The sequence below is a fragment of the Oncorhynchus masou genome, chromosome 14 (assembly GCF_036934945.1).
Source record: "Oncorhynchus masou masou isolate Uvic2021 chromosome 14, UVic_Omas_1.1, whole genome shotgun sequence".
In the NCBI taxonomy this organism is placed as follows: Eukaryota; Metazoa; Chordata; class Actinopteri; order Salmoniformes; family Salmonidae; genus Oncorhynchus; species Oncorhynchus masou.
This window is the reverse complement of record NC_088225.1, coordinates 38,744,259-38,888,437: the sequence shown is the minus strand read 5'-3', so window position 1 is coordinate 38,888,437 and position 144,179 is coordinate 38,744,259. Positions and strand designations below refer to the sequence as shown.

The window sequence follows — 144,179 nt, the reverse complement described above, 5'->3', positions numbered from 1 at the left end:
TGTTTACTAACTCTGACCCTAGAGAACTGACCCAGGATCAGTCAACCTGACAGGACTGTAGTGTTTACTAACTCTGACCCTAGAGAACTGACCGAGGATCAGTCAACCTGACAGGACAGCACTGTAGTGTTTACTAACTCTGACCCTAGAGAACTGACCGAGGATCAGTCAACCTGACAGGACAGCACTGTAGTGTTTACTAACTCTGACCCTAGAGAACTGACCTAGGATCAGTCAACCTGACAGCACTGTAGTGTTTACTAACTCTGACCCTAGAGAACTGACCGAGGATCAGTCAACCTGACAGGACTGTAGTGTTTACTAACTCTGACCCTAGAGAACTGACCTAGGATCAGTCAACCTGACAGGACAGCACTGTAGTGTTTACTAACTCTGACCCTAGAGATCTGACCTTGGATCAGTCAACCTGACAGGACAGCACTGTAGTGTTTACTAACTCTGACCCTAGAGAACTGACCCAGGATCAGTCAACCTGACAGGACTGTAGTGTTTACTAACTCTGACCCTAGAGAACTGACCCAGGATCAGTCAACCTGACAGCACTGTAGTGTTTACTAACTCTGACCCTAGAGAACTGACCTAGGATCAGTCAACCTGACAGGACAGCACTGTAGTGTTTACTAACTCTGACCCTAGAGAACTGACCTAGGATCAGTCAACCTGACAGGACAGCACTGTAGTGTTTACTAACTCTGACCCTAGAGAACTGACCGAGGATCAGTCAACCTGACAGGACAGCACTGTAGTGTTTACTAACTCTGACCCTAGAGAACTGACCGAGGATCAGTCAACCTGACAGGACAGCACTGTAGTGTTTACTAACTCTGACCCTAGAGAACTGACCTTGGATCAGTCAACCTGACAGGACAGCACTGTAGTGTTTACTAACTCTGACCCTAGAGAACTGACCGAGGATCAGTCAACCTGACAGCACTGTAGTGTTTACTAACTCTGACCCTAGAGAACTGACCTTGGATCAGTCAACCTGACAGCACTGTAGTGTTTACTAACTCTGACCCTAGAGAACTGACCTAGGATCAGTCAACCTGACAGGACAGCACTGTAGTGTTTACTAACTCTGACCCTAGAGAACTGACCGAGGATCAGTCAACCTGACAGGACAGCACTGTAGTGTTTACTAACTCTGACCCTAGAGAACTGACCCAGGATCAGTCAACCTGACAGGACAGCACTGTAGTGTTTACTAACTCTGACCCTAGAGATCTGACCGAGGATCAGTCAACCTGACAGGACAGCACTGTAGTGTTTACTAACTCTGACCCTAGAGATCTGACCGAGGATCAGTCAACCTGACAGCACTGTAGTGTTTACTAACTCTGACCCTAGAGAACTGACCGAGGATCAGTCAACCTGACAGGACAGCACTGTTGTGTTTACTAACTCTGACCCTAGAGAACTGACCCAGGATCAGTCAACCTGACAGCACTGTAGTGTTTACTAACTCTGACCCTAGAGAACTGACCGAGGATCAGTCAACCTGACAGCACTGTAGTGTTTACTAACTCTGACCCTAGAGAACTGACCGAGGATCAGTCAACCTGACAGGACAGCACTGTAGTGTTTACTAACTCTGACCCTAGAGAACTGACCGAGGATCAGTCAACCTGACAGGACAGCACTGTAGTGTTTACTAACTCTGACCCTAGAGAACTGACCTAGGATCAGTCAACCTGACAGGACAGCACTGTAGTGTTTACTAACTCTGACCCTAGAGAACTGACCGAGGATCAGTCAACCTGACAGGACTGTAGTGTTTACTAACTCTGACCCTAGAGAACTGACCCAGGATCAGTCAACCTGACAGGACAGCACTGTAGTGTTTACTAACTCTGACCCTAGAGAACTGACCCAGGATCAGTCAACCTGACAGGACTGTAGTGTTTACTAACTCTGACCCTAGAGATCTGACCGAGGATCAGTCAACCTGACAGGACAGCACTGTAGTGTTTACTAACTCTGACCCTAGAGATCTGACCGAGGATCAGTCAACCTGACAGGACAGCACTGTAGTGTTTACTAACTCTGACCCTAGAGAACTGACCGAGGATCAGTCAACCTGACAGGACAGCACTGTAGTGTTTACTAACTCTGACCCTAGAGAACTGACCTAAGATCAGCCAACCTGACAGGACAGCACTGTAGTGTTTACTAACTCTGACCCTAGAGAACTGACCGAGGATCAGTCAACCTGACAGGACAGCACTGTAGTGTTTACTAACTCTGACCCTAGAGAACTGACCTTGGATCAGTCAACCCGACAGGACTGTAGTGTTTACTAACTCTGACCCTAGAGAACTGACCTAGGATCAGTCAACCTGACAGGACTGTAGTGTTTACTAACTCTGACCCTAGAGAACTGACCTTGGATCAGTCAACCCGACAGGACTGTAGTGTTTACTAACTCTGACCCTAGAGAACTGACCGAGGATCAGTCAACCTGACAGGACTGTAGTGTTTACTAACTCTGACCCTAGAGAACTGACCTTGGATCAGTCAACCCGACAGGACTGTAGTGTTTACTAACTCTGACCCTAGAGAACTGACCTAGGATCAGTCAACCTGACAGGACTGTAGTGTTTACTAACTCTGACCCTAGAGAACTGACCTTGGATCAGTCAACCCGACAGGACTGTAGTGTTTACTAACTCTGACCCTAGAGAACTGACCGAGGATCAGTCAACCTGACAGGACTGTAGTGTTTACTAACTCTGACCCTAGAGAACTGACCTTGGATCAGTCAACCCGACAGGACTGTAGTGTTTACTAACTCTGACCCTAGAGAACTGACCTAGGATCAGTCAACCCGACAGCACTGTAGTGTTTACTAACTCTGACCCTAGAGAACTGACCCAGGATCAGTCAACCTGACAGGACTGTAGTGTTTACTAACTCTGACCCTAGAGATCTGACCCAGGATCAGTCAACCTGACAGGACTGTAGTGTTTACTAACTCTGACCCTAGAGAACTGACCCAGGATCAGTCAACCTGACAGCACTGTAGTGTTTACTAACTCTGACCCTAGAGAACTGACCTAGGATCAGTCAACCTGACAGGACAGCATTGTAGTGTTTACTAACTCTGACCCTAGAGAACTGACCGAGGGTCAACCTGCTTCAGGTTCTTCTACACTTCTGGGAATGTTATCAAATGTTTTTTTAAAGACTGTTTTAAACAACCAGGAAACCAGCAGTTATTTCTGGTTGTTTATCAGAGTTATCTGGCTTAGCTGGTTGATCCTGCTGTTGTATCGTGTGGTCTGGAGAAGTGTTTGTTGTGTTGTTATGAGATGTGTGGTATGAAAGACATTTGACAGATTGTGGTCCGGTCCTCCTCCTCCCTCCTACCTGTCTCGTCTCTCTTCGTTCATCTTGGCCACTGTGACGGGTGTGAACAAACACAGGTGACTCTTGTTTAGTACCGATCTTGGATCAGTGTGCCATCCACCAAGGGGGGCAGGAAGTGACCTTTAGATCGTTGCCTGTAGACTCTAGAGGCAGCTTCACCTTGCTCTGCTCTGACTCTGACTCTCTCAAAGGGGAGAGGTCTATGTTCATGTCGTCTCTGGTGTCTGCCAATCAATAATCAATAATACTGCATCAGCTTGGTCCTGATCAATAACCCACCACAGACCAGCTGCTGGCAGTCACCAGGCTGCTTCCCTGCTAGGCTCCTCCCCCCTCCGGAGAACAACTCCCAGCGTGCATTGGGCTGGATGGCTGAGGTACCTGGTGACTTTACTGCTAATGTCAATCAAACTCTACGCTATAACGGCTCATAAGGGATTAGTTTATAATGCAGTGTTGTTCCTCTGCTCTGTCGACTGTGTATTATAATGGGGGGGGGTGGGGAGTCTCACCCCACCCACCTGTAGATAGCAGTAACACCCACCTGGGGGGTGGGGGGGGACATCCTGGGCCCTTTACGGCAATAGGAGGCTCTGACGCCATACCCACCCCCCCACCCCAACCACCTGTAGATAGCAGTAACACCCACCTGGGGGGGGGCACATTCAGGGGCCTTTACAGCAATAGAAGGCTCTAATGCCATACCCCCCCCAACCACCTGTAGATAGCTGTAACACCCACCTGGGGGGGGGGCACATTCAGGGGCCTTTACAGCAATAGAAGGCTCTAATGCCCCCCCCCCAACCACCTGTAGATGGCAGTAACACCCACCTGGGGGGGCACATTCAGGGGCCTTTACAGCAATAGAAGGCTCTAATGCCATACCCCCCTCCCCCCACCCCAACCACCTGTAGATAGCAGTAACACCCCCCCCCACCCCAACCACCTGTAGATAGCAGTAACACCCCCCCCCCCCACCCCATCCACCTGTAGATAGCAGTAACACCCCCCACCCCAACCACCTGTAGATAGTAGTAACACCCCCCCCACCCACCCCATCCACCTGTAGATAGCAGTAACACCCCCCACCCCAACCACCTGTAGATAGTAGTAACATCCCACCCCCCCCCACCCCAACCACCTGTAGATAGCAGTAACACCCCCCCCCCCCCATCCACCTGTAGATAGCAGTAACACCCCCCCCCACCCCAACCACCTGTAGATAGTAGTAACACCCCCCCCCCCCCACCCCAACCACCTGTAGATAGCAGTAACACCCCCCACACCACCACCTGTAGATAGCAGTAACACCCCCCACCCCACCACCACAGCAGCCATTTTAAACCAAAATGTTTCAGCAGTGCAGCTGACAGTAGAGAGGTGAGGAGGACATCTTACACCCCTCTTCATCGTCATCATGAAGACACCCCCCACCCCAGCCTTCACATCCTCTTCATCATCATCATGAAGACACCCCCGAGCACCAGCCTTCACATCCTCTTCATCATCATCATCATTATGACATCACACCCCAGCCTTCACATCCTCTTCATCATCATCATGAAGACACCCCCCGAGCACCAGCCTTCACATCCTCTTCATCATCATCATTGACATCCCCCCAGCCTTCACATCCTCTTCATCATCATCATGAAGACATCCCACCCCAGCACCAGCCTTCACATCCTCTTCATCATCATCATGAAGACATCCCACCCCAGCCTTCACATGACATGTTATAAGGAGCTATGGTGTGTTATAAGAAGCTATGATGTGTTATAAGAAGCTATGATGTGTTATAAGGAACTATGATGTGTTATAAGAAGCTATGATGTGTTCTAAGGAGCTATGACGTGTTATAAGGAACTATGATGTGTTATAAGAAGCTATGATGTGTTCTAAGGAGCTATGATGTTTTATAACATGTTATAAGGAGCTATGGTGTGTTATAAGGAGCTATGGTGTGTTATAAGGAGCTATGGTGTGTTATAAGGAGCTATGGTGTGTTATAAGGAGCTATGATGTGTTATAAGGAGCTATGACGTGTAATAAGGAACTATGATGTGTTATAACGTGTTATAAGGAGCTATGATGTGTTATAACGTGTTATAAGGAGCTATGATGTGTTATAAGGAGTTATGATGTGTTATAACATGTTATAAGGAGCTATGATGTGTTTTAATGTGTTATAAGGAGCTATGATGTGTTATAACGTGTTATAAGGAGCTATGACGTGTTATAAGGAGCTATGACGTGTTATAAGAAGCTATAAGCGTTCATACAGTGGTTCATATTCCAATGCATATTTAATAAACCATCAATGAGTGGATGAACATGAGTTTCTGTCAACCTTTTTTTCTAAATCGTTTTCAATTAACAAGTTGAGGAAGACCTCTTTCTAGTGATGTCCTATGTACAGCTGTAGGTCTCCTGTATTCCATGGCCAAGAACCCCCCCCCATGATACTCAACTGGCGGACTACAGACCAGATCCGGTCCCAGAATGGGGTCAATACGGACCGAGGGTCTCCTCCTTCCTTTTTTACTTAAGTCAGGCTTCGGCCCTTATATCACATAAACACACATAAGACATGGAAGACTGTGTAGAATTGTGGGAAATGAGCTTTAAAACACCCCGCCCCCCAAAAAATCTGCCCCATACAGAATGGATACAATTGCACATTTTAAAACTGCACGATTTTCTTTCCGCCAACAAGAGGGGTGTGGCAAGTTTGGGAATGCAGTGGCTGGGGAGGTGGAGGTTAGTTACCACGGCGATAAATTACATGATCCATCCGGACCTTTTCAAATAGTTCTCGAGTAACCCTGGCAGGGAAGATCATCAAGGACAGCCTGTTCACCCTGCTACCATCTAAAAGGTCTTCAATGACCTCAGCCCCCCCCCCCCAACCACAGCCTGTTCCCCCTGCTACAATCTAAAGGTCTTCAATGACCTCAGCCCCCCCCCCCCAACCACAGCCTGTTCCCCCTGCTACCATCTAGAAGGTCTTCAATGACCTCAGCCCCCCCCCCCCAACCACAGCCTGTTCACCCTGCTACCATCTAAAAGGTCTTCAATGACCTCAGCCCCCCCCAACCACAGCCTGTTCACCCTGCTACCATCTAGAAGGTCTTCAATGACCTCAGCCCCCCCCAACCACAGCCTGTTCACCCTGCTAAAATCTAAAAGGCAGAGACAGCACAGGTGCATCAAAGCTGGGACTTTGAGACTGGGACTGAGAAACAGCTTCTATATCAAGGCCATCAGACTGTTAAATAGTCACGACTTGCCTGCCACCCCCCAGTACCCTGAACTACAGTCACTGTTACGAGCCTCCCCCAGTACCCTGCCCTGAACTATAGTCACTGTTACTAGTCTCCCCCAGTACCCTGAACTATAGTCACTGTTACTAGCCTCCCCCAGTACCCTGAACTATAGTCACTGTTACTAGTCTCCCCCCAGTACCCTGAACTATAGTCACTGTTACTAGCCTCCCCCAGTACCCTGAACTATAGTCACTGTTACTAGTCTCCCCCCAGTACCCAGAACTATAGTCACTGTTACTAGTCTCCCCCCAGTACCCAGAACTGTAGTCACTGTTACGAGCCTCCCCCCAGTACCCTGAACTATAGTCACTGTTACTAGCCTCCCCCCAGCACCCTGAACTATAGTCACTGTTACTAGCCTCCCCCAGTACCCTGAACTATAGTCACTATTACTAGTCTCCCCCAGTACCCTGAACTATAGTCACTGTTACTAGTCTCCCCCAGTACCCTGAACTATAGTCACTGTTACTAGTCTCCCCCAGTACCCTGAACTATAGTCACTGTTACTAGCCTCCCCCAGTACCCTGAACTATAGTCACTGTTACTAGCCTCCCCCAGTACCCTGAACTATAGTCACTGTTACTAGCCTCCCCAGTACCCTGAACTATAGTCACTGTTACTAGCCTCCCCCAGTACCCTGAACTATAGTCACTGTTACTAGTCTCCCCCAGTACCCTGAACTATAGTCACTGTTACTAGTCTCCCCCAGTGCCCTGAACTATAGTCACTGTTACTAGTCTCCCCCAGTACCCTGAACTATAGTCACTGTTACTAGTCTCCCCCAGTACCCTGAACTATAGTCACTGTTACTAGCCTCCCCCAGTACCCTGAACTATAGTCACTGTTACTAGCCTCCCCCAGTACCCTGAACTATAGTCACTGTTAATAGTCTCCCCCCAGTACCCTGAACTATAGTCACTGTTACTAGCCTCCCCCAGTACCCTGAACTATAGTCACTGTTACTAGCCTCCCCCCAGTACCCTGCCCTGAACTATAGTCACTGTTACTAGTCTCCCCCAGTACCCTGAACTATAGTCACTGTTACTAGTCTCCCCCCAGTACCCTGAACTATAGTCACTGTTACTAGCCTCCCCCAGTACCCTGAACTATAGTCACTGTTACTAGTCTCCCCCAGTACCCTGAACTATAGTCACTGTTACTAGTCTCCCCCCATGACCCTGAACTATAGTCACTGTTACTAGCCTCCCCCAGTACCCTGCCCTGAACTATAGTCACTGTTACTAGTCTCCCCCCAGTACCCTGAACTATAGTCACTGTTACTAGCCTCCCCCCAGGACCCAGTGCCCTGAACTATAGTCACTGTTACTAGTCTCCCCCCAGTACCCTGAACTATAGTCACTGTTACTAGCCTCCCCCAGTACCCTGCCCTGAACTATAGTCACTGTTACTAGTCTCCCCCCAGGACCCTGAACTATAGTCACTGTTACTAGCCTCCCCCGAGTACCCTGAACTATAATCACTGTTACTAGTCTCCCCCAGTACCCTGAACTATAGTCACTGTTACTAGCCTCCCCCAGTACCCTGAACTATAGTCACTGTTACTAGCCTCCCCCCAGTACCCTGAACTATAGTCACTGTTACTAGCCTCCCCCAGTACCCTGAACTATAGTCACTGTTACTAGCCTCCCCCAGTACCCTGAAATATAGTCACTGTTACTAGCCTCCCCCAGTACCCTGAACTATAGTCACTGTTACTAGCCTCCCCCAGTACCCTGAACTATAGTCACTGTTACTAGCCTCCCCCAGTACCCTGAACTATAGTCACTGTTACTAGCCTCCCCCCAGTACCCTGAACTATAGTCACTGTTACTAGTCTCACCCAGTACCCTGAACTATAGTCACTGTTACTAGCCTCCCCCAGTACCCTGAACTATAGTCACTGTTACTAGCCTCCCCCAGTACCCTGAACTATAGTCACTGTTACTAGTCTCCCCCAGTACCCTGAACTATAGTCACTGTTACTAGCCTCCCCCAGTACCCTGAACTATAGTCACTGTTACTAGTCTCCCCCAGTACCCTGAACTATAGTCACTGTTACTAGCCTCCCCCAGTACCCTGAACTATAGTCACTGTTACTAGTCTCCCCCAGTACCCTGAACTATAGTCACTGTTACTAGTCTCCCCCAGTACCCTGAACTATAGTCACTGTTACTAGCCTCCCCCAGTACCCTGAACTATAGTCACTGTTACTAGTCTCCCCCCAGTACCCTGCCCTGAACTATAGTCACTGTTACTAGCCTCCCCCCAGTACCCTGAACTATAGTCACTGTTACTAGTCTCCCCCAGTACCCTGAACTATAGTCACTGTTACTAGTCTCCCCCAGTACCCTGAACTATAGTCACTGTTACTAGCCTCCCCCAGTACCCTGAACTATAGTCACTGTTACTAGTCTCCCCCCAGTACCCTGCCCTGAACTATAGTCACTGTTACTAGCCTCCCCCAGTACCCTGAACTATAGTCACTGTTACTAGTCTCCCCCCAGTACCCTGAACTATAGTCACTGTTACTAGTCTCCCCCCAGTACCCTGAACTATAGTCACTGTTACTAGCCTCCCCCAGTACCCTGAACTATAGTCACTGTTACTAGCCTCCCCCAGTACCCTGAACTATAGTCACTGTTACTAGTCTCCCCCAGTACCCTGAACTATAGTCACTGTTACTAGCCTCCCCAGTACCCTGAACTATAGTCACTGTTACTAGTCTCCCCCAGTACCCTGAACTATAGTCACTGTTACTAGCCTCCCCCAGTACCTGAACTATAGTCACTGTTACTAGTCTCCCCAGTACCCTGAACTATAGTCACTGTTACTAGTCTCCCCCAGGACCCTGAACTATAGTCACTGTTACTAGCCTCTCCCCCCCAGTACCCTGCCCTGAACTATAGTCACTGTTACTAGCCTCCCCCAGTACCCTGAACTATAGTCACTGTTACTAGCCTCCCCCCCTGAACAGTACTGTTACTAGCCTCCCCCAGTACCCTGAACTATAGTCACTGTTACTAGTCTCCCCCAGTACCCTGAACTATAGTCACTGTTACTAGCCTCCCCCCAGTACCCTGAACTATAGTCACTGTTACTAGCCTCCCCCAGTACCCTGCCCTGAACTATAGTCACTGTTACTAGTCTCCCCCCAGTACCCTGAACTATAGTCACTGTTACTAGTCTCCCCCAGTACCCTGAACTATAGTCACTGTTACTAGCCTCCCCCAGTACCCTGAACTATAGTCACTGTTACTAGTCTCCCCCCAGGACCCTGAACTATAGTCACTGTTACTAGCCTCCCCCCAGGACCCTGAACTATAGTCACTGTTACTAGCCTCCCCCCAGTACCCTGAACTATAATCACTGTTACTAGTCTCCCCCAGTACCCTGAACTATAGTCACTGTTACTAGTCTCCCCCCAGTACCCTGAACTATAGTCACTGTTACTATCCTCCCCCAGTACCCTGCCCTGAACTATAGTCACTGTTACTAGCCTCCCCCAGTACCCTGAACTATAGTCACTGTTACTAGCCTCCCCCCAGTACCCTGAACTATAGTCACTGTTACTAGCCTCCCCCCAGTACCCTGAACTATAGTCACTGTTACTATCCCCCCATGACCCTGAACTATAGTCACTGTTACTAGCCTCCCCCAGTACCCTGAACTATAGTCACTGTTACTAGCCTCCCCCCAGTACCCTGAACTATAGTAACTGTTACTAGTCTCCCCCAAGTACCCTGAACTATAGTCACTGTTACTAGTCTCCCCCCAGTACCCTGAACTATAGTCACTGTTACTAGCCTCCCCCCAGTACCCTGCCCTGAACTATAGTCACTGTTACTAGCCTCCCCCAGTACCCTGAACTATAGTCACTGTTACTAGTCTCCCCCCAGTACCCTGAACTATAGTCACTGTTACTAGCCTCCCCCAGTACCCTGAACTATAGTCACTGTTACTAGCCTCCACCCAGTACCCTGAACTACAGTCACTGTTACTAGCCTCCCCCCAGTACCCTGAACTATAGTCACTGTTACTAGTCTCCCCCCAGTACCCTGAACTATAGTCACTGTTACTAGCCTCCACCCAGTACCCTGAACTATAGTCACTGTTACTAGCCTCCCCCAGTACCCTGAACTATAGTCACTGTTACTAGCCTCCCCCCCAGTACCCTGAACTATAGTCACTGTTACTAGCCTCCCCCAGTACCCTGAACTATAGTCACTGTTACTAGTCTCCCCCAGTACCCTGAACTATAGTCACTGTTACTAGCCTCCCCCAGTACCCTGCCCTGAACTATAGTCACTGTTACTAGCCTCCCCCAGTACCCTGAACTATAGTCACTGTTACTAGCCTCCCCCCAGTACCCTGCCCTGAACTATAGTCACTGTTACTAGCCTCCCCAGTACCCTGAACTATAGTCACTGTTACTAGTCTCCCCCAGTACCCTGAACTATAGTCACTGTTACTAGCCTCCCCCCAGTACCCTGAACTATAGTCACTGTTACTAGTCTCCCCCCAGTACCCTGAACTATAATCACTGTTACTAGCCTCCCCCCAGCACCCTATACTGTATTCTAGTCATGGTTCATCCTGCTGTCCACTTCATATGTATATACTGTATTCTAGTCCTGGTTCATCCTATATAACTACTGTTGTCCACTTCATATGTATATACTGTATTCTAGTCCTGGTTCATCCTATATAACTACTGCTGTCCACTTCATATGTATATACTGTATTCTGGTTCATCCTATATAAACTACTGCTGTTCACACCTTTTCTATTCATATACTGTATATAAACACCATTGTATACATACAGTGTAAATATATTTATATTCCGGACTTCGTTCTGATATTTTTTAAACATTTTTGGGGGGTGGGGGATTTGTGTGTTTTACTGCACTGTTGGAACTAGAAACACAAGCATCTCACTACATCTGAGATCACGTCTGATAAATATATGTCGTACTGGAACAATACAATGTCATTTTGTTTTTTTAAGACAAGCCCAAGTTATTATTGCGTAATAGTCTGAATGTGATGCACTGTCTGCTTTGATCCACTAGGGGGAGATGTAACTCTGTCTATGGACGGACTGTAGTCCTGTAGGCGATAGGAGTACGACTGTATGAGGACAGGTGACTCATCAGAGGTGACCTAGAGGTGGCTAAAAGAGTCATATCAGGACATGTGAACATCAGAGGTGACCTAGCGTTGTTAGCTAAAAGAGTCATATCAGGACATGTGAACATCAGAGGTGACCTAGCGTTGGCTAAAAGAGGTCATATCAGGACATGTGAACATCAGAGGTGACCTAGCGTTGGCTAAAAGAGTCATATCAGGACATGTGAACATCAGAGGTGACCTAGCGTTGGCTAAAAGAGTCATATCAGGACATGTGAACATCAGAGGTGACCTAGCGTTGTTGGCTAAAAGAGTCATATCAGGACATGTGAACATCAGAGGTGACCTAGCGTTGTTAGCTAAAAGAGTCATATCAGGACATGTGAACAGCAGAGGTGACCTAGCGTTGGCTGAAAGAGTCATATCAGGACATGTGAACATCAGAGGTGACCTAGCGTTGGCTAAAAGAGTCATATCAGGACATGTGAACATCAGAGGTGACCTAGCGTTGGCTAAAAGAGTCATATCAGGACATGTGAACATCAGAGGTGACCTAGCGTTGGCTAAAGAGTCATATCAGGACATGTGAACATCAGAGGTGACCTAGCGTTGTTGGCTAAAAGAGTCATATCAGGACATGTGAACATCAGAGGTGACCTAGCGTTGGCTAAAAGAGTCATATCAGGACATGTGAACATCAGAGGTGACCTAGCGTTGGCTAAAAGAGTCATATCAGGACATGTGAACATCAGAGGTGACCTATAGCGTTGGCTAAAAGAGTCATGTCAGGACATGTGAACATCAGAGGTGACCTAGCGTTGGCTAAAAGAGTCATATCAGGACATGTGAACATCAGAGGTGACCTAGCGTTGGCTAAAAGAGTCATATCAGGACATGTGAACATCAGAGGTGACCTAGCGTTGGCTAAAAGAGTCATATCAGGACATGTGAACATCAGAGGTGACCTAGCGTTGTTGGCTAAAAGAGTCATATCAGGACATGTGAACATCAGAGGTGACCTAGCGTTGGCTAAAAGAGTCATATCAGGACATGTGAACATCAGAGGTGACCTAGCGTTGGCTAAAAGAGTCATATCAGGACATGTGAACATCAGAGGTGACCTAGCGTTGTTGGCTAAAAGAGTCATATCAGGACATGTGAACATCAGAGGTGACCTAGCGTTGTTGGCTAAAAGAGTCATATCAGGACATGTGAACAGCAGAGGTGACCTAGCGTTGGCTAAAAGAGTCATATCAGGACATGTGAAATCAGAGGTGACCTAGCGTTGTTAGCTAAAAGAGTCATATCAGGACATGTGAACAGCAGAGGTGACATATCAGGACATGTGAAATCAGAGGTGACCTAGCATTGGCTAAAAGAGTCATATCAGGACATGTGAACATCAGAGGTGACCTAGCGTTGGCTGAAAGAGTCATATCAGGACATGTGAACATCAGAGGTGACCTAGCGTTGGCTAAAAGAGTCATATCAGGACATGTGAACATCAGAGGTGACCTAGCGTTGGCTAAAAGAGTCATATCAGGACATGTGAACATCAGAGGTGACCTAGCGTTGGCTAAAAGAGTCATATCAGGACATGTGAACATCAGAGGTGACCTAGCGTTGGCTAAAAGAGTCATATCAGGACATGTGAACATCAGAGGTGACCTAGCGTTGGCTAAAAGAGTCATATCAGGACATGTGAACATCAGAGGTGACCTAGCGTTGGCTAAAAGAGTCATATCAGGACATGTGAACATCAGAGGTGACCTAGCGTTGGCTAAAAGAGTCATATCAGGACATGTCAACATCAGAGGTGACCTAGCGTTGGCTAAAAGAGTCATATCAGAACATGTAAACATCAGACGTGACCTAGCTTTGACTAAAGAAGTCAAAAGCGAGAGCTGATACACAGGTGCTGACTGACAAAGATTAAACTGTATGAAAATAAAGAGCTCTATTCAATCCGCTGAAGCCTCACAGATTGCGAGATGGGAATTTTAAAAGGGGAATTCCCCGTTGAGCAGCGTTTATCGTGAATGCAGTCTCTGGCCTACGCGGAAACATTGCCTTTAAATGTCAATCAGGATGTAATGCTGAACTTCCTCAATACTCCCTCTATAGATTAGAGAGCATTCAGAACTTCCTCAATATTCCCTCTATAGAGTCCAGAGCATTCATAACTTCCTCAATACTCCCTCTATAGAGTCCAGAGCATTCAGAACTTCCTCAATACTCCCTCTATAGAGCACAGAGCATTCAGACCTTCCTCAATACTCCCTCTATAGAGCACAGAGCATTCAGAACTTCCTCAATACTCCCTCTATAGAGTCCAGAGCATTCAGAACTTCCTCAATACTCCCTCTATAGAGTCCAGAGCATTCAGAACTTCCTCAATACTCCCTCTATAGAGTACAGAACATTCAGAACTTCCTCAATACTCCCTCTATAGAGTCCAGAGCATTCAGAACTTCCTCAATACTCCCTCTATAGAGCACAGAGTATTCAGAACTTCCTCAATACTCCCTCTATAGAGTACAGAGCATTCAGAACTTCCTCAATACTCCCTCTATAGAGCACAGAGCATTCAGAACTTCCTCAATACTCCCTCTATAGAGTCCAGAGCATTCAGAACTTCCTCAATACTCCCTCTATAGAGCACAGAGCATTCAGAACTTCCTCAATACTCCCTCTATAGAGTCCAGAGCATTCAGAACTTCCTCAATACTCCCTCTATAGAGTACAGAGCATTCAGAACTTCCTCAATACTCCCTCTATAGAGTACAGAGCATTCAGAACTTCCTCAATACTCCCTCTATAGAGCACTGAGCATCCAGAACTTCCTCAATACTCCCTCTATAGAGTACAGAGCATTCAGAACATCCTCAATACTCCCTCTATAGAGTCCAGAGCATTCAGAAAGTATTCATAATAGCCCTTGACTATTTCCACATGTTGTGGAAAATGGATTAATAAATAAATACAAATTGTCATCGATCTACACACAATACCCAATTATAACAAAGCGAAAACAGGTTTTTAGAAATGTTTGCGAATGTATTAAAAATAATAAAGAGACTCGACATTGAGCTCAGGTGCTTCCTATTTCCATTGATCATCCTTGAGATGTTTGATTGGAGTCCACCTGTGGTAAATTCAATTGATTGGATACGATTTGGAAAGGTACACATCTGTCTTTATAAGGTTCCACAGTTGACAGTGCATGTCAGAGCAAAAACCAAGCCATGAGGTTGAAGGAATTGTCCGTACAGATCTGACACAGGATTGTGTCGAGGCACAGATCTGGGGAAGGGTACCAAAACATTTCTGCAGCATTGAAGGTCCCCAAGAACACAGTGGCCTCCATCAGTCTCAAATGGAAGAAGTTTGGAACCACCAAGACTCTTCCTAGAGCTGGCCGCAGCACTCCACCAATCAGGCCTTTATGGTAGAGTGGCCAGACAAAAGCCACTCCTCAGTAAAAGGCACATGACAACCCGCTTGGAGTTTGCCAAAAGGTACCTAAAGAACTCTCAGACCATGAGAAACAAGATTCTCTGGTTTGATGAAACCAAGATTGAACTCTTTGGCCTGAATGCCAAGCGTCTGGAGGAAACCTGGCACCATCCGTACAGTGAAGCATGGTGGTGGCAGCATCATGCTGTGGGGATGTTTTTCAGCGGCAGGGACTGGGAGACTAGTCAGGATCGAGGGAAAGATGAACGGAGCAAAGTACAGAGAGATTCTTGATGAAATACAAATTGTCATGGGGCGAAGGTTCACCTTCAAACAAAACAATGACCCTAAGCACACACCCAAGACAATGCAGGAATGGCTTCTGGACAAGTCTCTGAATGTCCTTGAGTGGCCCAGCCAGAGCCCAGACTTTGAACCCGATCGAACATCTCTGGAGAGACCTGACAACAGCTGTGCAGCAACTCTCCCCATCCAACCTGACAGACCTTGAGAGGATCTGCAGAGAAGAATGGGAGAAACTCCCCAAATACAGGTGTGCCAAGCTTGTAGCGTCAAACCCAAGAAGTCTAGAGGCTGTAATCGCTGCCAAAAGGTGCTTCAACAAAGTACTGAGTAAAGGGTCACAAACACTTATGTAAATGTGATATTTTGGGGTTTTTCTATTCGTTTAAAAATTGGCAAGCATTTCTATAAACCTGTTTTTTGCTTTGTGTTTATGGGGTATTGTGCGTAGACTGAGTGTATTTTTTAATCTGTTTTAGAGTAAGGCTGTAACAAAATGTGGAACAAGTCAAGGGGTCTGAATACTTTCCCAAAGACACTGTATGTGCTCGCCATGTTTGAGGAGAGTGCACAGTCTTGATACAAAATCTAGAACACAAATACAATGGTTCATTGGATCAGTCTAACACTTTGCACATACACTGCTGCCATCTAGTGGTACAAAGACACTGTATGTACCTGCCATGTTTGAGGAGAGTGCACAGTTTTTAACGTGGAAAGTTATTAATAAACCATTTAGGCACATTTGGGCAGTCTTGATACAAAATCTCGAACACAAATGCAATGGTTCATTGGATCAGTCTAACACTGTATGTACTCGCCATGTTTGAGGAGAGTGCACAGTTTTTAACGTGGAAAGTTATTAATAAACCAATTGGGCACATTTGGGCAGTCTTGATAAAAAAATCTTGAACACAAATACAATGTTTCATTGGATCAGTCTAACATTGTGCACGTACACTGCTGCCATCTAGTGGTACAAATCTAAATTGCAGCTGGGCTGGAATAATACATTATGGCCTTTCTCTTGCATTTTAAAGATGATGGTACAAAAGAACGGATGTTTTTTTTCTTTGTATTATCTTCTACCAGATCTATTGTGTTATATTCTACTACATTATTTTCACATTTACACAAAATTCTAATTGTTTCCTTTCAAATGGTACCAAGAATATGTATATCCTTGCTTCAGGGCCTGAGTCACAGGCAGTTAGATCTGGGTATGTCATTTTAAAATCCCCAGCTCCAATAAATGCAGCCTCCAGATATTTAGTTTCCAGGTTACATAGAGTCCAGGGACGTTCCTTGAGGGCCGTCTTGGTGGCAGCAGGGTAGCCTAGTGGTTAGAGCGTTGGACTAGTAACCGAAAGGTTGCAAGTTCGAATCCCCGAGCTGACAAGGTACAAATCTGTCGTTCTGCCCCTGAACAGGCAGTTAACCCACTGTTCCTAGGCCGTCATTGAAAATAAGAATTTGTTCTTTAACTGACTTGCCTAGTAAAATAAAGGTAAAATCAAATAAAATTGGTGTTCGCTTGAGCTGTGACTCGAACTGACGAGAATTCTCGTTGGTCGGTAGAATGGCCGACATTTGATTGTAAGGAATTCAAGGTCGGGTCGAACAGAAGGACTTGAGTTCCTGTACGTTGTTATGATTACACCATGAGTCATTAATCATGAAGCATACACCTCCGCCCTTCCTCTTCCCAGAGAGGTGATTATCTCTGTCGGCGCGATGCAGGGAGAAGCTCGGTGGCTGAACCAATTCAGACAACATCTCCCGAGAGAGACATGTTTCCGTTAAAACGAGAATGTTACAATCTCTGATGACTCTCTGGAAGGCAACCCTCGCTTGAATATTATACTACTGTACCTGATAGTATAACAGTAGATACTGATATTATACTACTGTACCTGATATTATACTACTGTACCTGATATTATACTACTGTACCTGATATTATAACAGTAGATACTGATATTATACTACTGTATCTGATATTATACTACTGTACCTGATATTATACTACTGTACCTGATATTATACTACTGTACCTGATATTATAACAGTAGATACTGATATTATACTACTGTACCTGATATTATACTACTGTACCTGATATTATACTACTGTACCTGATATTATAACAGTAGATACTGATATTATACTACTGTACCTGATATTATACTACTGTACCTGATATTATACTACTGTACCTGATATTATACTACTGTACCTGATAGTATACAGATAGACTGTACCTGATATTATACTACTGTACCTGATATTGTACTACTGTACCTGATATTATAACAGTAGATACTGATATTATACTACTGTACCTGATATTATACTACTGTACCTGATATTATACTACTGTACCTGATATTATACTACTGTACCTGATATTATACTACTGTACCTGATATTATACTACTGTACCTGATATTATACTACTGTACCTGATATTATACTACTATCTGATATTATACTACTGTACCTGATATTATAACAGTAGATACTGATATTATACTACTGATATTATACTACTGTACCTGATATTATACTACTGTACCTGATATTATACTACTGTACCTGATATTATACTACTGTACCTGATATTATACTACTGTACCTGATATTATACTACTGTACCTGATAGTATACTACTGTACCTGATATTATACTACTGTACCTGATATTATAACAGTACATACTGATATTATACTACTGTACCTGATATTATAACAGTAGATACTGATATTATACTACTGTACCTGATAGTATAACAGTAGATACTGATATTATACTACTGTACCTGATATATATACAGATACCTACTACTGTACCTGATAGTATACTACTGTACCTGATATTATACTACTGTACCTGATATTATACTACTACCTGATATTATAACCTGATATTATACTACTGTACCTGATATTATACTACTGTACCTGATATTATACTACTGTACCTGATATTATACTACTGTACCTGATATTATAACAGTAGATACTGATATTATACTACTGTACCTGATATTATACTACTGTACCTGATATTATACTACTAGTACCTGATATTATACTACTGTACCTGATAGTATAACTAGATACTGATATTATACTACTGTACCTGATATTATACTACTGTACCTGATATTATACTACTGTACCAGTAGATACTGATATTATACTACTACCTGTACCTGATATTATACTACTGTACCTGATATTATACTACTGTACCTGATATTATAACTACTGATACCTGATATTATACTACTGTACCTGATATTATAACAGTAGATACTGATATTATACTACTGTACCTGATATTATACTACTGTACCTGATATTATACTACTGTACCTGATATTATACTACCTGATATTATAACTGTACCTGATATTATACTACTGTACCTGATATTATACTACTGATATTATACTACTGTACCCTGATATTATACTACTGTACCTGATATTATACTACTGTACCTGATATTATAACAGTAGATACTGATATTATACTACTGTACCTGATATTATAACAGTGTATACTGATATTATACTACTGTACCTGATATTATACTACTGTACCTGATATTATACTAGTGTACTGATATTATACTACTGTACCTGATATTATAACAGTAGATACTGATATTATACTACTGTACCTGATATTATACTACTGTATATTATAACAGTAGATACTGATATTATACTACTGTACCTGATATTATACTACTGTACCTGATATTATAACAGTAGATACTGATATTATACTACTGTACCTGATATTATACTACTGTACCTGATATTATACTACTGTACCTGATATTATACTACTGATACCTGATATTATACTACTGTGTACCTGATATTATACTACTGTACCTGATATTATACTACTGTACCTGATATTATACTACTGATACCTGATATTATACTACTGTACCTGATATTATACTACTGTACCTGATATTATACTACTGTACCTGATATTAACAGTAGATACTGATATTATACTACTGTACCTGATATTATACTACTGTACCTGATATTATACTACTGTACCTGATATTATACTACTACCTGATATTATACTACTGTACCTGATATTATAACAGTAGATACTGATATTATACTACTGTACCTGATATTATACTACTGTACCTGATATTATACTAGTAGATACCTGATATTATACTACTGTACCTGATATTATACTACTGTACCTGATATTATAACAGTAGATACTGATATTATACTACTGTACCTGATATTATAACTGATACTGATATTATACTACTGTACCTGATATTATAACAGTATACTGATATTATACTACTGTACCTGATATTATACTACTGTACCTGATATTATAACAGTAGATACTGATATTATACTACTGTACCTGATATTATAACAGTAGATACTGATATTATACTACTGTACCTGATATTATACTACTGTACCTGATATTATATACTACTGATATTATACTACTGTACCTGATATTATAACAGTAGATACTGATATTATACTACTGTACCTGATATTATACTACTGTACCTGATATTATACTACTGTACCTGATATTATACTATACCTGATATTATACTACTGTACCTGATATTATAACAGTAGATACTGATATTATACTACTGTACCTGATATTATACTACAGTAGATACTGATATTATACTACTGTACCTGATATTATACTACTGTACCTGATATTATAACAGTAGATACTGATACCTGATATTATACTACTGTACCTGATATTATAACAGTAGATACTGATATTATACTACTGTACCTGATATTATAACAGTAGATACTGATATTATACTACTGTACCTGATATTATACCTGATATTATACTACTGTACCTGATATTATACTACTTATGATATTATAACAGTAGATACTGATATTATACTACTGTACCTGATATTATAACAGTAGATACTGATATTATACTACTGTACCTGATAGTATAACAGTAGATACTGATATTATACTACTGTACCTGATATTATACTACTGTACCTGATATTATACTACTGTACCTGATATTATACTACTGTACCTGATATTATAACAGTAGATACTGATATTATACTACTGTACCTGATATTATACTACTGTACCTGATATTATACTACTGTACCTGATATTATACTACTGTACCTGATATTATAACAGTAGATACTGATATTATACTACTGTACCTGATATTATAACAGTAGATACTGATATTATACTACTGTACCTGATATTATACTACTGTACCTGATATTATAACAGTAGATACTGATATTATACTACTGTACCTGATATTATACTACTGTACCTGATATTATACTACTGTACCTGATATTATAACAGTAGATACTGATATTATACTACTGTACCTGATATTATATACTACTTACCTGATGATTATAACTGTACCTGATATTATACTATACTGATATTATACTACTGTACCTGATATTATAACAGTAGATACTGATATTATACTACTGTACCTGATATTATACTACTGTACCTGATATTATACTACTGTACCTGATATTATAACAGTAGATACTGATATTATACTACTGTACCTGATATTATACTACTGTACCTGATATTATACTACTGTACCTGATATTATACTACTGTACCTGATATTATAACAGTAGATACTGATATTATACTACTGTACCTGATATTATACTACTGTACCTGATATTATAACAGTAGATACTGATATTATACTACTGTACCTGATATTATACCTGATATTATACTACTGATATTATACTACTGTACCTGATTATACAGTAGATACTGATATTATACTACTGTACCTGATATTATACTACTGTACCTGATATTATACTACTGTACCTGATATTATACTACTGTACCTGATATTATACTACTGTACCTGATATTATAACAGTAGATACTGATATTATACTACTGTACCTGATATTATAACAGTAGATACTGATATTATACTACTGTACTGATATTATACAGTAGATACCTGATATTATACTACTGTACCTGATATTATAACAGTAGATACTGATATTATACTACTGTACCTGATATTATACTACTGTACTGTACCTGATATTATAACAGTAGATACTGATATTATACTACTGTACCTGATATTATACTATACCTGATATTATACTACTGTACCTGATATTATACTACTGTACCTGATATTATACTACTGTACCTGATATTATGTACCTGATATATATACTGTACTGATATTATACCTGATATGATTATACAGTAGATACTGATATTATACTACTGTACCTGATATTATACTACTGATATTATACTACTGTACCTGATAGTATAACAGTAGATACTGATATTATACTACTGTACCTGATATTATACTACTGATATTATACTACTGTACCTGATATTATACTACTGTACCTGATATTATAACAGTAGATACTGATATTATACTACTGTACCTGATATTATAACAGTAGATACTGATATTATACTACTGTACCTGATATTATACTACTGTACCTGATATTATACTACTGTACCTGATATTATACTACAGTAGATACTGATATTATACTACTGTACCTGAGTATAACAGTAGATACTGATATTATACTACTGTACCTGATACTGTACTGTACCTGATATTATACTACTGTACCTGATATTATAACAGTAGATACTGATATATATACTGTACCTGATATTATACTACTGTACCTGATATTATATACTGATATTATACTACTGTACCTGATATTATACTACTGTACTGATATTATACTACTGTACCTGATAACTGATATTATACTACTGTACCTGATAGTATACTACTGTACCTGATATTATAACAGTAGATACTGATATTATACTACTGTACCTGATATTATACCTGATATTATACTACTGTACCTGATATTATACTACTGTACCTGATATTATAACAGTAGATACTGATATTATATACTGTACCTGATATTATAACAGTATACTGATATTATACTACTGTACCTGATATTATAACAGTAGATACTGATATTATACTACTGTACCTGATATTATACTACTGTACCTGATATTATGATATTATGATATTATACTACTGTACCTGATATTATAACAGTAGATACTGATATTTATACTACTGTACCTGATATTATACTACTGTACCTGATATTATACACTGTATACTGATATTATACTACTGTACCTAGTATACTACTGTACCTGATATTATACTACTGTACCTGATATTATAACAGTAGATACTGATATTATACTACTGTACCTGATATTATACTACTGATATTATACCTGTATATTATACTAGTACTGATATTATACTACTGTACCTGATATTATAACAGTAGATACTGATATTATACTACTGTACCTGATATTATACTACTGTACCTGATATTATACTACTGTACCTGATATTATACTACTGTACCTGATATTATACTACTGTACCTGATATTATACTACTGTACCTGATATTATACTACTGTACCTGATATTATAACAGTAGATACTGATATTATACTACTGTACCTGATATTATACTACTGTACCTGATATTATACTACTGTACCTGATATTATACTACTGTACCTGATATTATACTACTGTACCTGATATTATAACAGTAGATACTGATATTATACTACTGATATTATACTACTGTACCTGATATTATACTACTGTACCTGATATTATACTACTGTACCTGATATTATACACTGTACTGATATTATACTACTGTACCTGATTATACTACTGTACCTGATATTATAACAGTAGATACTGATATTATACTACTGTACCTGATATTATAACAGTAGATACTGATATTATACTACTGTACCTGATATTATTATACCTGATATTAACTAGATACTGATATTATACTACTGTACCTGATATTATACTACTGTACCTGATATTATACTACTGTACTGATGTACCTGATATTATACTACTGTACCTGATATTATAACAGTAGATACTGATATTATACTACTGTACCTGATATTATACTACTGTACCTGATATTATACTACTGTACCTGATATTATACTACTGTACCTGATATTATACTACTGTACCTGATATTATACTACTGTACCTGATACCTGATATTATAACAGTGATACTGATATTATACTACTGTACCTGATATTATAACAGTAGATACTGATATTATACTGTACCTGATATTATACTGATACTGATATTATACTACTGTACCTGATATTATAACAGTAGATACTGATATTATACTACTGTACCTGATATTATACTACTGTACCTGATATTATACTACAGTAGATACCTGATATTATACTACTGTACTGATATTATAACTGATATGATATTATACTACTGTACCTGATATTATAACAGTAGATACTGATATTATACTACTGTACCTGATATTATACTACTGTACCTGATGTACCTGATATTATACTACTGTACCTGATGATATTATAACAGTTATAACTACTGTACCTGATACTGATATTATACTACTGTACCTGATATTATACTACTGTACCTGATAGTATAACTACTGTACCTGATACTGATATTATACTACTGTACCTGATATTATAACAGTAGATACTGATATTATACTACTGTACCTGATATTATAACAGTAGATACTGATATTATACTACTGTACCTGATATTATACTACTGTACCTGATATTATAACAGTAGATACTGATATTATACTACTGTACCTGATATTATAACACTGATACCTGATATTATACTACTGTACCTGATATTATAACAGTAGTAGATACTGATATTATACTACTGTACCTGATATTATAACTGTACCTGATAGATACTGATATTATACTACTGTACCTGATATTATACTACTGTACCTGATATTATACTACTGTACCTGATATTATAACAGTAGATACTGATATTATACTACTGTACCTGATTTTATACTACTGTTACTGATATTATACTACTGTACCTGATATTATACTACTGTACCTGATATTATACTACTGTACCTGATATTATACTACTGTACCTGATATTATACTACTGTACCTGATATTATAACAGTAGATACTGATATTATACTACTGTACCTGATATTATACTACTGATACCTGATATTATACTACTGTACCTGATATTATAACAGTAGATACTGATATTATATACTGTACCTGATATTATACCTAGATATTATACTACTGTACCTGATATTATACTACAGTAGATACTGATATTATACTACTGTACCTGATATTATAACAGTAGATACTGATATTATACTACTGTACCTGATATTATAACAGTAGTACCTGATATTATACTACTGTACCTGATATTATACTACTGATATTATACTACCTGATATTATAACAGTAGATACTGATATTATACTACTGTACCTGATATTATATAACAGTAGATACTGATATTATACTACTGTACCTGATATTATACTGATATTATACTACTGTACCTGATATTATACTACTGTACCTGATATTATAACAGTAGATACTGATATTATACTACTGTACCTGATATTATACTACTGTACCTGATATTATACTACTGTACCTGATATTATACTACTGTACTGATATTATACTACTGTACCTGATATTATACTACTGTACCTGATATTATACTACTGTAGATATATAACTGATATTATACTACTGTACCTGATATTATACTACTATTATACTGATATTATACTACTGTACCTGATATTATAACAGTAGATACTGATATTATACTACTGTACCTGATATTATAACTAGTAGATACTGATATTATACTACTGTACCTGATATTATACTACTGTACCTGATATTATACTACTGTACCTGATATTATAACTGATACCTGATATTATACTACTGTACCTGATATTATACTACTGTACCTGATATTATACTACTGTACCTGATATTATACTACTGTACCTGATATTATAACAGTAGATACTGATATTATACTACTGTACTGATATTATACTACTGATATTATAACAGTAGATACTGATATTATACTACTGTACCTGATATTATACTACTGTACCTGATATTATACTACTGTACCTGATATTATAACAGTAGATACTGATATTATACTACTGTACCTGATATTATACTACTGTACCTGATATTATACTACTAGTACCTGATATTATACTACTGTACCTGATATTATACTACTGTACCTGATATTATACTACTGTACCTGATATTATACTACAGTAGATACTGATATTATACTACTGTACCTGATATTATACTACTACCTGTACCTGATATTATACTACTAGATACCTGATATTATACTACTGTATCTGATATTATACTACTGTACCTGATATTATACTACTGTACCTGATATTATACTACTGTACCTGATATTATACTACTGTACCTGATATTATAACAGTAGATACTGATATTATACTACTGTACCTGATAGTATAACAGTAGATACTGATATTATACTACTGTACCTGATATTATACTACTGTACCTGATAGTATACTACTGTACCTGATATTATACAGTAGTACTGTACCTGATATTATACTACTGTACCTGATATTATACTACTGTACCTGATAGATATAACTAGTACCTGATATTATACTACTGTATACTGATATTATACTACTGTACCTGATATTATAACAGTAGATACTGATATTATACTACTGTACCTGATATTATACTACTGTACCTATTATACTACTGTACCTGATATTATAACAGTAGATACTGATATTATACTACTGACCTATATTATACTAGTACTGATATTATACTACTGTACTGTACCTGATATTATACTACTGTACCTGATATTATAACAGTAGATACTGATATTATACTGTACCTGATATTATACTACTGTACCTGATATTATACTACTGTACCTGATATTATAACAGTAGATACTGATATTATACTACTGTACCTGATAGTATAACTGTAGATACTGATATTATACTACTGTACCTGATATTATACTACTGTACCTGATATTATACAGTAGATACTGATATTATACTACTGTACCTGATATTATACTACTGTACCTGATATTATACTACTGTACCTGATATTATACTACTGTATCTGATATTATACTACTGTACCTGATATTATACTACTGTACCTGATATTATACTACTGTACCTGATATTATAACAGTAGATACTGATATTATACTACTGTACCTGATATTATAACAGTAGATACTGATATTATACTACTGTACCTGATATTATACTACTGTACCTGATATTATAACAGTATATACTGATATTATACTACTGTACCTGATATTATACTACTGTACCTGATATTATAACAGTAGATACTGATATTATACTACTGTACCTGATATTATAACAGTAGATACTGATATTATACTACTGTACCTGATATTATAACAGTAGATACTGATATTATACTACTGTACCTGATATTATACTACTGTACCTGATAGTATAACAGTAGATACTGATATTATACTACTGTACCTGATATTATACTACTGTACCTGATATTATACTACTGTACCTGATAGTATAACAGTAGATACTGATATTATACTACTGTACCTGATAGTATAACAGTAGATACTGATATTATACTACTGTACCTGATATTATACTACTGTACCTGATATTATACTACTGTACCTGATATTATACTACTGTACCTGATATTATAACAGTAGATACTGATATTATACTACTGTACCTGATATTATACTACTGTACCTGATATTATAACAGTAGATACTGATATTATACTACTGTACCTGATATTATAACAGTAGATACTGATATTATACTACTGTACCTGATATTATACTACTGTACCTGATATTATACTACTGTACCTGATATTATACTACTGTACCTGATATTATACTACTGTACCTGATATTATACTACTGTACCTGATATTATACTACTGTACCTGATATTATAACAGTAGATACTGATATTATACTACTGTACCTGATATTATAACAGTAGATACTGATATTATACTACTGTACCTGATATTATACTACTAGATACTGATATTATACTACTGTACCTGATATTATACTACTGTACCTGATATTATACTACTGTACTGATATTATAACAGTAGATACTGATATTATACTACTGTACCTGATATTATAACTACTGTACTGATATTATACTAGTAGATACTGATATTATACTACTGTACCTGATATTATAACAGTAGATACTGATATTATACTACTGTACCTGATATTATATACTGTACTGATATTATACTAGTAGATACCTGATATTATACTACTGTACCTGATATTATAACAGTAGATACTGATATTATACTACTGTACCTGATATTATACTACTGTACCTGATATAACAGTAGATACTGATATTATACTATACTGATATTATACAGTAGATACTGATATTATACCTGATAGTATAACAGTAGATACTGATATTATACTACTGTACCTGATATTATACTACTGTACCTGATATTATACTACTGTACCTGATATTATACTACTGTACCTGATATTATACTACTGTACCTGATAGTATAACAGTAGATACTGATATTATACTACTGTACCTGATATTATAACAGTAGATACTGATATTATACTACTGTACCTGATATTATACTACTGTACCTGATATTATACTACTGTACCTGATATTATAACAGTAGATACTGATATTATACTACTGTACCTGATATTATAACAGTAGATACTGATATTATACTACTGTACCTGATATTATACTACTAGATACCTGATATTATACTACTGTACCTGATAGATACTGATATTATACTACTGTACCTGATATTATAACAGTAGATAGATATACTACTGTACCTGATATTATACTACTGTACCTGATATTATACAGTAGATACTGATATTATACTACTGTACCTGATAGTATAACAGTAGATACTGATATTATACTACTGTACCTGATATTATACTACTGTACCTGATATTATAACAGTAGATACTGATATTATACTACTGTACCTGATATTATACTACTGTACCTGATATTATACTACTGTACCTGATATTATAACAGTAGATACTGATATTATACTACTGTACCTGATATTATACTACTGTACCTGATATTATACTACTGTACCTGATATTATACTACTGTACCTGATATTATACTACTGTACCTGATAGTATAACAGTAGATACTGATATTATACTACTGTACCTGATATTATACTACTGTACCTGATATTATACTACTGTACCTGATATTATACTACTGTACCTGATATTATAACAGTAGATACTGATATTATACTACTGTACCTGATATTATACTACTGTACCTGATATTATACTACTGTACCTGATATTATACTACTGTACCTGATATTATACTACTGTACCTGATATTATACTACTGTACCTGATATTATACTACTGTACCTGATATTATACTACTGTACCTGATATTATAACAGTAGATACTTATATTATACTACTGTACCTGATATTATACTACTGTACCTGATATTATACTACTGTACTGATATTATACTACTGTACCTGATATTATACTACTGTACCTGATATTATAACAGTAGATACTGATATTATACTACTGTACCTGATATTATACTACTGTACCTGATATTATACTACTACTGATATTATACTACTGTACCTGATATTATAACAGTAGATACTGATATTATACTACTGTACCTGATATTATAACAGTAGATACTGATATTATACTACTGTACCTGATACTGATATTATACTACTGTACCTGATATTATAACAGTAGATACTGATATTATATACTGTACCTGATATTATACTACTACCTGATATTATACTACTGTACCTGATATTATAACAGTAGATACTGATATTATACTACTGTACCTGATAGTATAACAGTAGATACTGATATTATACTACTGTACATACTGATATTATACTACTGTACCTGATATTATAACAGAAGATACTGACATTATACTACTGTACATACTGATATTATACTACTGATACTGATATTATACTACTGTACCTGATATTATACTACTGTACCTGATATTATACTACTGTACCTGATATTATACTACTGTACCTGATATTATACTACTGTACCTGATATTATAACAGTAGATACTGATATTATACTACTGTACCTGATAGTATAACAGTAGATACTGATATTATACTACTGTACCTGATATTATACTACTGTACCTGATATTATACTACTGTACCTGATATTATACTACTGATATTATAACTGATACTGATATTATATACTACTGATATTATACCTGATATTATAACAGTAGATACTGATATTATACTACTGTACCTGATATTATACTACTGTACCTGATATTATACTACTGTATCTGATATTATACTACTGTACCTGATATTATACTACTGTACCTGATATTATACTACTGTATCTGATATTATAACAGTAGATACTGATATTATACTACTGTACCTGATAGTATAACAGTAGATACTGATATTATACTACTGTACCTGATATTATACTACTGTACCTGATATTATACTACTGTACCTGATATTATACTACTGTACCTGATATTATACTACTGTACCTGATATTATACTACTGTACCTGATATTATACTACTGTACCTGATATTATAACAGTAGATACTGATATTATACTACTGTACCTGATATTATAACAGTACCTGATATTATACTACTGTACCTGATATTATACTACTGTACCTGATATTATACTACTGTACCTGATATTATACTACTGTACCTGATATTATACTATACCTGATATTATAACAGTAGATACTGATATTATACTACTGTACCTGATATTATAACAGTAGATACTGATATTATACTACTGTACCTGATATTATAACAGTAGATACTGATATTATACTACTGTACCTGATATTATAACAGTAGATACTGATATTATACTACTGTACCTGATATTATACTACTGTACCTGATAGTATAACAGTAGATACTGATATTATACTACTGTACCTGATATTATAACAGTAGATACTGATATTATACTACTGTACCTGATATTATAACAGTAGATACTGATATTATACTACTGTACCTGATATTATACTACTGATATTATACTACTGTACCTGATATTATAACTGTAGATATATACTACTGTACCTGATATATATACTATACTGATATTATACTACTGTACCTGATATTATAACTAGATACTGATATTATACTACTGTACCTGATATTATAACAGTAGATACTGATATTATACTACTGTACCTGATATTATACTACTGTACCTGATACCTGATATACTACTGTACCTGATATATATACTACTGTACCTGATATTATACTACTGATATTATACTACTGATGATAGTATAACAGTAGATACTGATATTATACTACTGTACCTGATATTATACTGTACTGATAGTAGATACTGATATTATACTACTGTACCTGATATTATACTACTGTACCTGATATTATACTACTGTACCTGATATTATAACAGTAGATACTGATATTATACTACTGTACCTGATATATTATACTGATATTATACTACTGTACCTGATATTATACTACTGTACCTGATATTATACTACTGTACTGATATTATAACTGATACCTGATATAACTAGTACCTGATATTATACTACTGTACCTGATATTATATACTACTGATATTATACTACTGTACCTGATATTATAACAGTAGATACTGATATTATACTACTGTACCTGATATTATAACAGTAGATACTGATATTATACTACTGTACCTGATATTATACTACTGTACCTGATATTATACTACTGTACCTGATAGTATAACAGTAGATACTGATATTATACTACTGTACCTGATATTATACTACTGTACCTGATATTATACTACTGTACCTGATATTATACTACTGTACCTGATATTATACTACTGTACCTGATATTATAACAGTAGATACTGATATTATACTACTGTACCTGATATTATACTACTGTACCTGATATTATACTACTGTACCTGATATTATACTACTGTACCTGATATTATACTACTCTACCTGATATTATAACTGTGTTTGTAAATGATCACCCAGGAGGGCGGAGGTTTTTCCACATTTTAAACCTTCCCGTTGGTCCGGAAGTGAACTCTCCACCCACACCGTTGATGCAAAACAAACTCCTCCCATGAAAAAAACAAACATTGTCTTGGCAGGTTGATCTCTGATAGGCCGGAGAGGAATGTCATCTGGTCGTTTCTAACCGGAAGACATTCAGATAATTCTGTTTTTATCCAGAAAACACGGAACAGAAACCTGCTATAAGGAAGTACACGCTTCAACAGTAAGGCCAGAAATAACCCTGATTGAACCTGTATCGGACAAACATACCCATTACACTGGTTCTGTAGAGTCGTCTAGTCCAGTTCTATATTAACCATCTCCTCTGTCTATCTCTGGTTCTGGTTCTGTAGAGTAGTCAGGTCCAGTTCTATATTAACCATCTCCTCTGTCTATCTCTGGTTCTGGTTCTGTAGAGTAGTCAGGTCCAGTTCTATATTAACCATCTCCTCTGTCTATCTCTGGTTCTGGTTCTGTAGAGTAGTCAGGTCCAGTTCTATATTAACCATCTCCTCTGGTTCTGGTTCTGTAGAGTCGTCTAGTCCAGTTCTATATTAACCATCTCCTCTGTCTATCTCTGGTTCTGTAGAGTCGTCTAGTCCAGTTCTATATTAACCTCATCCTCTGTCTATCTCTGGTTCTGTAGAGTCGTCTAGTCCAGTTCTATATTAACCATCTCCTCTGGTTCTGGTTCTGTAGAGTCGTCTAGTCCAGTTCTATATTAACCTCATCCTCTGTCTATCTCTGGTTCTGGTTCTGTAGAGTCGTCTAGTCCAGTTCTATATTAACCATCTCCTCTGTCTATCTCTGGTTCTAGTTCTGTAGAGTCGTCTAGTCCAGTTCTATATTAACCATCTCCTCTGTCTATCTCTGGTTCTGGTTCTGTAGAGTAGTCAGGTCCAGTTCTATATTAACCATCTCCTCTGGTTCTGGTTCTGGTTCTGTAGAGTAGTCAGGTCCAGTTCTATATTAACCATCTCCTCTGTCTATCTCTGGTTCTGGTTCTGTAGAGTAGTCTAGTCCAGTTCTATATTAACCATCTCCTCTGTCTATCTCTGGTTCTGGTTCTGTAGAGTCGTCTAGTCCAGTTCTATATTAACCATCTCCTCTGTCTATCTCTGGTTCTGGTTATGTAGAGTAGTCAGGTCCAGTTCTATATTAACCTCATCCTCTGTCTATCTCTGGTTCTGGTTCTGTAGAGTAGTCAGTTCCAGTTCTATATTAACCATCTCTCTATCTATCTCTGGTTCTGGTTCTGTAGAGTAGTCAGGTCCAGTTCTATATTAACCTCGTCCTCTGTCTATCTCTGGTTCTGGAGAGTAGTCTGGTCCAGTTCTATATTAACCATCTCCTCTGTCTATCTCTGGTTCTGGTTCTGTAGAGTAGTCAGGTCCAGTTCTATAATAACCATCTCCTCTGTCTATCTCTGGTTCTGGTTCTGTAGAGTAGTCAGGTCCAGTTCTATAATAACCATCTCCTCTGTATATCTCTGGTTCTGGTTCTGTAGAGTAGTCAGGTCCAGTTCTATATTAACCATCTCCTCTGTCTATCTCTGGTTCTGGTTCTGTAGAGTAGTCAGGTCCAGTTCTATAATAACCATCTCCTCTGTCTATCTCTGGTTCTGTAGAGTAGTCAGGTCCAGTTCTATAATAACCATCTCCTCTGTCTATCTCTGGTTCTGGTTCTGTAGAGTAGTCAGGTCCAGTTCTATATTAACCATCTCCTCTATCTATCTCTGGTTTTGGTTCTGTAGAGTAGTCTGGTCCAGTTCTATATTAACCATCTCCTCTGTCTATCTCTGGTTCTGGTTCTGTAGAGAAGTCAGGTCCAGTTCTATATTAACCATCTCCTCTGTCTATCTCTGGTTCTGGTTCTGTAGAGTAGTCAGGTCCAGTTCTATATTAACCTTGTCCTCTGTCTATCTCTGGTTCTGGTTCTGTAGAGTAGTCTGGTCCAGTTCGATATTAACCATCTCCTCTGTCTATCTCTGGTTCTGGTTCTGTAGAGTAGTCAGGTCCAGTTCTATAATAACCATCTCCTCTGTCTATCTCTGGTTCTGGTTCTGTAGAGTAGTCAGTTCCAGTTCTATATTAACCATCTCCTCTGTCTATCTCTGGTTCTGGTTCTGTAGAGTAGTCAGGTCCAGTTCTATATTAACCATCTCCTCTGTCTATCTCTGGTTCTGGTTCTGTAGTCAGGTCCAGTTCTATATTAACCATCTCCTCTGTCTATCTCTGGTTCTGGTTCTGTAGATTAGTCAGGTCCAGTTCTATATTAACCATCTCCTCTGTCTATCTCTGGTTCTGGTTCTGTAGAGTAATCTAGTCCAGTTCTATATTAACCATCTACTCTGGTTCTGGTTCTGTAGAGTAGTCAGGTCCAGTTCTATATTAACCATCTCCTCTGTCTATCTCTGGTTCTGGTTCTGTAGAGTAGTCAGGTCCAGTTCTATATTAACCATATTCTCTGTCTATCTCTGGTTCTGGTTCTGTAGAGTAGTCAGGTCCAGTTCTATATTAACCATCTCCTCTGGTTCTGGTTCTGTAGAGTAGTCAGGTCCAGTTCTATATTAACCATATTCTCTGTCTATCTCTGGTTCTGGTTCTGTAGAGTAGTCTGGTCCAGTTCTATATTAACCATCTCCTCTGTCTATCTCTGGTTCTGGTTCTGTAGAGTAGTCAGGTCCAGTTCTATATTAACCATCTCCCCTGATTCTGGTTCTGTAGAGTAGTCAGGTCCAGTTCTATATTAACCATCTCATCTGTCTATCTCTGGTTCTGGTTCTGTAGAGTAGTCAGGTCCAGTTCTATATTAACCACCTCAAGTTTTATTTTTCAGTACATATTTAATATAGTGATCAGTACAGAAATGATCCACAGAACAGTATTAAACATAACAAATACATTCAAATGTCAGTGCAAAGAACAGAGGTGTCCAGGAACACAGAACAGTGGTGTCCAGGAACACAGAACAGAGGTGTCCAGGAACACAGAACAGTGGTGTCCAGGAACACAGTACAGTGGTGTCCAGGAACATAGTACAGTGGTGTCCAGGAACACAGAACAGTGGTGTCCAGGATCACAGAACAGAGGTGTCCAGGAACACAGAACAGTGGTGTCCAGGAACACAGAACAGAGGTGTCCAGGAACACAGAACAGAGGTGTCCAGGAACACAGAACAGTGGTGTCCAGTTCTATATTAACCATCTCCCTCTGAACACAGAACAGAGGTGTCCAGGAACACAGAACAGTGGTGTCCAGGAACACAGAACAGAGGTGTCCAGGAACACAGAACAGTGGTGTCCAGGAACACAGTACAGTGGTGTCCAGGAACACAGTACAGTGGTGTCCAGGAACACAGAACAGTGGTGTCCAGGATCACAGAACAGTGGTGTCCAGGAACACAGTACAGCGGTGTCCAGGAACACAGAACAGTGGTGTCCAGGAACACAGTACAGTGGTGTCCAGGAACACAGTACAGTGGTGTCCAGGAACACAGTACAGTGGTGTCCAGGAACACAGAACAGTGGTGTCCAGGAACACAGTACAGTGGTGTCCAGGAACACAGAACAGTGGTGTCCAGGAACACAGTACAGTGGTGTCCAGGAACACAGAACAGTGGTGTCCAGGAACACAGTACAGTGGTGTCCAGGAACACAGTACAGTGGTGTCCAGGAACACAGAGCAGTGGTGTCCAGGAACACAGAACAGTGGTGTCCAGGAACACAGAGCAGTGGTGTCCAGGAACACAGAGCAGTGGTGTATCCTGATATTATATATCCTGTCAGAGCTGTATCCTCTGGGGTTCTGTTAGAACAACAGAACAATGTTCTAGAGCAGCTGTATCCTCTGGGGTTCTGTTAGAACAACATTAGAACAATGTTCTAGAGCAGCTGTATCCGTGGGTCCTGTTGTTGCAGTCTCTCTAACACTCCGTAGGGAATACACACATTCCACATCCTGGAGAGAGAGAGAGGAGAGAGAGAGAGAGAGACAGAGAGAGAGAGAGAGAGTGAGAGAGAGAGGAGAGAGAGAGAGAGAGAGAGAGAGAGAGAGAGGAAGAGAGAGAGAGGGAGGAGAGAGAGAGGGAGAGAGAGAGAGAGAGACAGAGAGAGAGAGGGAGGAGAGAGGAAGGAGAGAGAGAGAGGAGAGAGACAGAGAGAGAGAGGGAGGAGAGAGGAAGGAGAGAGAGGAGAGAGAGAGGACAGAGAGGAGAGAGAGAGAGGGAGGAGAGAGAGAGAGGGGGGGAGGAGAGAGAGAGGAGAGAGAGGAGAGAGAGAGAGAGGGAGGAGAGAGAGGGGGAGGAGAGAGGGAGGGAGAGAGAGGAGAGAGAGAGAGAGAGAGAGAGAGAGAGAGAGGGAGAGAGAGAGAGAGAGGAGAGAGAGAGAGAGAGAGAGAGAGAGAGAGAGAGAGAGAGAGAGAGAGAGAGAGGGAGAGAGAGAGAGAGAGAGAGAGGAGAGAGAGAGAGGGAGGAGAGAGAGGAGAGAGAGAGAGAGAGAGAGAGAGAGAGAGAGAGAGAGAGAGAGAGAGAGACAGAGAGAGAGGGAGGAGAGAGGAGAGAGAGAGAGAGAGAGAGAGAGAGAGAGAGAGGGAGGAGAGAGAGAGAGGAGAGAGAGGAGAGAGAGCGAGGAGAGAGAGAGAGAGAGGAGAGAGAGACAGAGAGAGAGGGAGGAGAGAGGGAGGAGAGAGAGGAGAGAGAGAGAGAGAGGGAGGAGAGAGAGAGGAGAGAGAGAGGCAGAGAGAGAGAGAGGCAGAGAGAGAGAGAGGTAGAGAGACAGAGATTGAGAGAGGCAGAGAGAGAGAGAGAGAGAGAGAGAGGTAGAGAGAGAGAGAGAGAGAGAGAGGTAGAGAGACAGAGAGAGAGAGAGAGGTAGAGAGAGAGAGAGAGAGGTAGAGAGACAGAGAGAGAGGTAGAGAGACAGAGAGAGAGAGAGGGAGAGGAAATCCAACTAAATATTGTATTTTGAGCGAAACCATCTCTGTTTCCATGTTTTATTCTGTTCGACAGTGACTTCCTCCTAGACGTTATCGTGATTGTAATCGACTATTAGATCAATGGGACTTCCTCCTATATGTTATGGCGATGTGATTGTGTTCTATGAGCGTCCTACCCCAGACTCTTGATCCATGGACAGTCCCTCAGACTGGAAGCCAGACTCTGAGCTCCCAGGGCCGTGAAGCTGTTGTACTTGACACTGTAGACGAAACAATGAGTCGGACTGGAGTAGTTGTGAACAGTAGTGTGGCGACAGCTACTGATCCCATAGCAACAGGGGGTACTACATACACACTACCGTGTCAATACTGCTGTGCTACTGCAGTCATGTTTTATGATTCAGACTTACTGCTGTTTTACTGCTGTAATGTTTTATAATTCAGACTTACTGCTGTTTTACTGCCGTATTGTTTTATGATTCAGACTTACTGCTGTAATGTTTTATAATTCAGAGTTACTGCTGTGCTACTGCAGTAATGTTTTATAATTCAGACTTACTGCTGTTTTACTGCAGTATAGTTTTATAATTCAGACTTACTGCTGTTTTACTGCAGTATAGTTTTATAATTCAGACTTACTGCTGTTTTACTGCTGTAATGTTTTATGATTCAGACTTACTGCTGTTTTACTGCTGTAATGTTTTATAATTCAGACTTACTGCTGTTTTACTGCAGTATAGTTTTATAATTCAGACTTAATGCTGTTTTACTGCTGTAATGTTTTATAATTCAGATTTACTGCTGTTTTACTGCAGTATAGTTTTATAATTCAGACTTACTGCTGTATAGTTTTATAATTCAGACTTACTGCTGTAATGTTTTATAATTCAGACTTACTCCAGGTCACTGAGTGATGTCATCTGAGGTAAAACAGCAGCCAGACTCTCAGCACCCCCGTCAGATATCACATTACTGTACAGACTGGAGAATAGACTGGATTAGACCATCAGATTACAGACTGGACAATAGACGGGATTAGACCATCAGATTACAGACTAGAGAATAGACGGGATTAGACCATCAGATTACAGACTGGACAATAGACGGGATTAGACCATCAGATTACAGACTGGAGAATAGACTGGATTAGACCATCAGATTACAGACTGGACAATAGACGGGATTAGACCATCAGATTACAGACTGGCCAATAGACGGGATTAGACCATCAGATTACAGACTGGACAATAGACGGGATTAGACCATCAGATTACAGACTGGACAATACTGCTAGTTTTATAACGGGATTAGACCATCAGATTACAGACTGGACAATAGACGGGATTAGACCATCAGATTACAGACTGGACAATAGACGGGATTAGACCATCAGATTACAGACTGGACAATAGACGGGATTAGACCATCAGATTACAGACTGGACAATAGACGGGATTGGACCATCAGATTACAGACTGGACAATAGACGGGATTAGACCATCAGATTACAGACTGGACAATAGACGGGATTAGACCATCAAATTACAGACTGGACAATAGACGGGATTAGACCATCAGATTACAGACTGGAGAATAGACGGGATTAGACCATCAGATTACAGACTGGACAATAGACGGGATTAGAACATCAGATTACACACTGGACAATAGACGGGATTAGACCATCAGATTACAGACTGGACAATAGACGGGATTAGACCATCAGATTACAGACTGGCCAATAGCCGGGATTAGACCATCAGATTACAGACTGGACAATAGACGGGATTAGACCATCAGATTACAGACTGGACAATAGATGGGATTAGACCATCAGATTACAGACTGGCCAATAGCCGGGATTAGACCATCAGATTACAGACTGGACAATAGACGGGATTAGACCATCAGATTACAGACTGGACAATAGACAGGGTGTGTGTGTGTGTGTGTGTGTGTGTGTGTGTGTGTGTGTGTGTGTGTGTGTGTGTGTGTGTATACCTGAGACAGTGCAGCGAGGGGAGGGTAGACAGAGCAGGAGCCAGACTCCCTATTCCCTGGTCCCCTATACAGTTCTGGGAGAGACTGAGAGAAGAGAAGAGAAGAGAAGAGAGGAGGGGAGGAGAGGAAAGGAGGAGAAAGAGGAGAGGAGGCGAAAGAGGAGGAGAGGAGGGGAGGTGAAAGGGGAGGAGAGGAGGGGTGGAGAAAGGGGAGGAGAGGAGGAGAAAGGAGAGGAGGAGAGGGGAGAGAAGAAGAGGGGAGGAGAAAGGAAAGAAGGGGAGGAGAAAGGAGAAAAGGGGAGGAGAAAGGAGAGAAGGGGAGGAGAAAGGAGAGAAGGGGAGGAAAAAGGAGAGGAGGAGGGGAGAAAGGAGAGGAGGAGAGGAGAAAGGAGAGGAGGAGGGGAGAAAGGAGAGGAGGGAAGAGAAGAAGAGAGGAGGGGAGGAGAAAGGAGAGGGGGAAAGAAAGGAGGAGGGGTGGAGAGGAGGAGAAAGGAGGAGGGGCAGAGATGAGGAGAGTGGGGAGAAAGGAGGAGGGGCGGAGAAGAGGAGCGTGGGGAGAAAGGAGGAGGGGCGGAGAGGAGGAGAGTGGGGAGAAAGGAGGAGGGGCGGAGAGGAGGAGAGTGGGGAGAAAGGAGGGGGGCGGAGAGGAGGAGAGTGGGGAGAAAGGAGGAGGGGCGGAGAGGGATTAGGAGCGTGGGGAGAAAGGAGGAGGGGCGGAGAAGAGGAGCGTGGGGAGAAAGGAGGAGGGGCGGAGAGGAGGAGAGTGGGGAGAAAGGAGGAGGGGCGGAGAGGAGGAGAGTGGGGAGAAAGGAGGAGGGGCGGAGAGGAGGAGAAAAGAAGAGAGGAGGAGAGAGGAGGAGAGAGGTGGAGAGACCATAAACATTGTTAACAAAAGCACAGTATAGTGCAGATAGATATTATCTAGGGCAGAGGTCACCAACCTTTTCTGGGTCATAATGACCCCAGAGATCTACAGATAGATATTATCTAGAGAGCTCAGTGATGGACAGGTTGATCTAGAGATTAGAGAGCTCAGTGATGGACAGGTTGATCTAGAGAGTAGACAGCTCAGTGATGGACAGGCTGATCTAGAGAGTAGAGAGCTCAGTGATGAACAGGTTGATCGAGAGACTAGAGAGCTCAGTGTGAGGTTTCTTACTTGATAATCTGCAGAGAGGAGAGAGACAGCACAGCTCCAGCCAGACCCTCAGCCCCACTGTCCCCCAGTTTACTGTTCTCCAGACTGGGTGAGGGAGACAGAGAGATTAGGGAGACAGAGAGATTAGACCGACAGCGTAATAAAGTGAAAGCCGTTGTCCCGTGGTCCATCAGTAGAGCGATACTTACTCCAGGTGATGTAGACTGTGCAGGGCTGGCAGCAGCTCCAGGAGTTTAGGGAGCGCCAGAGGACCATTCACTGGCCCCAACCTGTACACACACACAAACACACTTTCTCAGTGATAACTCTTGACTTATTACCTAGTCAGAGTGGTAACTCTTGACTTATTACCTAGTCAGAGTGATAACTCTTGACTTATTACCTAGTCAGAGTGGTAACTCTTGACTTATTACCTAGTCAGAGTGGTAACTCTTGACATATTACCTAGTCAGAGAGGTAACTCTTGACTTATTACCTAGTCAGAGTGGTAACTCTTGACTTATTAGCAAGTCAGAGTGGTAACTCTTGACTTATTACCTAGTCAGAGTGGTAACTCTTGACTTATTACCTAGTCAGAGTGGTAACTCTTGACTTATTACCTAGTCAGAGTGGTAACTCTTGACTTATTACCTAGTCAGAGTGGTAACTCTTGACATATTACCTAGTCAGAGTGGTAACTCTTGACTTATTACCTAGTCAGAGTGGTAACTCTTGACTTATTACCTAGTCAAACCAGTGATAACTCTTGACTTATTACCTAGTCAGAGTGATAACTCTTGACATATTACCTAGTCAGAGTGGTAACTCTTGACTTATTACCTAGTCAAACCAGTGATAACTCTTGACTTATCACCTAGTCAGAGTGATAACTCTTGACATATTACCTAGTCAGAGAGGTAACTCTTGACTTATTACCTAGTCAGAGAGGTAACTCTTGACTTATTACCTAGTCAGAGTGGTAACTCTTGACTTATTACCTAGTCAGAGAGGTAACTCTTGACTTATTACCTAGTCAGAGAGGTAACTCTTGACTTATTACCTAGTCAGAGAGGTAACTCTTGACTTATTACCTAGTCAGAGTGGTAACTCTTGACTTATTACCTAGTCAGAGAGGTAACTCTTGACTTATTACCTAGTCAGAGAGGTAACTCTTGACTTATTACCTAGTCAGAGTGGTAACTCTTGACTTATTACCTAGTCAGAGTGGTAACTCTTGACTTATTACCTAGTCAGAGTGATAACTCTTGACTTATTACCTAGTCAGAGTGGTAACTCTTGACTTATTACCTAGTCAGAGTGGTAACTCTTGACTTATTACCTAGTCAGAGTGGTAACTCTTGACTTATTACCTAGTCAGAGTGGTAACTCTTGACTTATTACCTAGTCAGAGTGGTAACTCTTGACTTATTACCTAGTCAGAGTGGTAACTCTTGACTTATTACCAAGTCAGTGTGGTAACTCTTGACTTATTACCAAGTCAGAGTGGTAACTATTGACTTATTACCAAGTCAGAGTGGTAACTATTGACTTATCACCTAGTCAGAGTGGTAACTCTTGATTTATCACCTAGTCAGAGTGGAAACTCTTGACTTATTACCTAGTCAAATCCAAGTTTATTGGCTTATTACCTAGTAAAATCAAAGTGTATTGACTTATTACCTAGTCAAATCCAAGTGTATTGACTCATTACCTAGTCAAATCCAAGTGCATTGACTCATTACCTAGTCAAATCCAAGTGTATTGACTCATTATCTAGTAAAATCAAAGTTTAATGGCTTATTACCTAGTCAAATCAAAGTGTATTGACTTATTACCTAGTGATAGTGGTTGAATAATGACACTCACTCAAACTCCAGCTTGTGAAGATCTCTGACTGCAGGAAGACCCTCCCCCAGGACACCATCTGATTGGCTGAAATGATGACGGACACATCACAAGGGCTTTGAACATGCCAGTATATATATATATGTGTGTGTGTGTGTATGTATGTATATGTGTGTGTGTGTGTATATATATATATGTATGTATTGTGTATGTATGTATGTATGTAGATGTGTGTATGTATTGTAGATGGCTGTAACAAGAGCTGGGCAGGTTACTGTCTACTGTATTGTATTGTAGATGGTGAGTGTGTGTGTGTGTGCGTGCGTGCGTGTGTGTGTGTGTGTGCTGTATTGGCGTACCTCTCAGACAGTCTCCTGCTTGTGTGTATGTTGACCAGTGTGGACAGGTGTTGGACGTGGGACACCTGTGTGGCTCTGAAAGGGTTAAGGGTCAACTTGGACACCGCCGCTTTCAGAAGCTCCTCCTCCCCACTCTGCTCTAGCTCCTCCCACAGAGTGATGGTGTCAGCGATACTCGCCCTGGGACGGACACACACACACACACACACACACACACACACACACACGAGAGTCGTGTTCGAAACACACATATCAGAAAACTAAATGTACAAGTTCTACACACAGTAGAGTGAGAACATCAGATCTATACTGTTCTAGATCTATACTGTTCTAGATCTATACTGTAACAGATCTATACTGTTCTAGATCTATACTGTTCTAGATCTATACTGTTCTCGATCTATACTGTTCTAGATCTATACTGTTCTAGATCTATACTGTAACAGATCTATACTGTTCTAGATCTATACTGTAACAGATATATACTGTTCTATATCTATACTGTAACAGATATATACTGTTCTAGATATATGCTGTAACAGATCTATACTGTTCTAGATCTATACTCTTCTAGATCTATACTGTAACAGATCTGTACTGTTCTAGATCTATACTGTTCTAGATCTGTACTGTAACAGATCTATACTGTTCTAGATCTATACTGTAACAGATCTATACTGTTCTAGATCTATACTGTTCTAGATCTATACTGTAACAGATCTATACTGTTCTAGATCTATACTGTAACAGATCTATACTGTATCAGATCTATACTGTAACAGATCTATACTGTTCTAGAGCTACACAGTAACAGATCTATACTGTTCTATATCTATACTGTATCAGATCTATACTGTTCTAGATCTATACTGTAACAGATCTATACTGTTCTAGATCTATACTGTAACAGATCTGTACTGTTCTAGATCTATACTGTTCTAGATATATTCTGTAACAGATCTATACTGTAAGAGATCTATAACATTCTAGATATATACTGTTCTAGAGCTATACTGTAACAGATCTATACTATTCTAGATATATACTGTTCTAGATCTATATTGTTTAAGAACTATACTGTTTAAAATCTATACTGTAACAGATCTATACTGTTCTAGATCAATACTGTAACAGATCTATACTGTTCTAGATATATAATGTAACAGATCTGTACTGTTCTAGATGTATCATGTAACAGATCTATACTGTTGTAGATATACCTTGTAACAGATCTGTAGCAGGTCTATCAGTGTAACAGTACCAGTACCTGTATGAGTGTATGTTGTAGCAGGTCTAGATATACACTGTAACAGATCTGTAGCAGGTCTATCAGTGTAACAGTACCAGTACCTGTATGAGTGTATGTTGTAGCAGGTCTAGATATACACTGTAACAGATCTGTAGCAGGTCTATCAGTGTAACAGTAGCAGTACCTGTATGAGTGTATGTTGTAGCAGGTCTAGATATACACTGTAACAGATCTGTAGCAGGTCTATCAGTGTAACAGTACCAGTACCTGTATGAGTGTATGTTGTAGCAGGTCTAGATATACACTGTAACAGATCTGTAGCAGGTCTATCACTGTAACAGTACCAGTACCTGTATGAGTGTATGTTGTAGCAGGTCTAGATATACACTGTAACAGATCTGTAGCAGGTCTATCAGTGTAACAGTACCAGTACCTGTATGAGTGTATGTTGTTGAGACCCGTCAGTAGTTTTAATCCTGTCATCCTCAGTCCTGTGTCCTCCAGCCCCAGACAGAACCTCCTCCTCAGCGTTCTACACTGGTCCAAAAGGTTCCACACTACGAAGGCGTCGGCGGGGCACAGCGGGACCCCTTGGAACGACAGGACCTCGGGAAGGTTCCGTACCAGGTGCCTGACCAGGAGGACGTCGCCCGTCTCGTAAACACAGTGACACGCCTCCAGGAGCCGAGCGGGGCTCAGGTCGCCATGGCGAAGGTTCTCCAGGTGTGATGTCACAGCGGCTCGCTTGGCCGCCACCACTTTCATGGCGTCGGTATCCAGGGTGGCCAGGTGCCGAAGTTCTGCATTGTTCCGGAAAAGCAGCCCGACGGCGAATCGCTGAGCAAGGTCCAGACACTCTCCCTGAGGCCGTCGCCTCCCCCTGGGCTGCAGAGCAGAGTAGAGCAGAATAGAATAGAGTAGAGTAGAGTAGAACAGAATAGAGTAGAGTAGAGTAGAACAGAATAGAGTAGAGTAGAGTAGAACAGAGTAGAGTAGAATAGAGCAGAACAGAGTAGAGTAGAATAGAGTAGAGTAGAATAGAGTAGAGTAGAACAGAGTAGAGTAGAACAGAGCAGAACAGAGTAGAGTAGAGTAGAACAGAACAGAGTAGAGTAGAATAGAGTAGAGTAGAACAGAGTAGAGTAGAACAGGAGTACATTTACACGTTAGTCATTTGGCAGACACTCTTATCCAGAGCCACTTCCTGTCAGTTCATTCGTCTTCAGGAAGCTGTGTGGGACAACCACACATCACAGACATAGAAAGGAAGCATTTCCCTCAATAAACAGCAGAGTCCGAGCTGGAAGGAGGTGCTGGTTCAGGTCATAGTCTACAGAGGGACATATGGACAGAGTTTCAATAGAAAACTGGTGCTGGTTCCGGTCATAGTCTACAGAGGGACATATGGACAGAGTTTCAATAGAAAACTGGTGCTGGTTCAGGTCATAGTCTACAGAGGGACATATGGACAGAGTTTCAATAGAAAACTGGTGCTGGTTACGGTCATAGTCTACAGAGGGACATATGGACAGAGTTTCAATAGAAAACTGGTGCTGGTTCAGGTCATAGTCTACAGAGGGACATATGGACAGAGTTTCAATAGAAAACTGGTGCTGGTTCAGGTCATAGTCTACAGAGGGACATATGGACAGAGTTTCAATAGAAAACTGGTGCTGGTTCAGGTCATAGTCTATAGAGGGACATATGGACAGAGTTTCAATAGAAAACTGGTGCTGGTTCAGGTCATAGTCTACAGAGGGACATATGGACAGAGTTTCAATAGAAAACTGGTGCTGGTTCAGGTCATAGTCTACAGAGGGACATATGGACAGAGTTTCAATAGAAAACAGTCATTCTACCTGTGGTAGTATCTGGGTCAGCAGAGCCCGGTCAGACACACAGCTGGAGACGGACAGGTGGGCCCCGCCCAGGAAGCTTTGCAGGAAAGGGTGGGCCCAGGACAGGATGTTGTCGGAACTCACGCCGCCACCGCCACCGTCACAATCTCTGCCCTGCTCCCCCCTCAGCCAGTGAGAATGGACCAGTCCAGTCCTCAGGCCAAACATCCGCAGCCTGACACAGACGGTATTGTCCAGAGTCAGGAGAGATGAATGACCTTTAACCCCCTGCCAAGCCAGACTGCTCAACTCTGACAGAACACACCTGTTCTCTTCCTCTCTCTCTTTCTCTCCCTCCTCCGTCTCTCTCCCTTCCTCTCCCTCCTCCCTCTCTCTCTCTTTCTCTCCCCCTCTCCCTCTCTCTCACTTCCTCCTCCCTCTTCTCCTCTCTCTCTTCCTCTCCCTCCTCCCTCTCTCTCTCTTCCTCCTCCCTCTTCTCCTCTCTCTCTTCCTCTCCCTCCTCCCTCTTCTCCTCTCTCTCTTTCTCTCCCTCCCTCTCTCTCTCTTCCTCCTCCCTCTTCTCTATCGTCCTCTTCTGGTCTTCTAATTGATTTTGGGATTGAGTGTGAGAGCGAGTGCGGATGTGTGTTCGTGTCCAGTTGCTTGTGTGTTTAAGGACGTCTTTTTGACTGTGTTTAAGGGTGTGAGTGTGTGCCTGGGTTTGAGTTTGGGGTAGGGATTGACAGTGTGTACGTTTAAGGACGTGTTTTTGACTGTGTTTAAGGGTGTGAGTGTGTGCCTGGGTTTGAGTTTGGGGTAGGGATTGACAGTGTGTGCGTTTAAGGATGTGTCGTCCCATCTTTAGGAGCAACACCCTGTAACACAGTCCCGTCAGCGTGGAGGGGAGTGGCTCCGAAACATCCCAGTGTTCTAGAAGCAGACAGACCATGTGACACAGAGCTGGGTTCCAACACACAGACAGAAGGTACGGCTGACTGTGGAGCCTGGTGAGGGCTAGGACTGGGACTGAGGTTGGGACTGGGACTGAGGTTGGGACTGGGACTGGGACTGAGATTGGGACTGGGACTGGGACTGGGACTGAGGTTGGGACTGGGAGTGAGACTGGGACTGGGACTGAGGTTGGGACTGGGAGTGGGACTGGGACTGGGACTGAGGTTGGGACTGGGACTGAGGTTGGGACTGGGACTGGGACTGGGACTGGTGCTAGGACTGAGGTTGGGACTGGGATTGAGTCTGGGACGGAGGTTGGGGCCTCTAGCGACTGTCCAGAGAAGTATTGTCCCAGGTATCTCTCTATGTCCGGAGGGGAGAAGCCAGAGAGTTCCAGGAGGCTGTCAGCCCGTCTCAGCAGCCCACTGACGGTGCCTTGTGGTCGGGCAGAGAGGAGCAGTGAGCAGCCTGGTAGGAGCTTCCCCTGGAGCAAACCTGAGAACAGCTGTCTAACGCTGTAGTTCTCCCCTTTACTGTCATCCGCTGGAAACTGAAGCAGCCCCTCCAAGTCACGCACCACCTCGAAGCCATCGAATATCACCAGCACACGCTCCGGGGCAGAGAGGACCTGATTGAAGACATCCCGTGGGTGGGGACAGGAGAGGTGTAGGAGGAGGGACCGAAGGCTATAGGTTGGCTCAGGGGGGAGGGTCAGAGCCTTACCGTCCAGTAAGAACACAAAGTCAAACTGTGGCAGGAGGCCGTCGGACCAATCAACGCAGAGCTTCTTGATGAGCGTGCTTTTACCCATGCCGGCGTTGCCTAGCAACACGATGGAACGTTTGGGTTTCGCCCCGGTGGAGCTCTCAAACACCTGACGACAAACACAGACAATAAATACATTCATTATTAATTACAATTATTATTCATTATTTAATTACACTTTTCCTGACAGACAGAATCATAAATCGAGGAAGAAAGACATGTAGTGACGAAGTAACGACAGCCTTCAGACTAAATACTAATAGTGTCTCTGTAGGTGACAACGTAACAATGATGTCACAGGGTCTGACCTGACTCCTGGCCAACGAGCCCCGCCTCCTCTCCGCGTCTCCGATAACGACCAAATCTTTCTCCAGGCACTTGCTGCTGTTCTTCCCTGAGCCAATCAGGATCTGCCTCTGGACCAATCGCACGTCAACATAGTGGGTCGCCAGGCTAAGGCCCGCCTCCATCTCCTGTTGAGACAGCGTCATTGGTTGGAGAGACAGGTAGAGTTGTCTTTTGAAAAAAGTACCCAACTCAACGGTCCCTCTATCTGTACCCCTTGGTCTTACCTGGCACATTCCCCTCAGGTGAGCCTTGGCTTGGTGAATGTACTCCTCTGTAACACACACACACACGCACGCACGCACGCACGCACGCACGCACACACACACACACACACACACACACACACACACACACACACACACACACACACACACACACACACACACACACACACACACACACACACACACACACACACACACACACACACACACACACACACACACACACACACACACACACACACACACACAGTAACATTCTCATGTGATTGGCTTTGTTTAAGAGGTTTTTTGCATATATAGAGTACAGGGTCAGGAGGAAGAGAGGACAGAGAGACAGGGAGAGGACAGAGAGACAGGGAGAGGACAGAGAGACAGGGAGAGGACAGAGAGACAGGGAGAGGACAGAGAGACAGGGAGAGGACAGAGAGACAGGGAGAGGACAGAGAGACAGGGAGAGGACAGAGAGACAGGGAGAGGACAGAGAGACAGGGAGAGGACAGAGAGACAGGGAGAGGACAGAGAGACGGAGAGGACAGAGAGACAGGGAGAGGACAGAGAGACAGGGAGAGGACAGAGAGACAGAGAGGACAGAGAGACAGGGAGAGGACAGAGAGACAGGGAGAGGACAGAGAGACAGGGAGAGGACAGAGAGACAGGGAGAAGACAGAGGGACAGGGAGAGGACAGAGGGACAGGGAGAGGACAGATGGACAGGGAGAGGACAGAGAGACAGGGAGAGGACAGAGGGACAGGGAGAGGACAGAGGGACAGGGAGAGGACAGAGGGACAGGGAGAGGACAGAGGGACAGGGAGAGGACAGAGGGACAGGTAGAGGACAGAGGGACAGGGAGAGGACAGAGGGAGGACAGAGGGACAGGGAGAGGACAGAGAGACAGGGAGAGGACAGACTCTAACTCACCTGTCCTGGGGGAGAGGGGGGAGGCAGAGGGGGGAGACAGGGCTTGGCTGGCACAGTCAGACAGAGACCCAGGAGGATACGAACACATCGAATCTGGAGCTACCGCGCCGTCAACTACACACACACACACACACACACACACACACACACACACACACACACACACACACACACACACAACATGAGTAACAACGACACCCAGTATTCAAACTGACTCATGTTGATTGACTTATTAACTCAGTATCAGTGAGGTCAGTGATGACTGGATGGATGGATGGATGAATGGATGGATGAATGACTGGATGAATGGATGGATGAATGAATGGATGAATGAATGGATGAATGAATGGATGAATGAATGGATGAATGGATGGATGGATGGATGAATGGATGGATGAATGGATGAATGGATGGATGAATGAATGAATGGATGAATGGATGGATGAATGAATGGATGGATGAATTAATGGATGGATGAATGGATGGATGAATGGATGGATGAATGGATGGATGGATGGATGAATGGATGGATGAATGAATGGATGGATGAATTCATGGATGGATGAATGGATGGATGGATGAATTAATGGATGGATGAATGGATGGATTAATTAATGGATGGATGGATGAATGAATGGATGGATGGATGAATTAATGGATGGATGAATGGATGGATGAATTAATGGCTGGATGAATGGATGGATGAATGGAGGGATGAATGAATGGATGGATGAATTAATGGATGGATGAATGGATGGATGAATTAATGGATGGATGAATGAATGGATGAATGAATGGATGAATGGATGAATGAATGAATGAATGAATGGATGGATGGATGAATGGATGGATGAATGGATGAATGGATGGATGAATGACTGGATGAATGGATGGATGAATGAATGGATGAATGGATGAATGGATGAATGAATGGATGAATTAATGGATGAATGAATGGATGGATGAATGGATGGATGGATGAATGGATGGATGGATGAATTAATGGATGGATGAATGGATGGATGAATGGATGGATGAATGGAGGGATGAATGAATGGAGGGATGACTGAATGGATGGATGAATTAATGGATGGATGAATGGAGGGATGAATGGATGGATGGATGGATGAATGGATGGATGAATGAATGGATGGATGAATTCATGGATGGATGAATGGATGGATGAATTAATGGATGGATGAATGGATGGATGAATTAATGGATGGATGAATGGATGGATGAATGGAGGGATGAATGAATGGATGGATGAATGAATGGATGGATTAATTAATGGATGGATGAATGGATGGATGAATGAATGGATGAATGGATGAATGGATGGATGAATGGATGGATGGATGGATGAATGGATGAATTAATGGATGAATGGATAGATGAATGGATGGATGGATGAATGGATGGATGAATGGATGGATGGATGAATTAATGGATGGATGAATGGATGGATGAATTAATGGCTGGATGAATGGATGGATGAATTAATGGCTGGATGAATGGATGGATGAATGGAGGGATGAATGAATGGATGGATGACTGGATGAAAGAATGGATGGATGAATGGATGGATGAATGGATGGATGAATTAATGGATGGGTGAATGGATGGATGAATTAATGGATGGATGAATGGATGGTCTTCCCCAACTGAAGGAAGCTGCTAACAGTCATGCAGGAAGTAAATCCCCCTGTCTCATCAATGACTAGAACCCTATTCCCTATATAGTGCACTACTTTAGACAAGGGCCCTATAGAACCCTATTCCCTATATAGTGCACTACTTTAGACCAGAGCCCCATAGAACCCTATTCCCTATATATAGTGCACTACTTTAGACCAGGGCCCTATAGAACCCTATTCCCTATATAGTGCACTACTTTAGACCAGAGCCCCATAGAACCCTATTCCCTATATAGTGCACTACTTTAGACAAGGGCCCTATAGAACCCTATTCCCTATATAGTGCACTACTTTAGACCAGAGCCCCATAGAACCCTATTCCCTATATATAGTGCACTATACGTCACGTCACGTCACTATACGTCACGTCACCCCGCTCCTCCGCTCTCTCCACTGGCTTCCAGTTGAAGCTCGCATCCGCTACAAGACCATGGTGCTTGCCTACGGAGCTGTGAGGGGAACGGCACCGCAGTACCTCCAGGCTCTGATCAGGCCCTACACCCAAGCAAGGGCACTGCGTTCATCCTCCTCTGGCCTGCTCGCCTCCCTGCCATTGAGGAAGTACAGTTCCCGCTCAGCCCAGTCAAAACCGCTGCTCTGGCCCCCCAATGGTGGAACAAACTCCCTCACGACGCCAGGACAGCGGAGTCAATCACCACCTTCCGGAGACACCTGAAACCCCACCTCTTCAAGGAATACCTAGGATAGGATAAGTAATCCTTCTCACCCCCCCCTTAATGACTTAGATGCACTATTGTAAAGTGGCTGTTCCACTGGATGTCAGAAGGTGAATTCACCAATTTGAAGTCGCTCTGGATAAGAACGTCTGCTAAATGACTTAAATGTAAATGTAATGCACTACTTTAGACCAGGGCCCTATAGAACCCTATTCCCTATATAGTGCACTACTTTAGACCAGAGCCCTATAGAACCCTATTCCCTATATATAGTGCACTACTCTTGACCAGAGCTCTATAGAACCCTATTCCCTATATAGTGCACTACTCTAGACCAGCGCCCTATAGAACCCTATTCCCTATATATAGTGCACTACTTTAGACCAGGGCCCTATAAAACCCTATTCCCTATATATAGTGCACTACTTTAGACCAGAGCCCTATAGAACCCTATTCCCTATATATAGTGCACTACTTTAGACCAGGGCCCTATAGAACCCTATTCCCTATATATAGTGCACTACTTTAGACCAGAGAGAACCCTATTCCCTATATATATGCACTACTTTAGACCAGAACCTATTGAACCCTATTCCCTATATATAGTGCACTACTCTAGACCAGGGCCCTATAGAACCCTATTCCCTATATATAGTGCACTACTTTAGACCAGGGCCCTATAGAATCCTATTCCCTATATATAGTGCACTACTTTAGACCAGGGCCCTATAGAAACCTATTCCCTATATATAGTGCACTACTTTAGACCAGGGCCCTATAGAACCCTATTCCCTATATATAGTGCACTAATTTAGACCAGGGCCCTATAGAACCCTATTCCCTATATATAGTGCACTACTTTAGACCAGAGCCCTATAGAACCCTATTCCCTATATATAGTGCACTACTTTAGACCAGAGCCCTATAGAACCCTATTCCCTATATATATATATATATAGTGCACTACTTTAGACCAGGGCCCTATAGAACCCTATTCCCTATATATAGTGCACTACTTTAGACCAGGACCCTATAGAAACCCTATTCCCTATATATAGTGCACTACTTTAGACCAGGGCCCTATAGAACCATATTCCCTATATATAATGCACTACTTTAGACCAGGGCCCTATAGAACCCTATTCTCTATATATAGTGCACTACTTTAGACCAGGGCCCTATAGAACCATATTCCCTATATATAGTGCACTATTTTAGACCAGAGCCCTATAGAACCCTATTCCCTATATATAGTGCACTACTCCAGACCACAACCCTATGGAACCCTATTCCCTATATATAGTGCAATACTCTTGAACAGGGCCCTATAGAACCCTATTCCATATATATAGTGCACTATTTTAGACCAGGGCCCTATAGAACTCTATTCCCTATATATAGTGCACTACATATGACCAGGCCCTATAGAACCCTATTCCCTATATATAGTGCACTACTTGACCAGGGCCCTATAGAACCCTATTCCCTATATATAGTGCACTACTCTTGACCAGGGCCCTATAGAACCCTATTCCCTATATATAGTGCACTACTCTAGACCAGAGCCCTATAGTACCCTATTCCCTATATATAGTGCACTAATCTAGACCAGAGCCCTATAGAACCCTATTCCCTATATATAGTGCACTACTCTAGACCAGAGCCCTATAGTACCCTATTCCCTATATATAGTGCACTACTTTAGACCAGGGCCCTATAGAACCCTATTCCCCTATTAGACCAGGGCCCTATAGAACCCTATTCCCTATATATAGTGCACTACTTTAGACCAGAGCCCTATAGAACCCTATTCCCTATATATAGTGCACTACTTTAGACCAGAACCCTATTGAACCCTATTCCCTATATATATATAGTGCAATACTTTAGACCAAGGCCCTATAGAACCTTATTCCCTATATATAGTGCACTACTCTAGACCAGAGCCCTATAGAACCCTATTTCCTATATATAGTGCACTACTTTAGACCAGGGCCCTATAGAATCCTATTCCCTATATATAGTGCACTACTTTAGACCAGGGCCCTATAGAAACCTATTCCCTATATATAGTGCACTACTTTAGACCAGGGCCCTATAGAACCCTATTCCCTATATATAGTGCACTACTTTAGACCAGAGCCCTATAGAACCCTATTCCCTATATATAGTGCACTACTCTAGACCAGAGCCCTATAGAACCCTATTCCCTATATATATATAGTGCACTACTCCAGACCAGAGCCCTATAGAACCCTATTCCCTATATATATATATATATATATATATATAGTGCACTACTTTAGACCAGGGCCCTATAGAACCCTATTCCCTATATATAGTGCACTACTTTAGACCAGGACCCTATAGAAACCCTATTCCCTATATATGGTGCACTACTCCAGACCAGGGCCCTATAGAAACCCTATTCCCTATATATAGTGCACTACTTTAGACCAGGGCCCAATAGAACCATATTCCCTATATATAATGCACTACTTTAGACCAGGGCCCTATAGAACCCTATTCTCTATATATAGTGCACTACTTTAGACCAGGGCCCTATAGAACCCTATTCCCTATATATAGTGCACTATTTTAGACCAGAGCCCTATAGAACCCTATTCCCTATATATAGTGCACTACTCCAGACCACAACCCTATGGAACCCTATTCCCTATATATAGTGCAATACTCTTGACCAGGGCCCTATAGAACCCTATTCCATATATATAGTGCACTATTTTAGACCAGGGCCCTATAGAACCCTATTCCCTATATATAGTGCACTACATATGACCAGGGCCCTATAGAACCCTATTCCCTATATATAGTGCACTACTCTTGACCAGGGCCCTATAGAACCCTATTCCCTATATATAGTGCACTACTCTTGACCAGGGCCCTATAGAACCCTATTCCCTATATATAGTGTACTATTCAAGACACAGCCCCTATAGAACCCTATTCCCTATATATAGTGCACTATTCAAGACACAGCCCCTATAGAACCCTATTCCCTATATATAGTGCACTACTCTAGACCAGAGCCCTATAGTACCCTATTCCCTATATATAGTGCACTAATCTAGACCAGAGCCCTATAGAACCCTATTCCCTATATATAGTGCACTACTCTAGACCAGAGCCCTATAGTACCCTATTCCCTATATATAGTGCACTAATCTAGACCAGAGCCATATAGAAACCTATTCCCTATATATAGTACACTACTTTAGACCAGAGCCCTATAGAACCCTATTCCCTATATATAGGCACTACTCTCTAGTACCCTATTCCCTATATATAGTGCACTAATCTAGACCAGAGTAGAAACCTATTCCCTATATATAGTGATACTTTAGACCAGAATAGAACCCTATTCCCTATATAGTGCACTACTCTAGACCAGAGCCATATAGAAACCTATTCCCTATGTATGTACACTACTTTAGACCAGAGCCCTATAGAACCCTATTCCCTATATATAGTGCAATAGACCAGAGGAACCCTATTCCCTATATATAGTTCTCTGGTCTATAGAACCCTATTCCCTATATATAGTGCACTACTCTAGACCAGATCACTATAGAAACCTATTCCCTATATATATATAGTGCACTACTCCAGACCAGGACCCTATAGAACCCTATTCCCTATATATAGTTCACTACTTTAGACCAGAGCCCTATAGAACCCTATTCCCTATATATATAGAGTGCACTACTCTAGACTATATTAACCCTCTGTTCCCCAGGTATTGTGAGTGATTGTTTACTATATTAACCCTCTGTTCGCCAGGTATTGTGAGTGATTGTTTACTATATTAACCCTCTGTTCCCCAGGTATTGTTTGTGAGTGATTGTTTACTATATTAACTGTTCCCCAGGATAGTGATTGAACCCTCTGTTCCCCAGGTATTGTGAGGGTTTACTATATTAACCCTCTGTTCAGGTATTGTGAGTGGTCTAGGTATTGTGAGTGATTGTTTACTATATTAACCCTCTGTTCCCCAGGTATTGTGAGTGATTGTTTACTATATTAACCCTCTGTTCCCCAGGTATTGTGAGTGATTGTTTACTATATTAACCCTCTGTTACAGGTATTGATGATTGTTTACTATATTAACCCTCTGAAGGTATTGTGAGTGATTGTTTACTATATTAACCCTCTGTTCGCCAGGTATTGTGAGTGATTGTTTACTATAGATCGCCAGGTATTGTTTGTGAGTGATTGTTTACTATATAACCCTCTGGGCTCAGGTATTGTGAGTGATTGTTTACTATATTAACCCTCTGTTCCCCAGGTATTGTGAGTGATTGTTTACTATATTAACAGGTATTGTGAGATAAAGTAGTGAATAGGGAATAGGGCTCTGTTTTAAAAAGTCTATATAGGGAATAGGGCTCTGGTCTAAAGTAGTGCACTAGATAGGGAATAGGGCTCTGGTCTAAAGTAGTGTACTATATAGGTAATAGGGCTCTGGTCTAAAGTAGTGCACTAGATAGGGAATAGGGCTCTGGTTTTAAAAAGTGCACTATATAGCGAATAGGGCTCTGGTCTAAAGTAGTGCACTAGATAGGGAATAGGGCTCTGGTTTTAAAAAGTGCACTATATAGGGAATACACTAGATGTACTATATAGGGAATAGGGCTCTGGTCTAAAGTAGTACACTAGATAGGGAATAGGGCTCTGGTCTATAGTAGTGCACAAGATAGGGAATAGGGCTCTGGTCTATAGTAGTACACTAGATAGGGAATAGGGCCCTGGTCTATAGTAGTACACTAGATAGGGAATAGGGCTCTGGTCTATAGTAGTACACTAGATAGGGAATAGGGCCCTGATCTAAAGTAGTACACTAGATAGGGAATAGGGCTCTGGTCTATAGTAGTACACTAGATAGGGAATAGGGCCCTGGTCTATAGTAGTACACTATATAGAGAATAGGGCTCTGGTCTATAGTAGTACACCAGATAGGGAATAGGGCCCTGGTCTATAGTAGTACACTATATAGGGAATAGGGCTCTGGTCTATAGTAGTGCACTAGATAGGGAATAGGGCTCTGGTCTATAGTAGTGCACTAGATAGGGAATAGGGCCCTGGTCTAAAGTAGTACACTAGATAGAGAATAGGGCTCTGGTCTATAGTAGTACACTAGATAGGGAATAGGGCTCTGGTCTATAGTAGTACACTATATAGGGAATAGGGCTCTGGTCTATAGTAGTACACTAGATAGGGAATAGGGCTCTGGTCTATAGTAGTGCACTAGATAGGGAATAGGGCCCTGGTCTAAAGTAGTACACTATATAGAGAATAGGGTCCTGGTCTATAGTAGTACACCAGATAGGGAACAGGGCTCTGGTCTATAGTAGTGCACTAGATAGGGAATAGGGTTCTGGTCTATAGTAGTACACTAGATAGGGAATAGGGCCCTGGTCTATAGTAGTACACTAGATAGGGAATAGGGCTCTGGTCTACAGTAGTGCACTAGATAGGGAATAGGGTTCTGGCCTATAGTAGTACACTATATAGGGAATAGGGCTCTGGTCTATAGTAGTACACTAGATAGGGCTCTGGTCTATAGTAGTACACTAGATAGGGCTCTGGTCTATAGTAGTACACCAGATAGGGAATAGGGCTCTGGTCTATAGTAGTACACTAGATAGGGAATAGGGCTCTGGTCTATAGTAGTGCACTAGATAGGGAACAGGGCTCTGGTCTATAGTAGTGCACTAGATAGGGAACAGGGCTCTGGTCTATAGTAGTACACTATATAGGGAATAGGGCTCTGGTCTATAGTAGTGCACTAGATAGGGAATAGGGATCTGGTCTATAGTAGTACACTATATAGAGAATAGGGCTCTGGTCTATAGTAGTACACCAGATAGGGAATAGGGTCCTGGTCTATAGTAGTACACTAGATAGGGCTCTGGTCTATAGTAGTACACTAGATAGGGCTCTGGTCTATAGTAGTACACCAGATAGGGAATAGGGCTCTGGTCACCAGATAGTAGTACACACTAGATAGGGAATAGGGCTCTGGTCTATAGTAGTACACCAGATAGATAGGGTTCTGGTCTACAGTAGTACACTATATAGGGCTCTGGTCTATAGTAGTACACTAGATAGGGAATAGGGCTCTGGTCTATAGTAGTGTACTATATAGGGAATAGGGCTCTGGTCTATAGTAGTACACTAGATAGGGAATAGGGCTCTGGTCTATAGTAGTACACCAGATAGGGAATAGGGTTCTGGTCTACAGTAGTACACTATATAGGGCTCTGGTCTATAGTAGTACACTAGATAGGGAATAGTGTTCTGGTCTAAAGTAGTACACTAGATAGGGCTCTGGTCTACAGTAGTGCACTAGATAGAGAATAGGGTTCTGGTCTATAGTAGTACACCAGATAGGGAATAGGGTTCTGGTCTACAGTGGTACACTAGATAGGGAATAGGGCTCTGGTCTATAGTAGTACACTAGATAGGGAATAGGGCTCTGGTCTATAGTAGTACCACTAGATAGGGAATAGGGTTCTGGTCTATAGTAGTACACTAGATAGGGAATAGGGCCCTGGTCTAAAGTGGTACACTAGATAGGGAATAGGGTTCTGGTCTATAGTAGTACACTATATTGGGAATAGGGCTCTAGTCTATAGTAGTACACTAGATAGGGAATAGGGCTCTGGTCTATAGTAGTGCACTAGATAGGGAATAGGGCTCTGGTCTATAGTAGTACACCAGATAGGGAATAGGGTTCTGGTCTATAGTAGTACAATAGATAGGGAATAGGGCTCTGGTCTATAGTAGTACACTAGATAGGGAATAGGGCTCTGGTCTAAAGTGGTACACTATATAGAGAATAGGGTCTGGTCTATAGTAGTCAGTCACTATAGTAGTACACTAGTAGGGAAAGTTGGGTCAAATTGAGGTGTTGATGCTGGTCACCACTCACCTGGAGAGAGGTAGGACGTCGAGGGTTCTAGGAGACAGCGAGGGAGGAGACACTGCAAGGACACAGTACGTCAGGTAACACGCGCAGGCACACAGAGTCACGGACACACAGAGTCACGGACGCACAGAGTCACGGACACACAGAGTCACGGACACACAGAGTCACGGACACACAGAGTCACGGACACACAGACTCACGGACACACAGACTCACGGACACACAGAGTCACGGACACACAGAGTCACGGACACACAGAGTCACGGACACACAGTCACGGGCACACAGAGTCACGGACACACAGAGTCACGGACACACAGAGTCACGGACACACAGAGTCACGGACACACAGACTCACGGACACACAGAGTCACGGACACACAGAGTCACGGACACACAGACTCACGGACACACAGAGTCACGGACACACAGAGTCACGGACACACAGAGTCACGGACACACAGTCACGGACACACAGAGTCACGGACACACAGAGTCGCGCAGGCACACAGAGTCACGGACACACAGAGTCACGGACACACAGAGTCACGGACACACAGTCACGGACACACAGAGTCACGGACACACAGACTCACGGACACACAGAGTCACGGACACACAGAGTCACGGACACACAGAGTCACGGACACACAGACAGTCACGGGGAGTCACGGACACACAGACAGGCACACTCACGGACACACAGAGTCACGGACACACAGTCACGGACACACAGAGTCACGGACACACAGACTCACGGACACACAGAGTCACGGACACACGAGACGGACACACAGAGTCACGGACACACAGAGTCACGGACACACAGAGTCACGGACACACAGACTCACGGACACACAGAGTCACGGACACACAGAGTCACGGACACACAGACTCAGTCACGGACACACAGAGTCACGGACACACAGAGTCACGGACACACAGAGTCATCAGTCACGGGCACACAGAGTCACGGACACACAGAGTCGCGCAGGCACACAGAGTCACGGACACACAGAGTCACGGACACACAGGCAGAGTCACGGACACACAGAGTCACGGCACACAGAGTCACGGACACACAGAGTCACGGACACACAGAGTCACGGACACAGAGTCAGACACACAGTCACGGGCACACAGAGTCACGGACACACAGTCGCGCAGGCACACAGAGTCACGGACACACAGAGTCACGGACACACACGGACACACAGAGTCACGGACACACAGACTCACGGACACACAGAGTCACGGACACACAGAGTCACGGACACACAGTCACGGACACACAGAGTCACGGACACACAGTCACGGGCACACAGAGTCACGGACACACAGAGTCGCGCAGGCACACAGAGTCACGGACACACAGAGTCACGGACACACAGTCACGGACACACAGAGTCACGGACACACAGACTCACGGACACACAGAGTCACGGACACACAGAGTCACGGACACACAGAGTCACGGACACACAGAGTCACGGACACAGAGTCGGACACACAGTCACGGGCACACAGAGTCACGGACACACAGAGTCGCGCAGGCACACAGAGTCACGGACACACAGTCACGGAGTCACACAGAGTCACGGACACACAGACTCACGGACACACAGAGTCACGGACACACAGAGTCACGGACACACAGTCACGGACACACAGAGTCACGGACACACAGACTCACGGACACACAGAGTCACGGACACACAGAGTCACGGACACACAGAGTCACGGACACACAGAGTCACGGACACACAGACTCACGGACACACAGAGTCACGGACACACAGAGTCACGGACACACAGAGTCATGGACACAGTCAGCACACAGACTCACGACACACAGAGTCGCGCACACAGAGTCACGGACACAGTCAGAGAGTCACGGGACACACAGAGTCACGGACACACAGAGTCACGGACACACAGAGTCACGCAGGCACACAGACAGAGGCACACAGAGGACACACAGAGTCACGGACACACAGAGTCACGGACACACAGAGTCACGGACACACAGAGTCACGGACACACAGAGTCACGGACACACAGACTCACGGACACACAGAGTCACGGACACACAGAGTCACGGACACACAGACTCACGGACACACAGAGTCACGGACACACAGTCACGGACACACAGAGTCATGGACACACAGTCACACAGAGTCACGGACACACAGTCGCGCAGGCACACAGAGTCACGGACACACAGAGTCACGGACACACAGTCACACACAGAGTCACGGACACACAGACTCACGGACACACAGAGTCACGGACACACAGAGTCACGGACACACAGTCACGGACAGAGACACACAGTCACGGACACACAGAGTCACGGACACACAGAGTCACGGACACACAGAGTCACGGACACAGAGTCACGGACACAGAGTCACGGACACACAGAGTCACGGACACACAGAGTCATGGACACACAGAGTCACGGACACACAGAGTCACGGACACACAGAGTCATGGACACAGTCACGGGCACACAGAGTCACGGACACACAGAGTCACGCAGGCACACAGAGTCACGGACACACAGAGTCACGGACACACAGTCACACACAGAGTCACGGACACACAGACTCACGGACACACAGAGTCATGGACACACAGAGTCACGGACACACAGAGTCACGGACACACAGAGTCACGGACACACAGACTCACGGACACACAGAGTCACGGACACACAGAGTCACGGACACACAGAGTCATGGACACACAGTCACGGGCACACAGACTCACGGACACACAGAGTCGCGCAGGCACACAGAGTCACGGACACACAGAGTCACGGACACACAGAGTCACGGACACACAGACACACAGAGTCACGGACACACAGAGTCACGCAGGCACACAGACGCAGGCACACAGAGTTGACACACAGTGGACACACAGAGTCACGGACACACAGAGTCACGGACACACAGAGTCACGGACACACAGACTCACGGACACACAGAGTCACGGACACACAGAGTCACGGACACACAGACTCACGGACACACAGAGTCACGGACACACAGAGTCACGGACACACAGACTCACGGACACACAGAGTCACGGACACACAGAGTCACGGACACACAGAGTCACGGACACACAGAGTCACGGACACACAGAGTCATGGACACACAGAGTCACGGACACACAGAGTCACGGACACACAGAGTCATGGACACACAGTCACGGGCACACAGAGTCACGGACACACAGAGTCGCGCAGGCACACAGAGTCACGGACACACAGAGTCACGGACACACAGTCACGGACACACAGAGTCACGGACACACAGACTCACGGACACACAGAGTCATGGACACACAGAGTCACGGACACACAGAGTCACGGACACACAGAGTCACGGACACACAGACTCACGGACACACAGAGTCACGGACACACAGAGTCACGGACACACAGAGTCATGGACACACAGTCACGGGCACACAGACTCACGGACACACAGAGTCGCGCAGGCACACAGAGTCACGGACACACAGAGTCACGGACACACAGAGTCACGGACACACAGACACACAGAGTCACGGACACACAGAGTCACGGACACACAGAGTCACGCAGGCACACAGAGTCGCGCAGGCACACAGAGTCACTGACACACAGAGTCACGGACACACAGAGTCACGGACACACAGAGTCACGGACACACAGAGTCACGGACACACAGACTCACGGACACACAGAGTCACGGACACACAGAGTCACGGACACACAGACTCACGGACACACAGAGTCACGGACACACAGAGTCACGGACACTCAGAGTCACGGACACTCAGAGTCAGACTCACACACAGAGTAACGGACACACAGAGTCACGGACACACAGACTCACAGATTCACGGACACACAGAGTCACGGACACACAGAGTCACAGAAACACAGAGTCACGGACACACAGAGTCACAGACACACAGAGTCACGGACACACAGAGTCACGGATACACAGAGTTACGGACACACAGGCTCACAGACACACAGACACACATAGTCACGCAGGCACACAGAGTCACGGGCACACAGACACACAGAGTCACGGACACACAGAGTCACGGACACACAGAGTCACGGACACACAGAGTCACGGACACACAGACTCAGGCACACAGACTCACGGACACACAGACTCACGGACACACAGACTCACGGACACAAAGACTCATGGACACACAGACTCACGGACACACACTGTGCACTGTTGGAGCTAGAAACAGATGCATTTTGCTCCACTGTTGGAGCTAGAAACAGATGCATTTTGCTCCCCTGTTGGAGCTAGAAACAGATGCATTTTGCTCCACTTTTGCTCCACTGTTGGAGCTGGCATTTTGCTCCACTGTTGGAGCTAGAAACAGATGCATTTTGCTCCCCTGTTGGAGCTAGAAACAGATGCATTTTGCTCCACGCTAGAAACAGATGCATTTTGCTAAACTTTGTACACTGAACTTTGATTTGACTCATGGACACACACACACTCACTCAGTATGTAGGTGGGAGGTCTTGAGAAGCCGAAAACAGGGGCTTGTACGAGCTGCAGCTCTGAGCCATCTGTAGAGACACAGAGCACAGGTTACACTCTCACACACAGAGCACAGGTTACTCTCTCACACACAGAGCACAGGTCACTCTCTCACAAACAGAGCACAGGTCACTCTCTCAACCACAGAGCACAGGTCACTCTCAGGTCACTCTCTCACACACAGAGCACAGGTTCACACACAGAGCACAGGTCTCTCTCACACACAGAGCACAGGTTACTCTCTCACACACAGAGCACAGGTCACTCTCTCACACACAGAGCACAGGTCACTCTCTCACACACAGAGCACAGGTTACTCTCTCACCCACAGAGCACAGGTTACTCTCTCACACACAGAGCACAGGTTACTCTTTCACACACAGAGCACAGGTCACTCTCTCACACACAGAGCACAGGTTACTCTCACACACAGAGCACAGGTTACTCTCTCACACACAGAGCACAGGTCACTCTCTCACACACAGAGCACAGGTTACTCTCTCACACACAGAGCACAGGTCACTCTCTCACACACAGAGCACAGGTTACTCTCTCACACACAGAGCACAGGTCACTCTCTCACACACAGAGCACAGGTTACTCTCTCACACACAGAGCACAGGTTACTCTCTCACACACAGAGCACAGGTCTCTCTCTCTCTCCCTCTCTCTCTCTCTCTCTCTCTCTCTCCCTCCCTCCCTCCCTCCCTCTCCACAGATGGACTATATGAAACATCTCCATTGAAAGTGCTTTATGAGTCCAGCATTAACTCTTCATTGTGGGGAAACCAGCCCATATCATCATCATCATCACACTTACTGCTACACGAAGAGACGAAAGTAGCAGTCCCAAACCCAGGAATGTAAAGGAGAGAAGGAGCGATCTGGACAAGTCTGGGAGGAGGAGGAGAGAGAGTCACGGCCGAGAGGGGAGGAGAACCAGCACAACCTACAGAGAACACAAAAAAAAATATTCAGTTAGATATAATCAGGTCCATTTAAAAAAAAAAAGCCAAGAACATCAAAACCTAAACTAAAGGTTAAGCTTCATCACTTATTTCTTACAGCCACAAGAACCCCACGGTCCTTTAGACCAGTCTCTCAGCCACACTACCTCACTGTAGAGGAACTGAACCCCACGGTCCTTTATACCAGTCTCTCAGCCACACTACCTCACTGTAGAGGAACTGAACCCCACGGTCCTTTATACCAGTCTCTCAGCCACACTACCTCACTGTAGAGGACCTGAACCCCACGGTCCTTTATACCAGTCTCTCAGCCACACTACCTCACTGTAGAGGAACTGAACCCCACGGTCCTTTAGACCAGTCTCTCAGCCACACTACCTCACTGTAGAGGAACTGAACCCCACGGTCCTCTATACCAGTCTCTCAGCCACACTACCTCACTGTAGAGGACCTGAACCCCACGGTCCTTTATACCAGTCTCTCAGCCACACTACCTCACTGTAGAGGACCTGAACCCCACGGTCCTTTAGACCAGTCTCTCAGCCACACTACCTCACTGTAGAGGACCTGAACCCCACGGTCCTTTAGACCAGTCTCTCAGCCACACTACCTCACTGTAGAGGACCTGAACCCCACGGTCCTTTAGACCAGTCTCTCAGCCACACTACCTCACTGTAGAGGACCTGAACCCCACGGTCCTTTAGACCAGTCTCTCAGCCACACTACCTCACTGTAGAGGACCTGAACCCCACGGTCCTTTATACCAGTCTCTCAGCCACACTACCTCACTGTAGAGGACCTGAACCCCACGGTCCTTTATACCAGTCTCTCAGCCACACTACCTCACTGTAGAGGAACTGAACCCCACGGTCCTTTAGACCAGTCTCTCAGCCACACTACCTCACTGTAGAGGAACTGAACCCCACGGTCCTTTAGACCAGTCTCTCAGCCACACTACCTCACTGTAGAGGACCTGAACCCCACGGTCCTTTATACCAGTCTCTCAGCCACACTACCTCACTGTAGAGGACCTGAACCCCACGGTCCTTTAGACCAGTCTCTCAGCCACACTACCTCACTGTAGAGGACCTGAACCCCACGGTCCTTTAGACCAGTCTCTCAGCCACACTACCTCACTGTAGAGGACCTGAACCCCACGGTCCTTTAGACCAGTCTCTCAGCCACACTACCTCACTGTAGAGGAACTAAACCCCACGGTCCTTTAGACCAGTCTCTCAGCCACACTACCTCACTGTAGAGGACCTGAACCCCACGGTCCTTTAGACCAGTCTCTCAGCCACACTACCTCACTGTAGAGGAACTGAACCCCACGGTCCTTTAGACCAGTCTCTCAGCCACACTACCTCACTGTAGAGGACCTGAACCCCACGGTCCTTTAGACCAGTCTCTCAGCCACACTACCTCACTGTAGAGGACCTGAACCCCACGGTCCTTTATACCAGTCTCTCAGCCACACTACCTCACTGTAGAGGACCTGAACCCCACGGTCCTTTATACCAGTCTCTCAGCCACACTACCTCACTGTAGAGGACCTGAACCCCACGGTCCTTTAGACCAGTCTCTCAGCCACACTACCTCACTGTAGAGGAACTGAACCCCACGGTCCTTTAGACCAGTCTCTCAGCCACACTACCTCACTGTAGAGGAACTGAACCCCACGGTCCTTTATACCAGTCTCTCAGCCACACTACCTCACTGTAGAGGACCTGAACCCCACGGTCCTTTAGACCAGTCTCTCAGCCACACTACCTCACTGTAGAGGACCTGAACCCCACGGTCCTTTAGACCAGTCTCTCAGCCACACTACCTCACTGTAGAGGAACTGAACCCCACGGTCCTTTAGACCAGTCTCTCAGCCACACTACCTCACTGTAGAGGAACTGAACCCCACGGTCCTTTAGACCAGTCTCTCAGCCACACTACCTCACTGTAGAGGACCTGAACCCCACGGTCCTTTATACCAGTCTCTCAGCCACACTACCTCACTGTAGAGGACCTGAACCCCACGGTCCTTTAGACCAGTCTCTCAGCCACACTACCTCACTGTAGAGGACCTGAACCCCACGGTCCTTTACACCAGTCTCTCAGCCACACTACCTCACTGTAGAGGACCTGAACCCCACGGTCCTTTATACCAGTCTCTCAGCCACACTACCTCACTGTAGAGGACCTGAACCCCACGGTCCTTTATACCAGTCTCTCAGCCACACTACCTCACTGTAGAGGACCTGAACCCCACGGTCCTTTATACCAGTCTCTCAGCCACACTACCTCACTGTAGAGGAACTGAACCCCACGGTCCTTTATACCAGTCTCTCAGCCACACTACCTCACTGTAGAGGACCTGAACCCCACGGTCCTTTATACCAGTCTCTCAGCCACACTACCTCACTGTAGAGGACCTGAACCCCACGGTCCTTTAGACCAGTCTCTCAGCCACACTACCTCACTGTAGAGGAACTGAACCCCACGGTCCTTTAGACCAGTCTCTCAGCCACACTACCTCACTGTAGAGGAACTGAACCCCACGGTCCTTTAGACCAGTCTCTCAGCCACACTACCTCACTGTAGAGGAACTGAACCCCACGGTCCTTTAGACCAGTCTCTCAGCCACACTACCTCACTGTAGAGGACCTGAACCCCACGGTCCTTTATACCAGTCTCTCAGCCACACTACCTCACTGTAGAGGAACTGAACCCCACGGTCCTTTAGACCAGTCTCTCAGCCACACTACCTCACTGTAGAGGAACTGAACCCCACGGTCCTTTAGACCAGTCTCTCAGCCACACTACCTCACTGTAGAGGACCTGAACCCCACGGTCCTTTAGACCAGTCTCTCAGCCACACTACCTCACTGTAGAGGAACTGAACCCCACGGTCCACCAGTCTCTCAGCCACACTACCTCACTGTAGAGGACTGAACCCCACGGTCCTTTATACCAGTCTCTCAGCCACACTACCTCACTGTAGAGGAACTGAACCCCACGGTCCTTTATACCAGTCTCTCAGCCACACTACCTCACTGTAGAGGAACTGAACCCCCACTGTCCTTTAGACCAGTCTCTCAGCCACACTACCTCACTGTAGAGGACCTGAACCCCACGGTCCTTTATACCAGTCTCTCAGCCACACTACCTCACTGTAGAGGACCTGAACCCCACGGTCCTTTATACCAGTCTCTCAGCCACACTACCTCACTGTAGAGGACCTGAACCCCACGGTCCTTTATACCAGTCTCTCAGCCACACTACCTCACTGTAGAGGAACTGAACCCCACGGTCCTTTATACCAGTCTCTCAGCCACACTACCTCACTGTAGAGGAACTGAACCCCACGGTCCTTTATACCAGTCTCTCAGCCACACTACCTCACTGTAGAGGACCTGAACCCCACGGTCCTTTATACCAGTCTCTCAGCCACACTACCTCACTGTAGAGGAACTGAACCCCACGGTCCTTTATACCAGTCTCTCAGCCACACTACCTCACTGTAGAGGACCTGAACCCCACGGTCCTTTATACCAGTCTCTCAGCCACACTACCTCACTGTAGAGGAACTGAACCCCACGGTCCTTTAGACCAGTCTCTCAGCCACACTACCTCACTGTAGAGGACCTGAACCCCACGGTCCTTTATACCAGTCTCTCAGCCACACTACCTCACTGTAGAGGAACTGAACCCCACGGTCCTTTATACCAGTCTCTCAGCCACACTACCTCACTGTAGAGGAACTGAACCCCACGGTCCTTTATACCAGTCTCTCAGCCACACTACCTCACTGTAGAGGAACTGAACCCCACGGTCCTTTAGACCAGTCTCTCAGCCACACTACCTCACTGTAGAGGAACTGAACCCCACGGTCCTTTAGACCAGTCTCTCAGCCACACTACCTCACTGTAGAGGACCTGAACCCCACGGTCCTTTAGACCAGTCTCTCAGCCACACTACCTCACTGTAGAGGACCTGAACCCCACGGTCCTTTAGACCAGTCTCTCAGCCACACTACCTCACTGTAGAGGACCTGAACCCCACGGTCCTTTATACCAGTCTCTCAGCCACACTACCTCACTGTAGAGGACCTGAACCCCACGGTCCTTTAGACCAGTCTCTCAGCCACACTACCTCACTGTAGAGGAACTGAACCCCACGGTCCTTTAGACCAGTCTCTCAGCCACACTACCTCACTGTAGAGGACCTGAACCCCACGGTCCTTTATACCAGTCTCTCAGCCACACTACCTCACTGTAGAGGACCTGAACCCCACGGTCCTTTATACCAGTCTCTCAGCCACACTACCTCACTGTAGAGGACCTGAACCCCACGGTCCTTTATACCAGTCTCTCAGCCACACTACCTCACTGTAGAGGACCTGAACCCCACGGTCCTTTAGACCAGTCTCTCAGCCACACTACCTCACTGTAGAGGAACTGAACCCCACGGTCCTTTAGACCAGTCTCTCAGCCACACTACCTCACTGTAGAGGACCTGAACCCCACGGTCCACCAGTCTCTCAGCCACACTACCTCACTGTAGAGGAACTGAACCCCACGGTCCTTTATACCAGTCTCTCAGCCACACTACCTCACTGTAGAGGACCTGAACCCCACGGTCCTTTATACCAGTCTCTCAGCCACACTACCTCACTGTAGAGGAACTGAACCCCACGGTCCTTTAGACCAGTCTCTCAGCCACACTACCTCACTGTAGAGGACCTGAACCCCACGGTCCTTTATACCAGTCTCTCAGCCACACTACCTCACTGTAGAGGACCTGAACCCCACGGTCCTTTATACCAGTCTCTCAGCCACACTACCTCACTGTAGAGGAACTGAACCCCACGGTCCTTTATACCAGTCTCTCAGCCACACTACCTCACTGTAGAGGAACTGAACCCCACGGTCCTTTATACCAGTCTCTCAGCCACACTACCTCACTGTAGAGGAACTGAACCCCACGGTCCTTTATACCAGTCTCTCAGCCACACTACCTCACTGTAGAGGACCTGAACCCCACGGTCCTTTAGACCAGTCTCTCAGCCACACTACCTCACTGTAGAGGAACTGAACCCCACGGTCCTTTAGACCAGTCTCTCAGCCACACTACCTCACTGTAGAGGACCTGAACCCCACGGTCCTTTATACCAGTCTCTCAGCCACACTACCTCACTGTAGAGGACCTGAACCCCACGGTCCTTTAGACCAGTCTCTCAGCCACACTACCTCACTGTCTGAACCCCACGGTCCTTTAGACCAGTCTCTCAGCCACACTACCTCACTGTAGAGGACCTGAACCCCACGGTCCTTTATACCAGTCTCTCAGCCACACTACCTCACTGTAGAGGACCTGAACCCCACGGTCCTTTAGACCAGTCTCTCAGCCACACTACCTCACTGTAGAGGACCTGAACCCCACGGTCCTTTAGACCAGTCTCTCAGCCACACTACCTCACTGTAGAGGACCTGAACCCCACGGTCCTTTATACCAGTCTCTCAGCCACACTACCTCACTGTAGAGGACCTGAACCCCACGGTCCTTTATACCAGTCTCTCAGCCACACTACCTCACTGTAGAGGAACTGAACCCCACGGTCCTTTATACCAGTCTCTCAGCCACACTACCTCACTGTAGAGGAACTGAACCCCACGGTCCACCAGTCTCTCAGCCACACTACCTCACTGTAGAGGACCTGAACCCCACGGTCCTTTAGACCAGTCTCTCAGCCACACTACCTCACTGTAGAGGACCTGAACCCCACGGTCCTTTAGACCAGTCTCTCAGCCACACTACCTCACTGTAGAGGACCTGAACCCCACGGTCCTTTATACCAGTCTCTCAGCCACACTACCTCACTGTAGAGGACCTGAACCCCACGGTCCTTTAGACCAGTCTCTCAGCCACACTACCTCACTGTAGAGGAACTGAACCCCACGGTCCTTTATACCAGTCTCTCAGCCACACTACCTCACTGTAGAGGAACTGAACCCCACGGTCCTTTATACCAGTCTCTCAGCCACACTACCTCACTGTAGAGGACCTGAACCCCACGGTCCTTTAGACCAGTCTCTCAGCCACACTACCTCACTGTAGAGGACCTGAACCCCACGGTCCTTTAGACCAGTCTCTCAGCCACACTACCTCACTGTAGAGGACCTGAACCCACGGTCCTTTAGACCAGTCTCTCAGCCACACTACCTCACTGTAGAGGAACTGAACCCCACGGTCCTTTATACCAGTCTCTCAGCCACACTACCTCACTGTAGAGGAACTGAACCCCACGGTCCTTTATACCAGTCTCTCAGCCACACTACCTCACTGTAGAGGAACTGAACCCCACGGTCCTTTATACCAGTCTCTCAGCCACACTACCTCACTGTAGAGGACCTGAACCCCACGGTCCTTTATACCAGTCTCTCAGCCACACTACCTCACTGTAGAGGACCTGAACCCCACGGTCCTTTATACCAGTCTCTCAGCCACACTACCTCACTGTAGAGGAACTGAACCCCACGGTCCTTTATACCAGTCTCTCAGCCACACTACCTCACTGTAGAGGAACTGAACCCCACGGTCCTTTAGACCAGTCTCTCAGCCACACTACCTCACTGTAGAGGACCTGAACCCCACGGTCCTTTAGACCAGTCTCTCAGCCACACTACCTCACTGTAGAGGACCTGAACCCCACGGTCCTTTATACCAGTCTCTCAGCCACACTACCTCACTGTAGAGGAACTGAACCCCACGGTCCTTTATACCAGTCTCTCAGCCACACTACCTCACTGTAGAGGACCTGAACCCCACGGTCCTTTAGACCAGTCTCTCAGCCACACTACCTCACTGTAGAGGACCTGAACCCCACGGTCCTTTATACCAGTCTCTCAGCCACACTACCTCACTGTAGAGGAACTGAACCCCACGGTCCTTTATACCAGTCTCTCAGCCACACTACCTCACTGTAGAGGACCTGAACCCCACGGTCCTTTATACCAGTCTCTCAGCCACACTACCTCACTGTAGAGGACCTGAACCCCACGGTCCTTTATACCAGTCTCTCAGCCACACTACCTCACTGTAGAGGAACTGAACCCCACGGTCCTCTATACCAGTCTCTCAGCCACACTACCTCACTGTAGAGGACCTGAACCCCACGGTCCTTTATACCAGTCTCTCAGCCACACTACCTCACTGTAGAGGACCTGAACCCCACGGTCCTTTAGACCAGTCTCTCAGCCACACTACCTCACTGTAGAGGACCTGAACCCCACGGTCCTTTAGACCAGTCTCTCAGCCACACTACCTCACTGTAGAGGAACTGAACCCCACGGTCCTTTAGACCAGTCTCTCAGCCACACTACCTCACTGTAGAGGAACTGAACCCCACGGTCCTTTATACCAGTCTCTCAGCCACACTACCTCACTGTAGAGGAACTGAACCCCACGGTCCTTTAGACCAGTCTCTCAGCCACACTACCTCACTGTAGAGGACCTGAACCCCACGGTCCTTTATACCAGTCTCTCAGCCACACTACCTCACTGTAGAGGAACTGAACCCCACGGTCCTTTAGACCAGTCTCTCAGCCACACTACCTCACTGTAGAGGAACTGAACCCCACGGTCCTTTAGACCAGTCTCTCAGCCACACTACCTCACTGTAGAGGACCTGAACCCCACGGTCCTTTAGACCAGTCTCTCAGCCACACTACCTCACTGTAGAGGACCTGAACCCCACGGTCCTTTAGACCAGTCTCTCAGCCACACTACCTCACTGTAGAGGAACTGAACCCCACGGTCCTTTAGACCAGTCTCTCAGCCACACTACCTCACTGTAGAGGACCTGAACCCCACGGTCCTTTAGACCAGTCTCTCAGCCACACTACCTCACTGTAGAGGACCTGAACCCCACGGTCCTTTAGACCAGTCTCTCAGCCACACTACCTCACTGTAGAGGAACTGACTTTAGACCAGTCTCTCAGCCACACTACCTCACTGTAGAGGACCTGAAGTAAAGACAGTCGGGGCGGCGAGGGTCCCCGCACCAGAGGCGCCACCAAAATGGGGTGTGCCAGAGGTGGATCGGGGTCTACGTCCCGCACCACAGACGCCACTGCGGATAGATGCCCACCCAGACCCTCCCCTATAGGTTCAGGTTTTGCGGCCGGAGTCCGCACCTTTGGGTGGGGTACTGTCACGTCCTGACCTTCGAGAGACTTTTTATTTTGGTTTGGTCAGAGTGTGCACACTACAGGGATAAGAGAGAGTGAAGGAGTGTACACTACAGGGATAAGAGAGAGTGATGGAGTGTACACTACAGGGATAAGGGAGAGTGAAGGAGTGTACACTACAGGGATAAGAGAGAGTGATGGAGTGTACACTACAGGGATAAGAGAGAGTGATGGAGTGTACACTACAGGGATAAGGGAGAGTGATGGAGTGTACACTACAGGGATAAGGGAGAGTGATGGAGTGTACACTACAGGGATAAGAGAGAGTGAAGGAGTGTACACTACAGGGATAAGAGAGAGTGATGGAGTGTACACTTCCCTTGATAAGAGAGAGTGAAGGAGTGTACACTACAGGGATAAGGGAGAGTGATGGAGTGTACACTCCAGGGATAAGAGAGAGTGAAGGAGTGTACACTACAGGGATAAGAGAGAGTGATGGAGTGTACACTACAGGGATAAGAGAGAGTGAAGGAGTGTACACTACAGGGATAAGAGAGAGTGATGGAGTGTACACTTCCCTTGATAAGAGAGAGTGAAGGAGTGTACACTTCAGGGATAGTGATGGAGTGAGAGAGTGATGGAGTGTACACTACAGGGATAAGAGAGAGTGAAGGAGTGTACACTACAGGGATAAGAGAGAGTGAAGGAGTGTACACTACAGGGATAAGAGAGAGTGAAGGAGTGAACACTACAGGGATAAGAGAGAAGGTAGAAACAGAGTTGGTTCTTACCTCTGATGGGAGAGTCTGTCTGAGTCTCTCTCTTCCTCTGTCCGTCCACAGGCTCTGTCGCTCTCCTCTTCCTCCTTCCGTCCACAGGCTCTGTCGCTCTCCTCTTCCTCCTTCTGTCCACAGGCTCTGTCGATCCCATCTTCCTCTGTCCGTCCACAGGCTCTGTCGCTCTCCTCTTCCTCCTTCCGTCCACAGGCTCTGTCGCTCTCCTCTTCCTCCTTCCGTCCACAGGCTCTGTCGCTCTCCTCTTCCTCCTTCTGTCCACAGGCTCTGTCGATCCCTCTTCCTCCTTCCGTCACCAGCCTCTGTCGATGCCATCTTCCTCTGTCTGTCACCAGGCTCTGTCTCTCTCTTCCTCTGTCCGTCACCAAGCTCTGTCAGGGACAACATCAAAGAGGACACTGTTGTTTCAATCAACCAATCAACCAACTGTTGCTGACGTCATACCTCTATATGAGAGGGCCGTTGTGAGTGCAGGCTTCTGCCACAGCCAAGCAGAAACAACAGCTTATTTAAGTCTTTATTAATTATTTTTATTTTTTGTTTTATTTCACCTTTATTTAACCAGGTAAGTAGGTAAGTAGAGAACACCTTTATTTAACCAGGTAGGTAGGTAAGTAGAGAACACCTTTATTTAACCAGGTAGGTAAGTAGAGAACACCTTTATTTAACCAGGTAGGTAAGTAGAGAACAGGTTCTCATTGACAATTGCGACCTGGCCAAGATAAAGCAAAGCAGTTCGACACACAACGACACAGAGTTACACAAGGAGTAAAACAAACATACAGTCAATAATACAGTATAAACAAGTCTATATACGATGTGAGCAAATGAGGTGAGATAAGGGAGGTAAAGGCAAAAAAAGGCCATGGTGGCAAAGTAAATACAATACAGTGCCTTGCGAAAGTATTCGGCCCCCTTGAACTTCGCGACCTTTTGCCACATTTCAGGCTTCAAACATAAAGATATAAAACTGTATTTTTTTGTGAAGAATCAACAACAAGTGGGACACAATCATGAAGTGGAACGACATTTATTGGATATTTCAAACTTTTTTAACAAATCAAAAACTGAAAAATTGGGCGTGCAAAATTATTCAGCCCCCTTAAGTTAATACTTTGTAGCGCCACCTTTTGCTGCGATTACTGCTGTAAGTCGCTTGGGGTATGTCTCTATCAGTTTTGCACATTGAGAGACTGAAATTTTTTCCCATTCCTCCTTGCAAAACAGCTCGAGCTCAGTGAGGTTGGATGGAGAGCATTTGTGAACAGCAGTTTTCAGGTCTTGACGTCGTCAAGGATTGGTAGGATGGTCAGTTTTACGAGGGTATGTTTGGCAGCATGAGTGAAGGATGCTTTTTTACGAAATATGAAGCCAATTCTAGATTCTAGATTTAATTTTGGATTGGAGATGTTTAATATGAGTCCGGAAGGAGTGTTGTATGGCATTGAAGCTCGTCTGGAGGTTAGTTAACACAGTGTCCAAAGAAGGGCCAGAAGTATACAGAATGGTGTCGTCTGCGTAGAGGTGGATCAGAGACTCACCAGCAGCAAGAGCGACATCATTGATGTATATAGAGAAGAGAGTTGGCCCAAGAATTGAACCCTGTGGCACCCCCATAGAGACTGCCAGAGGCCCGGACAACATTCCCTCCGATTTGACACACTGAACTCTATCAGAGAAGTAGTTGGTGAACCAGGCGAGGCAGTCATTTGAAAAACCAAGGCTGTCCAGTCTGCCGATGAGGATGTGGTGATTGACAGAGTGGAAAGCCTTGGCCAGATCAATGAATAAGGCTGCACAGTATTGTCTCTTATCGATGGCGGTTATGATAATGTTTAGGACTTTGAGCGTGGCTGAGGTGCACCCATGACCAGCTCTGAAACCAGATTGCATAGCGGAGAAGGTATGGTGGGATTCAAAATGGTTGGTAATCTGTTTATTAACTTGGCTTTAGAAGACCTTAGAAAGGCAGGGCAGGATAGATATAGGTCTGTAGCAGTTTGGGTCAAGAGTGTCTCCCCCTTTGAAGAGGGGGATGTCCGCGGCTGCTTTCCAATCTTTGGGAAACTCAGACGACACGAAAGAGAGGTTGAACAGGCTAGTAATAGGGGTGGCAACAATTTCAGCTGATAATTTTTGAAAGAAATGGTCCAGATTGTCTAGCCCGGCTGATTTGTAGGGGTCCAGATTTTGCAGCTCTTTCAGAACATCAGCTGACTGGATTTGGGAGAAGGAGAAATGGGGAAGGCTTGGGCGAGTTGCTGTGGGGGGTGCAGTGTTGTTGACCGGGGTAGGAGTAGCCAGGTGGAAAGCATGGCCAGCCGTAGAAAAATGCTTATTGAAATTCTCAATTATGGTGGATTTATCAGTGGTGACTGTGTTTCCTATCTTCAGAGCAGTGGGCAGCTGGAAGGAGGTGTTCTTGTTCTCCATGGACTTTACAGTGTCCCAGAATTTTTTTTGAGTTAGTGTTTCAGGAAGCAAATTTCTGCTTGAAAGAGCCTTGGCTTCTCTAACTGCCTGTGTATATTGGTTTCTAACTTCCCTGAACTGCTGCATATCACGGGGGTGCGAGTGCAGAACGCCATAGGATGTTTTTTGTGCTGGTTAAGGGCAGTCAGGTTTGGAGGGAACCAAAGGCTATATCTGTTCTTGGTTCTAACTTTCTTGAATGGGGCATGTTTATTTAAGATGGTGAGGAAGCCATTTAAAAATAATAATAATAATAATAATAATAATAATAATAATGAGTCAAGCAGCAACAACAAGTTTATTAAAGTCTTTAATACGCCAAGCCTTTTATATCTGAATGAGGCGCGTTTACCTCTCTGTGTCTTGCAGTTCTGTTTCTGGTCGCCTGGCTCGGCCACAGCTGTCGGTATGGCAACCTCACCTACACACCACACCAGACAGAGGAAGTGAGAGAGTTGACCCTGGGACCTGGCATCACCGGGTATAGAAACACAACCGCTAGAACAGACAGACGGCGTCACCGGGTATAGAAACACAACCACTAGAACAGACAGATGGCGTCACCGGGTATAGAAACACAACCACTAGAACAGACAGACGGCATCATAGCAACACAACCACGAGAACAGACAGACGGCATCATAGCAACACAACGACTAGAAGCACCTGTTCTAAACTCCTTACCAGTTTGTATGTCCACATTAAAGTCCAGGTCAAACAGCGCATCTGAAACGGAGAGAAAAAATGCTTTGAGTCAATCAGCCAGTCACTGCGTGTGTGCGTGTGTGTGTGTGTGTGTGTGTGTGTGTGTGTGTGTGTGTGTGTGTGTGTGTGTGTGTGTGTGTGGGCGTGGGCGTGGGCGTGTGCGTGCGCATGCGCGTGTGCGTGTGTGTGTGTGTGTACGCGTGCGTGTGCGCGTGTGTGCGTGTGTGTGTGTAACTTACCATTGAAGTCAAAAGGAAAATCCTCGTGTTCCAGAATGCCATCCAGGTCTAATTCTGAGAAACAGGAAGAAAACAGTCAAACAGCCAATCACCTTCCCTGGTTCTGACTAAACAGCCAATCACCTTCCCTGGTTCTGACTAAACAGCCAATCGCCTTCCCTGGTTCTGACTAAACAGACAATCACCTTTCCTGGTTCTGACTAAACAGCCAATCACCATCCCTGGTTCTGACTAAACAGCCAATCACCTTCCCTGGTTCTGACTAAACAGCCAATCGACTTCCCTGGTTCTGACTAAACAGCCAATCACCTTCCCTGGTTCTGACTAAACAGCCAATCACCTTCCCTGGTTCTGACTAAACAGACAATCACCTTCCCTGGTTCTGACTAAACAGACAATCACCTTCCCTGGTTCTGACTAAACAGCCAATCACCTTCCCTGGTTCTGACTAAACAGACAATCACCTTCCCTGGTTCTGACTAAACAGCCAATCACCTTCCCTGGTTCTGACTAAACAGCCAATCACCTTCCCTGGTTCTGACTAAACAGCCAATCACCTTCCCTGGTTCTGACTAAACAGCCAATCACCTTCCCTGGTTCTGACTAAACAGCCAATCATCTTCCCTGGTTCTGACTAAACAGCCAATCACCTTCCCTGGTTCTGACTAAACAGCCAATCACCTTCCCTGGTTCTGACTAAACAGACAATCACCTTCCCTGGTTCTGACTAAACAGCCAATCACCTTCCCTGGTTCTGACTAAACAGACAATCACCTTCCCTGGTTCTGACTAAACAGCCAATCACCTTCCCTGGTTCTGACTAAACAGACAATCACCTTCCCTGGTTCTGACTAAACAGCCAATCACCTTCCCTGGTTCTGACTAAACAGACAATCACCTTCCCTGGTTCTGACTAAACAGCCAATCACCTTCCCTGGTTCTGACTAAACAGACAATCACCTTCCCTGGTTCTGACTAAACAGCCAATCGCCTTCCCTGGTTCTGACTAAACAGACAATCACCTTTCCTGGTTCTGACTAAACAGCCAATCACCTTCCCTGGTTCTGACTAAACAGCCAATCACCTTCCCTGGTTCTGACTAAACAGCCAATCACCTTCCCTGGTTCTGATTAAACAGCCAATCACCTTCCCTGGTTCTGACTAAACAGCCAATCACCTTCCCTGGTTCTGACTAAACAGCCAATCACCTTCCCTGGTTCTGACTAAACAGCCAATCACCTTCCCTGGTTCTGACTAAACAGCCAATCACCTTCCCTGGTTCTGACTAAACAGCCAATCACCTTCCCTGGTTCTGACTAAACAGCCAATCACCTTCCCTGGTTCTGACTAAACAGCCAATCACCTTCCCTGGTTCTGACTAAACAGCCAATCACCTTCCCTGGTTCTGACTAAACAGCCAATCACCTTCCCTGGTTCTGACTAAACAGCCAATCACCTTCCCTGGTTCTGACTAAACAGCCAATCACCTTCCCTGGTTCTGACTAAACAGCCAATCACCTTCCCTGGTTCTGACTAAACAGCCAATCACCTTCCCTGGTTCTGACTAAACAGACAATCACCTTCCCTGGTTCTGACTAAACAGCCAATCACCTTCCCTGGTTCTGACTAAACAGACAATCACCTTCCCTGGTTCTGACTAAACAGCCAATCACCTTCCCTGGTTCTGACTAAACAGACAATCACCTTCCCTGGTTCTGACTAAACAGCCAATCACCTTCCCTGGTTCTGACTAAACAGACAATCACCTTCCCTGGTTCTGACTAAACAGCCAATCGCCTTCCCTGGTTCTGACTAAACAGACAATCACCTTTCCTGGTTCTGACTAAACAGCCAATCACCATCCCTGGTTCTGACTAAACAGCCAATCACCTTCCCTGGTTCTGACTAAACAGCCAATCGACTTCCCTGGTTCTGATTAAACAGCCAATCACCTTCCCTGGTTCTGACTAAACATCCAATCACCTTCCCTGGCTGTGACTAAACAGCCAATCATCTTCCCTGGTTCTGACTAAACAGCCAATCATCTTCCCTGGTTCTGACTAAACAGCCAATCACCTTCCCTGGTTCTGACTAAACAGCCAATCACCTTCCCTGGTTCTGACTAAACAGCCAATCACCTTCCCTGGCTGTGACTAAACAGCCAATCATCTTCCCTGGTTCTGACTAAACAGCCAATCACCTTCCCTGGTTCTGACTAAACAGCCAATCACCTTCCCCGGCTGTGACTAAACAGCCAATCACCTTCCCTGGTTCTGACTAAACAGCCAATCACCTTCCCTGGTTCTGACTAAACAGCCAATCACCTTCCCTGGTTCTGACTAAACAGCCAATCGCCTTCCCTGGTTCTGAGAAGAGGAATATTGGGAAAGGGAGACAGGAAGGTGGATTTATCAGGAGGAATAGAGGAAGAGGAGGAATAGAGGAGGAAGAGGAATATTGGGACAGGGAGACAGGAAGGTGGATTTATCAGGAGGAATAGAGGAAGAGGAGGAATAGAGGAGGAAGAAGAATAGTGGGACAGGGAGACAGGAAGGTGGATTACTGGAGGAGGAATAGAGGAGGAAGAGGAATATTGGGACAGGGAGACAGGAAGGTGGATTACTGGAGGAGGAATAGAGGAGGAAGAGGAATATTGGGACAGGGAGACAGGAAAGTGGATTTATCAGGAGGAATAGAGGAGGAAGAGGAATATTGGGACAGGGAGACAGGAAAGTGGATTTATCAGGAGGAATAGAGGAGGAAGAGGAATATTGGGACAGGGAGACAGGAAAGTGGATTTATCAGGAGGAATAGAGGAGGAAGAGGAATATTGGGACAGGGAGACAGGAAGGTGGATTTATCAGGAGGAATAGAGGAGGAAGAGGAATATTGGGACAGGGAGACAGGAAGGTGGATTTATCAGGAGGAATAGAGGAAGAGGAGGAATAGAGGAGGAAGAAGAATAGTGGGACAGGGAGACAGGAAGGTGGATTACTGGAGGAGGAATAGAAGGGAGAAGAGGAATAGTGGGACAGGGAGACAGGAAGGTGGATTTATCAGGAGGAATAGAGGAAGAGGAGGAATAGAAGGGAGAAGAGGAATATTGGGACAGGGAGACAGGAAGGTGGATTTCTGGAGGAGGAATAGAGGAGGAAGAGGAATATTGGGACAGGGAGACAGGAAGGTGGATTTATCAGGAGGAATAGAGGAGGAGGAGGAATAGAGGAGGAAGAAGAATAGTGGGACAGGGAGACAGGAAGGTGGATTTATCAGGAGGAATAGAGGAGGAGGAGGAATAGAGGAGGAAGAAGAATAGTGGGACAGGGAGACAGGAAGGTGGATTTATCAGGAGGAATAGAGGAAGAGGAGGAATAGAAGGGAGAAGAGGAATATTGGGACAGGGAGACAGGAAGGTGGATTTCTGGAGGAGGAATAGAGGAGGAAGAGGAATATTGGGACAGGGAGACATGAAGGTGGATTACTGGAGGAGGAATAGAAGGGAGAAGAGGAATAGTGGGACAGGGAGACAGGAAGGTGGATTTATCAGGAGGAATAGAGGAAGAGGAGGAATAGAAGGGAGAAGAGGAATATTGGGACAGGGAGACAGGAAGGTGGATTTCTGGAGGAGGAATAGAGGAGGAAGAGGAATATTGGGACAGGGAGACAGGAAGGTGGATTTATCAGGAGGAATAGAGGAGGAGGAGGAATAGAGGAGGAAGAAGAATAGTGGGACAGGGAGACAGGAAGGTGGATTTATCAGGAGGAATAGAGGAGGAGGAGGAATAGAGGAGGAAGAAGAATAGTGGGACAGGGAGACAGGAAGGTGGATTTATCAGGAGGAATAGAGGAAGAGGAGGAATAGAAGGGAGAAGAGGAATATTGGGACAGGGAGACAGGAAGGTGGATTTCTGGAGGAGGAATAGAGGAGGAAGAGGAATATTGGGACAGGGAGACATGAAGGTGGATTACTGGAGGAGGAATAGAAGGGAGAAGAGGAATATTGGGACAGGGAGACAGGAAGGTGGATTTATCAGGAGGAATAGAGGAAGAGGAATATTGGGACAGGGAGACATGAAGGTGGATTTATCAGGAGGAATAGAGGAAGAGGAGGAATAGAAGGGAGAAGAGGAATATTGGGACAGGGCGACAGGAAGGTGGATTTATCAGGAGGAATAGAGGAAGAGGAGGAATAGAGGAGGAGGAGGAATATTGGGACAGGGAGACAGGAAGGTGGATTACTGGAGGAGGAATAGAGTGTTACGGTACAGAGTTGAGGGACTTAACGTCCTCTAATCATGTCCCTTCATCAACACTATGTCCTCTATAGAAGAACAGTTCACTTTATAGGACAGGGTTTGGCTGCAGGGGTTAACAGTATGTGTGTGTGTGTGTGTGTGTGTGTGTGTGTGTGTGTGTGTGTGTGTGTGTGTGTGTGTGTGTGTGTGTGTGTGTGTGTGTGTGTGTGTGTATGAGATATGTGGAACTAAACGTTTTGTAATGAACTGTTCCCCTTTATAGAACAGTGTTTCGGGGGGACTGCTGCTGATTGGAGGACGGCTCATAACAATGGCTGGAACGGAGCGAATGGAATGGCATCAAACTGTCAGGATTTGGCCAGGGTTGTTCCGGGTTTTGGTCACTAGATGCCCCCATTGTGCTTTTTGACCTTATGTTTTTTCCCTTGTTCCCCATTATTATTTGCACCTGTGCCTCGTTTCCCCTGATTGTATTTAAACCCTTAGTTTCCCTCAGTTCTGTGCTCTGTGTTTGTATGTTAGCACCCAGCCCTAGTGTTCTGTGTATTCTTGTCGATTCCGGTGGATGCTCTTGTGGAATTCTGTTTTGGTTTTTGAGTATCTCTTGAGGCTTTTTTGTGCTATTCCTACCACCTTTTGGATTTGCCATTTTGTATTGAAGGACTTCTCCTTTTTACTTTATTAAATACACCGTCTTAAGTACTGCTGTGTCTGCCTCATCTTCTGGGTTCTGCTGACTATTCGTGGCTCAGTTGGTTAAGTTACTGTTTCTCACTCCGGAGACCCAGGTTCGTAACCGGGTCCTGACACAAACCATGGAAACCATGGAAACCAAGTGTTTGATACCATTCCACCTCGTCCTCCCCAGCCATTACCACAACCCCGTCCTCCCAAATTAAAGTGCCATCAACCTCCTGTGGTGTGTGTGTGTGTGTGTGTGTGTGTGTGTGTGTGTGTGTGTGTGTGTGTGTGTGTGTGTGTGTGTGTGTGTGTGTGTGTGTGTGTGTGTGTGTGTGTGTGTGTGTGTGTGTGCTATCCATACGGAACTACCTGAGCTCTATAACTACCAAGGTAATTGTTGCACGGTTACCTGAGCTCTATAACTACCAAGGTAATTGTTGCACGGTTACCTGAGTCCTATAAACTACCAAGGCAATTGTTGCACGGTTACCTGAGCTCTATAACTACCAAGGTAATTGTTGCACGGTTACCTGAGTCCTATAAACTACCAAGATAACTTTAGTCAACTCTTGAGTTAAATTCAGGATGACTGGTACCACAAAAGTGGTTCACCCTTTAGGTAATGGCAACGAATCCTTCAGAACAAACCTGCTCTGGGGACAGCTAACAGGGCTAACAGGTGTTGGGGATGAATCAGAATAGCTAACAGCTAACAGAGCTAACAAAGCTAACAGGGTAACAGAGCTAACAAGGCTAACAGGGCTAACAGAGCTAACAGGGCTAACAGGGCTAACAGGGCTCACAGGGCTAACAGCGCTAACAGAGCTAACAGAGCTAACAGGCTAGTCCAGGGTAACTATATCTATGTAGAACAGTGTTTAGTCCAGGGTAACTATATCTCTGTAGATCAGTGTTTAGTCCAGGGTAACTATATCTCTGTGTTAGTCCAGGGTAACTATATCTCTGTAGATCAGTGTTTAGTCCAGGGTAACTATATCTCTGTGTTAGTCCAGGGTAACTATATCTCTGTAGATCAGTGTTTAGTCCAGGGTAACTATATCTCTGTGTTAGTCCAGGGTAACTATATCTCTGTAGATCAGTGTTTAGTCCAGGGTAACTATATCTCTGTAGAACAGTGTTTAGTCCAGGGTAACTATATCTCTGTAGATCAGTGTTTAGTCCAGGGTAACTATATCTCTGTGTTAGTCCAGGGTAACTATATCTCTGTAGATCAGTGTTTAGTCCAGGGTAACTATATCTCTGTAGAACAGTGTTTAGTCCAGGGTAACTATATCTCTGTAGATCAGTGTTTAGTCCAGGGTAACTATATCTCTGTGTTAGTCCAGGGTAACTATATCTCTGTGTTAGTCCAGGGTAACTATATCTCTGTAGATCAGTGTTTAGTCCAGGGTAACTATATCTCTGTGTTAGTCCAGGGTAACTATATCTCTGTAGATCAGTGTTTAGTCCAGGGTAACTATATCTCTGTAGATCAGTGTTTAGTCCAGGGTAACTATATCTCTGTGTTAGTCCAGGGTAACTATATCTCTGTAGATCAGTGTTTAGTCCAGGGTAACTATATCTCTGTGATTAGTCCAGGTTTAGTAACTATATCTCTGTAGATCAGTGTTTAGTCCAGGGTAACTATATCTCTGTAGATCAGTGTTTAGTCCAGGGTAACTATATCTCTGTGTTAGTCCAGGGTAACTATATCTCTGTAGATCAGTGTTTAGTCCAGGGTAACTATATCTCTGTGTTAGTCCAGGGTAACTATATCTCTGTGTTAGTCCAGGGTAACTATATCTCTGTAGATCAGTGTTTAGTCCAGGGTAACTATATATCTGTAGATCAGTGTTTAGTCCAGGGTAACTATATCTCTGTGTTAGTCCAGGGTAACTATATCTCTGTGTTAGTCCAGGGTAACTATATCTCTGTAGATCAGTGTTTAGTCCAGGGTAACTATATCTCTGTGTTAGTCCAGGGTAACTATATCTCTGTGTTAGTCCAGGGTAACTATATCTCTGTAGATCAGTGTTTAGTCCAGGGTAACTATATCTCTGTAGATCAGTGTTTAGTCCAGGGTAACTATATCTCTGTGTTAGTCCAGGGTAACTATATCTCTGTGTTAGTCCAGGGTAACTATATCTCTGTAGATCAGTGTTTAGTCCAGGGTAACTATATCTCTGTGTTAGTCCAGGGTAACTATATCTCTGTAGATCAGTGTTTAGTCCAGGGTAACTATATCTCTGTGTTAGTCCAGGGTAACTATATCTCTGTGTTAGTCCAGGGTAACTATATCTCTGTAGATCAGTGTTTAGTCCAGGGTAACTATATCTCTGTGTTAGTCCAGGGTGTGTTTAGTCCAGGGTAACTATATCTCTGTAGATCAGTGTTTAGTCCAGGGTAACTATATCTCTGTAGATCAGTGTTTAGTCCAGGGTTAACTATATCTCTGTAGATCAGTGTTTAGTCCAGGGTAACTATATCTCTGTAGATCAGTGTTTAGTCCAGGGTAACTATATCTCTGTGTTAGTCCAGGGTAACTATATCTCTGTAGATCAGTGTTTAGTCCAGGGTAACTATATCTCTCAGTGTTTAGTCCAGGGTAACTATATCTCTGTAGATCAGTGTTTAGTCCAGGGTAACTATATCTCTGTAGATCAGTGTTTAGTCCAGGGTAACTATATCTCTGTAGATCAGTGTTTAGTCCAGGGTAACTATATCTCTGTAGATCAGTGTTTAGTCCAGGGTAACTATATCTCTGTAGATCAGTGTTTAGTCCAGGGTAACTATATCTCTGTAGATCAGTGTTTAGTCCAGGGTAACTATATCTCTGTAGATCAGTGTTTAGTCCAGGGTAACTATATCTATGTAGATCAGTGTTTAGTCCAGGGTAACTATATCTCTGTGTTAGTCCAGGGTAACTATATCTCTGTAGATCAGTGTTTAGTCCAGGGTAACTATATCTCTGTAGATCAGTGTTTAGTCCAGGGTAACTATATCTCTGTGTTAGTCCAGGGTAACTATATCTCTGTGTTAGTCCAGGGTAACTATATCTCTGTGTTAGTCCAGGGTAACTATATCTCTGTAGATCAGTGTTTAGTCCAGGGTAACTATATCTCTGTAGATCAGTGTTTAGTCCAGGGTAACTATATCTCTGTAGATCAGGGTGTTTAGTCCAGGGTAACTATATCTCTGTGTTAGTCCAGGGTAACTATATCTCTGTAGATCAGTGTTTAGTCCAGGGTAACTATATCTCTGTGTTAGTCCAGGGTAACTATATCTCTGTAGATCAGTGTTTAGTCCAGGGTAACTATATCTCTGTGTTAGTCCAGGGTAACTATATCTCTGTGTTAGTCCAGGGTAACTATATCTCTGTAGATCAGTGTTTAGTCCAGGGTAACTATATCTCTGTGTTAGTCCAGGGTAACTATATCTCTGTGTTAGTCCAGGGTAACTATATCTCTGTAGATCAGTGTTTAGTCCAGGGTAACTATATCTCTGTGTTAGTCCAGGGTAACAGATCAGTGTTTAGTCCAGGGTAACTATATCTCTGTAGATCAGTGTTTAGTCCAGGGTAACTATATCTCTGTGTTAGTCAGGGTATATCTCTGTGTTAGTCCAGGGTAACTATATCTCTGTAGATCAGTGTTTAGTCCAGGGTAACTATATCTCTGTAGATCAGTGTTTAGTCCAGGGTAACTATATCTCTGTAGATCAGTGTTTAGTCCAGGGTAACTATATCTCTGTGTTAGTCCAGGGTAACTATATCTCTGTAGATCAGTGTTTAGTCCAGGGTAACTATATCTCTGTAGATCAGTGTTTAGTCCAGGGTAACTATATCTCTGTGTTAGTCCAGGGTAACTATATCTCTGTAGATCAGTGTTTAGTCCAGGGTAACTATATCTCTGTAGATCAGTGTTTAGTCCAGGGTAACTATATCTCTGTGTTTAGTCCAGGGTAACTATATCTCTGTAGATCAGTGTTTAGTCCAGGGTAACTATATCTCTGTAGATCAGTGTTTAGTCCAGGGTAACTATATCTCTGTGTTAGTCCAGGGTAACTATATCTCTGTAGATCAGTGTTTAGTCCAGGGTAACTATATCTCTGTGTTAGTCCAGGGTAACTATATCTCTGTAGATCAGTGTTTAGTCCAGGGTAACTATATCTCTGTAGATCAGTGTTTAGTCCAGGGTAACTATATCTCTGTGTTAGTCCAGGGTAACTATAGTGTTAGTCCAGGGTAACTATATCTCTGTAGATCAGTGTTTAGTCCAGGGTAACTATATCTCTGTGTTAGTCCAGGGTAACTATATCTCTGTAGATCAGTGTTTAGTCCAGGGTAACTATATCTCTGTAGATCAGTGTTTAGTCCAGGGTAACTATATCTCTGTGTTAGTCCAGGGTAACTATATCTCTGTAGATCAGTGTTTAGTCCAGGGTAACTATATCTCTGTAGATCAGTGTTTAGTCCAGGGTAACTATATCTCTGTGTTAGTCCAGGGTAACTATATCTCTGTAGATCAGTGTTTAGTCCAGGGTAACTATATCTCTGTAGATCAGTGTTTAGTCCAGGGTAACTATATCTCTGTAGATCAGTGTTTAGTCCAGGGTAACTATATCTCTGTGTTAGTCCAGGGTTTAGATCAGTGTTTAGTCCAGGGTAACTATATCTCTGTAGATCAGTGTTTAGTCCAGGGTAACTATATCTCTGTGTTAGTCCAGGGTAACTATATCTCTGTAGATCAGTGTTTAGTCCAGGGTAACTATATCTCTGTAGATCAGTGTTTAGTCCAGGGTAACTATATCTCTGTAGATCAGTGTTTAGTCCAGGGTAACTATATCTCTGTAGATCAGTGTTTAGTCCAGGGTAACTATATCTCTGTGTTAGTCCAGGGTAACTATATCTCTGTAGATCAGTGTTTAGTCCAGGGTAACTATATCTCTGTAGATCAGTGTTTAGTCCAGGGTAACTATATCTCTGTAGATCAGTGTTTAGTCCAGGGTAACTATATCTCTGTAGATCAGTGTTTAGTCCAGGGTAACTATATCTCTGTAGATCAGTGTTAGTCCAGGGTAACTATATCTCTGTGTTAGTCCAGGGTAACTATATCTCTGTAGATCAGTGTTTAGTCCAGGGTAACTATATCTCTGTAGATCAGTGTTTAGTCCAGGGTAACTATATCTCTGTAGATCAGTGTTTAGTCCAGGGTAACTATATCTCTGTAGATCAGTGTTTAGTCCAGGGTAACTATATCTCTGTGTTAGTCCAGGGTAACTATATCTCTGTAGATCAGTGTTTAGTCCAGGGTAACTATATCTCTGTAGATCAGTGTTTAGTCCAGGGTAACTATATCTCTGTAGATCAGTGTTTAGTCCAGGGTAACTATATCTCTGTAGATCAGTGTTTAGTCCAGGGTAACTATATCTCTGTTAGTCCATAACAGTGTTAGTATCTGTAGATCAGTGTTTAGTCCAGGGTAACTATATCTCTGTAGATCAGTGTTTAGTCCAGGGTAACTATATCTCTGTAGATCAGTGTTTAGTCCAGGGTAACTATATCTCTGTCAGTGTTTAGTCAGGGTGTGTTAGTCCAGGGTAACTATATCTCTGTAGATCAGTGTTTAGTCCAGGGTAACTATATCTCTGTGTTAGTCCAGGGTAACTATATCTCTGTAGATCAGTGTTTAGTCCAGGGTAACTATATCTCTGTAGATCAGTGTTTAGTCCAGGGTAACTATATCTCTGTAGATCAGTGTTTAGTCCAGGGTAACTATATCTCTGTGTTAGTCCAGGGTAACTATATCTCTGTAGATCAGTGTTTAGTCCAGGGTAACTATATCTCTGTAGATCAGTGTTTAGTCCAGGGTAACTATATCTCTGTAGATCAGTGTTTAGTCCAGGGTAACTATATCTCTGTAGATCAGTGTTTAGTCCAGGGGTGTTTAGTCCAGGGTAACTATATCTCTGTAGATCAGTGTTTAGTCCAGGGTAACTATATCTCTGTAGATGTGTTTAGTCCAGGGTAACTATATCTCTGTAGATCAGTGTTTAGTCCAGGGTAACTATATCTCTGTAGATCAGTGTTTAGTCCAGGGTAACTATATCTCTGTGTTAGTCCAGGGTAACTATATCTCTGTAGATCAGTGTTTAGTCCAGGGTAACTATATCTCTGTAGATCAGTGTTTAGTCCAGGGTAACTATATCTCTGTGTTAGTCCAGGGTAACTATATCTCTGTAGATCAGTGTTTAGTCCAGGGTAACTATATCTCTGTGTTAGTCCAGGGTAACTATATCTCTGTGTTAGTCCAGGGTAACTATATCTCTGTAGATCAGTGTTTAGTCCAGGGTAACTATATCTCTGTAGATGTGTTTAGTCCAGGGTAACTATATCTCTGTAGATCAGTGTTAGTCCAGGGTAACTATATCTCTGTAGATGTGTTTAGTCCAGGGTAACTATATCTCTGTAGATCAGTGTTTAGTCCAGGGTAACTATATCTCTGTGTTAGTCCAGGGTAACTATATCTCTGTAGATCAGTGTTTAGTCCAGGGTAACTATATCTGTGTTAGTCCAGGGTAACTATATCTCTGTAGATCAGTGTTTAGTCCAGGGTAACTATATCTCTGTGTTTAGTCCAGGGTAACTATATCTCTGTAGATTAGTCCAGGGTAACTATATCTCTGTAGATCAGTGTTAGTCCAGGGTAACTATATCTCTGTGTTTAGTCCAGGGTAACTATATCTCTGTGTTAGTCCAGGGTAACTATATCTCTGTAGATCAGTGTTTAGTCCAGGGTAACTATATCTCTGTAGATCAGTGTTTAGTCCAGGGTAACTATATCTCTGTAGATCAGTGTTTAGTCCAGGGTAACTATATCTCTGTGTTAGTCCAGGGTAACTATATCTCTGTAGATCAGTGTTTAGTCCAGGGTAACTATATCTCTGTAGATCAGTGTTTAGTCCAGGGTAACTATATCTCTGTAGATCAGTGTTTAGTCCAGGGTAACTATATCTCTGTAGATCAGTGTTTAGTCCAGGGTAACTATATCTCTGTGTTAGTCCAGGGTAACTATATCTCTGTAGATCAGTGTTTAGTCCAGGGTAACTATATCTCTGTAGATCAGTGTTTAGTCCAGGGTAACTATATCTCTGTAGTGTTTAGTCCAGGGTAACTATATCTCTGTAGATCAGTGTTTAGTCCAGGGTAACTATATCTCTGTGTTAGTCCAGGGTAACTATATCTCTGTAGATCAGTGTTTAGTCCAGGGTAACTATATCTCTGTGTTAGTCCAGGGTAACTATATCTCTGTGATTGTTTAGTCCAGGGTAACTATATCTCTGTAGATCAGTGTTTAGTCCAGGGTAACTATATCTCTGTGTTAGTCCAGGGTAACTATATCTCTGTAGATCAGTGTTTAGTCCAGGGTAACTATATCTCTGTGTTTAGTCCAGGGTAACTATATCTCTGTAGATCAGTGTTTAGTCCAGGGTAACTATATCTCTGTGTTAGTCCAGGGTAACTATATCTCTGTAGATCAGTGTTTAGTCCAGGGTAACTATATCTCTGTAGATCAGTGTTTAGTCCAGGGTAACTATATCTCTGTAGATCAGTGTTTAGTCCAGGGTAACTATATCTCTGTGTTAGTCCAGGGTAAGTCCAGGGTAACTATATCTCTGTAGATCAGTGTTTAGTCCAGGGTAACTATATCTCTGTGTTAGTCCAGGGTAACTATATCTCTGTGTTAGTCCAGGGTAACTATATCTGTAGATCAGTGTTTAGTCCAGGGTAGTCCAGGGTAACTATATCTCTGTAGATCAGTGTTTAGTCCAGGGTAACTATATCTCTGTGTTAGTCCAGGGTAACTATATCTCTGTAGATCAGTGTTTAGTCCAGGGTAACTATATCTCTGTAGATCAGTGTTTAGTCCAGGGTAACTATATCTCTGTAGATCAGTGTTTAGTCCAGGGTAACTATATCTCTGTAGATCAGTGTTTAGTCCAGGGTAACTATATCTCTGTGTTAGTCCAGGGTAACTATATCTCTGTAGATCAGTGTTTAGTCCAGGGTAACTATATCTCTGTAGATCAGTGTTTAGTCCAGGGTAACTATATCTCTGTAGATCAGTGTTTAGTCCAGGGTAACTATATCTCTGTGTTAGTCCAGGGTAACTATATCTCTGTAGATCAGTGTTTAGTCCAGGGTAACTATATCTCTGTAGATCAGTGTTTAGTCCAGGGTAACTATATCTCTGTGTTAGTCCAGGGTAACTATATCTCTGTAGATCAGTGTTTAGTCCAGGGTAACTATATCTCTGTGTTAGTCCAGGGTAACTATATCTCTGTAGATCAGTGTTTAGTCCAGGGTAACTATATCTCTGTGTTAGTCCAGGGTAACTATATCTCTGTGTTAGTCCAGGGTAACTATATCTCTGTAGATCAGTGTTTAGTCCAGGGTAACTATATCTCTGTGTTAGTGTGTTTAGTCCAGGGTAACTATATCTCTGTAGATCAGTGTTTAGTCCAGGGTAACTATATCTCTGTAGATCAGTGTTTAGTCCAGGGTAACTATATCTCTGTAGATCAGTGTTTAGTCCAGGGTAACTATATCTCTGTAGATCAGTGTTTAGTCCAGGGTAACTATATCTCTGTAGATCAGTGTTTAGTCCAGGGTAACTATATCTCTGTAGATCAGTGTTTAGTCCAGGGTAACTATATCTCTGTAGATCAGTGTTTAGTCCAGGGTAACTATATCTCTGTGTTAGTCCAGGGTAACTATATCTCTGTAGATCAGTGTTTAGTCCAGGGTAACTATATCTCTGTGTTAGTCCAGGGTAACTATATCTCTGTAGATCAGTGTTTAGTCCAGGGTAACTATATCTCTGTAGATCAGTGTTTAGTCCAGGGTAACTATATCTCTGTAGATCAGTGTTTAGTCCAGGGTAACTATATCTCTGTGTTAGTCCAGGGTAACTATATCTCTGTAGATCAGTGTTTAGTCCAGGGTAACTATATCTCTGTAGATCAGTGTTTAGTAACTATATCTCCAGTGTTTAGTCCAAGTCCAGGGTAACTATATCTCTGTAGATCAGTGTTTAGTCCAGGGTAACTATATCTCTGTAGATCAGTGTTTAGTCCAGGGTAACTATATCTCTGTGTTAGTCCAGGGTAACTATATCTCTGTAGATCAGTGTTTAGTCCAGGGTAACTATATCTCAGTGTTTAGTGTAACTATATCTCTGTGTTAGTCCATCAGTGTTTAGTCCAGGGTAACTATATCTCTGTAGATCAGTGTTTAGTCCAGGGTAACTATATCTCTGTAGATCAGTGTTTAGTCCAGGGTAACTATATCTCTGTAGATCAGTGTTTAGTCCAGGGTAACTATATCTCTGTGTTAGTCCAGGGTAACTATATCTCTGTAGATGTGTTTAGTCCAGGGTAACTATATCTCTGTAGATCAGTGTTTAGTCCAGGGTAACTATATCTCTGTGTTAGTCCAGGGTAACTATATCTCTGTAGATCAGTGTTTAGTCCAGGGTAACTATATCTCTGTAGATCAGTGTTTAGTCCAGGGTAACTATATCTCTGTGTTAGTCCAGGGTAACTATATCTCTGTAGATCAGTGTTTAGTCCAGGGTAACTATATCTCTGTAGATCAGTGTTTAGTCCAGGGTAACTATATCTCTGTAGATCAGTGTTTAGTCCAGGGTAACTATATCTCTGTGTTAGTCCAGGGTAACTATATCTCTGTAGATGTGTTTAGTCCAGGGTAACTATATCTCTGTAGATCAGTGTTTAGTCCAGGGTAACTATATCTCTGTAGATCAGTGTTTAGTCCAGGGTAACTATATCTCTGTAGATCAGTGTTTAGTCCAGGGTAACTATATCTCTGTGTTAGTCCAGGGTAACTATATCTCTGTAGATCAGTGTTTAGTCCAGGGTAACTATATCTCTGTAGATCAGTGTTTAGTCCAGGGTAACTATATCTCTGTAGATCAGTGTTTAGTCCAGGGTAACTATATCTCTGTAGATCAGTGTTTAGTCCAGGGTAACTATATCTCTGTAGATCAGTGTTTAGTCCAGGGTAACTATATCTGTAGATCTGTGTTTAGTCCAGGGTAACTATATCTCTGTGTTAGTCCAGGGTAACTATATCTCTGTAGATCAGTGTTTAGTCCAGGGTAACTATATCTCTGTAGATCAGTGTTTAGTCCAGGGTAACTATATCTCTGTGTTAGTCCAGGGTAACTATATCTCTGTAGATCAGTGTTTAGTCCAGGGTAACTATATCTCTGTGTTAGTCCAGGGTAACTATATCTCTGTAGATCAGTGTTTAGTCCAGGGTAACTATATCTCTGTAGATCAGTGTTTAGTCCAGGGTAACTATATCTCTGTAGATCAGTGTTTAGTCCAGGGTAACTATATCTCTGTGTTAGTCCAGGGTAACTATATCTCTGTGTTAGTCCAGGGTAACTATATCTCTGTAGATCAGTGTTTAGTCCAGGGTAACTATATCTCTGTGTTAGTCCAGGGTAACTATATCTCTGTAGATCAGTGTTTAGTCCAGGGTAACTATATCTCTGTAGATCAGTGTTTAGTCCAGGGTAACTATATCTCTGTAGATCAGTGTTTAGTCCAGGGTAACTATATCTCTGTGTTAGTCCAGGGTAACTATATCTCTGTAGATCAGTGTTTAGTCCAGGGTAACTATATCTCTGTAGATCAGTGTTTAGTCCAGGGTAACTATATCTCTGTGTCCAGGGTAGATCAGTGTTTAGTCCAGGGTAACTATATCTCTGTGTTAGTCCAGGGTAACTATATCTCTGTAGATCAGTGTTTAGTCCAGGGTAACTATATCTCTGTAGATCAGTGTTTAGTCCAGGGTAACTATATCTCTGTGTTAGTCCAGGGTAACTATATCTCTGTAGATCAGTGTTTAGTCCAGGGTAACTATATCTCTGTAGATGTGTTTTAGTCCAGGGTAACTATATCTCTGTAGATCAGTGTTTAGTCCAGGGTAACTATATCTCTGTAGATCAGTGTTTAGTCCAGGGTAACTGTGTTAGTATCTATATCTGTAGATCAGTGTTTAGTCCAGGGTAACTATATCTCTGTAGATCAGTGTTTAGTCCAGGGTAACTATATCTCTGTGTTAGTCCAGGGTGTTATCTGTAGATCAGTGTTTAGTCCAGGGTAACTATATCTCTGTGTTAGTCCAGGGTAACTATATCAGTCTGTAGATCAGTGTTTAGTCCAGGGTAACTATATCTCTGTAGATCAGTGTTTAGTCCAGGGTAACTATATCTCTGTGTTAGTCCAGGGTAATCTCTGTGTTAGTCCAGGGTAACTATATCTCTGTAGATCAGTGTTTAGTCCAGGGTAACTATATCTCTGTGTTAGTCCAGGGTAACTATATCTCTGTAGATCAGTGTTTAGTCCAGGGTAACTATATCTCAGTGTTTAGTGTGTTTAGTCCAGGGTAACTATATCTCTGTAGATCAGTGTTTAGTCCAGGGTAACTATATCTCTGTAGATCAGTGTTTAGTCCAGGGTAACTATATCTCTGTGTTAGTCCAGGGTAACTATATCTCTGTAGATCAGTGTTTAGTCCAGGGTAACTCTCTGTGTTATATCTCTGTAGATCAGTGTTTAGTCCAGGGTAACTATATCTCTGTAGATCAGTGTTTAGTCCAGGGTAACTATATCTCTGTAGATCAGTGTTTAGTCCAGGGTAACTATATCTCTGTAGATCAGTGTTTAGTCCAGGGTAACTATATCTCTGTAGATGTGTTTAGTCCAGGGTAACTATATCTCTGTAGATCAGTGTTTAGTCCAGGGTAACTATATCTCTGTGTTAGTCCAGGGTAACTATATCTCTGTAGATCAGTGTTTAGTCCAGGGTAACTATATCTCTGTAGATCAGTGTTTAGTCCAGGGTAACTATATCTCTGTAGATCAGTGTTTAGTCCAGGGTAACTATATCTCTGTAGATTAGTCCAGGGTAACTATATCTCTGTGTTTAGTCCAGGGTAACTATATCTCTGTAGATCAGTGTTTAGTCCAGGGTAACTATATCTCTGTAGATCAGTGTTTAGTCCAGGGTATATCTCTAGTGTTTATCAGGGTAACTATATCTGTGTTAGTCCAGGGTAACTATATCTCTGTGTTAGTCCAGGGTAACTATATCTCTGTAGATCAGTGTTTAGTCCAGGGTAACTATATCTCTGTAGATCAGTGTTTAGTCCAGGGTAACTATATCTCTGTGTTAGTCCAGGGTAACTATATCTCTGTGTTAGTCCAGGGTAACTATATCTCTGTAGATCAGTGTTTAGTCCAGGGTAACTATATCTCTGTAGATCAGTGTTTAGTCCAGGGTAACTATATCTCTGTGTAGAGTCCAGGGTAACTATATCTCTGTTTAGTCCAGGGTAACTATATCTCTGTGTTAGTCCAGGGTAACTATATCTCTGTAGATCAGTGTTTAGTCCAGGGGTGTTTAGTCCAGGGTAACTATATCTCTGTAGATCTGTGTTAGTCCAGGGTAAGGGTAACTATATCTCTGTAGATCAGTGTTTAGTCCAGGGTAACTATATCTCTGTAGATCAGTGTTTAGTCCAGGGTAAGGGTAACTATATCTCTGTGTTAGTCCAGGGTAACTATATCTCTGTGTTTAGTCCAGGGTAACTATATCTCTGTAGATCAGTGTTTAGTCCAGGGTAACTATATCTCTGTAGATCAGTGTTTAGTCCAGGGTAACTATATCTCTGTGATCAGTGTTTAGTCCAGGGTAACTATATCTCTGTGTTAGTCCAGGGTAACTATATCTCTGTGTTTAGTCCAGGGTAACTATATCTCTGTAGATCAGTGTTTAGTCCAGGGTAACTATATCTCTGTCCAGGGTAACTATATGTCTGTGTTAGTCCAGGGTAACTATATCTCTGTAGATCAGTGTTTAGTCCAGGGTAACTATATCTCTGTAGATCAGTGTTAGTCCAGGGTAACTATATCTCTGTAGATCAGTGTTTAGTCCAGGGTAACTATATCTCTGTTGATCAGTGTTTAGTCCAGGGTAACTATATCTCTGTGTTAGTCCAGGGTAACTATATCTCTGTGTAGTTAGTCCAGGGTAACTATATCTCTGTAGATCAGTGTTTAGTCCAGGGTAACTATATCTCTGTGTTTAGTCCAGGGTAACTATATCTCTGTAGATCAGTGTTTAGTCCAGGGTAACTATATCTCTGTAGATCAGTGTTTAGTCCAGGGTAACTATATCTCTGTGTTAGTCCAGGGTCTATAGTGTTTAGTCCAGGGTAACTATATCTCTGTAGATCAGTGTTTAGTCCAGGGTAACTATATCTCTGTGTTAGTCCAGGGTAACTATATCTCTGTAGATCAGTGTTTAGTCCAGGGTAACTATATCTCTGTGTTTAGTCCAGGGTAACTATATCTCTGTAGATCAGTGTTTAGTCCAGGGTAACTATATCTCTGTAGATCAGTGTTTAGTCCAGGGTAACTATATCTCTGTGTTAGTCCAGGGTAACTATATCTCTGTAGATCAGTGTTTAGTCCAGGGTAACTATATCTCTGTGTTAGTCCAGGGTAACTATATCTCTGTAGATCAGTGTTTAGTCCAGGGTAACTATATCTCTGTAGATCAGTGTTTAGTCCAGGGTAACTATATCTCTGTGTTAGTCCAGGGTAACTATATCTCTGTGTTAGTCCAGGGTAACTATATCTCTGTAGATCAGTGTTTAGTCCAGGGTAACTATATCTCTGTAGATCAGTGTTTAGTCCAGGGTAACTATATCTGTAGATCAGTGTTTAGTCCAGGGTAACTATATCTCTGTGTTAGTGTAGATCAGTGTTTAGTCCAGGGTAACTATATCTCTGTAGATCAGTGTTTAGTCCAGGGTAACTATATCTCTGTGTTAGTCCAGGGTAACTATATCTCTGTAGATCAGTGTTTAGTCCAGGGTAACTATATATCTCTGTGTTAGTCCAGGGTAACTATATCTCTGTAGATCAGTGTTTAGTCCAGGGTAACTATATCTCTCAGTGTTTAGTCCAGGGTAACTATATCTCTGTAGATCTATAGTGTTTAGTCCAGGGTAACTATATCTCTGTAGTGTTTAGTCAGGGTGTTTAGTCCAGGGTAACTATATCTCTGTAGATCAGTGTTTAGTCCAGGGTAACTATATCTCTGTGTTAGTCCAGGGTAACTATATCTCTGTAGATCAGTGTTAGTCCAGGGTAACTATATCTCTGTAGATCAGTGTTTAGTCCAGGGTAACTATATCTCAGTGTTTAGTCCATAACATCTCTGTTTAGTCCAGGGTAACTATATCTCTGTAGATCAGTGTTTAGTCCAGGGTAACTATATCTCTGTGATCAGTGTTTAGTCCAGGGTAACTATATCTCTGTTTAGTCCAGGGTAACTATATCTCTGTAGATCAGTGTTTAGTCCAGGGTAACTATATCTCTGTGTTAGTCCAGGGTAACTATATCTCTGTAGATCAGTGTTTAGTCCAGGGTAACTATATCTCTGTGTTAGTCCAGGGTAACTATATCTCTGTGTTAGTCCAGGGTAACTATATCTCTGTAGATCAGTGTTTAGTCCAGGGTAACTATATCTCTGTAGATCAGTGTTTAGTCCAGGGTAACTATATCTCTGTGTAGTCCAGGGTAACTATATCTCTGTGTTAGTCCAGGGTAACTATATCTCTGTAGATCAGTGTTTAGTCCAGGGTAACTATATCTCTGTAGATCAGTGTTTAGTCCAGGGTAACTATATCTCTGTGTTAGTCCAGGGTAACTATATCTCTGTAGATCAGTGTTTAGTCCAGGGTAACTATATCTCTGTAGATCAGTGTTTAGTCCAGGGTAACTATATCTCAGTGTTAGTCCAGGGTAACTATATCTCTCAGTGTTTAGTCCAGGGTAACTATATCTCTGTAGATCAGTGTTTAGTCCAGGGTAACTATATCTCTGTAGATCAGTGTTTAGTCCAGGGTAACTATATCTCTGTAGATCAGTGTTTAGTCCAGGGTAACTATATCTCTGTAGATCAGTGTTTAGTCCAGGGTAACTATATCTCTGTAGATCAGTGTTTAGTCCAGGGTAACTATATCTGTGTTAGTCCAGGGTAACTATATCTCTGTAGATCAGTGTTTAGTCCAGGGTAACTATATCTCTGTAGATCAGTGTTTAGTCCAGGGTAACTATATCTCTGTAGATCAGTGTTTAGTCCAGGGTAACTATATCTCTGTGTTAGTCCAGGGTAACTATATCTCTAGATCAGTGTTTAGTCCAGGGTAACTATATCTCTGTAGATCAGTGTTTAGTCCAGGGTAACTATATCTCTGTGTTTAGTCCAGGGTAACTATATCTCTGTGTTAGTCCAGGGTAACTATATCTCTGTAGATCAGTGTTTAGTCCAGGGTAACTATATCTCTGTAGATCAGTGTTTAGTCCAGGGTAACTATATCTCTGTGTTAGTCCAGGGTAACTATATCTCTGTAGATCAGTGTTTAGTCCAGGGTAACTATATCTCTGTAGATCAGTGTTTAGTCCAGGGTAACTATATCTCTGTGTTAGTCCAGGGTAACTATATCTCTGTAGATCAGTGTTTAGTCCAGGGTAACTATATCTCTGTGTTTAGTCCAGGGTAACTATATCTCTGTTTAGATCTATAGTGTTTAGTCCAGGGTAACTATATCTCTGTAGATCAGTGTTTAGTCCAGGGTAACTATATCTCTGTAGATGTGTTTAGTCCAGGGTAACTATATCTCTGTGTTAGTCCAGGGTAACTATATCTCTGTGTTAGTCCAGGGTAACTATATCTCTGTAGATCAGTGTTTAGTCCAGGGTAACTATATCTCTGTAGATCAGTGTTTAGTCCAGGGTAACTATATCTCTGTAGATGTGTTTAGTCCATAACTATAGTGTTTAGTCCAGGGTAACTATATCTCTGTAGATCAGTGTTTAGTCCAGGGTAACTATATCTCTGTTGATCAGTGTTTAGTCCAGGGTAACTATATCTCTGTAGATCAGTGTTTAGTCCAGGGTAACTATATCTCTGTGTTAGTCCAGGGTAACTATATCTCTGTAGATCAGTGTTTAGTCCAGGGTAACTATATCTCTGTTGATCAGTGTTTAGTCCAGGGTAACTATATCTCTGTAGATCAGTGTTTAGTCCAGGGTAACTATATCTCTGTGTTAGTCCAGGGTAACTATATCTCTAGTGTTTAGTCCAGGGTAACTATATCTCTGTAGATCAGTGTTTAGTCCAGGGTAACTATATCTCTGTGTTAGTCCAGGGTAACTATATCTCTGTGTTAGTCCAGGGTAACTATATCTCTGTAGATCAGTGTTTAGTCCAGGGTAACTATATCTCTGTAGATCAGTGTTTAGTCCAGGGTAACTATATCTCTGTAGATCAGTGTTTAGTGATCAGTGTTTAGTCCAGGGTAACTATATCTCTGTAGATCAGTGTTTAGTCCAGGGTAACTATATCTCTGTAGATCAGTGTTTAGTCCAGGGTAACTATATCTCTGTGTGTTTAGTCCAGGGTAACTATATCTCTGTGTTAGTCCAGGGTAACTATATCTCTGTAGATCAGTGTTTAGTCCAGGGTAACTATATCTCTGTAGATCAGTGTTTAGTCCAGGGTAATCTCTGTAGATCAGTGTTTGTGTTAGTCCAGGGTAACTATATCTCTGTAGATCAGTGTTTAGTCCAGGGTAACTATATCTCTGTGTTAGTCCAGGGTAACTATATCTCTGTAGATCAGTGTTTATCAGGGTCTGTATCTCTGTAGATCAGTGTTTAGTCCAGGGTAACTATATCTCTGTGTTTAGTCCAGGGTAACTATATCTCTGTGTTAGTCCAGGGTAACTATATCTCTGTAGATCAGTGTTTAGTCCAGGGTAACTATATCTGTGTTAGTCCAGGGTAACTATATCTCTGTAGATCAGTGTTTAGTCCAGGGTAACTATATCTCTGTAGATCAGTGTTTAGTCCAGGGTAACTATATCTCTGTAGATGTGTTTAGTCCAGGGTAACTATATCTCTGTAGATCAGTGTTTAGTCCAGGGTAACTATATCTCTGTGTTTAGTCCAGGGTAACTATATCTCTGTGTTAGTCCAGGGTAACTATATCTCTGTAGATCAGTGTTTAGTCCAGGGTAACTATATCTCTGTAGATCAGTGTTTAGTGTGTTAGTCCAGGGTAACTATATCTCTGTGTTAGTCCAGGGTAACTATATCTCTGTAGATCAGTGTTTAGTCCAGGGTAACTATATCTCTGTAGATCAGTGTTTAGTCCAGGGTAACTATATCTCTGTGTTAGTCCAGGGTAACTATATCTCTGTGTTTAGTCCAGGGTAACTATATCTCTGTAGATCAGTGTTTAGTCCAGGGTAACTATATCTCTGTGTTAGTCCAGGGTAACTATATCTCTGTGTTAGTCCAGGGTAACTATATCTCTGTAGATCAGTGTTTAGTCCAGGGTAACTATATCTCTGTAGATCTGTGTTTAGTCCAGGGTAACTATATCTCTGTGTTAGTCCAGGGTAACTATAGTGTGTTTAGTCCAGGGTAACTATATCTCTGTGTTAGTCCAGGGTAACTATATCTCTGTAGATCAGTGTTTAGTCCAGGGTAACTATATCTCTGTGTTAGTCCAGGGTAACTATATCTCTGTAGATCAGTGTTTAGTCCAGGGTAACTATATCTCTTAGATCAGTGTTTAGTCCAGGGTAACTATATCTCTGTGTTAGTCCAGGGTAACTATATCTGTAGATCAGTGTTTAGTCCAGGGTAACTATATCTCTGTAGATCAGTGTTTAGTCCAGGGTAACTATATCTCTGTAGATCAGTGTTTAGTCCAGGGTAACTATATCTCTGTAGATCAGTGTTTAGTCCAGGGTAACTATATCTGTAGATCTGTTTAGTCCAGGGTAACTATATCTCTGTTTAGTCCAGGGTAACTATATCTCTGTAGATCAGTGTTTAGTCCAGGGTAACTATATCTCTGTTAGTCCAGGGTAACTATATCTCTGTAGATCAGTGTTTAGTCCAGGGTAACTATATCTGTGTTAGTCCAGGGTAACTATAGTGTTTAGTCCAGGGTAACTATATCTCTGTGTTAGTCCAGGGTAACTATATCTCTGTAGATCAGTGTTTAGTCCAGGGTAACTATATCTCTGTGTTAGTCCAGGGTAACTATATCTCTGTGTTAGTCCAGGGTAACTATATCTCTGTAGATCAGTGTTTAGTCCAGGGTAACTATATCTCTGTAGATCAGTGTTTAGTCCAGGGTAACTATATCTCTGTGTTAGTCCAGGGTAACTATATCTCTGTAGATCAGTGTTTAGTCCAGGGTAACTATATCTCTGTGTTAGTCCAGGGTAACTATATCTCTGTAGATCAGTGTTTAGTCCAGGGTAACTATATCTCTGTAGATCAGTGTTTAGTCCAGGGTAACTATATCTCTGTAGATCAGTGTTTAGTCCAGGGTAACTATATCTCTGTGTTAGTCCAGGGTAACTATATCTCTGTAGATCAGTGTTTAGTCCAGGGTAACTATATCTCTGTAGATCAGTGTTTAGTCCAGGGTAACTATATCTCTGTGTTAGTCCAGGGTAACTATATCTCTGTAGATCAGTGTTTAGTCCAGGGTAACTATATCTCTGTGTTAGTCCAGGGTAACTATAGTGTGTTAGTCCAGGGTAACTATATCTCTGTAGATCAGTGTTTAGTCCAGGGTAACTATATCTCTGTGATCAGTGTTTAGTCCAGGGTAACTATATCTCTGTTAGTCCAGGGTAACTATATCTCTGTGTTAGTCCAGGGTAACTATATCTCTGTAGATCAGTGTTTAGTCCAGGGTAACTATATCTCTGTAGATCAGTGTTTAGTCCAGGGTAACTATATCTCTGTGTTAGTCCAGGGTAACTATATCTCTGTAGATCAGTGTTTAGTCCAGGGTAACTATATCTCTGTAGATCAGTGTTTAGTCCAGGGTAACTATATCTCTGTGTTAGTCCAGGGTAACTATATCTCTGTGTTAGTCCAGGGTAACTATATCTCTGTTTTAGTCCAGGGTAACTATATCTCAGTGTTTAGTCCAGGGTAACTATATCTCTGTAGATCAGTGTTTAGTCCAGGGTAACTATATCTCTGTAGATCAGTGTTTAGTCCAGGGTAACTATATCTCTGTGTTAGATCAGTGTTTAGTCCAGGGTAACTATATCTCTGTAGTTTATCAGTAACTATATCTCTGTGTTAGTCCAGGGTAACTATATCTCTGTAGATCAGTGTTTAGTCCAGGGTAACTATATCTCTGTAGATCTATATCTCTGTGTTTAGTCCAGGGTAACTATATCTCTGTAGATCAGTGTTTAGTCCAGGGTAACTATATCTCTGTGTTTAGTCCAGGGTAACTATAAGTCCAGGGTAACTATATCTCTGTAGATCAGTGTTTAGTCCAGGGTAACTATATCTCTGTGTTAGTCCAGGGTAACTATATCTCTGTGTTAGTCCAGGGTAACTATATCTCTGTAGATCAGTGTTTAGTCCAGGGTAACTATATCTCTGTGTTAGTCCAGGGTAACTATATCTCTGTAGATCAGTGTTTAGTCCAGGGTAACTATATCTCTGTGTTAGTCCAGGGTAACTATATCTCTGTGTTAGTCCAGGGTAACTATATCTCTGTGTTAGTCCAGGGTAACTATATCTCTGTGTTAGTCCAGGGTAACTATATCTCTGTGTTAGTCCAGGGTAACTATATCTAGTCAGGGTCTGTGTGTTAGTCCAGGGTAACTATATCTCTGTAGATCAGTGTTTAGTCCAGGGTAACTATATCTCTGTGTTAGTCCAGGGTAACTATATCTCTGTAGATCAGTGTTTAGTCCAGGGTAACTATATCTCTGTAGATCAGTGTTTAGTCCAGGGTAACTATATCTCTGTGTTAGTCCAGGGTAACTATATCTCTGTGTTAGTCCAGGGTAACTATATCTCTGTGTTAGTCCAGGGTAACTATATCTCTGTGTTAGTCCAGGGTTACCTGGCAGAAGGTCTTCAACCTCAGGTGTGAGGGAGGGGTGCAGATCCATGATATCCATATCCTGCATCCTGGCACCTGTTGACCAAATCACATTGGATCAGCATATACTACATCTATTGTACGCAGCGATCACGTGCCTAGGAACCAGATTTATGCTGTTAACACTGATGTGGGTTCGCCCTAGGAGGAAGTCCACCGTGTGCAGCTCACCCTGCACTAACATAAATAACATGAGAATGTCTACTTCTGATAAGTTTCCCAGTAAAGCAATGAAAACAAGCAAGCATCACAGAAAAGTGCTCAAAAATAGCCCACGTTAACATACGTAGCTTTAAGAAACAAGGTTCATGAAATTAATAACTGGCTAGTAACAGATGACATTAATATTCTGACTATATCTGAAACTCTACTTAGACAATACCTTTAATGATACAGTGGTGGCAATACAAGGTTATAACATCTACAGAAAAGACAGGAATGCCAAAGGTGGAGGTGTGGCTGTTTATATTCAAAACCACATTCCTGTAAAGATTAGAGAGGATCTCATGTTAAATACTGTTGATGTAATAATGGCTACAGGTTCATCTGCCTCGCCTAAAGCCCATTCTGGTGGGAAGCTGCTATAGACCACCAAGTGCTAACAGTCAGTATCTGGATAACGTGTGTGAAATGCTTGATAATATATGTGATGAGACCTACAGTACCAGTCAACAGTTTGGACAGCCTCTCTCAGCCTACACATTCCAGGGTTCTTCTTTATTTTTTTTAACTATTTTCTACACTGTAGAATAATAGTGAAGACATCAAAACTATGAAATAACACATATGGAATCATGTAGTAACCAAAAAAAGTGTTTAAAAAAATTATAATATATTTGAGATTCTTCAAAATAGCCACCCTTTGCCTTGATGACAGCTTTACACCTTCTTGGCATCCTCTCAACTTAGGAAAACCAGTTCCAAAGGCTGGGCCTAATATAGTGACGAGGTCATACAATATGTTTTGTAGTGATTCATATGTTGTTGATGTAAAGAATAGTTGTTAGTCCGTGGTGTGTAATGAGGAGCAACCAGACGCTGCTGGTCTGTGGTGTGTAATGAGGAGCAACCAGACGCTGCTGGTCTGTGGTGTTTAATGAGGAGCAACCAGACGCTGCTGGTCTGTGGTGTGTAATGAGGAGCAACCAGACGCTGCTGGTCTGTGGTGTGTAATGAGGAGCAACCAGACGCTGCTGGTCTGTGGTGTGTAATGAGGAGCAACCAGACGCTGCTGGTCTGTGGTGTGTAATGAGGCACAACCAGACGCTGCTGGTCTGTGGTGTGTAATGAGGAGCAACCCAGACGCTGCTGGTCTGTGGTGTGTAATGAGGAGCAACCAGACGCTGCTGGTCTGTGGTGTGTAATGAGAAGCAACCCAGACGCTGCTGGTCTGTGGTGTGTAATGAGGAGCAACCAGACGTTGCTGGTCTGTGGTGTGTAATGAGGAGCACGCTGCTGGTCAGACGCTGCTGGTCTGTGGTGTGTAATGAGGAGCAACCAGACGCTGCTAGTCTGTGGTGTGTAATGAGAAGCAACCCAGACGTTGCTGGTCCGTGGTGTGTAATGAGGAGCAACCCAGACGTTTCTGGTCCGTGGTGTGTAATGAGGAGCAACCCAGACGCTGCTGGTCTGTGGTGTGTAATGAGAAGCAACCCAGATGCTGCACTTGACACATTTATGAAATTGCTTTAATCCCAGTTACTAATAGACACACACCTGTTAAGAACTTGTAAAAAAAAACTGTTAAAATCCCCTGTGGATTGATGAGGAATTGAAAAATAGTTGGAAGGGATGAGGCAAAAGTAATGGAAAATAAGTGTGGCTTCACAACGGATTGGCAAACGTACCGCAAGTTGAGAAATCATGTGACTTAACTGAATTAAAAAGAAGAAGAAACTATGAAACAAAGGTCAATTACATAAATAATGGTAAATAAGGCAAACTCAGCTCCGTCAGTCATTGAATCAGATGGCTCATTCATTATAAAACCCACTGATATTGCCAACTACCTCAAGGATATTTTTTAATTGGCAAGGTAAGCAAACTTAGGCATGACACGCCAGCAACAAACGCTGACACGACACATCGATTGTATATCTGACCATATTATGACGGACAAGAAGTGTACTTTTGAGTTCCGTAAAGTCAGTGTGAAAGAGGTGAACAAAGTATTGACAACAAGGACAAGCCACCGAGGGTCTGACAATCTGGATGGAAAATGACTGAGGACGATATTGACACTCCCATTTGCCACATCTTCAATTTAAGCCTACTTGAAAGTGTGTGCCCTCTCAGGCCTGAAGGAAAGCTAAAGTCATTCCACTACCTAAGAATAGTAAAGCACCTTTTACTGGCTCAAATAGCTGACCAATCAGCCCCTGTTACCAATTGTGTTTGACCAAATAAACTCATCAAAAAAAAGAAACGTCCTCTCACTGTCAACTGTGTTTATTTTCAGCAGACTGAATATGTGTAAATATTTGTATGAACATAAGATTCAACAACTGACACATGAACTGAACATGTTCCACAGACATGTGACTAGCAGAAATGGAGTAATATGTCCCTGAACAAAGGTGGGGTCAAAATCAAAAGTAACAGTCAGTATCTGGTGTGGCCACCAGCTGCATTAAGTACTGCAGTGCATCTCCTCCTCATGGATTGCAACAGATTTGCCAGTTCTTGATGTGAGATGTTACCCCACTCTTCCACCAAGGCACCTGCAAGTTCCCGGACATTTTTGGGGTGGAATGGCCCTCGCCCTCACCCTCCGATCCAACAGTTCCCAGATGTGCTTAATCGGATTGAGATCCAGGCTCTTCGCTGGCCATGGCAGAACACTGACTTTCCTGTCTTGCAGGAAATCACGCACAGAACGAGCAGTATGGCTGGTGGCATTGTCATGCTGGAGGGTCATGTCAGGATGAGCCTGCAGGAAGGATACCACATGAGGGAGGAAGGATGTCTTCCCTGTAACACATAGCGTTGAGATTGCCTGCAATGACAACAAACTCAGTCCGATGATGCTGTGACACACCGCCCCAGACCATGACGGACCCTCCAACTCCAAATCGATCCCGCTCCAGAGTACAGGCCTCGGTGTAACGCTCATTCCTTGGACAATAAACGCGAATCCGACCAGCGGTGAGACAAAACCCTGACTCGTCAGTGAAGAGCACTTTTTTCCAGTCCTGTCTGGTCCAGCGACGGTGGGTTTGTGCCCATAGGCGACGTTGTTGCCGGTGATGCCTGGTGAGGACCTCAGTCCAGTTCAGCCTATTGCAGACAGACTGAGCACTGATGGACAGTTGTTGTTGCCATCCTGTACCTATTGATGCAGGTGTGATGTTCGAATGTACCGATCCTGTGCAGGTGTTGTTTCAAGTGGTCTGCCACTGCAAGGACGATCAGCTGTCTGTCCTGTCTCCCTGAAGCGCTGTCTTAGGCATCTCACAGTACGGGCATTGCAATTTATTGCCCTGGCCACATCTGCAGTCCTCACGCTCCTTGCAGCCTAAAGCACATTCACGCAGATGAGCATCTTTCTTTGGGTGTTTTTCAGAGTCAGTACAAAGGCCTCTTTAGTGTCATAAGTTTTTATAACTCTGACCATCTTCCATAACTACCGTCTGTAAGCTGTTAGTGTCTTAATGACCGTTCCACAGGTGCATGTTCATTAATTGTTTATGGTTCATTGAACAAGCATTGGGAAACCGTGTTTAAACCCTTTACAATGCAGATCTGTGAAGTTATTTCGATTTGTACGATATTATCTTTGAAAGACAGGTGTCCTGAGAAACAATGCTAAATAACAGACTAATGGGGAGGTTCACAGTACTACATAGAGACATGACTACATGGAACTCTATTCCACAGTACTACATAGAGACATGACTACATGGAACTCTATTCCACAGTACAATAGAGCCATGACTACATAAACTCTATTCAACAGTACTACATAGAGTCATGACTACATGGAACTCTATTTCACAGTACTAATAGAGACATGACTACATGGAACTCTATTCCACAGTACTACATAGAGACATGACTACATGGAACACTATTCCACAGTACTACATAGAGACATGACTCATGGAACAGTCTATTCCACAGTACTACATAGAGACATGACTACATGGAACTCTATTCCACAGTACTACATAGAGACATGACTACATGGAACTCTATTCCACAGTACTACATAGAGCCATGACTACATGGAACACTATTCCACAGTACTACATAGAACATGACTACATGGAACTCTATTCCACAGTACTACATAGAGCCATGACTACATGGAACTCTATTCCACAGTACTACATAGAGCCATGACTACATGGAACTCTATTCCACAGTACTACATAGAGACATGACTACATGGAACTCTATTCCACAGTACTACATGAGACATGACTACATGGAACTCTATTCCACAGTACTACATAGAGCCATGACTACATGGAACTCATTCCACAGTACTACATAGAGACATGACTACATGGAACTCTATTCCACAGTACTACATAGAGACATGACTACATGGAACTCTATTCCACAGTACTACATAGAGACATGACTACATGGAACTCTATTCCACAGTACTACATAGAGCCATGACTACATGGAACTCTATTCCACAGTACCACATAGAGCCATGACTACATGGAACTCTATTCCACAGTACTACATAGAGACATGACTACATGGAACTCTATTCCACAGTACTACATAGAGACATGACTACATGGAACTCTATTCCACAGTACTACATAGAGCCATGACTACATGGAACTCTATTCACAGTACTACATAGAGACATGACACATGGAACTCTATTCCATAGTACTACATAGAGACATGACTACATGGAACTCTATTCCACAGTACTACATAGAGACAGACTGACTACATGGAACTCTATCCACAGTCCACATTGCCCTACTACAGTCCTCAGAGCACATACTACATGGAACTCTATTCCACAGTACTACATGGAGACATGACTACATAAGGACTCTGACCATCTTCCACAGTACTACATAGAGACATGACTACATGGAACTCTATTCCACAGTACTACATAATTGAGACATGACTACATGGAACTCTATTCCACAGTACTACAATAGAGACATGACTACATGGAACTCTATTCCACAAGACACATGAGAAACATGCTACTAACAGACTATGGAACTCTATTCACAGTACTACATGGAGACATGACTACATGGAACTCTATTTCTCAGTACTACATAGAGCTATGACTACATGGAACTCTATTCCACAGTACTACATAGAGACATGACTACATGGAACTCTATTCCACAGTACTACGTGGAGCCATGACTACATGGAACTCTATTCCACAGTACTACATAGAGACATGACTACATGGAACTCTATTCCACAGTACTACATAGAGACATGACTACATGGAACTCTATTCCACAGTACTACATAGAGCCATGACTACATGGAACTCTATTCCACAGTACTACATAGAGACATGACTACATGGAACTCTATTCCACAGTACTACATGGAACATGACTACATGGAACTCTATTCCACAGTACTACATAGAACCATGACTACATGGAACTCTATTCCACAGTACTACATAGAGACATGACTACATGGAACTCTATTCCACAGTACTACATAGAGCCATGACTACATGGAGTACTACATAGAGCCATGACTACATGGAACTCTATTCCACAGTACTACATAGAGACATGACTACATGGAACTCTATTCCACAGTACCACATAGAGCCATGACTACATGGAACTCTATTTCACAGTACTACATGGAGACATGACTACATGGAACTCTATTCCACAGTACCACATAGAGCCATGACTACATGGAACTCTATTCCACAGTACTACATAGAGACATGACTACATGGAACTCTATTCCACAGTACTACATGGAGACATGACTACATGGAACTCTATTCCACAGTACTACATAGAGACATGACTACATGGAACTCTATTCCACAGTACTAAATAGAGACATGACTACATGGAACTCTATTCCACAGTACTAAATAGAGACATGACTACATGGAACTCTATTCCACAGTACTACATAGAGCCATGACTACGTGGAACTCTATTCCACAGTACTACATAGAGACATGACTAGATGGAACTCTATTCCACAGTACTACATAGAGACATGACTACATGGAACTCTATTCCACAGTACTACATAGAGACATGACTACATGGAACTCTATTCCACAGTACTACATAGAACCACGACTACATGGAACTCTATTCCACAGTACTACATAGAGACATGACTACATGGAACTCTATTCCACAGTACTACATAGAGCCATGACTACATGGAACTCTATTCCACAGTACTACATAGAGCCATGACTACATGGAACTCTATTCCACAGTACTACATAGAGACATGACTACATGGAACTCTATTCCACAGTACCACATAGAGCCATGACTACATGGAACTCTATTTCACAGTACTACATGGAGACATGACTACATGGAACTCTATTCCACAGTACCACATAGAGCCATGACTACATGGAACTCTATTCCACAGTACTACATAGAGACATGACTACATGGAACTCTATTCCACAGTACTACATGGAGACATGACTACATGGAACTCTATTCCACAGTACTACATAGAGCCATGACTACATGGAACTCTATTCCACAGTACTAAATAGAGACATGACTACATGGAACTCTATTCCACAGTACTAAATAGAGACATGACTACATGGAACTCTATTCCACAGTACTACATAGAGCCATGACTACGTGGAACTCTATTCCACAGTACTACATAGAGACATGACTAGATGGAACTCTATTCCACAGTACTACATAGAGACATGACTACATGGAACTCTATTCCACAGTACTACATAGAGACATGACTACATGGAACTCTATTCCACAGTACTACATGGAGACATGACTACATGGAACTCTATTCCACAGTACTACATGGAGACATGACTACATGGAACTCTATTCCACAGTACTAAATAGAGACATGACTACATGGAACTCTATTCCACAGTACTACATGGAGACATGACTACATGGAACTCTATTCCACAGTACTACATAGAGACATGACTACGTGGAACTCTATTCCACAGTACTACATAGAGCCATGACTACGTGGAACTCTATTCCACAGTACTACATAGAGCCATGACTACGTGGAACTCTATTCCACAGTACTACATAGAGACATGACTACATAGAACTCTATTCCACAGTACTACATAGAGCCATGACTACATGGAACTCTATTCCACAGTACTAAATAGAGCCATGACTTCATGGAACTCTATTCCACAGTACTACATAGAGCCATGACTACATGGAACTCTATTCCACAGTACTACATAGATCCATGACTACATGGAACTCTATTCCACAGTACTACATAGAGACATGACTACATGGAACTCTATTCCACAGTACTACATAGAGACATGACTACATGGAACTCTATTCCACAGTACTACATAGAGCCATGACTACATGGAACTCTATTCCACAGTACTACATAGAGCCATGACTACATGGAACTCTATTCCACAGTACTACATAGATCCATGACTACATGGAACTCTATTCCACAGTACTACATAGAGACATGACTACATGGAACTCTATTCCACAGCACCACATAGAGACATGACTACATGGAACTCTATTCCACAGTACTACATAGTGCCATGACTACATGGAACTCTATTCCACAGTACTACATAGAGCCATGACTACGTGGAACTCTATTCCACAGTACTACATAGAGACATGACTACATGGAACTCTATTCCACAGTACTACATAGAGCCATGACTACGTGGAACTCTATTCCACAGTACTACATAGAGACATGACTACATGGAACTCTATTCCACAGTACTACATAGAGACATGACTACATGGAACTCTATTCCACAGTACTACATAGAGACATGACTACATGGAACTCTATTCCACAGTACTACATAGAGCCATGACTACATGGAACTCTATTCCACAGTACTACATAGAGCCATGACTACATGGAACTCTATTCCACAGTACTACATAGAGACATGACTACATGGAACTCTATTCCACAGTACTACATAGAGACATGACTACATGGAACTCTATTCCACAGTACGACGTAGAGACATGACTACATGGAACTCTATTCCACAGTACTATATAGAGACATGACTACATGGAACTCTATTCCACAGTACTACATAGAGACATGACTACATGGAACTCTATTCCACAGTACTACACAGAGCCATGACTACATGGAACTCTATTCCACAGTACTACATAGAGCCATGACTACATGGAACTCTATTCCACAGTACTACATAGAGACATGACTACATGGAACTCTATTCCACAGTACCACATAGAGCCATGACTACATGGAACTCTATTCCACATTACTACATAGAGCCATGACTACATGGAACTCTATTCCACAGTACTACATAGAGACATGACTACATGGAACTCTATTCCACAGTACTACATAGAGACATGACTACATGGAACTCTATTCCACAGTACTACATAGAGCCATGACTACATGGAACTCTATTCCACAGTACTACATAGAGCCATGACTACATGGAACTCTATTCCACAGTACTAAATAGAGCCATGACTTCATGGAACTCTATTCCACAGTACTACATATAGCCATGACTACATGGAACTCTATTCCACAGTACCACATAGAGCCATGACTACATGGAACTCTATTCCACATTACTACATAGAGCCATGACTACATGGAACTCTATTCCACAGTACTACATAGAGACATGACTACATGGAACTCTATTCCACAGTACTACATAGAGACATGACTACGTGGAACTCTATTCCACAGTACTACATAGAGCCATGACTACGTGGAACTCTATTCCACAGTACTACATAGAGCCATGACTACGTGGAACTCTATTCCACAGTACTACATAGAGACATGACTACATAGAACTCTATTCCACAGTACTACATAGAGCCATGACTACATGGAACTCTATTCCACAGTACCAAATAGAGCCATGACTTCATGGAACTCTATTCCACAGTACTACATATAGCCATGACTACATGGAACTCTATTCCACAGTACCACATAGAGCCATGACTACATGGAACTCTATTCCACATTACTACATAGAGCCATGACTACATGGAACTCTATTCCGCAGTACTACATAGAGACATGACTACATAGAACTCTATTCCACAGTACTACATAGAGCCATGACTACATGGAACTCTACTCCACAGTACTACATAGAGCCATGACTACATGGAACTCTATTCCACAGTACTACATAGAGACATGACTACATAGAACTCTATTCCACAGTACTACATAGAGCCATGACTACATGGAACTATATTCCACAGTACTACATAGAGCCATGACTACATGGAACTCTATTCCACAGTACTACATAGAGACATGACTACATGGAACTCTATTCCACAGTACTACATAGAGCCATGACTACATGGAACTCTATTCCACAGCAGCACATAGAGCCATGACTACATGGAACTCTATTCCACAGTACTACATAGAGCCATGACTACATGGAACTCTATTCCACAGTACTACATAGAGCCATGACTACATGGAACTCTATTCCACTGTACCACATAGAGCCATGACTACATGGAACTCTATTTATTCCACATTACTACATAGAGCCATGACTACATGGAACTCTATTCCACAGTACTACATAGAGACATGACTACATGGAACTCTATTCCACAGTACTACATAGAGACATGACTACGTGGAACTCTATTCCACAGTACTACATAGAGCCATGACTACGTGGAACTCTATTCCACAGTACTACATAGAGCCATGACTACGTGGAACTCTATTCCACAGTACTACATAGAGACATGACTTCATGGAACTCTATTCCACAGTACTACATATAGCCATGACTACATGGAACTCTATTCCACAGTACCACATAGAGCCATGACTTCATGGAACTCTATTCCACAGTACTACATATAGCCATGACTACATGGAACTCTATTCCACAGTACCACATAGATCCATGACTACATGGAACTCTATTCCACAGTACTACGTAGAGCCATGACTACATGGAACTCTACTCCACAGTACTACATAGAGCCATGACTACATGGAACTCTATTCCACAGTACCACATAGATCCATGACTACATGGAACTCTATTCCACAGTACTACATAGAGACATGACTACATAGAACTCTATTCCACAGCACCACATAGAGCCATGACTACATGGAACTCTATTCCACAGTACTACATAGAGCCATGACTACATGGAACTCTATTCCACAGTACTACATAGAGCCATGACTACATGGAACTCTATTCCACAGTACTACATAGAGACATGACTACATGGAACTCTATTCTACAGTACTACATAGAGCCATGACTACATGGAACTCTATTCCACAGTACTACATAGAGCCATGACTACATGGAACTCTATTCCACAGTACTACATAGAGCCATGACTCCATGGAACTCTATTCTACAGTACTACATAGAGCCATGACTACATGGAACTCTATTCCACAGTACTACATAGAGCCATGACTACATGGAACTCTATTCCACAGTACTACATAGAGCCACGACTACATGGAACTCTATTCCACAGTACTACATAGAGACACGACTACATGGAACTCTATTCCACAGTACTACATAGAGCCATGACTACATGGAACTCTATTCCACAGTACTACATAGAGCCATGACTACATGGAACTCCATTCCACAGTACTACATAGAGCCATGACTACATGGAACTCTATTCCACAGTACTACATAGAGCCATGACTACATGGAACTCCATTCCACAGTACTACATAGAGCCATGACGACATGGAACTCTATTCCACAGTACGACATGGAGCCATGACTACGTGGAACTCTATTCCACTACATAGAGCCATGACTACATGGAACTCTATTTCACAGTACTACATGGAGCCATGACTACGTGGAACTCTATTCCACAGTACTACATAGAGCCGTGACTACATGAACTCTATTCCACAGTACTACATAGAGCCATGACTACATGGAACTCTATTCCACAGTACTACATAGAGCCATGACTACATGGAACTCTATTCCACAGTACTACATAGAGCCACGACTACATGGAACTCTATTCCACAGTACTACATAGAGACATGACTACATGGAACTCTATTCCACAGTACTACATAGAGACATGACTACGTGGAACTCTATTCCACAGTACTACATAGAGCCATGACTACGTGGAACTCTATTCCACAGTACTACATAGAGCCATGACTACGTGGAACTCTATTCCACAGTACTACATAGAGACATGACTACATAGAACTCTATTCCACAGTACTACATAGAGCCATGACTACATGGAACTCTATTCCACAGTACTAAATAGAGCCATGACTTCATGGAACTCTATTCCACAGTACTACATATAGCCATGACTACATGGAACTCTATTCCACAGTACCACATAGATCCATGACTACATGGAACTCTATTCCACAGTACTACATAGAGCCATGACTACATGGAACTCTATTCCAGAGTACTACATAGAGACATGACTACATAGAACTCTATTCCACAGTACTACGTAGAGCCATGACTACATGGAACTCTATTCCACAGTACTACATAGAGCCACGACTACATGGAACTCTATTCCACAGTACTACATAGAGACATGACTACATGGAACTCTATTCCACAGTACTACATAGAGACATGACTACGTGGAACTCTATTCCACAGTACTACATAGAGCCATGACTACGTGGAACTCTATTCCACAGTACTACATAGAGCCATGACTACGTGGAACTCTATTCCACAGTACTACATAGAGACATGACTACATAGAACTCTATTCCACAGTACTACATAGAGCCATGACTACATGGAACTCTATTCCACAGTACCAAATAGAGCCATGACTTCATGGAACTCTATTCCACAGTACTACATATAGCCATGACTACATGGAACTCTATTCCACAGTACCACATAGAGCCATGACTACATGGAACTCTATTCCACATTACTACATAGAGCCATGACTACATGGAACTCTATTCCACAGTACTACATAGAGACATGACTACATAGAACTCTATTCCACAGTACTACATAGAGCCATGACTACATGGAACTCTACTCCACAGTACTACATAGAGCCATGACTACATGGAACTCTATTCCACAGTACTACATAGAGACATGACTACATAGAACTCTATTCCACAGTACTACATAGAGCCATGACTACATGGAACTATATTCCACAGTACTACATAGAGCCATGACTACATGGAACTCTATTCCACAGTACTACATAGAGACATGACTACATGGAACTCTATTCCACAGTACTACATAGAGCCATGACTACATGGAACTCTATTCCACAGCACCACATAGAGCCATGACTACATGGAACTCTATTCCACAGTACTACATAGAGCCATGACTACATGGAACTCTATTCCACAGTACTACATAGAGCCATGACTACATGGAACTCTATTCCACTGTACCACATAGAGCCATGACTACATGGAACTCTATTTATTCCACATTACTACATAGAGCCATGACTACATGGAACTCTATTCCACAGTACCACATAGATCCATGACTACATGGAACTCTATTCCACAGTACTACATAGAGCCATGACTACATGGAACTCTATTCCACAGTACTACATAGAGACATGACTACATAGAACTCTATTCCACAGTACTACGTAGAGCCATGACTACATGGAACTCTACTCCACAGTACTACATAGAGCCATGACTACATGGAACTCTATTCCACAGTACCACATAGATCCATGACTACATGGAACTCTATTCCACAGTACTACATAGAGACATGACTACATAGAACTCTATTCCACAGCACCACATAGAGACATGACTACATGGAACTCTATTCCACAGTACTACATAGAGCCATGACTACATGGAACTCTATTCCACAGTACTACATAGAGCCATGACTACATGGAACTCTATTCCACAGTACTACATAGAGACATGACTACATGGAACTCTATTCTACAGTACTACATAGAGCCATGACTACATGGAACTCTATTCCACAGTACTACATAGAGCCATGACTACATGGAACTCTATTCCACAGTACTACATAGAGCCATGACTACATGGAACTCTATTCCACAGTACTACATAGAGCCATGACTCCATGGAACTCTATTCTACAGTACTACATAGAGCCATGACTACATGGAACTCTATTCCACAGTACTACATAGAGCCATGACTACATGGAACTCTATTCCACAGTACTACATAGAGCCACGACTACATGGAACTCTATTCCACAGTACTACATAGAGACACGACTACATGGAACTCTATTCCACAGTACTACATAGAGCCATGACTACATGGAACTCTATTCCACAGTACTACATAGAGCCATGACTACATGGAACTCCATTCCACAGTACTACATAGAGCCATGACGACATGGAACTCTATTCCACAGTACGACATGGAGCCATGACTACGTGGAACTCTATTCCACTACATAGAGCCATGACTACATGGAACTCTATTTCACAGTACTACATGGAGCCATGACTACGTGGAACTCTATTCCACAGTACTACATAGAGCCGTGACTACACGAACTCTATTCCACAGTACTACATAGAGCCATGACTACATGGAACTCTATTCCACAGTACTACATAGAGCCATGACTACATGGAACTCTATTCCACAGTACTACATAGAGCCACGACTACATGGAACTCTATTCCACAGTACTACATAGAGCCACGACTACATGGAACTCTATTCCACAGTACTACATAGTGCCACGACTACATGGAACTCTATTCCACAGTACTACATAGAGCCACGACTACATGGAACTCTATTCCACAGTACTACATAGAGCCACGACTACATGGAACTCTATTCCACAGTACTACATAGAGCCATGACTACATGGAACTCTATTCCACAGTACTACATAGAGCCATGACTACATGGAACTCTATTCCACAGTACTACATAGAGCCATGACTACATGGAACTCTATTCCACAGTACTACATAGAGCCATGACTACGTGGAACTCTATTCCACAGTACTACATAGAGCCATGACTACATGGAACTCTATTCCACAGTACTACATAGAGCCATGACTACATGGAACTCTATTCCACAGTACTACATAGAGCCATTGTTACGGTTTTCTATGTGTGAAGGAGAGTCGGACCAAAATGCAGCGTGTAGATTGCGATCCATGTTTAATAAATAAAAAATAAAAAATTAGATTACAGATACAAATACCCCTTATGGAACAGTGGGGTCTGTGAAGTAACACAAACACAGGCATAGACGCATCATAACATAGCACTCTACTCACATGGATCTGTGTTGTAGAGATGTGGTAGTAGAGTATGGGCCTGAGGGCCACACACTTAAGTGTGTTGTGAATTCTGTAATAAATGTTTTGTTATGTTTCAAAAAATCGTATTTACTTCCTTAATTTTGCCGTAACCCAGGAAGAGAATCCATAATAAACACAAATACAATTCAGGGGTAGTCATGACTACGAACCAGCGACTGTCAACCCAACAAGTTAGCCAAAAAACAGAAAAAAAGACAATTACACTCTTATTACCATATAGAATACACCCCCTCCAATCAGATATATAGTATTAACATATAGAATACACCCCCTCCAATCAGATATATAGTATTAACATATAGAATACACCCCCTCCAATCAGATATATAGTATTAACATATAGAATACACCCCATCCAATCAGATATATAGTATTACCATATAGAATACACCCCCTCCAATCAGATATATATTATTAACATATAGAATACACCCTCTCCAATCAGATATATAATATTAACATATAGAATACACCCTCCAATCAGATATATAGTATTAACATATAGAATACACCCCTCCAATCAGATATCTAGTATTAACATATAGAATACACCCCCTCCAATCAGATATCTAGTATTAACATATAGAATACACCCTCCAATCAGATATCTAGTATTAACATATAGAATACACCCCCTCCAATCAGATATCTAGTATTAACATATAGAATACACCCCCTCCATTCAGATATATAGTATTAACATATAGAATACACCCCCTCCAATCAGATATATAGTATTACCATATAGAATACACCCCCTCCAATCAGATATATAGTATTACCATATAGAATACACCCCCTCCAATCAGATATATAGTATTAACATATAGAATACACCCCATCCAATCAGATATATAGTATTACCATATAGAATACACCCCCTCCAATCAGATATATATTATTAACATATAGAATACACCCTCTCCAATCAGATATATAATATTAACATATAGAATACACCCCCTCCAATCAGATATATAGTATTAACATATAGAATACACCCCCTCCAATCAGATATCTAGTATTAACATATAGAATACACCCTCCAATCAGATATCTAGTATTAACATATAGAATACACCCTCCAATCAGATATCTAGTATTAACATATAGAATACACCCCCTCCAATCAGATATCTAGTATTAACATATAGAATACACCCTCCAATCAGATATATAGTATTAACATATAGAATACACCCCCTCCAATCAGATATATAGTATTACCATATAGAATACACCCCCTCCAATCAAATATATAGTATTACCATATAGAATACACCCCCTCCAATCAGATATATAGTGTACACCCTTCTCCAATTTTTTATTATTTTATTTATCTGTTGTTTTACCAGGTAAGTTGACTGAGAACACATTCTCATTTGCAGCAACGACCTGGGGAATAGTTACAGGGGAGAGGAGGGGGGACGAATGAGCCAATTGTTAACTGGGGATTATTAGGTGACCGTGATGGTTTGAGGGCCAGATTGGGAATTCGGTAACATGCCTGGCATTTGAAAATAACAAACATTTTGTTTTCACCAGAATTTAGAACCAGCGTTAGAATGAAACAGATTCTGTTGTATAATGTTAAAATGGTCTTTGGGCATTTTTCAAAAACTAAAGATAAACTACTACCACTAGAATAGAAAACAGATAAACTACTACCACTAGAATAGAGAACAGATAAACTACCTCCACTAGAATAGAGAACAGATAAACTACCACCACTAGAATAGAGAACAGATAAACTACTACCACTAGAATAGAGAACAGATAAACTACTACCACTAGAATAGAGAACAGATAAACTACTACCACTAGAATAGAGAACAGATAAACTACTACCACTAGAATAGAGAACAGATAAACTACTACCACTAGAATAGAGAACAGATAAACTATTACCACTAGAATACAGAACAGATAAACTACTACCACTAGAATACAGAACAGATAAACTACTACCACTAGAGTAGAGAACAGATAAACTACTACCACTAGAATAGAGAACAGATAAACTACTACCACTAGAATACAGAACAGATAAACTACTACCACTAGAATACAGAACAGATAAACTACTACCACTAGAGTAGAGAACAGATAAACTACTACCACTAGAATAGAGAACAGATAAACTACTACCACTAGAATAGAGAACAGATAAACTACTACCACTAGAATAGAGAACAGATAAACTACTACCACTAGAATAGAGAACAGATAAACTGCTACCACTAGAATAGAGAACAGATAAACTACTACCACTAGAATAGAGAACAGATAAACTACTACCACTAGAATAGAGAACAGATAAACTACTACCACTAGAATAGAGAACAGATAAACTACTACCACTAGAATAGAGAACAGATAAACTACTACCACTAGAATAGAGAACAGATAAACTACTACCACTAGAATAGAGAACAGATAAACTACTACCACTAGAGTAGAGAACAGATAAACTACTACCACTAGAATAGAGAACAGATAAACTACTACCACTAGAATAGAGAACAGATAAACTACTACCACTAGAACAGTATCATCTGCATTAAAAAAATGAACATTCGCTGTTTTTAATAAGATTCCCTTGTCTATGTTGTTGACATACAAAACAAAAAAATAGTGGGCCCAAAACAGAACCTTGCGGAACACCTGAGCACATCTCTATAGACCCATATTTACAACCATCCGCCATTACACATTCTGAACGATGTGATAGGTCATTTATAAACAAAGCTAGAGCACGACCAGTAATTCCACAACATTTCAACCTTTGCACTACGAACACAATATGGTCTACGGTGTCAAATGCCTTCGACAAATCAATAAAGACAGACAACACAATGTAACTTTCTTATCAAGAGCACGTCATTTAAAACCTTCAATGTTGCTGAAACAGTGCTGTTGGACAGACCTAAAAAACCTGATTTACATTCCATTTAAGATGTTGTTTTCTTGGAAGTAGGTTTTTAGCTGCCTACTAACTAAGGACTCCAGTACCTTTGAAGGTACAGACAATGTTGATATGGGTTAATAATAGTTGTCAAGTTGCGAAGGATCTCCACCTTTCAGGAGAGGCAGTACAAAAGCAGATTTCCATAATGTGGGAAAATCTTTAACATCAAGCGTGAGATTAAAAATACATGTTAAGGGGGGGGAGCAATGATGTCTGCAGCTCAGCTAGGTGTAGGAATCAGGGCCTATCAGCGAGGTGTAGGAATCAGGGCCTCTCAGCTCGGTGTAGGAATCAGGGCCTCTCAGCTAGGTGTAGGAATCAGGGCCTCTCAGCTCGGTGTAGGAATCAGGGCCTCTCAGCGAGGTGTAGGAATCAGGGCCTCTCAGCTCGGTGTAGGAATCAGGGCCTATCAGCTAGGTGTAGGAATCAGGGCCTATCAGCTGGGTGTAGGAATCAGGGCCTCTCAGCTCGGTGTAGGAATCAGGGCCTCTCAGCTAGGTGTAGGAATCAGGGCCTATCAGCTAGGTGTAGGAATCAGGGCCTCTCAGCTAGGTGTAGGAATCAGGGCCTCTCAGCTAGGTGTAGGAATCAGGGCCTCTCAGCTTGGTGTAGGAATCAGGGCCTCTCAGCTTGGTGTAGGAATCAGGGCCTCTCAGCTAGGTGTAGGAATCAGGGCCTCTCAGCTAGGTGTAGGAATCAGGGCCTCTCAGCTAGGTGTAGGAATCAGGGCCTCTCAGCTAGGTGTAGGAATCAGGGCCTCTCAGCTAGGTGTAGGAATCAGGGCCTCTCAGCTAGGTGTAGGAATCAGGGCCTCTCAGCTAGGTGTAGGAATCAGGGCCTCTCAGCTCGGTGTAGGAATCAGGGCCTCTCATTGGGTTATGGTCTCTAGCATCAGGACCTCTCATTGGGTTACGGTCTCTAGCATCAGGGCCTCTCATTGGGTTACGGTCTCTAGCATCAGGACCTCTCATTGGGTTACGGTCTCTAGCATCAGGACCTCTCATTGGGTTACGGTCTCTAGCATCAGGACCTCTCATTGGGTTACGGTCTCTAGCATCAGGACCTCTCATTGGGTTACGGTCTCTAGCATCAGGGCCTCTCATTGGGTTACGGTCTCTAGCATCAGGGCCTCTCATTGGGTTACGGTCTCTAGCATCAGGACCTCTCATTGGGTTATGGTCTCTAGCATCAGGACCTCTCATTGGGTTACGGTCTTTAGCATCAGGACCTCTCATTGGGTTACGGTCTCTAGCATCAGGGCCTCTCATTGGGTTACGGTCTTTAGCATCAGGACCTCTCATTGGGTTACGGTCTTTAGCATCAGGGCCTCTCATTGGGTTACGGTCTTTAGCATCAGGACCTCTCATTGGGTTACGGTCTCTAGCATCAGGGCCTCTCATTGGGTTACGGTCTCTAGCATCAGGGCCTCTCATTGGGTTACGGTCTTTAGCATCAGGACCTCTCATTGGGTTACGGTCTTTAGCATCAGGGCCTCTCATTGGGTTACGGTCTTTAGCATCAGGACCTCTCATTGGGTTACGGTCTCTAGCATCAGGGCCTCTCATTGGGTTACGGTCTCTAGCATCAGGGCCTCTCATTGGGTTACGGCCTCTAGCATCAGGACCTCTCATTGGGTTACGGTCTTTAGCATCAGGACCTCTCATTGGGTTACGGTCTCTAGCATCAGGGCCTCTCATTGGGTTACGGTCTTTAGCATCAGGACCTCTCATTGGGTTATGGTCTCTAGCATCAGGGCCTCTCATTGGGTTACGGTCTCTAGCATCAGGACCTCTCATTGGGTTATGGTCTCTAGCATCAGGGCCTCTCATTGGGTTACGGTCTTTAGCATCAGGACCTCTCATTGGGTTACGGTCTTTAGCATCAGGACCTCTCATTGGGTTACGGTCTCTAGCATCAGGACCTCTCATTGGGTTACGGTCTCTAGCATCAGGACCTCTCATTGGGTTACGGTCTTTAGCATCAGGACCTCTCATTGGGTTACGGTCTCTAGCATCAGGACCGGAACTTGATCGAGGGTCCCATAGGGCGGTGCAATATTGGCCCAGGGTCGTTCGGGTTAGGGGAGGGTTTGGTCGGGGGTAGGCCATCATTGTAAAATAAGAATTTGTTCTTAACTGAAATAGTCTAGTTAAATAAAATCAAAAACAGACTTTCTAGAATTTTGAACAATATTCAACATTCTCAATGTTTTGTCCCATCTCTCTAAACATAATGTCTCTGGTCTCTGTCTGGTCTGTCTGTCTGATCTCTGTCCCTGGTCATAATGTCTCTGATCCAAAGCTGAAACAGACTGGTCTAACAGATGTTGTTTTACTCTGCAACTAGCCTACTGGGCTTCAGCAGGGACCCCAGAGCAGCTAGAATGTGTGTCCCGTCTCTCTAAACATAATGTCTCTGGTCTCTGTCTGGTCTGTCTGTCTGTCTGGTCTCTGTCTCTGGTCATAATGTCTGTGATCCAAAGCTGAAACAGACTGGTCTAACATATGTTGTTTTACTCTGCAACTAGCCTACTGGGCTTCAGCAGGGACCCCAGAGCAGCTAGAATGTGTGTCCCGTCGCTCTAAACTTAATGTCTCTGGTCCAAAGCTGAAACAGACTGGTCTAACAGATGTTGTTTTTCTCTTTAACTAGGCAATGAGCTACCCACATCCTGGGGGGGGGGTGAGAGAATGATATTAAAACAGATCAGAAAGTAAACGTATGGCTTAATTAATGAACTCCACGTCCCCCGTCAACCCCACGTGTCACAGTTGTATTGCTCTTTTAAACATGTGGGGGGGGGCGGATATGATACAAGTCCTATAATAAAATAATAAATGCCAGATAACCGGCCAAACACAAATTAAACATTGCAGAGGTTAAGATTGCAACACACGGTAGTAATTCCTTCTGAATAACAGAACGGAGAACAGCACCTACCGGGAGTCATGAGAGGACACCTCACTTTCTCTCGTTGCTGACTGGAATCCCCCCCCAACATCCCCAAAAACCCGCATCAAATCACACGCCACATGCAATCATTCACAAACAAAAATACGGCGAAATTAAATTAGATTTACAAAAATAAAAACAGTAAAACTCTTAAATAAATAGTACAAAATAAGTTTACATTTATTGTCTTTTCAAAAAAAAAATGTTTTTTTATTTTTATTTCACCATGCATTGGAGATGGTATCGGTGCTTCGGATAAAAACTATATTGAGGAGACCAGCAGAAAAATACCCCAAAAATCTCACCTGTCTGGCGGGCATCGAGAGTCTCCATCCCCTCGGTTAAAATGAAACAGCTTCCACTATATGATCCACTATATGATCCATGCATTAAGCCGTGCACTTTGTTGCCGTTTGTTGTGCGTCTGTCTGTTCGCGTCGCACCCAGGGCATCGATTTACTTTTACTTTCGATAGAAATCTCATTGTGCGTCTATTCTCTACTCTCCCGTTTCCACTGATCTACAAACTTAAAGACAAGTGCTTTCATCACTCAGACCAAGGGGTGTAATTTGTATTTATTTTACCTTTATTTAACCAGGCAAGTCAGTTAAGAACATGTTTTATTTTCAATGACGGCCTAGGAACAGTGGGTTAACTGCCTGTTCAGGGGCAGAACGACAGATTTGTCAGCTCGGGGATTTGAACGTGCAAACTTCCGGTTACTAGTCCAACACTCTAATCACTAGGCTAGTCTGCCGCGCCAATGGCTACAATCGGATAAAGGAGAGACTGGGGAACCCCACTAATGCCTGACTAACTATTGGTAATGTTTCGGAGCTGATTATGTTGCAAGGACAAAACGTAGGACAACAAAAAGAGAGAATAAGACTCCTGGACCAGAGGACCTCTCCCTCTTTCTCTCCCTCCCTCTGGTTTTTAGAGGAGGAAATTACATGGGAGTTTGGCTTCAGTCTCGCTGGGAAAGTACCAGCCATACCAACCGGTCTATCTATGTGGCCATATGCCATACCAGTCTGATAGGCGCATACACACGCACAGGCGCAACATAAACAGATACCAGCCACGCCACTGACTTCACCATACTGCCCCACCCCCCTCCTCCTCCTCCTCATTCCTTTCACTGACATTGTTGCTGGCATGGTAATACCAGTTTGGTTACCAGGCGCTGACATAATCGCATCAAACGGACGCCGGACGCAACACCCACACGCCAGTGTGTCCTCAAACGCTCGAACACAGAACGTGACAAAACGGACGAGCACCGTGTAAAACGCCCTCCAGCATTCCGACATGTTACGACTTGAAAAATGGGAAACACGATGTATAATTTCTTCCGCAGCCAGTGTTGTCACCGGGTCCCTTGATCTGATCTATAACCTATTCATCAAAGTAGACTATTTTTTTTTTTACATATTTTTGTTGTTGTTGCATTGATAAACAAATATAATCTCAGCGACTGTTCAGACAATAAAACCAAACAACAAGAATTCATCGAAAAAGGTATTTTGTTCAGAATAACTATTGATTGACAGGCTATTGTTCAATGGTAAACCCGGATGTAGTCAACAGTGATGAGTAAGACTGTGGGTTCTTTGACTTTCTAAACTTTATGTTGTTATAGCCTATTTAATTTTTTTATTTTTCATTTTATATATATATATAATTTTTAAAGAAGTTAATTCATATGCTATTAGCCCACATAGGCTGTCGGCCAACAAGAGGGCCATTTAGGGCCAATTGTTTCACACTTTGTTAGGTTTCAGCAACTGGAGGCTGCTGTTCAACAACCGTTTTAAATGAATAGGACCTAAATGCTCAAGGATGGTGTGTGCCTTGTTCTTCATGATGCTCTCTGCGATTTTAACGGACCTCTGAGACTATCACAGTGCAGGTGCATTTATACGGAGACTTGATTACACACAGGTGGATTGTATTTATCATCATTAGTCATTTAGGTCAACATTGGATCATTCAGAGATCCTCACTGAACTTCTGGAGAGAGTTTGCTGCACTGAAAGTAAAGGCGCTGAATAATTTTGCACGCCCAATTTTTCAGTTTTTGATTTGTTAAAAAAGTTTGAAATATCCAATAAATGTCTTTCCACTTCATGATTGTGTCCCACTTGTTGTTGATTCTTCACAAAAAAATACAGTTTTATATCTTTATGTTTGAAGCCTGAAATGTGGCAAAAGGTCGCAAAGTTCAAAGGGGCCGAATACTTTCGCAAGGCACTGTACATATATATATATATATATATATATATATATATATATATATATATTTTTTAAAGTTATAAATCTGATTTATTTCACCTCTGGAGGCCTAGCTCGTGTTTATCTGACCCGACCTTCCCTCCCACGTTTGTTTAGAGAGTAATAATTGTTGTTACCGACAGGAAAACGCCCAGCTCTCCTCCTTCCTCCCCTCTCTCCTCCTTCCTCCCCTCTCCTCCTTCCTCCCCCCTCTCCTCCTTCCTCCCCCCTCTCCTCCTTCCTCCCCCTCTCCTCCTTCCTCCCCTCTCTCATCCTTCCTCCCCCCTCTCCTCCTTCCTCCCCTCTCTCCTCCTTCCTCCCCTCTCCTCCCTTTCTCCCAAGTCTATAAGTAATAAGTAATAAATACTTTAAAGTACTACTTAAGTATTTTTGTTTGGGGGGGGTATCTTTACTTTACTATTTATATTTTTGAAGACTTTAACTTTTACTTCACTACATTCCTGAAGAAAATAAAATGTATTTTTTTTACTCCATACATTGGCCCCTGACACGCAAAACTATCCGTTCATTTTGAACGCTTACCAGGACCAGAAAATTATCTAATTCACGCACTTAAAAAAAGAGAAAATCATCCCTACTGCCTCTGATCTGGAGGACTCACTAAACAGAGAACAACCCTGGTCATCCCTACTGCCTAAGATCTGGTGGACTCACTAAACAGAGAACATCCCTGGTCGTCTCTACTGCCTCTGATCTGGAGGACTCACTAAACAGAGAACATCCCTGGTCGTCTCTACTCCCTCTGATCTGGAGGACTCACTAAACAGAGAACATCCCAGTTCATCCCTACTGCCTCTGATCTGACAGACTCACTAAACAGAGAACAACCCTGGTCATCTCTACTGCCTCTGATCTGGAGGACTCACTAAACAGAGAACATCCCTACTGCCTCTGATCTGGAGGACCCACTAAACAGAGAACATCCCTACTGCCTCTGATCTGGAGGACTCACTAAACAGAGAACATCCCTGGTCATCTACTGCCTCTGATCTGGAGGACTCACTAAACAGAAAACATCCCTGGTCATCTCTACGGCCTCTGATCTGGAGGACTCACTAAACAGAAAACATCCCTGGTCATCTCTACGGCCTCTGATCTGGAGGACTCACTAAACAGAGAACATCCCTGGTCATCCCTACTGCCTCTGATCTGGCAGACTCACTAAACACAAATGCTTTGTTTGTAAGTGATGTCTGAGTTTTGTAATATGCCCTTGGCTATATGTAACTTTTATTTTTTTAAACAATCGTGCCATCTGGTTTGCTTAATATAAGGCATTTTAAATGATTTATACTTTTAATTCTGATACTTAAGTATATTTTTGTAATTATATTTACTTTTGATATTTAAGTATACTTAAAAACCTAATCCCTTTTTAAAACTTTTACTCAAGTCGTATTTAACTGGGGTGACTTTCACTTTCACTTTGAGTCATTAACATATCTTTACATTTACTCGTCTGTGATTGAGTAGTTTTTCCCACCTTGCTGGTCTCTCTCTCGCCACGGTTACACCTTTGCATTAACATGTGGTTATCGTCATCCGATCCGATCACTATCCGATGGAGATTCGGTTGCGTCTACAAATGGTAATGAAATGTGTTTCTAGCTGACAACAACTGTGGTCTGTGATCAGATTTCACTGCTCTCTTCCTGGGTGTGCACATCAATCTAACCTGCCTTGAACCTTTCCTCATGACACAGTAGAAACAGGCTCGGTTACAGTCATTTTCTATTAAAAGGTATCTTTACTTTTACTCAAGTACAACAAATCGGGACATTTTTCCAGCACTGCCCCCCCTCCCCCCCCCACACACACACCAACTCTCTGGTCTTTCAATCGGACTCAAATACCAAACCGCAGCTTTGACTCAAATCCAAACTAAACATAGTCAAAGGGAACCATTGTTATTTCAAGAGCTGCCGGTATGAACACACCTGACTTCCTGTAGATTGCTGAGAGACGACTGATTCACTGTAGACTAACTAACTACTAACTGAATGATCATATCATGATGTCTACTAACTGAATGACCATATCATTATGTCTACTAACTGACTGACCATATCATTATGTCTACTAACTGAATGACCATATCATTATGTCTACTAACTGACTGACCATATCATTATGTCTACTAACTGAATGACCATATCATTATGTCTACTAACTGACTGACCATATCATTATGTCTACTAACTGACTGACCATATCATTATGTCTACTAACTGAATGACCATATCATTATGTCTACTAACTGACTGACCATATCATTATGTCTACTAACTGACTGACCATATCATTATGTCTACTAACTGAATGACCATATCATTATGTCTACTAACTGACTGACCATATCATGATGTCTACTAACTGACTGACCATATCATTATGTCTACTAACTGACTGACCATATCATTATGTCTACTAACTGAATGACCATATCATTATGATGTCTACTAACTGAATGACCATATCATTATGATGTCTACTAACTGAATGACCATATCATTATGTCTACTAACTGAATGATCATATCATTATGTCTACTAACTGAATGACCATATCATTATGTCTACTAACTGACTGACCATATCATTATGTCTACTAACTGAATGACCATATCATTATGTCTACTAACTGACTGACCATATCATTATGTCTACTAACTGAATGACCATATCATTATGATGTCTACTAACTGAATGATCATATCATTATGTCTACTAACTGAATGACCATATCATTATGATGTCTACTAACTGAATGACCATATCATTATGTCTACTAACTGAATGACCATATCATTATGTCTACTAACTGAATGACCATATCATGATGTCTACTAACTGAATGACCATATCATTATGTCTACTAACTGAATGACCATATCATTATGTCTACTAACTGAATGACCATATCATTATGATGTCTACTAACTGAATGACCATATCATTATGTCTACTAACTGAATGATCATATCATTATGATGTCTACTAACTGAATGACCATATCATTATGTCTACTAACTGAATGACCATATCATGATGATGTCTACTAACTGAATGACCATATCATTATGTCTACTAACTGAATGACCATATCATTATGTCTACTAACTGACTGACCATATCATTATGTCTACTAACTGAATGACCATATCATTATGTCTACTAACTGACTGACCATATCATTATGTCTACTAACTGAATGACCATATCATTATGTCTACTAACTGAATGACCATATCATTATGTCTACTAACTGAATGATCATATCATTATGTCTACTAACTGAATGACCATATCATTATGATGTCTACTAACTGAATGACCATATCATTATGATGTCTACTAACTGAATGACCATATCATTATGATGTCTACTAACTGAATGACCATATCATGATGTCTACTAACTGAATGACCATATCATGATGTCTACTAACTGAATGACCATATCATTATGATGTCTACTAACTGAATGACCATATCATGATGTCTACTAACTGAATGATCATATCATTATGTCTACTAACTGAATGACCATATCTTTATGATGTCTACTAACTGAATGACCATATCATTATGTCTACTAACTGAATGACCATATCATTATGTCTACTAACTGAATGATCATATCATTATGTCTACTAACTGAATGACCATATCATTATGTCTACTAACTGAATGACCATATCATTATGTCTACTAACTGAATGACCATATCATTATGTCTACTAACTGAATGACCATATCATTATGATGTCTACTAACTGAATGACCATATCATTATGATGTCTACTAACTGAATGACCATATCATTATGATGTCTACTAACTGAATGACCATATCATTATGATGTCTACTAACTGAATGACCATATCATTATGTCTACTAACTGACTGACCATATCATTATGATGTCTACTAACTGAATGACCATATCATTATGATGTCTACTAACTGAATGACCATATCATTATGATGTCTACTAACTGAATGATCATATCATCATTATGTCTACTAACTGAATGACCATATCATTATGTCTACTAACTGAATGACCATATCATTATGATGTCTACTAACTGAATGACCATATCATTATGTCTACTAACTGACTGACCATATCATTATGATGTCTACTAACTGAATGACCATATCATTATGTCTACTAACTGAATGATCATATCATTATGATGTCTACTAACTGACTGACCATATCATTATGTCTACTAACTGAATGACCATATCATTATGTCTACTAACTGACTGACCATATCATTATGTCTACTAACTGACTGACCATATCATTATGTCTACTAACTGACTGACCATATCATTATGTCTACTAACTGACTGACCATATCATTATGTCTACTAACTGACTGACCATATCATTATGTCTACTAACTGAATGACCATATCATTATGTCTACTAACTGAATGACCATATCATTATGTCTACTAACTGACTGACCATATCATTATGTCTACTAACTGACTGACCATATCATTATGTCTACTAACTGACTGACCATATCATTATGTCTACTAACTGACTGACCATATCATTATGATGTCTACTAACTGAATGACCATATCATTATGATGTCTACTAACTGAATGACCATATCATTATGTCTACTAACTGAATGACCATATCATTATGATGTCTACTAACTGAATGACCATATCATCATGATGTCTACTAACTGAATGACCATATCATTATGATGTCTACTAACTGAATGACCATATCATTATGATGTCTACTAACTGAATGACCATATCATTATGTCTACTAACTGAATGACCATATCATCATTATGTCTACTAACTGAATGACCATATCATTATGATGTCTACTAACTGAATGATCATATCATTATGTCTACTAACTGAATGACCATATCATTATGATGTCTACTAACTGAATGACCATATCATTATGTCTACTAACTGAATGACCATATCATTATGATGTCTACTAACTGAATGATCATATCATTATGTCTACTAACTGAATGACCATATCATTATGTCTACTAACTGAATGACCATATCATTATGATGTCTACTAACTGAATGACCATATCATTATGATGTCTACTAACTGAATGACCATATCATTATGATGTCTACTAACTGAATGACCATATCATTATGATGTCTACTAACTGAATGACCATATCATCATGATGTCTACTAACTGAATGACCATATCATTATGTCTACTAACTGAATGACCATATCATCATGATGTCTACTAACTGAATGACCATATCATTATGTCTACTAACTGAATGACCATATCATTATGTCTACTAACTGAATGACCATATCATCATGTCTACTAACTGAATGACCATATCATTATGTCTACTAACTGAATGACCATATCATTATGTCTACTAACTGAATGACCATATCATTATGTCTACTAACTGAATGATCATATCATTATGATGTCTACTAACTGAATGACCATATCATTATGTCTACTAACTGAATGACCATATCATTATGTCTACTAACTGAATGACCATATCATTATGATGTCTACTAACTGAATGACCATATCATTATGTCTACTAACTGAATGACCATATCATTATGTCTACTAACTGAATGACCATATCATTATGTCTACTAACTGAATGACCATATCATTATGTCTACTAACTGAATGACCATATCATTATGTCTACTAACTGAATGACCATATCATTATGTCTACTAACTGAATGATCATATCATTATGATGTCTACTAACTGAATGACCATATCATTATGTCTACTAACTGAATGACCATATCATGATGTCTACTAACTGAATGACCATATCATCATGTCTACTAACTGAATGACCATATCATTATGTCTACTAACTGAATGACCATATCATTATGTCTACTAACTGAATGACCATATCATCATGATGTCTACTAACTGAATGACCATATCATTATGTCTACTAACTGAATGACCATATCATTATGTCTACTAACTGAATGACCATATCATTATGATGTCTACTAACTGAATGACCATATCATTATGTCTACTAACTGAATGACCATATCATCATGATGTCTACTAACTGAATGACCATATCATTATGTCTACTAACTGAATGACCATATCATTATGATGTCTACTAACTGAATGACCATATCATTATGTCTACTAACTGAATGACCATATCATTATGTCTACTAACTGAATGACCATATCATTATGATGTCTACTAACTGAATGACCATATCATTATGATGTCTACTAACTGAATGATCATATCATTATGTCTACTAAGGGAATGTCTACTAACTGAATCCATATCATGATGTCTACTAACTGAATGACCATATCATGCTACTAACTGAATGACCATATCATTATGTCTACTAACTGAATGACCACATTATATGTCTACTAACTGAATGGCCCATATGTCTACTTATGACCATATCATGTCTACTAACTGAATGACCATATCTGTCTAAATGAATGGATCATATTATTATTTCATTATGTCTACTAACTGAATGACCATATCATTATGTCTACTAACTGAATGACCATATCATTATGATGTCTACTAACTGAATGACCATATCATTATGTCTACTAACTGAATGACCATATCATATGATGTCTACTAACTGAATGACCATATCATTATGATGTCTACTAACTGAATGATCATATCATATGATGTCTACTAACTGAATGACCATATCATTATGTCTACTAACTGAATGACCATATCATTATGATGTCTACTAACTGAATGACCATATCATTATGTCTACTAACTGAATGACCATATCATTATGTCTACTAACTGAATGACCATATCATTATGTCTACTAACTGAATGACCATATCATTATGATGTCTACTAACTGAATGACCATATCATTATGATGTCTACTAACTGAATGACCATATCATTATGTCTACTAACTGAATGATCATATCATTATGATGTCTACTAACTGAATGACCATATCATTATGATGTCTACTAACTGAATGACCATATCATTATGTCTACTAACTGAATGACCATATCATTATGTCTACTAACTGAATGACCATATCATCATGATGTCTACTAACTGAATGACCATATCATCATGATGTCTACTAACTGAATGACCATATCATTATGATGTCTACTAACTGAATAACCATATCATTATGTCTACTAACTGAATGACCATATCATTATGATGTCTACTAACTGAATGACCATATCGTTATGTCTACTAACTGAATGACCATATCATTATGTCTACTAACTGAATGACCATATCATTATGTCTACTAACTGAATGACCATATCATCATGATGTCTACTAACTGAATGACCATATCATTATGTCTACTAACTGAATGACCATATCATTATGTCTACTAACTGAATGATCATATCATGATGATGTCTACTAACTGAATGATCATATCATTATGTCTACTAACTGAATGACCATATCATTATGTCTACTAACTGAATGACCATATCATTATGATGTCTACTAACTGAATGACCATATCAATATGTCTACTAACTGAATGACCATATCATTATGTCTAGTAACTGAATGACCATATCATTATGATGTCTACTAACTGAATGACCATATCATTATGTCTACTAACTGAATGACCATATCATCATGATGTCTACTAACTGAATGACCATATCATGATGTCTACTAACTGAATGACCATATCATCATGATGTCTACTAACTGAATGACCATATCATATATGTCTACTAACTGAATGACCATATCATCATGATGTCTACTAACTGAATGACCATATCATTATGTCTACTAACTGAATGACCATATCATTATGTCTACTAACTGAATGACCATATCATTATGTCTACTAACTGAATGACCATATCATTATGATGTCTACTAACTGAATGACCATATCATCATGTCTACTAACTGAATGACCATATCATTATGTCTACTAACTGAATGACCATATCATTATGTCTACTAACTGAATGACCATATCATCATGATGTCTACTAACTGAATGACCATATCATTATGATGTCTACTAACTGAATGATCATATCATTATGTCTACTAACTGAATGACCATATCATTATGATGTCTACTAACTGAATGACCATATCATTATGATGTCTACTAACTGAATGACCATATCATTATGATGTCTACTAACTGAATGACCATATCATCTATGAATGTCTACTAACTGAATGACCATATCATTATGATGTCTACTAACTGAATGACCATATCATCATTATGTCTACTAACTGAATGACCATATCATTATGTCTACTAACTGAATGACCATATCATCATGATGTCTACTAACTGAATGACCATATCATCATGTCTACTAACTGAATGACTATATCATTATGTCTACTAACTGAATGATCATATTATTATGATGTCTACTAACTGAATGACCATATCATTATGTCTACTAACTGAATGACCATATCATTATGATGTCTACTAACTGAATGACCATATCATTATGTCTACTAACTGAATGACCATATCATCATGATGTCTACTAACTGAATGACCATATCATTATGATGTCTACTAACTGAATGACCATATCATCATGATGTCTACTAACTGAATGACCATATCATTATGTCTACTAACTGAATGACCATATCATTATGTCTACTAACTGAATGACCATATCATTATGTCTACTAACTGAATGACCATATCATTATGTCTACTAACTGAATGACCATATCATCATGATGTCTACTAACTGAATGACCATATCATTATGTCTACTAACTGAATGACCATATCATTATGTCTACTAACTGAATGACCATATCATTATGTCTACTAACTGAATGACCATATCATCATGATGTCTACTAACTGAATGATCATATCATTATGTCTACTAACTGAATGACCATATCATCATTATGTCTACTAACTGAATGACCATATCATTATGATGTCTACAAACTGAATGATCATATCATTATGATGTCTACTAACTGAATGACCATATCATTATGTCTACTAACTGAATGACCATATCATTATGATGTCTACTAACTGAATGACCATATCATGAATGATGTCTACTAACTGAATGACCATATATCATTATGTCTACTAACTGAATGACCATATCATTATGTCTACTAACTGAATGACCATATCATTATGTCTACTAACTGAATGACCATATCATTATGTCTACTAACTGAATGACCATATCATTATGTCTACTAACTGAATGACCATATCATTATGTCTACTAACTGAATGACCATATCATTATGTCTACTAACTGAATGACCATATCATTATGATGTCTACTAACTGAATGACCATATCATTATGATGTCTACTAACTGAATGACCATATCATTATGTCTACTAACTGAATGACCATATCATGATGTCTACTAACTGAATGACCATATCATCATGATGTCTACTAACTGAATGACCATATCATCATATGTCTACTAACTGAATGACCATATCATTATGTCTACTAACTGAATGACCATATCATATGATGTCTACTAACTGAATGACCATATCATTATGATGTCTACTAACTGAATAACTGAATGACCATATCATTATGTCTACTAACTGAATGACCATATCATTATGATGTCTACTAACTGAATGACCATATCATTATGTCTACTAACTGAATGACCATATCATTATGTCTACTAACTGAATGACCATATCACCATGATGTCTACTAACTGAATGATCATATTATGTCTACTAACTGAATGACCATATCATTATGATGTCTACTAACTGAATGACCATATCATTATGTCTACTAACTGAATGACCATATCATTATGATGTCTACTAACTGAATGACCATATCATTATGTCTACTAACTGAATGACCATATCATTATGTCTACTAACTGAATGACCATATCATTATGATGTCTACTAACTGAATGACCATATCATTATGTCTACTAACTGAATGACCATATCATTATGATGTCTACTAACTGAATGACCATATCATTATGTCTACTAACTGAATGACCATATCATTATGTCTACTAACTGAATGACCATATCATTATGTCTACTAACTGAATGACCATATCATTATGTCTACTAACTGAATGACCATATCACCATGATGTCTACTAACTGAATGATCATATTATGTCTACTAACTGAATGACCATATCATTATGATGTCTACTAACTGAATGACCATATCATTATGTCTACTAACTGAATGACCATATCATTATGATGTCTACTAACTGAATGACCATATCATTATGTCTACTAACTGAATGACCATATCATTATGTCTACTAACTGAATGACCATATCATATGATGTCTACTAACTGAATGACCATATCATTATGTCTACTAACTGAATGACCATATCATTATGATGTCTACTAACTGAATGATCATATCATTATGATGTCTACTAACTGAATGACCATATCATTATGTCTACTAACTGAATGACCATATCATTATGTCTACTAACTGAATGACCATATCATTATGTCTACTAACTGAATGACCATATCATGATGTCTACTAACTGAATGATCATATCATCATGTCTACTAACTGAATGACCATATCATTATGTCTACTAACTGAATGACCATATCATCATGATGTCTACTAACTGAATGACCATATCATCATGATGTCTACTAACTGAATGACCATATCATTATGTCTACTAACTGAATGACCATATCATTATGTCTACTAACTGAATGACCATATCATTATGTCTACTAACTGAATGATCATATCATTATGATGTCTACTAACTGAATGACCATATCATTATGTCTACTAACTGAATGACCATATCATTATGTCTACTAACTGAATGACCATATCATGATGTCTACTAACTGAATGACCATATCATTATGATGTCTACTAACTGAATGACCATATCATTATGTCTACTAACTGAATGACCATATCATTATGATGTCTACTAACTGAATGACCATATCATTATGATGTCTACTAACTGAATGACCATATCATTATGATGTCTACTAACTGAATGACCATATCATTATGATGTCTACTAACTGAATGACCATATCATTATGATGTCTACTAACTGAATGACCATATCATTATGATGTCTACTAACTGAATGATCATATCATTATGATGTCTACTAACTGAATGACCATATCATTATGTCTACTAACTGAATGACCATATCATTATGTCTACTAACTGAATGACCATATCATTATGTCTACTAACTGAATGACCATATCATTATGTCTACTAACTGAATGACCATATCATTATGTCTACTAACTGAATGACCATATCATTATGATGTCTACTAACTGAATGACCATATCATTATGATGTCTACTAACTGAATGACCATATCATTATGTCTACTAACTGAATGACCATATCATTATGTCTACTAACTGAATGACCATATCATTATGTCTACTAACTGAATGACCATATCATATGATGTCTACTAACTGAATGACCATATCATTATGTCTACTAACTGAATGACCATATCATATGTCTACTAACTGAATGATCATATCATTATGTCTACTAACTGAATGACCATATCATTATGTCTACTAACTGAATGACCATATCATTATGTCTACTAACTGAATGACCATATCATTATGTCTACTAACTGAATGACCATATCATTATGATGTCTACTAACTGAATGACCATATCATTATGATGTCTACTAACTGAATGACCATATCATTATGATGTCTACTAACTGAATGACCATATCATTATGATGTCTACTAACTGAATGACCATATCATTATGATGTCTACTAACTGAATGACCATATCATTATGTCTACTAACTGAATGACCATATCATCATGTCTACTAACTGAATGACCATATCATCATTATGTCTACTAACTGAATGACCATATCATTATGTCTACTAACTGAATGACCATATCATCATGATGTCTACTAACTGAATGATCATATCATTATGTCTACTAACTGAATGACCATATCATTATGATGTCTACTAACTGAATGACCATATCATTATGTCTACTAACTGAATGACCATATCATCATGATGTCTACTAACTGAATGATCATATCATTATGTCTACTAACTGAATGACCATATCATTATGATGTCTACTAACTGAATGACCATATCATTATGTCTACTAACTGAATGACCATATCATCATGATGTCTACTAACTGAATGACCATATCATTATGTCTACTAACTGAATGACCATATCATTATGATGTCTACTAACTGAATGACCATATCATTATGATGTCTACTAAACTGAATGATAATTATGTCTACTAATATCACTGTCTACTAACTGAATGACCATATCATTATGATGTCTACTAACTGAATGACCATATCATTATGTCTACTAACTGAATGATCATATCATCATGATGTCTACTAACTGAATGACCATATCATTATGTCTACTAACTGAATGATCATATCATTATGTCTACTAACTGAATGACCATATCATTATGATGTCTACTAACTGAATGACCATATCATTATGATGTCTACTAACTGAATGACCATATCATTATGTCTACTAACTGAATGACCATATCATATGATGTCTACTAACTGAATGACCATATCATTATGTCTACTAACTGAATGACCATATCATTATATGTCTACTAACTGAATGACCATATAACTGAATGACCATGATGTCTATAACTGAATGATCATATTATGTCTACTAACTGAATGACCATATCATTATGATGTCTACTAACTGAATGACCATATCATTATGTCTACTAACTGAATGATCATATCATTATGATGTCTACTAACTGAATGACCATATCATTATGTCTACTAACTGAATGACCATATCATTATGTCTACTAACTGAATGACCATATCATTATGATGTCTACTAACTGAATGACCATATCATTATGTCTACTAACTGAATGACCATATCATTATGATGTCTACTAACTGAATGACCATATCATTATGTCTACTAACTGAATGACCATATCATTATGTCTACTAACTGAATGACCATATCATTATGTCTACTAACTGAATGACCATATCATTATGTCTACTAACTGAATGACCATATCATGATGTCTACTAACTGAATGACCATATCATTATGTCTACTAACTGAATGACCATATCATTATGATGTCTACTAACTGAATGACCATATCATTATGTCTACTAACTGAATGACCATATCATTATGATGTCTACTAACTGAATGACCATATCATTATGTCTACTAACTGAATGACCATATCATTATGTCTACTAACTGAATGACCATATCATTATGATGTCTACTAACTGAATGACCATATCATTATGTCTACTAACTGAATGACCATATCATTATGATGTCTACTAACTGAATGACCATATCATTATGATGTCTACTAACTGAATGACCATATCATTATGTCTACTAACTGAATGACCATATCATTATGTCTACTAACTGAATGACCATATCATTATGTCTACTAACTGAATGACCATATCATCATGATGTCTACTAACTGAATGACCATATCATCATGATGTCTACTAACTGAATGACCATATCATTATGATGTCTACTAACTGAATGACCATATCATCATGATGTCTACTAACTGAATGACCATATCATTATGATGTCTACTAACTGAATGACCATATCATCATGATGTCTACTAACTGAATGACCATATCATTATGATGTCTACTAACTGAATGACCATATCATTATGTCTACTAACTGAATGACCATATCATTATGATGTCTACTAACTGAATGACCATATCATTATGTCTACTAACTGAATGACCATATCATTATGTCTACTAACTGAATGACCATATCATTATGATGTCTACTAACTGAATGACCATATCATTATGTCTACTAACTGAATGACCATATCATTATGTCTACTAACTGAATGATCATATCATTATGTCTACTAACTGAATGACCATATCATTATGATGTCTACTAACTGAATGACCATATCATTATGATGTCTACTAACTGAATGACCATATCATTATGTCTACTAACTGAATGATCATATCATTATGTCTACTAACTGAATGACCATATCATTATGATGTCTACTAACTGAATGACCATATCATTATGTCTACTAACTGAATGACCATATCATTATGATGTCTACTAACTGAATGACCATATCATTATGATGTCTACTAACTGAATGACCATATCATTATGTCTACTAACTGAATGACCATATCATTATGATGTCTACTAACTGAATGATCATATCATTATGTCTACTAACTGAATGACCATATCATTATGTCTACTAACTGAATGACCATATCATTATGTCTACTAACTGAATGATCATATCATGATGTCTACTAACTGAATGACCATATCATTATGTCTACTAACTGAATGACCATATCATTATGTATACTAACTGAATGACCATATCATTATGTCTACTAACTGAATGATCATATCATTATGTCTACTAACTGAATGACCATATCATTATGATGTCTACTAACTGAATGATCATATCATTATGTCTACTAACTGAATGACCATATCATTATGTCTACTAACTGAATGACCATATCATTATGATGTCTACTAACTGAATGACCATATCATTATGTCTACTAACTGAATGACCATATCATGATGTCTACTAACTGAATGACCATATCATGATGTCTACTAACTGAATGACCATATCATGATGTCTACTAACTGAATGATCATATCATTATGTCTACTAACTGAATGACCATATCATTATGATGTCTACTAACTGAATGACCATATCATTATGTCTACTAACTGAATGATCATATCATTATGTCTACTAACTGAATGACCATATCATTATGTCTACTAACTGAATGACCATATCATTATGTCTACTAACTGAATGACCATATCATTATGTCTACTAACTGAATGACCATATCATGATGTCTACTAACTGAATGACCATATCATTATGATGTCTACTAACTGAATGACCATATCATTATGATGTCTACTAACTGAATGACCATATCATTATGTCTACTAACTGAATGACCATATCATTATGTCTACTAACTGAATGACCATATCATTATGATGTCTACTAACTGAATGATCATATCATCATGATGTCTACTAACTGAATGATCATATCATTATGTCTACTAACTGAATGACCATATCATTATGTCTACTAACTGAATGACCATATCATTATGTCTACTAACTGAATGACCATATCATTATGTCTACTAACTGAATGACCATATCATGATGTCTACTAACTGAATGATCATATCATGATGTCTACTAACTGAATGACCATATCATTATGATGTCTACTAACTGAATGACCATATCATCATGATGTCTACTAACTGAATGACCATATCATTATGTCTACTAACTGAATGACCATATCATTATGATGTCTACTAACTGAATGACCATATCATTATGTCTACTAACTGAATGACCATATCATTATGTCTACTAACTGAATGACCATATCATTATGTCTACTAACTGAATGACCATATCATTATGTCTACTAACTGAATGATCATATCATTATGTCTACTAACTGAATGACCATATCATCATGATGTCTACTAACTGAATGACCATATCATTATGTCTACTAACTGAATGACCATATCATTATGATGTCTACTAACTGAATGACCATATCATTATGTCTACTAACTGAATGACCATATCATTATGTCTACTAACTGAATGACCATATCATTATGTCTACTAACTGAATGACCATATCATTATGTCTACTAACTGAATGACCATATCATTATGTCTACTAACTGAATGACCATATCATTATGTCTACTAACTGAATGACCATATCATTATGTCTACTAACTGAATGACCATATCATTATGTCTACTAACTGAATGACCATATCATTATGTCTACTAACTGAATGACCATATCATTATGTCTACTAACTGAATGATCATATCATGATGATGTCTACTAACTGAATGACCATATCATGATGTCTACTAACTGAATGACCATATCATTATGTCTACTAACTGAATGACCATATCATCATGATGTCTACTAACTGAATGTTGTTTTCTGTCGTTCGATGTGTGTGACGATAACAGCCTTGCTTGCGGTTGTCTGTTGTCCTCAGGGGGGGGATACGTCTCTGGGCTACTTCTGATTTCACTTCACTATTTTAATACAGTGGAATAGTAGTCTTACCCAATCTGTCGTCTAGATTACTGAGAAAGACTGAGGTGGTATTAACGAGTGGGACTGCAACACACACACACACACACACACACACACACACACACACACTTTCTTAAGAAAACACAAATGACGCTTTGACAGTAGCTGTTACCAAGACAACCTGACGTTTATCTTCATAGGATAATAAACATCCGCTGAACGTGGCCCCAGTAACATCCCCAGTAACCTACTGAATGGCCCCAACCACTAACATCCCCAGTAACATCCCCTACTAACTGTGGCCCCAGTAACCTACTGAACGTGGCCCCAGTAACCTACTGAACGTGGCCCCAGTAACATCCCCAGTAACCTACTGAACGTGGCCCCAGTAACCTCCCCAGTAACCTACTGAACGTGGCCCCAGTAACATCCCCAGTAACCTACTGAACGTGGCCCCAGTAACATCCCCAGTAACCTACTGAATGGCCCCAGTAACATCCCCAGTAACCTACTGAATGGCCCCAGTAACCTACTGAATCAGTAACATCCCCAGTAACCTACTGAACGTGGCCCCAGTAACATCCCCAGTAACCTACTGAACGTGGCCCCAGTAACCTACTGAACGTGGCCCCAGTAACATCCCCAGTAACCTACTGAACGTGGCTGCAGTAACATCCCCAGTAACCTACTGAACGTGGCCCCAGTAACATCCCCAGTAACCTACTGAACGTGGCCCCAGTAACATCCCCAGTAACCTACTGAACGTGGCCCCAGTAACATCCCCAGTAACCTACTGAACGTGGCCCCAGTAACATCCCCAGTAACCTACTGAACGTGGCCCCAGTAACATCCCCAGTAACCTACTGAATGTGGCCCCAGTAACATCCCCAGTAACCTACTGAACGTGGCCCCAGTTACATCCCCAGTAACCTACTGAACGTGGCCCCAGTTACATCCCCAGTAACCTACTGATGGCCCCAGTAACCTACTGAACGTGGCCCCAGTAACATCCCCAGTAACCTACTGAACGTGGCCCCAGTAACATCCCCAGTAACCTACTGAACGTGGCCCCAGTAACATCCCCAGTAACCTACTGAACGTGGCCCCAGTAACCTACTGAACGTGGCCCCAGTAACATCCCCAGTAACCTACTGAACGTGGTCCCAGTAACATCCCCAGTAACCTACTGAACGTGGCCCCAGTAACATCCCCAGTAACCTACTGAACGTGGCCCCAGTAACATCCCCAGTAACCTACTGAACGTGGCCCCAGTAACATCCCCAGTAACCTACTGAACGTGGCCCCAGTAACATCCCCAGTAACCTACTGAACGTGGCCCCAGTAACCTACTGAACGTGGCCCCAGTAACATCCCCAGTAACCTACTGAACGTGGCCCCAGTAACCTACTGAACGTGGCCCCAGTAACATCCCCAGTAACCTACTGAACGTGGCCCCAGTAACATCCCCAGTAACCTACTGAACGTGGCCCCAGTAACATCCCCAGTAACCTACTGAACGTGGCCCCAGTAACCTACTGAACGTGGCCCCAGTAACATCCCCAGTAACCTACTGAACGTGGCCCCAGTAACATCCCCAGTAACCTACTGAACGTGGCCCCGGTAACATCCCCAGTAACCTACTGAACGTGGCCCCAGTAACATCCCCAGTAACCTACTGAACGTGGCCCCAGTAACATCCCCAGTAACCTACTGAACGTGGCCCCAGTAACATCCCCAGTAACCTACTGAACGTGGCCCCAGTAACATCCCCAGTAACCTACTGAACGTGGCCCCAGTAACATCCCCAGTAAACTGAACGTGGCCCCGGTAACATCCCCAGTAACCTACTGAACGTGGCCCCAGTAACCTACTGAACGTGGCCCCAGTAACATCCCCAGTAACCTACTGAACGTGGCCCCAGTAACATCCCCAGTAACCTACTGAACGTGGCCCCAGTAACCTACTGAACGTGGCCCCAGTAACATCCCCAGTAACCTACTGAACGTGGCCCCAGTAACCTACTGAACGTGGCCCCAGTAACATCCCCAGTAACCTACTGAACGTGGCCCCAGTAACATCCCCAGTAACCTACTGAACGTGGCCCCAGTAACATCCCCAGTAACCTACTGAACGTGGCCCCAGTAACATCCCCAGTAACCTACTGAACGTGGCCCCAGTAACCTACACGTGGCCCCAGTAACCTACTGAACGTGGCCCCAGTAACATCCCCAGTAACCTACTGAACGTGGCCCCAGTAACATCCCCAGTAACCTACTGAACGTGGCCCCAGTAACATCCCCAGTAACCTACTGAACGTGGCCCCAGTAAACATCCCCAGTAACCTACTGAACGTGGCCCCAGTAACATCCCCAGTAACCTACTGAACGTGGCCCCAGTAACATCCCCAGTAACCTACTGAACGTGGCCCCAGTAACATCCCCACTAACCTACTGAACGTGGCCCCAGTAACATCCCCAGTAACCTACTGAACGTGGCCCCAGTAACATCCCCAGTAACCTACTGAACGTGGCCCCAGTAACCTACTAACATCCCCAGTAACCTACTGAACGTGGCCCCAGTAACATCCCCAGTAACCTACTGAACGTGGCCCCAGTAACATCCCCAGTAACCTACTGAACGTGGCCCCAGTAACATCCCCAGTAACCTACTGAACGTGGCCCCAGTAACATCCCCAGTAACCTACTGAACGTGGCCCCAGTAACATCCCCAGTAACCTACTGAACGTGGCCCCAGTAACACTGAACGTGGCCCCAGTAACCTACTGAACGTGGCCCCAGTAACATCCCCAGTAACCTACTGAACGTGGCCCCAGTAACATCCCCAGTAACCTACTGAACGTGGTGGTAACATCCCCAGTAACCTACTGAACATGGCCCCAGTAACATCCCCAGTAACCTACTGAACGTGGCCCCAGTAACATCCCCAGTAACCTACTGAACGTGGCCCCAGTAACATCCCCAGTAACCTACTGAACGTGGCCCCAGTAACATCCCCAGTAACCTACTGAACGTGGCCCCAGTAACATCCCCAGTAACCTACTGAACGTGGCCCCAGTAACCTCCCCAGTAACCTACTGAACGTGGCCCCAGTAACATCCCCATTAACCTACTGAACGTGGCCCCAGTAACATCCCCAGTAACCTACTGAACGTGGCCCCAGTAACATCCCCAGTAACCTACTGAACGTGGCCCCAGTAACATCCCCAGTAACCTACTGAACGTGGCCCCAGTAACATCCCCAGTAACCTACTGAACGTGGCCCCAGTAACATCCCCAGTAACCTACTGAACGTGGCCCCAGTAACCTACTGAACGTGGCCCCAGTAACATCCCCAGTAACCTACTGAACGTGGCCCCAGTAACATCCCCAGTAACCTACTGAACGTGGCCCCAGTAACATCCCCAGTAACCTACTGAACGTGGCCCCAGTAACCTACTGAACGTGGCCCCAGTAACATCCCCAGTAACCTACTGAACGTGGCCCCAGTAACATCCCCAGTAACCTACTGAACGTGGCCCCAGTAACATCCCCAGTAACCTACTGAACGTGGCCCCAGTAACATCCCCAGTAACCTACTGAACGTGGCCCCAGTAACCTACTCGTGGCCCCAGTAACCAGTAACCTACTGAACGTGGCCCCAGTGACATCCCCAGTAACCTACTGAACGTGGCCCCAGTAACATCCCCAGTAACCTACTGAACGTGGCCCCGGTAACCTACTGAACGTGGCCCCAGTGACATCCCCAGTAACCTACTGAACGTGGCCCCAGTAACATCCCCAGTAACCTACTGAACGTGGCCCCAGTAACCTACTGAACGTGGCCCCAGTAACATCCCCAGTAACCTACTGAACGTGGCCCCAGTAACATCCCCAGTAACCTACTGAACGTGGCCCCAGTAACATCCCCAGTAACCTACTGAACGTGGCCCCAGTAACATCCCCAGTAACCTACTGAACGTGGCCCCAGTAACCTAAACGTGGTCCCAGTAACATCCCCAGTAAACTGAACGTGGCCCCAGTAACCTACTGAACGTGGCCCCAGTAACATCCCCAGTAACCTACTGAACGTGGCCCCAGTAACATCCCCAGTAACCTACTGAACGTGGCCCCAGTAACATCCCCAGTAACCTACTGAACGTGGCCCCATCCCCAGTAACCTACTGAACGTGGCCCCAGTAACCTACTGAACGTGGCCCCAGTAACATCCCCAGTAACCTACTGAACGTGGCCCCAGTAACCTACTGAACGTGGCCCCAGTAACATCCCCAGTAACCTACTG

General features: G+C 42.1%; 3 protein-coding genes across 3 annotated transcripts in view; 1 reads left to right on the top strand and 2 right to left on the bottom strand.

The window, feature by feature from the left end:
• Positions 1-2,143, top strand: part of LOC135554821 (dexamethasone-induced protein homolog) — a 6,984-nt gene extending 4,841 nt beyond the window's left edge. The window contains exon 2 of the mRNA XM_064987270.1: positions 1-2,143. This exon is cut by the window's left edge and continues 2,521 nt beyond it. The gene's annotated coding sequence lies outside the window, so the exon portion shown is untranslated.
• Positions 2,144-35,114: 32,971 nt separating this feature from the next.
• LOC135554820 (MHC class II transactivator-like) lies at positions 35,115-48,605 on the bottom strand. Its single transcript, XM_064987268.1, is given in 14 exon segments — positions 35,115-35,853; positions 37,005-37,088; positions 37,726-37,809; positions 38,830-38,913; positions 39,988-40,071; positions 40,176-40,256; positions 41,833-41,898; positions 42,171-42,350; positions 43,853-44,304; positions 45,279-45,553; positions 45,555-47,082; positions 47,282-47,446; positions 47,546-47,592; positions 48,464-48,605. Coding segments are annotated over 14 exon segments (3,294 nt in total). The 5' UTR covers positions 48,552-48,605; the 3' UTR covers positions 35,115-35,777.
• Positions 48,606-57,791: 9,186 nt separating this feature from the next.
• Positions 57,792-121,788, bottom strand: LOC135553795 (uncharacterized). The gene is made up of 9 exons (XM_064985741.1): positions 121,570-121,788; positions 100,718-100,792; positions 75,719-75,772; positions 75,459-75,500; positions 75,127-75,195; positions 72,300-72,673; positions 63,181-63,309; positions 62,321-62,389; positions 57,792-57,841 (listed from the first exon to the last, which is right to left on the bottom strand). Exons 1-7 carry the CDS (start codon positions 121,652-121,654, stop codon positions 63,277-63,279), a joined length of 732 nt encoding a protein of 243 aa, XP_064841813.1. The 5' UTR covers positions 121,655-121,788; the 3' UTR covers positions 57,792-57,841; positions 62,321-62,389; positions 63,181-63,276.
• Between the last annotated feature and the right edge of the window lie 22,391 nt (positions 121,789-144,179).

What these genes read in the sequence shown, in the direction of transcription:
- LOC135553795 (XM_064985741.1), bottom strand. Translation starts at nt 121,654, where the DNA reads ATGCATGGATCATATAGTGGATCATATAGTGGAAGCTGTTTCATTTTA. An exon ending in TCTCGATGCCCGCCAGACAG is followed by an intron (nt 100,793 to 121,569) that starts GTGAGATTTTTG and finishes TTTGGTCAACAG; the next exon opens with GTGCCAGGATGCAGGATATG. An exon ending in TAATGTGGACATACAAACTG is followed by an intron (nt 75,196 to 75,458) that starts GTAAGGAGTTTA and finishes TGTGGTGTGTAG; the next exon opens with GTGAGGTTGCCATACCGACA.